Genomic DNA, 143,492 nt, shown 5'->3' on the forward strand with positions numbered 1-143,492 from the left:
CCATTGCGGTCAAGTTTGGGTCTCTTCCCTCTTCCGAACTTGGCTCTGGGCTGTAAACTGGGAATCAGGACTTCCTGGGTTGCTGTGAAGATCTATGAACCGAGGAACAACAGTGGCACAGTGCCCGCCACGCAGTGGCGCCCGATATTTAGGGTTTGTTATTTGTAATTAGTGGTCACAATGCATATAAAATACCGAATTAATTTTGTCTAAAGAAAACCAAGGGAATGAGCCCCAGCTGAGAGCGAGCAGACACGGTTCCCATGCATCACTCGCTTTTTCCCTCGGGAGTTTGCGCTTCCACTGTCCCTGGCCGCGCCCTGATCGGGATCCCGGGTCGGTCAGAATGCGGAGTCCCCGGCCCCTATGCCCAGGGGCGGCGACAACCCGGGGGCGGCCTGCGGACTCCCCCGTCCAGGCCCCGCCTCCGGGCCGCCCCTGTCCCAGGCTCCTGCATTCTCCGGTGGTGGGTGGGCTCGGGACCCCGGACCTCCGGCCGGCCACGGGTCTCCGTCCTCCGAGATCGTTGGGACTGGACCTGGCGCTGGGAGGGAGAGGTCAACGGGCCATAGGGTCGCGACCGAGTGCGGCATCTTCGGGCCGCCGTGTGTGTGTGTGTGTGTGTGTGTGTGTGTGTGTGTGTGTGTGTGTGTGTGTGTGTGTGTGTGTGTGTGTGTGTGTGTGTGTGTGTGTGTGTGTGTGGTCTCCTCGTGGTGTGACTCTGGGGCCGCAGATGTGGGGTGGGGAGGGGGAGGAGCAGGCGCAGCCGCGAAGCGGACCGTCTCACCGCCACCAAGCTACCGGCGGGGTGGTCGAGGGCGGGCGCGGCCCCTTTAAGACGCCGCCGGTCCCGCCCCGCGCCGCCCCCTCGCCGGGAGCCGTGCCACGTGATCCGGGTCTTGTGACTGGCGGGGGGAGGCGCGGGGGGGAAGCCCGCGGCGCCCGCCTCCAGGGGGCCCAGCCCCGCCGCCGCCGCCGCCACCGCCGCCCGCGAGGAGCGGGTCCCGCCGCCGGGCGTCCGGGCGTCCCCGCGAGTCCGAGCCGGAGCCGGAGTCCCAGCGGGAGCGGGAGCGCGAGCGGGAGCCGGGCCGGGCGCGGTGGGCGCCGCCCGCCATGGACCACAAGCCCCTGCTGCAGGAGCGGCCGCCCGCCTACAACCTGGAGGCCGGCCAGGGCGACTTCGCGTGCGGCCCGCACGGCTACGGCGCCATCCCCGCCGCCGCCCCGCCGCCGCCGTACCCCTACCTCGTCACAGGTGGGCCGGGGGCCGGGGGGAGGGGGCGGCGTGGGGGTCCCCGGGAGCAAACTTTGGGCGGAGTTCTGTGGCGACCTTTAACCCCGAAACCAACTTTTCTACGGACGGGGAGGCGGGGGCGCGGCTTGGGGAGACCCGGGGGCTCCGCCCGTGGGGAAGGGTTGGGGGAAATCTTAGACCTGGGAACCTGCGGTCGTGCCCCCGAGTCTGGCCGCTGCCCGATGGCCCTCAGCCCACCTGCGGGGTCGCGCGCGCCCGGCCCGTCCTTCCCAGGAAGCATCACAACCTCGCTGAGAATTAACTTTATTAACGAGGTGCTGTCTGCAAGTCAGCATCTCATTAAGTCCATAGTAGGCACTTAGTGGAGACAGCTGTTGACTTGATTTAGGAAAGGATGAGAGTTTTTAGTGGGGAGAGGGGAAGGACAGGAGAAGTAGACCTCAGACTACCCTGGTTTTCCTCCCTGCCCCCCCTCTGATGTGCCTTCCTGCCCACAGGGATACCCACCCACCATCCCAGGGTCTACAACATCCACAGTCGAAATGTCACCCGGTACCCTGCCAATTCCATCGTTGTCGTTGGAGGCTGCCCTGTCTGCAGGTATGTCACAGGCCTGGGGGCCCCAGGAGCCTCTAAGGACACACTCAGAACCTCATAAAGGCAGGGTTGTTGGGGGAGGCGGTCAGATTTCAGACAAGCCACTGACCTGGGGTGTGGGAGAGAGTGGGTTCACCTGTCTTTGGATGGGAACATGTTTCATGGGGTGGAGGGGGCTGGGTCCCCTTTCCTGGGGAGTTGAGTGCTTCTGGGGCCATTGAGTCCCAAGTGGGTGGGATGCGGAAATGTTAGTAGTGGACTGACATCTCTGGTTCTGGTACTTGCAGGTTTGCTCTGCAGTTGATTCTCAAACGTGGTGAAAGGTTCTCTTTTCCTGGGAAGGGTGGGAAGTGCGTGGGCAGGGGAGCCTTGACTCAGATGGCCAGTGTGGTCCGGGAGCTGGATGGCGGTCCAGGGAGCCTGGGAGCTGCGCTGTAAGGGCTACCTTGGCCCCATCAGGGCCGTTAGCTGGACCAGGACAGAAATGCCGAGGTTCTCTGGGGTGGGAGCAATACTTCGTTTTCTCAATCTAGAGCCTCCAGAATCCTCTCAGGACTGCTTTTATAGCGCGTGAGATGCAACGACGAGATACTTGTTCTGTGTGGGTCTTGAGGATTCATATAATACCTGGTTCCTGCCCTTGGTGGATTCCAGTGCGCGGACAGCTTAGAAAGTCAGGGAAGGCTTGGCAAGGACTGGGTGTTCAGCCTGTGCGGGAGGAGGAAGTTGAAGTTTCTGAGATGGTATTGAGAAACCCAGGTTTACACTGAGACTTAATTTCAAAAGTGTATTTGGAAGGCCCAGAGTGGAGTCAAGGGGAAGTTAACGATTTCAGTCATAGCAGGGCAGCTGTGGGAGACGAGGGCCTGGAAAGAGGAGGACATCCAGAAATGGGGTGGGAGGCTGGACTCCGGAGCCCACCGTGTGCTTAATAAGGGAGCTGTGGGCAGGGGAGAGCCTCTGGGCTGCATGCAAACCCAAAACAGTGTCTCTGACACCACTGGTGAAACTCTGGCCTTTGGAGAATGTGGGGAGGAGGATAGCTGGTGGCCTCTACAAAGTTGCTTTGCCCTCAGCACCTGGGGGGCGTCAGAGCTGTTGGGGTTGAAGGCAGGTGGGTGGGCTTGGAGACAGGTGTGTGTATGTACGTACTGGGAGGCTGGTCATGTGCTGCTGGGCAGGGCAAGAGTCAACTCTTGGTCCGCTGTGGAGAGAGCCGCTGGCAATGCTGGGAAGATGCACAGAGAGGTGGCCGCTATGCTTGGCTTTGAGGCTGGTCCTGGGCGCTCAGAGCGCTGCTGTGTCCAGGGTCCTTCTGTCCCCACGCAGCTCATGTTGGGGATTCCGAGGGCCTATTTTGAGGGAAAGAAGACTGGTGTTGAGTGATTTCCAAGTGTCAGGAGGGGCGTCAGGCTGGCAGTCAAGGTGGATCAGGGTCACCTGGAGCAGAGCCATCAGGCTGGGGTTCCAGTGTCTCCTGCAGTGCCCGGCCTGCCAGAGAAGGGGGCTCAGATCCTGGCCTTTCCCGCTACTAGCTGGGCCCACTTCCCCATCTGAGAAATGGGGTGTCTGATGGGACAGTCTGAGGCTCTTGCTGGCCAGAGCCCCTGAGTGCGGAGGAGCGGAGACCAGCAGATACCCCTGGGGAGCAGGGGGAGCTTCCAGGCTGCTGCTGGGCGGGGAGCATTTCCCTGATCTCTCCCTTCCCCTCGGGTGGGACCTGTGTCATGTCATCGGAGGCCCGTGGCTTCTGCTTCTCGGCCCCTGGTTGCACAAAATGTGGATCAGGCTCTCTACTCTTCTGGGGAGAGTCTTGGGGTTACAGCGGCCCAAAGGCAAGGGGTGGGGTACCTACATCTGGGAACTGGCGTCTTCCTTTTTGTGTTGCAATTGCTGTCCTCCCTGCTTCTGGGTGGTGGATGCAGCGAGGAGACCTGGGTCCTCTGAGGACAAGTGTGGGGTCCAAGTTGGGACCAGACACTGTGACTCCCTCCGAGGCATGTCCTCCATGCCCTCCCCCCCGTCTGGGTTGAGAAGGACAGGCCCCAGCAGTGAGGGCCCCCCTGGTGCTTGGCTCTTCACGCATGGGTGTCCCGGCCCTCTGTCTGCTGAAGGGCTGGGGGCAGGGGAGGTGGGCAGCAGGAGAGGCTGGATGCTTCCCATGAGGCTCTGCGGTGGTTTGGGGAGTTGGGGTGAAGTCCTGGGGACAGCTGGTGTGGCCTCTGTCTGTCTGGTGTTGTGGGGCTGGGAGACAGGCTTTTCACATGACCGCACTTCCTCCTTTTCTGTCCAGCCCGCCTGGCTCTGTCCCCGTCCCTCCCTGGGAGCTTGGCAGGAATGTGTCCGAGTCACACGTCTGTGATTCCCTCTGAGGCCTGGCGTAAGAGGCCTGTGCCACTTGTCACTTTGCCACCGTCTGAGCCTTCCGTTAAGCAGCCTGACCCTATCTTCCCCTTTTAGCCATTATGAGAGCTTTTCTCTTGACCCTGGCAGATGGGTGAATGTGCGCCTCGTCTGTTTGGACCAAGCATTGCCTCGGCCGGCGGGGCTTCAGCAGGCCTTGGGCTTCTCTGGAGCTGTCCTGCCCTGAGGGTGTGGGCTGTCCCTGGATGTGGGGCGAGGGGGCAGCACTGTGGGTCTGGGGGTCTTGGGCTGTGGAGAGGGCGCCCTGGGCAGTGTGGGTCAGAGGCTGGAGGGTGCGTCGAGCGGCAGGTGTGGGGCCCGGCTGTCCACAGCTCCCTGCTGGCCCTGGCTGGGTATCACTGGGTGTCTGGTCTCGGGGGTGACCAGAGAGGTAGGGAATCCGGGAATGGGTAGGGTCTTGGAAGCCGAGAAGGGGGCTCAAGGAGCAGCTGTCGAGGTCAGGTGCTGCCCAGGGGCCAGGGCAGTACGGGAGCCAGGGCTTGGCCTTGCCCCGAGGAGTGGGCTCTCCCTGGCCTGAGTGGGGAGCCGCAGACGGCCGGGCAGGGCTCGTGCCCCGGGCTGTCCTGGGCAGGGTGTGCAGGCCATGGGGGCCCAGCGCTGGCCGTCATCGCTGCTTCTCCAGGGACCGAGCGCCCGTGGCCTGTGCAGCGCAGCTGCCCCGGACTGAGCCTGGGGTCTGCTGGGTCTCGGGCAGGCCTTGCTGCCTCGTAGGCCTCCTGCTGCAGGCAGAGCTGTGCCCGGCATCTGCCGGGACTTCCTGGCTGTCAGGCTGGCTCGGAACCGGCCATCAAGTGGCCGGCGGCTCTGTGAGGAGGTCCCGAGAACCACCCCTGACGAGGCAGCTCCTGTCCCCATGGGAGGCCTGTCTGTAGTGGGGACCCTGGGACAGCTGGAGGTGGGGCACATGTGTCTCTTGAGAGGGCGAGATCTGACCTGGTCTCGGGAGGGGGCTGGCCAGGTGCTTTCGGGCATCTCGCCCCCACCCTGCCCCAGGCCCTGGAGGAAGTCCTCTGCTCCCCTCTTCCTAGGAGGCTTGTCAGGGTCATTCCCTGGGCTGGGTCCTGCCTTGAGGCCGCTCTGTGCTGGGAGAAGAGAGTACTTGGGGATGAGCCAGGGGGGCTGCTGGCACTAGCTTTGGGGGTGCTCAGAGGGTGGGGAGGCCCTGGCGCTCGCTGCCTGAACAAGGCTCTGGGCTCCAGCTTCCTGTAAGCAGGACAGGATGGGATGGGGAGGAAGGGAGGACGCTCTGAGGAAACCGGAGGTGGTGAGGATGGGACTCCTCCTGGGACCTGCCCTGGGACGCGCTCTCTGGAGACCTGAGACACGTGGGCTGTGGGGCCTCCGTCATCCTTGCCCTGGGGCCCCTCCCAGGCTGGCGCCCTGAACGGATGGATGTCCGTGGAACTGAGTCGGCATTTTATCCGTAAGGCCAGAGTCAAGTAAGTGTTTTCAGAATTAGTCAGTTCCCTAATTTCTCCAGCTTCCATGTCCTCCCCACCCCCATTGCTCAGGGATGGGGGCAGGGCTTCTAACCACATCAGGGCCCCTTGTTCAGTTTGGATTCTGAGCCAGTTGAAGAGTTGAAACTCGCCTTGAACTGATCGGGGGTTTTGGGGGGTTTGGAGAGGATGAGAGGCCGGGTCGAGTGGGAGAGGCTGGCAGGAGGGGCAGGGGGTCCCCTCCCTCCCCCGCGGCCCCACAGGGATATGGGTGTGCTCTACAGCCTGGGGATGCTGCTTCAGGATTGGTCTGAGACCAGATTATGTTTCTCGGTTGAAGATTTTGGATTTTTAAAAACTGTAAATCACGCTAACACTGCTCTTCAGGACTGGGTGGTACCCAGAGTCAAACATTAACACTTCTGCAGCAAGACACAAATACTGCCATTAAGTGGGTAAATTAACACATCACTTCAGGTCACATGTGGCTGCCAGGTGACTGTTACAGGCTTAGAAAGGTTTGCTTTCAGAGCTGTTGACATTTGGAATCGTGGATGAGAGGTGTGGACTCTCGTCGTGGCAGGTGTGGTGCCTGCGGACTGACCCTGCCCTCGGAGGCCCCTGCTGGCCAGACAGATCTGGTCTCGGTTCCTTGTCCCTCGGGCTGGGAAGCTGTGGGGGTGGGGGTGGTGGTGTCGGGACATGGTTCTCAGTGAAGGAGTCTGGGTCTGGAGCAGACCTGCTGGCACCTCCCTCGCTGCTGAAGGGAAATGCCTTCACTCTTCCCAGAGACGTGAGGAGGCCCGACAGCCTTCTCAGAGCCGGGTGGGGGTGAATGGGGAGAGGGCTGGGGTCTTGTCGGCGTCAAACCCGGACTCCTGACAGGGTGTCGGAAGCCGCAGCTGCCAGCTCTGCTCTGGCTCGGGTGAGTGGACCTGGACAGAAAAGCTTTAGGGCTGGTCTGCAGTGGGCTCTGTTCCTCTCACCTGGGGTGCAGAGGTGGGCGGGGAGGGCCCAGATGAGAGGGACCAGCCCTCCTGGGCTTCCCCAGCTTCACACAGTGTAGACCACAGGTTGGGGTCTGGGTTGAGAATTAGGGAAGAGGCAGGTGGGGGTTGCTGCCGTTTGATGCTTGACCCCAGGGGACAGGAGCAAGTCGCAGACAGGACAGTTCATGTGGACGCAGGCAGCACAGGGCAAGCCCCCTCCCCTCCACTGTGGGGAGACGGTGGCCGCTTGGAGGGCTGCTCCAGCCCCAGGGCGCTGGGTGCCCATCTGCGCCCACTCCAGAGCACTGAGGACAGCAGGGCAGGCCCCAGCCTCCTCCTGCCTTTGAGCAGACACACTGGGTCTAGGCTCTGCCTCTTAACAGCTTTGATCCTTACGTGAGATTCTGCGGAGTGATTGGCCTGGGTGGGCACCCAGTCAGGTAGGCAGTCACTGTCTTTGGGCCTCAGAGGGCAGGATTCTCTTCTGGAAGGTTTTTGGCTGGTGCAGGTGACCCAGCTGTGAGGCCTGGCTCACCTGTTTCCTCTGCTCTCCCCCTGCACATTCTAAACGAACGTGCAAACCGGGGTGACTTTGGGATTTCAGCCGTAGGTGGGACGTCGGTGTAGACGCCAGGAGCGAGCAGGCGGGGAGCTCGGCGGGCCCCGGAAGCGGGGGCAGCCGTGGTCTGGACTGGCTCGGGCAGGGGCGGCCACGCGGAGGGCTGAGGAGCGGCGTGCCGACCCGACAGCCTTTCTTGTACTTAAAAAGGGGGCTCCTGTCGCCAGACTTTGGTAGCAGTCTGTACGGGACATGGTGGCTCTGCTGAGGGATTCAGGCCGGCTGACAGGCTTCCCCTCAGAGCGGAGCCTAGCCTGTGCATCGGCGGAGTCAGCCCAGCAGGCGTCTCTGCTGCAGGACTTCTCAGAGCCTTTCCTCAGCGACCACGTGTTGTGAGCGGCGGGTTCCCGCCCGCGAGCCCTGTCCTCTGCACTCGGGCTCACGGGAGGTGCTGCTGGAGGGAACTGCCGGCCGGGCAGGCTGAGCTGGACCTGCCTCGGCGGGTCACAGCTCGTGGTCCCCCCGTGAACAGGAGCAGCTCCCGCTCGCGGAGGCCGAGCGTGAGTGACCGAGTCAGGGCCGCTTCGGCCTCCTGAGTCCCGAAGTCCCGTTACGGCACTTTCCTCCACACTTGTTTGCTGAGCTGACCTTCCTCCTCTACCCCTGGGCTACCACGATGGGTGTGAGCATCCAGTGTTCTTGGCCGGGTTTGAAGATGGGGGTGCTGCGGTGTGGACAAGGACCAGGAAGTGGAGGACCGTGGGGCGGGGTCCTCGGGGGCCAGTGTCCCTGCCAGGCCTGGCTCCTGTCCCCTCTAGCCCCCTCCTGTGTCCTTCCTCACTTCCTCCGCAGCCTGGGGCGGCCAGTCTGCCAGGAGCGAAGCTTCTCTCCTTGGGGCCCAGCAGCTGGCATGGTTCTCACTTAAGATACGGCCCCTGCTCCCCACCTTTGGGGTCTTTGAAAATGATCTTAGAATTGGAGTGGTGACCTCAGGTCTCTTGACTCTCTGGCACGAGGTCTAGGTGACGTCCCCAGGGGTCTTGGGATTAAATGTGCACAGTGAAGGTAAATGTGACCTTTTCTAAAGAGGAAGTGTTGAGATGAAATTTCTCAAGATAAGTGACATTGTATGAACATGGCTGATTCTAGTCTTCCACTGTTGGTTTATAAATATCACCAAAATTCCAAACTATCACTATTTTTGTAATTTCCCTCTAGGGAATGGAAAAAAAAATCTAAAACTTACCAGCATTGGGAAAAAATATCGTTAAGTGATCTGGTTTTCTTGGTTTTGTTTTTTCAGAGATGTAAGAGTTTTTATAGAAATGAGCACTTGCTGCTTGTTCCTTCTTTTCTAGAAGAAAACCCCTGGCAGGTTATACGGCAGCCAGGCGTTCTTGCCTTTATCAGTAGGTGGCGATGTCTCGAGAGAATCTTCTCCCCTCTTCCTGCTCTCAGTGCAGACATCGGTCGAGGCCGGCCTCCCACTCCTCGCTCGGCACCCACAGCTCTGGCATCTCCAGGCCCGGGGGTGGGTTCTGAGGGAAGGGCCGCGTGATCGCCCGGAGGGGTCACGGCCTGGTGGGGCGACAGGCCTCGGTCAGCCTAGGGCCCTAACCCATGTGCGCCTCTCTGTCTTGCAGAGTCGGGGTTCTGGAGGACTCCTTCACCTTCCTGGGCATCTTCTTGGCTATCGTCTTGTTCCCCTTTGGGTTCATCTGCTGTTTTGCCTTGAGGAAGCGAAGATGCCCCAACTGTGGAGCAAACTTTACTTAAAGGGAACAACACACCTGGCTTTCCTACACTCAGCTATCTTTTTCTAATGTAAATGTCGTGTACAATAGCTTTATTTGATTAAGCTTCAGGACTGTTTTGTAAAGTGCGGTGGGTGGATTGCGCACTGCGGGCCGGCCGAGGTTTCAAGGCACAGGGGTCGCGGGGTGTGGCTCCCAGGGTTAACGACAGCTCAATAAAGCACTGCTTTTATTTTTCGCAGTCTTCAATTTGAGAAAGGTGAGAAAAACTGTTTTAAATAAATGAGATCCATACCATTGTTTACCTGTTTTGCTTATTCAGTGTTTGTTTCTGTAAGTGGCAGTGTGCAAAGTTATGGAAAGCGTCACACACACACTAAAGAGACTAGAGTGACACATCCGTCGCCCGGCTTCCACACCATCCACTTTATGCCCGATCTTTGGTTACTCGAGAGGCATTTACAGCTCAAAAAAACTACGTGTTTTCAGGTTTTTATTGTTGTAATGAAACATAATACCTTGACATTTATAGAGCATGCACCTCAGTGCCCAGGAGCTAAGGCAAGCCCTGCCATCCTGTGTGAGGCAGGTGAGCGCCCATGGTAGTCCTTCTGTGGAGGTGTAGACCGGTGGGTGAGCCAGGCGGGCCTGCACACAGCCCAGCGACCCCAGGACCTGCCACAACCCTGTAACACAGCCAGAAGACCCCAAGCCATGGTGCTCTGGAGGCCGAGGCCACAGTGGGACACCCTTCCCCATCCCTCCCTTATTAGCACTTTCAAAGCTGACACCTCACCGCCCCCACATACTGTAGACAACAAAGGGCTTCTGTGAATCTGACTCTAAAATGGTGAGAGGAGCAGTGGGCCATGTGACTAAATTTGATTCGATTGTTTTCTTTGTGGCTGAAGCATCTTCTCCAGGCAGGTGTGGTGCTGACACGTGCCCTGAGCCTGGGTCCCAGGAGCCCTCGTAGTCCTGCGTCATCTCTGTTGGTGGCAGGGTCACCTGTATGGCCGACCCAGCCAGGAGGTGGATGGGATCCAAAACCTCGAGTGTGTCACGCTTACATGGGTTCACTGTATTTGGCCTTGACCAATTTCAAGCTTACAGAAAAATGGTAACATTCATGGCAAAACCAAAGGAGCTGTGATCAGCGACAAGCCCCCTTCCCCGCCACACATAGGGAATGGCCCGGGTGTGGGTTTTCATCAGGGTCCTCCACTCCTCCAGGTTGGGCCTAGTCCCTGACATCCGGAGACGATCCCTGCCGCAGGCTCCGAGTCCCTCCCGCAGGAGCCCAGGCTCCGAGTGCGCTGTGGTGGGTCTCAGCTGAAATGCAGCCACCCCTGCTGCCCCCACAGGTCCTCCCGGCTCAGTAAAGGCTGAGTGCAGTTTCAGTACCTGATTCAAAAGTGGAGAGCCCTGCAACCCGAGAGGTTTCAGAGTAGGTTAGTGACAGAGGCAGCTTTGGTCAACTAGCTTAGCAAGTTTCCACATGGGGAGCCCCAGATGCACGGTTACCCCGCGGGCCAGGCTCGCGTGTGGTGCCTGGCATGTTTCCATCGGTCAGTCCAGATGGTAACTCAGAACTACCAGATTCAGTACCTCTTAGAAATTGTTCAAGTACTAATGTGGCTGTGATAGGGACAGACGAATGTCTCAGTGCTGTATCTTCAGTTATGTCTAAATTGCGGAAAACTGGGGATTCCTACATATGATTAAACAAAAAATTTTAAGTTAAAAAATTAAATTTTATACAGTCTCATAATTTATATTGCTTAAAATTATTTGCATGCTGTGATGCAAATTTATACAGTATTTTCTTCAAACATCATAATGCTGTTTAAGAGCACATGCTTTATAAAATAAAACTGTGGTCTCATTTGCATTCAGGTGCAGAAAGCCAGTCATGAAAGCACATACTATCCCTTATTCTGGCTATTAAAAAAATAATCATAGACTATTTAAAAAAATGATACAGTAAGGATTAGAACCAAATCTGGTTTTGAACAGAATAGGAAGAAAATATTTTGAATGATCGACTAAACTATTCCTGATTCATCTTAAAGACAGAAATGTGTAAACCCAACTATGTTATATTAGAAAATGAGTTGATTTGCTAAGTGATACATTTAAAATCAGGCACCCTCTGGCGAAGCTTTCCAACGGCACAGCACTTATCAAACACATACACCAATCACCCTGCAAGTGAGAACTGAGTGTGGAACCGGGAGACTTCCCTGGCCACCTTTTCATCGAATGATTGGTGCTGATCGATCGTTTGTCACCGTCGGTCGGAGTTTCACAGTCGCAAAGGGGTTTTCTCCGCTGTGGGGAGAGAAATATTGGCAGAAATACGAGATGGGAATTTGATGTGGAAAGAGCTAATAACCAGGGCTCCTGCTCGGTCAAATTACGGAATATGTGAGTCTTGGTCTGTGACAGTCCTCTCCATGCCACGTGTCATGGAACTATCCAGAGTGTAAAAATATTTTTGACAGAGAGCCCCCCTCTCTAGTCCTATATGGGGCGGGGGTGGTGGGCTCTGGGAGAGCCACATAGGACGGGCTGGGTTAGTAAGCTGCCAAACGCAGCGTGTGACCAGGGCCCTCCCTTCTGGATCAGCCAGATGCTGGGCGGGCCCCCCAGGCTCCCCAGAGGACCCCACAGGCCCGAAGCCTTTTTCAGGATCAGGCCCCCTGGGCTGTGCAAGGGGGAAGACCCTTCCAGGGGCCACCACAGGCCCCTCACCCACAGGGGTGGGCCACCTGGAGCGCGAAGGGCTCTGTGGAGGAGCTCACGTACCTGAGGAAAGGAGGCTTTGCAATCCCGTTTGCATCACTCTGTGAGAGAGAAAAATGAAATTTGTGAAAGGCTCATGAAACTGGAACATTTAACAGGAGCCGAAGGTAAAGATGTCAGAAGCCTAAGGGACTGTTTAAAGCTATGCAAGTCGAGGACAAGGGCAAGAGCAGAGAATGGTCTAAAGGCCACTGAGGGACCCTCGCATATGCTGGACCATCCTGGAGGGAAAACGCAGGGTCACTGGCCACTCAGGGGCAAAACTGTAGTGACTGTGGCTTTTTGGGAGCCCGATCCTGAATGATGCCATGAGAAACAGTAAGGAGAAAACCTTGCTGGGATTTGGTGCCCACACTGCTAGCCAGAGACCGGGTAGGAAGTCCTGTCAAAGTGCAGGAAAGAAGGCGGACCAGGGCAAGCACTGTCTTTTCCTGCAGGGCCTCACGGAGCCCCAGCCCCAGTCCCAGAGACGTGGGTTGCCCAGTGTGGCCAGGGGCCCAGTGTGTCTGCCTTCTTCCCTCTGTTCTACAAAGAACCTGCTTGAAATCTGCTCTGCCGCTGTTTTTTTTTGGGGGGTGGGGTGGGTAGGATTAGGTTTGTTTATGTTGAGAGGAGGACTGAACAGCCCAGGACCTCATGGGCGCTAGGCAGGCGCTCTACCACTTGAGCTATACCCTCCCCTGCTCTGCTGTTGTAAGAAATCACTGGCCTGAGCTGGCGGGCTTACTCAGATGGCCGCCCAGGAGAGGGCAGTGTGACGCCGTCTGCCTGACGGGCCACCAGTCCTGGCAGGCCAGCCCTGACTGTCACGAGAGCTCCCAGACCTCCCCAGGGTGTTAGGGTGCACAGACCCCCGAGTTCCTCTCACTTCCCATTGCTAACCCGGGGTTGAAGGCCATGCTTGGACAGGGAAGCCAGGCCAGGCTCCTTCGGGATGGCCTACCTTGGTGTTGGAAGTACACTCTCAAGGTGGAAGGGGGATTGGGGGCACCGGGGCTGCTTCAGACTTGCACCTGCTGTCTCCAGGCCTCTCACACATTGACCTTGAACCTGGGGCCAGCAAGGTGGTCCTGGGGGGAGCCCCAGCACTAGGAGGCAGGCAGCCCGGGGCCCTGATTCAGTGTCTGCTTCCCATCACTGAAGCACAGAGCAGCGGCCCTGCTTATTAGCACATTCTAGTAGGGCTTTAAATGGCTGCAAAATGAGTTTTCCCCACAGGACACCCTGGGCTTCCTCAGCAGGACTCGCTGTAAGGCGTTTCTGGTATGACACTCATGGTACAGGGTAGTTAAGGGCTAACTGATGACGTATTTTAAAAAATACACCAGGATGCCTCTCATGCAGTCCCACACGCCCTCACCCAGCAGAAGGCCCGGAGCAGGCGCCCCCAGGCTGTGAAAGGCCTCCTGTGGCCGCGCGTCAGAGGGAGGGCGGTGGCACCCCCCGCCCCCCGCCCGGAAAGCGTCTTCTGTCAAGTCAGACTCCCCAGGCTGGAGTCCACAGGGTGTGTGCACCCACACTCACCGGAAACCACCTTTCTGCCTTTCCTTGGGGCAGAACACTTTCCCTCCCCTGTGCACCCTCAATTTGAGGAAGGCTCTCTGCTCCCGGAACTGGGAACCAGAGACAACCCACCCGCAGACCCCCATCTGCCCTCAGGGCAGAAACCTCGGAGCCCCGACTGAACTTTAAAACAAGCTTAGCCATGTTTTCTCAAGCTGTGTCCTCTGGGTGACATGACATTTGAGAGAAACAAAAGCAAGTCCAGCCCTGGCGGTAAAGTGGCAAGAAGTAACAGCCTGTGCTGTGAGGAAGGAGGGCAGAACAACTCAAGACGGCAGCCTGAAGCCATCTCATGTCGGGACACCTGGATCCTGGTGTGCCCCGCACCCGGGCACTGGGACATCCACCAGGATGCTTGGAGCAGCCCCGCCCTCACAGCCCAAACATCCACCAACAGAGAGGTGACGGCTCCTATGTCTCAAGAGTGCCCAGGGCTGCCCCCTTCCCTGTGCTTTCACAGGTGCGGACCTGGGCGCTCCCCGACAAGCCCTGCGCACGGATCTCAGAGGCAGTTTCCCAGAAAACCCAGCCTGTGACCGCCATGCAGGTCACCTCCCCCCTCTGTCCCTTGCCTTGTTAGTTAACTCTCTACAGATCTTCTATCATGGATATTTTTGTTTATGCCTCATTTTCTGCTTCTTATCAGTAAAACGCAAGTTCCAGCCGAGCCACGGCCCGGCACTCGGAAGACAGTTGTCAAAGGGACTGATGCGGTGACTCACGGCCTCTCTTTCTTACAGGGCTGTTGAGGATCACAGAGAATGTCCACACAGTGTTTACACAACACGCTTTCTGAAGATGTAATGATTAAATGACCACTCTCAGCCTCAACCCTTCCTTCAGAAAACAATATGAAAACTGAAGAAAATGCAGAAAAATGTGATTAAACGACTAAAGGACTGCAGACGTGACTGAGAGCGAGGAGAGATTAAAACCTGATATAGTCTGGCAAACGATGGACCTACTGTGTGTAAACTGTCATTTACAGACAAAATAAAAACAAAGGACTGAGGTTAAGGAGGTTGAAAGGCTCTGGGACGCTCGGAGAAAGTGTCACTAGCCCGAAGGTCACCACCTTCCTGCTCCGAGGAAAGGCACCCACACCCGCATCCAGGGCCCGCGCTCAGATCTGGGTACTGGGCCTCATGCTGCGGCTGTACTCACGGGAGATGACACGGTTTCTGGTTTGGACACCGGTGCTTTAAAGGCACAAGTGTTCTGGGAAGCATCCACTTTCTTATCTGCAGCTGCTCCCGCAGACAAACATTCCAAGTAGTCAGGTGGGGGGATGACCACACTGCTCTTCTCAGCCAAGTTCACGGTGCTCACGCTCCGCACCGGTGCCGAGCTAGCGAGCAAAATCAGAGGATACGAGTTAGATGAGATCCTGCCCCCTGCACCCCAAACATCCTGAATCTCCTACGGCCGGAACTGTGATGGATTAATAACCCACAATAGCGAGAGAGGAGATTACAACACACACACAGTATACACAACACTGCAGTGTTTCTGCTGGTTGATAAATGCACACTCGAAAGACATTCTTTAAAAGACATGACAAAAAGAAAAGGAGAGGAAAACTAGCTCAGTGAGGGGCAGACTCTTGATTAATTGAAGGACTTCCGTAAGAAAATGGAGCAAAAGTCTTAGCAAAAGCATTAAGCAGTTTAGATGAAAAAACTCAGAATTGTAACATCCTAAAAATATTTAGTTTCACTTCTTGGCCCGGTGGCAGTCCAGCTCTGAGCAAGTATAATGGAAGGACTTCGGGGGCGTCAAGTGTGGTGCTGGAGGTCCGCGGGGATAGCGGGATGGGTGAGGAGGTTCTGCTGTGACCCGGGAAATACTGCGGCCTGGCCGTTTGTGGTAAGATTGTGACATGTTCAGTTTGGACATGTTTCTGAGGACCCATGGGACAGCCAGCTAGTACACATGTAAATACTCATGTGTAGGCCCGGGGAAGATCTCTTGGGCTCGAGTCTTGGCTCCACCACTTCCAGCTCCTTAAGCAAGTTACTAAACCTTTTTATGCCTCAGTTTCCTCAATTTTAAAGTAGGGACCAACTTCATAAGGTTGCTATGAGCATTAATGACCTAATCCCTGTAAGGCACTGTGGACAGTTTCTAAGTCGGGACGATAATCACCACCATCTGGCTCAGAATACAGGTTTGGGGGTTGTCTGCACAGAGGCGCCACGTCAAGTCCATGGATGTAATTCATGCCGTGGGAGCGCACACAATGGCCCGGGAGGTACAGAACAGGAAAGAGGACCGAGGGCAGGTCCCGAGGACACCTATGTTTAAGCAGTGGGCAGAGGAGAGGCCTGAAAGGAGACAGAGTGGATGGCCAGTGAGGTGGGAGGAAAATAAAGAGTGCAAGGTCAAGAGACCCAGGCAAGAGAACATTCCAGAAAGAGTTCACCAGTGTTGAAAGCTGCTGAGTAAGACAGAGACGGAAAAGGGGCATTTAGCAGCAGTGGGTGGTGGGAGTCGGGAGAGCGGTTCCCAGGCTGAAGGGCAGGGTCTGGGGTGTGTCTTCGCCACAGACAGGAAAGCGCTGGGACAACAGAAGTCACGAGGGAGCAGCCACGGAGCAGCAGCCACGGAGCAGCAGCCACGCCCTCCGCGCTCACGGGGGCTCTGCTGTGAGCCCAGGCGGAAGGGTCGCGCCTGGGAACTGGAGGGCAAGGCCGGCGAGCACTGCAGTCCTACCTCGGCGCGGGCGCGCTCGCGGCCTCTGGCGCGGGCTCCTCCAGCGCCTTCGTGTACGAGGATGGGAACCAGCCCCTCCTGCGGGAGAAGAGGAAAAGGACCCGCTGTGGCGCCAGCGGCGACAAGCCCACAACAAACACACCAATGAATGGCGCAGGCAGGCCGGGCCACTCCTACCACATTCCACCCCTCGTCTTATCTACCCGTGAATTTTATTCGGATTTCTTTTTTGCCTTTTCCTCCGTATTGGTTTTACTTAATACCTGAAATAATTCAACCTACCTACGGTAAGGCTTGTGCACAAAGAGTTGAAATAATGATGCTGGTATTTAAACTATTTATGTGCTAAATCTTAAAGTGTGTCTTGAGAAATCTGAAGTCACACTAAAAAAAAAAAAAGCATTTAATTTAAACCTACTTTCAGAGGTGACCTGATCGAACGACCCTTTCAAGCATCAAATTTACATATGTGCATGCATACAGAAAACAGCCTGGGAATAACCAGGAGCAGGGGAACCGCAGTTAACTGAGCTGGAGCTGCAACTACACCACGCACTTCGCTGCGCCTCAGATTCTAAGCTGCCGCTGACGGAAGAGACGGCAGCTCTTCCAGCGCCGGCCGTGGGCCCTGCGTGGACAGCCCCGTCCTGAGACTCACGCTTTGGTGGTGTCATGCTCTCCGTAAAGCCAGCCGTCTTTCTCCTCGGAGATGAGCAGCGTGATGACGTCTCCTTGCTGGAAGCTAAGTAAGGTCTGGTTAGCGCCGGCAGTGTGCGGAAAAATGGTTTTCACTTTTTGCTTTTTCACCATGTTCAGTCCAGTTGCAACAGAAACTGATCGCTGTAAACTGGCGTCATCTGAAGAATCTGTTAAAAAGGAACAGAGCAGCCACAGCTTTTTCAGAGAAGGATAATCAGGCAAGCTCAAATGAGCAAACCCCAGGAAACCACCCGTTTCCATCTCGCCGGCCCACTCCTACTGCAACACCAACCGGGGTGATAGTTCCACGCCTTTGCCTGGACAAACAGGGATGGCAAGGGACAGTAGCAGAGCCAAGGCCGAGGCTCTCAGAGGAGATCCTTGTGGCCAGAGGCTCTTTTCCAGCCCGAGAGGATAAAGCAGTGTATCCTCATCAAGCTTCACCTGCACCGACTGTCAGGATGGTTCTTAAAGAGGCAAACGGCCCCCCGACCCAGCAGCCTGCTGCTCTCCTCCTCCTGGTCCCCAGTACACACCACAGAGGCCGCATCAGGCATCCACTCGGACCAAACTGTCCAAGGCCTGTGCCACAAGGGGAAGGAGAAAACAGGAAATGCAGACGCTCTTGCTGCCGGGGCTGCTCACCTGCTCACACCCAGGTGAGAGTGTGGTGGGGACGAGTCACGGGTGTTGAGCCTTCCCTCAGCACCAGCCCACACTCTCAGTGCTTCTCAGCACTGACGATGGTGCCATTGTCACCCACAGTGACCCTCCTGGGACCGTGGCTAGCGCGTGGCAGAGCCAGGATCCAGACGCGAGTGGCCTGATGCCACGGCCCAGAACTGCACCGTGAGAAACTCTGTGCTGCACATTTCATGTCTCAAGTCAAATGCAGGCTGCTGTTTTCCACTTCAATGCACTGGAGATTTTTTCCCCAGATTTTTTCCAAATTTTGCTAGCCTACTATTTACTTTACAATAGGGCAATATCTCTTTCTGCATCATTCTTGCAAATTCTTAGTAGTTACGGTACAAACCTTGCTATCTCTTCAACACGCCGCATACTCTTAACTACCTTGGTTGTACTGAATCCAGCAGTTGTCTCTTAGCTTTCACTGGTAAGTGACAAAGAGTCATTTGAATGATTGGGCCACATAGCACTGCGTATTTAACTGTATATTACGTATAACTTACAGTTCTTCAAAGGCAGGTGACCACAGATGATCGATCACCTTGGCAGCTGACATTCTGAAAGTCTCGTCCCTTCCCCAACAGCCCTGCTCGCCGCACACAGCGTGACTGTCATGACCTTCCCACCAAGGGGGCCTGTGAGACCCCCAGACAGAGACAGGGGTCAGGCACCACGACAGTCTCGAGGTCCTGGGTGCCAAAGACTCTGTGTAGGCAGAGTGGAGCCTAACCAAAGTCCCCTGAAATGTCTGTAAACAATAACTGGTTCCGATTTATTGAAATGGAGTCAACAGAGTTGAGATTCAAGCAGTCAGAACTTAAGTCTCCAGAAAGCACGAAGTGCTGTTAGAGATGATGAAAAACACTGATTGTAATTCAGACTAAACCTACTGGTAAGATTAATAGCCATAATTTTGTCATGTGAACTTCTATAGTTTGTTTCACAGAAAAAAAGGAACTTTATTACAATTGCAATCAAATACGGAACAGCGTGAGACTCTAAGTTATATTTCATTTATTTAAAAATATATCACCTTTCAGTAATATGTTCACTCTATATAAACATCAATCAGTGTGTAGAATTAGTTAAGTGTCAAAGCAGTGAGTCATGTATCACATGGTTTTATAATAAAGCCAGATCTGTCTGGAGGTGTGAGTTCCCCCAAGGCCGTGTCTAGAGTGCGCTACCACACATGCGTATTTCTGTCTATCTCAAGGCACTCTTATCCTAAATATTTAAATAATTTTAAAGGTATTTTTAAAATAAATCAAACTAAGTATCTTACCTGTTGAATTATTTCTTCTTTCTGAATTCTGTGCAACTGTTGCTGGGTTATTAAACATATCAATCAAAGGGCTGGTAGTGGCTCTGGATGAAGGGGCCAAGGGAATCTTTGGTGAATATTTAGAAAGGGTGTCATAATCTCGCCCAACCTGTGAAAAAGTCCGTATTAGTTTATCATTAGTATAACAGCAATGGCATTAGACAGGTTCCCAGGGCTGTCTGGCACTGTTTGCTTTAAACATTTTGAATGCATTGCTCCATCACTTTCTAACATTTTGTTTTCCTAAAAAGAAACGTGTCAATGGGATTCTCTCTTCTTTGCAAGTAATCCATTTTTTTCGCTCCCTGAATTCTCCTTTGCTAACCTTCTGCAACCTATCGAGGCTCACCCAGGATTGTCCTGGCTGCTGTGTTAAAGGCCAGGCAGAGGCTTCTGCAGGAGTCTCTGCAGGGACCACCGTTAGAGCAGTGCAGGGGGAGAAGTGGTGGGAAACACCAGGCTATGCCCACAGACTGGTTGTGGCCTAAGACAGGGAGAGGGGCTGATGTTTGGTGTCTGAGCTCCCGGAAGGAGGAAGTCACTGCTTCCTGGACGGGGAAGATGTGGAGAAGCAGGTTTGGAGTGAGAGCATTGGTTACGTGGTTCTGGACAAGCCGAAATGGAGATGCGCATCAGACATCGTCTCGACCCTCCTCAAACTAGGTTCATCTTCTTTGATTTTTTGTTTTAAATCCTCTATTTTTAAACTGTATTTTGGGAGAGTTCTTCGGCTCAGTCTCCCAAGCAGTTCCATTCTGCTGAGCCCATCTGTTGCTGATGGGTGTTCTTTGAGCGGAGGAAGGGGAAATGAAAAACAAAACTTTATGGGAAAAATTCAAACAGGTACAAAAGTAGAGAAAATAGCACAGTAAGTCTCCGTGTACCCAACACCTAGCTCCAACAATGATCAATTCATGGCCAATCTTGTGGCATGTATGCCCCGTCCGTCTTCCCCCATGATCAGATTATTTTGAAGCAAATCTCTGATACATCATTTTAACTACAAATAAATAATCCAATTTTAGTTGTCCAAGGTGGCTGACTCTTCTCTGTGGATGTAATACCCTTCCATCTCCTTCTGAAGACTTCCCTTCTGCCCTGTTGCCTCCATCACTGGTCGTTCAGTGTTTATTTTGGCGCATCTTTCTATGGTACTGGTTTTCCCCACTTGTTCAGTGACTGCCGGTGTCTGTCCATCTGTGAACAGTATGGCGGTCTCTGTTCTTTTCACTGCACACGGCAGTCTGTATTCCCTGTTCTCACAGCACGGACTGCCCCGGACCACCCACTTCCAGAAGCACACCCACCTCTTCCGCCCCAACATGCCCTCTGGTTAACAGACAAAAGTGCCTACTGTTCAGCACAAGTGGGACAAGGGGGAGGGACCGCCCAGCCTAGAGGGTCTGGACCAGCTCCCCACCCAGCTGCAGAGAGGAACGCCCTGGCTTCTTCCCGCTTCCTGTATCCACTGGCTTCCTGCTCCACCCTTTGCAGAAATCTCGCCCTGCACATCCCTGGGGCTGAGATTTCCTTCTATTTTTATTCTCTATATCCTTGTCTTGCCTTTCTTGCTCTGGAGACCCGTCCAGAGTTTCTGGTCCACTGAGAGCACCTGCTCTTACTTTCCCACCTGGTTATGCATTTATTGGGCGGGTTGTTGGCTGATCTTTAATAGCTTTGCTGTCACTTCACAGGGCACTGGACGGAGAGGTAGGGTGGACTGACTCATGTGTTCAAACCACCTGCTGGAGTCAAATCTCCACGTGTGTTTATGAAAAGTAATAAAGCCCAAGTTCAAAGACCAGCGGAATGACGATGCTTGAATTCATGACCTTGAACACTTGGGTGACTTTTTCTCTCAGGTGCCTCATATTGTGTCGTATGGCATCAGAGTTTTGCTAATCTGTTCTTGCCTGTGTTTCCTTCACTGGGAATAAACTTATAAAGGTAGACTAATTACAGTTAACAGTAACAATAAAATCTCCAAAACAGATTACAGTGCTAACCGTGGTGTAAACCATGTGCACAGCTTATTCCAAATCTGAAGGTAAGGGGGTAAAAGTGAGAAAAGGGAGGCCCAGGAGCGATACAGGAGCACCCGTGATCTCCACTAGCAAAGAAGGCCTCAGTCTGTCAAGCAAATTTATCCAAAATCATATCAGCAAACACACAATGGAAATGCCACGGAGACAACCGGTTCTCACCAAGCTGCTTCTCTCGATCATGGGTGAAGGCAGAGGTGTTCCAGACATTGGGGTGGAGACTGGGGTCTTAATTTCTTCGATCATATTCATGATTTTCTCTGGTACTTTGGTGGCATCACCACACGTTTCCTGCCACTTAGGCAGTTTGGAATTGATCAATTCTGCAGACTACAAATTCAAAAGAAACAAAACCAAAGACAAACTGTATACGGTTGGAAGGGCTGACGAAAATCACATCAGATAATACCACTAGCGTATACTGGCTTACCGCCAGAAGCGTGGGAGCCCTGAGTGAGATTCAGCGGGGAGCTTAAGCATCTATGGGTGTCTGCTGTCTCTTACTTGCTGAGAAGGACGTAGGTTCCTGTTCCAAAGGAATTTACCATCCCCCTCAGTGTGAATACGGAGTTAAGACTAATATAAGGATTGTGTATGATTAAGAACAAGTTCAAAAACTAAAAGGGAAGGGTCACACAGTCTGTATTAATCCCCACTGTTCTCCCAGTGGCCCCCCAAATGCCAATCACTGCCGCCTTCCTCTTACTCCTACAGGAAGCACCTCCGGCAGAGTGAAAGGACCAGGAGTGTACCTGACCCCGGGGAAATGGGATGTATGTGTTGGAGAAGTGAGCCGGATCTGTCCCGGGGAGTTCCTCTGGGGGACCGAGGGGCCAGAGGCAGAGTGTGGTGGGCTCCTTGGAGTCAGGGGCTATGCTGAGGGGATGCCCTGGCCAAGGCCAACTGGGGCTCTGGGGCGGGTAGACCATGGGCTTGGCAGAAAAGCGGGGCCGTGGGGCCAGGAGATGCAGAATGACAGCGATGAGGCCCTGGAGCCCCAGAGGCAGGGGAGTCTGTCCCTGGCTCCCTCGAGCCAGGCTCTTCTTCTTACAACTGGACTCCAGAGCTCCCAGGAGCCTTTCAGAGAACCCCCTTCCCAGGGCAGCAATCCATTTGGAAAAAAGAAGCAGGGGACCTTCCTTGAAACAATTTTCCCAGCACTCACTCTGTTCTCACCCAGACTCTGTGTTCATCAGGCGTGGGCTGGGGGGCTGATGTAAGTCCTACGAGAGGGCAGACCCCTCCCCTTGCACCACCTGTCCCCTGCCTGTGACCCTGACAAACCGGGGACCAACTGCTTTGGCCTGTGTCATCCAAGGACCACTGCAAGGACTGGGAAGAGGGAAGGCACAAAAGCGGTTTTCAGAGGGTTGAAGAGACTTCGGGTACAGCGAGAAGTAGATGTGGCTTGTGTCACTCTGAAAACATAACTGGGACTCAAGGATAAGTGTGAGGAAGACGGCCAGCAACTATGGCTCTCTGGAAGCAGGCCACGTTGCTCAGGACACGGTGAGTACCCCATCACGGGCAGGGTGTCGCCACCAGAAGAGCACTTCGAGGTCACTTCTGTCCTTCTCGAGCCTATGACCTGCCCCAGGAGGACGCCCTCGCCTCGGACACTGACAACTGCTGACGCTAGTACAGATGCAGTGCTGACAAAAGTCACCATGACTGCAGCATTCCTTGCCTTCCCTGTAACAATTTGAGACCCTAGGTGTTTGGATTTGGTAGCTGAATATTCCTTAAAGTTGCAAAAACTTCATGGGATATGTAACTTACGATACATGCAGACATACAAGACCAAGCACCACCCCCCCTGCCAAAAAGAGGAAGTTGTCCTATATTCAAGCTCTTACGAAGCTTCTCACATCATGGAGTGCTCTCTAAATTATTTTATTATGAATAACAATGAATATTTGACCTCAATCAATGCTAGTTTTGGATGCTCACATAAACCCAACAGAATTCATAATTAAAAAAAAAAAGAGGAAAGGAAATTTAACACTTAAATTTTTTTTTTTTAAAAAGAAGAGCGATTTTTTTTTAATTTTAACTTTTTTGGGGGGTAAGGAGGTAACTAGGTTTATTTATGTATTTTTTAATGGAGGTGCTGGGGATTGAACCCAGGACCTTGTGCATGCTAAGCATGCATCCTACCACTGAGCTATACCCTCCCCCCAACACACGTTTTGTGATGATTCCCGGGGGTATAACCTCACAACTGCACGTGCTGAAGGGGGGCAATAAAGCCAATCGTGCAGCTGATGAGATCCTGAACAAGCACACACCTTGAAGAGGAGTGAAAAAGTAACCATGACCAACGGTCCTGATGCTGTGGATGGGGTCTGTGGCCTGAGACAGAATTTCCAGTGACATCATCTATACAGACCCCCAAGGTGAGCATCTCAGACCACCCAGGCGGGGTGGATGGGGCCTGCTGGGACGCACCCGTGGTTCTGAAGACATGGATGCTGAAGATGCATCAGAAAGAGTCTAAGGAGATCTGACTCGTAGGTGAGAAAAGGAAAAAGTACCATTTCTCAGTTACTGATTAAATACAGATGTTACTAAATTTTACATCATAAGCAGACATCTGACCATTTCATCTGCATTTCTAAAAGCTTCCACATTCAAGTTGGCCAAAAATTATTTCCTTGGAATCTTTTCATGGGCAAAATAGGGCCATTGCTTTATTTGGGGGCAGGTGTGGAAGGTGAAGCATTTCGACATGAATAAAGTGAGCCCACGCAACACAACCCGCCGCCACACCCACCTGTAAGTGGTAATGGTGCATGTGACTTGCGAAGCTACAGTGTTTGTCGACCAGAAAGCAGAAGCGCCTTTTCTCTTCAAGGAGAGCCTCTTTGCAGCCATCTGCAATAAATTTCTGGATTTCATTCTGGCGAGAAGTAATGGTTTCTACGTACTAGGAAAATAAATAATAATTACACAAGTGTGACATGAGGAATCAAAGACCGACGTTTATCTCTGCCATCTGTACACTGGGTTTATTTTGATAATGGAGCAAATGCTACACGCAGATAAACATTAGACAAAGTAACAAAGCTGGAGCCTGACCTGAGCAGGTACCACCATTCTCATTCAGACCTCTGACTCATGTGTGGGGAGAAGCTGCCACAGGCCTTACATTCCACTAGGCAACTTGCACAAAAAACATTACTTTGTACTCTGGGATATGATAGCGTTCCTTCGGAAAATCATGGGCTGGGGAACCAGAGCGTTCCAGTTCAAATCCCAATTCCAAGTGCCAACCACATGACTTAACCCAAGCCTCCCCCTCCCCATCTGTGAGGTGAGGACAGTCATGCTTACCCATGCTGGCCCCGACCCTCCCTGAGTCAGGAGAGAAAATGCCAGTGCTTTTAGGAGGCCGCTGACTACTAATTCTCAACCCCGGGGAACTCTGCGGCCCTCGGCTCGTCCCAAGCCCCGCTTGCGTGCGGCTCCAACAGCAGCAGGACAGGAGAGGGGAGCACAGGGCGGCGGAGGCAGCGCGCCTCCCGTGAGCCATGCGGACCGTCAGCCCAGGCAGAATGCGGCAGTGCCGGGAAGCTCACCTCGATTTCTTTGTGTTCATATTTGAGTGCATTTCGTCCTCCTTGACTTTTCCTTCTGATCTTCTTCAATTCAGCCTGAGATTTCTCCAAAGAATCTAATTTATTCTTGTGTTCTGCTTGGTATCTTTTGAGAGTTGCCTGTAAGTTAAACGTCCCGCTTGTCTTACTGCAGCGCCACGCACACTGTCAGGCACTGACTTTTGCTAAGTGTCCGCTGCGCGCGGCGGCCCCAGGGAGCCTCCGACAAGCACCCCGCTCACCCGCACCCTCACTGCGCGCCTCTGCCCCGCCTCCCTTCAACTCCGGTGTTCGTGGCGTCCTCTCTGCTGGCGCTCCCTGTCTACGTGGGCCCTGACCAGAAGGGCAGCTCCTCTCAGAGGACGACAGCGTCGTTTCTTTTATTCCCTTTTTTCCTCCAAGGTTTTTGGACACTGGGTGGTCAGTAAGTGCTTTGGTGAATAAATAAACAATCTTAAATCATATGTTCCTGTTTTATGACTAAATGATTTCAAGAAACAGAATGAATAGTGGCCATCTCTTGTGGTGATTTGGGGTGTGGCGAAGCAGGGGCTTTTGGAGTCTAACAGACCTGGGTTAGGATTCTGGCTTCATCCCTCCTTTCCTCTGTGACCTTAGCAATTATTTAATTTTCTAAAATATTGATGTTCACCCTCTAACCCATACAGCGAGGACAGTAAGAGTGCCCATGTTACAGAGATCAAATTTCTACGTGGGTGGAAGTCAGGTGAGGTCTGGAGGCGCCTGGCGTCGCAGCCCTGGGCGGGTTGGGCACCCCCCGGCGCAGGGAGCACACGCACGTGGGGGCGGCAGGGGTGCAGGGTGACCCGTGCTGCTCACGGCCACGCCGGGGTCTCAGGGAGAAGAAAGGAGGCTCAGGGGTGGGGGGGGGGCACAGAAAGCAGCTGCTCTACAGCAGACAGGGAGACGGAAGGAGCTGTGGCCGACGGGCCAGTTGGAAGGAGAACTGCGGGGCGGACAGCGTGGGGGCGGCCTCTGACAGGGACCCAGGACCCCCAGATGGTGGGTGTCCTCGTGCATGGCTCCACCCTGAGGTGCTGGCCTGTGAAAGCACAGCCGCACCGACACAGACTTCATCCACGTATCTATGTTCTTTGAAGACAGTGCTTTCCAGAAGTGTATGATTCCTTGTGCTATTTTTTTTCAATGCTTCTTAGTAAAGATCCCACGTGTGAGCAAAACCCAGCTCACTCAGCCCAAAGGGGCCTTGCTGGTGTTAAGCTCTGTCCACCTTCGCTGCTGTTCCTCCAGGCTCAGCCATTGGGCAAGAGCAGCCCCACCCCTGAAAGCTGGGCCCCCCGCCCTGGGCCGCCTCTGCCCGCCAAGCTCCCAGGGACGGAGCAGACTGGGTACTCACGTTCATGTATTTGACATCAAGTTCTGTCTTCTTCTCCAGCTCACGGATAATCTCTTTATGGAAGTTTTTGAACTGTTAACGCAAGGACATAAAAAATTCATACCAGACTTGAGACTTGAAACAAAATAAAGTTCAAAAATAAAATAAGTATATTTGGTAAACATAAAAACAGCTCACGTACATTTTCATCCAGACTCTCGTTGAGTTTCTTGTGGGTACTCGAAATCTCTATGAGAACACGGCCTGTGAACAAAACCAGATGTGTTGGGGGAAAGGCGTTGTGTGGTTTTTGTGAGGGTATTAATAATGGGAAGGGAGGTAGAGGGGCGAAGCACAGCCCATCGCAGCCCGCAGAGCAGGTGAGCACCAGGCCCCGCGGCACCGGGAACACTGACTGCATCCCCCTGGGTGGGGTGGGAGGGCTGGGCTGGGGTCCCAGACGGACACAGTGATAGCAAACTTACTCTCCTACATCGTTTGTCGAAAGAATGCCACCTCTGTCTTCAAACTCACACTGTTCTGTGTATATTTACTCATTTTCTAAGCTGAATCCAAGTTATCAGGTTTAATTTTTAAATTCTCTTACAAAAGATTATCTTGGTCAATATAGTAACTAACTATAGGAACAAGTGACTTTTTTAATCTAATTCCCTGGGTAATCTGATTCAGTGTCAGACATAAAAGATAAAGGTTATTTTCTTTTTCTCATATGAGTTCTTGTCTCATTTTGGAAAACATTCACGCCATGGGAACCTGCAGCAGGGACAGTGTCCTGCCTCGTGTCTTCTGGGACTAACCGTTCTCTGAGACAACTACACAGGAGAGAATGTTCCAGGACAAAGCAGCAGGACAGCCACTTGATTTGCAAAACACGTGTCTTGGAGTTTGTGGCAGAGGCCTGCACCTCTGTTTCTGAACTCTAACAAAAACGAACAAGAGCCTCTCTCTGCCAGCTTACCTATGGGAACCAAATGGGTCTAATACCTAAGAACTGGGAGAAAGAGAATCATTTGGAAACACCACCGAATCAGACCAAACAACAACAAAATGTGCTGGGCGGATCATCCTACAGGTCAGTAGAGAGATGAAAAGGAACTCTGGGTGAACTGAAATGCTGTAGATAAGGCAGAATTAAAACCACGACTGTGGTCCACGTTGGGAGAGAGAAAAAGGTCACCGATGACACTGCGGCTTCAGCTAGCACCTCTGTGCAAATGACTCAACTGCACCCAGTCCCCACATCTGACTCTAAGGAGGCCGGCCCAGCCTTTCCCTTCAATCTTCAGACTCAAAAATTAACCCCCCTCGCCCCTGAACACACCCACCCAGATGCCCCACTAGGCACCTCCTATGCAGCATGTCTACGAGCTGCTAATCCCAGCTCCTGGCTGCCAGCCAGCCAGTCATGAGAGGTCGACTCCTCACCTGCAGGTCATACCCAACAACTCATTTCCCTGCGCCCACGAGCATCACCTGGGCCACGTCCAGGGTGGAGCCATGCCCTTACTCATCCCGCTGCCTGGGGCAACAAATGTGCCAGCCCTTCCCTGCCCAGGAGAGAGGTGTGTGGGATGGACATGTGAAGTCTGTCTTCACTCAACAACCTGTTCTGTCAGAGGTGGGGAGGACTTCCCCAGTCCCCCTGCCCCACCATTTAAACCTGCTGGGTGGACCTCTGAGGAGCCCCTCCTCTTTCAAGCTCTTATTTCTCATGACTCCCAGCTTGTACTCTTCTGGTCCTCTCCCTCACAGGGACCCGGGATCAGGATCTTCCCAAAGGCAAATGCAAAATGTCACGCCCCTCCATGGCATCCCAGATAAACCAGCTCCTCAGCCTGAAGCCCACCATGAACACTGTTGCTTAAACTAACCATGGTGGGTGGGGGGACAGAATGTCTTGTAAGGCTACAACCACACAAGGTTACAGGTACATGTAAGTCCCCGAGCACCATGTGATTCTAGGCACCTCTAACAAAACACCTTGCTGGATAAACGCCAGTGAGGGCAGACGCGTCCCCAGCACTCACGGTTCCACCAGCCAGGGTACAAAGGTACCCACTCCACAGCCTTAGTGACTCTGACTTCACCTACCCCATAATTAAGTTCCCCTAAAGCTCAACAGGAAACAAACAAACCAGAGTTCTCCACAAGGGAAGCCTTTATGTGACCAAGAATATGATTACAGTAATATGTCATTTCAGATATTGAAATAATCTAAGTTACCTTCACATCTATTTTAAACCCATAAATAACTTCAGGCTGGAGATGAAAAACAAACAGCAACAATGAAAACCACTTCAATTATCTGAAAAATCAAGCACCTTATTCCTGGCAAGTCAGATCTACTTTGGAAAAGTCTAAAAATAAACAGACTCTCAGACACAGAAAATAAACTTATGGTTACCAAAGGGGAAAGGGGTGGGGAGGGATAAATTAGGAGTTCGGGATTAACAGATAAATACTACTTTATATAAAATAGATAATCAGCAAGGACCTACTGTATAGCACAGGTAACTATATTCAATATCTTATAATAACCTATAATGGAAAAGAATCTGAAAAGAATATATATATTATTATATGTATGGATGTGTGTGTGTGTGTGTGTATTTGAATCACTATGCCGCACATCTGAAACTAATACAACATTGTAAATCAACTACACTTCAATTTAAAAAAATCTAAAAATATTTTTGCTTGAATCATCCAGGCTAGAAGCAAAGTGTTCACACTTTTTTTTTTCATATGGCCATGAATTTTATTTCTCCAACCTTATATAACGAGGGCCTCTGAGAAACATGTTGCCAAAACAAAAGTATGTGCTTGTGCGGTGCACCGGTGAGCGCCAGCCAGCACTGCTGATGGCCTGGGGCCCCGGCCACGCAGCAGCCCTCCCAGCTCTCCCCTCCTGCTCAGGGTTTCTCCCCACGGGCACGGGCGGCTGGATGGAGAGGCCCAGTGAAACAGCCCATTCACTCTGCGGGCAGGAGCGGAACCCCTGCCCGTATCCCTGTTACTCCTGTCCCTCACAGTTTGTGGAATCCAAATGCCAACATCATAGCAGCAGCCACTGAGTCCTCAGCCATGAAAAGGATTAAAAAAACATCTTTACTGTGATTTTGCAAGCTGCCAAAAGTGTATCTTGAAACAGAAAATGAAAACAGCCTTTATGTTCAATCAACAGAAGTTTACTCTTAAATACAGCAAGTGTTACTTTATGTCTGAAATGTGGTATCACGCACGTTTGAGTCTCAGCTCTGTAACCTTCTTTTTCATAAATTACATTTGGGAAGAAAAATTTTTGAGAACAGAGGGTGGAGTGGAGAAAGCACAGCCCAGATTCTAATGGAGCAGAACTAAACAAGCGCCCAGACAGGACTCAGCGTGTTGCTCCCAGAAATCACAGCACCGCATGTACTGGATCAACCATTTCCTTTTTTTTTTTTTTTCCCCTTTTAGGTTTTGAGTCAATATTTTGGGAAGAAACTCATAGTGAGTACAATAGCGTGACTCAGTCTGAATAAATTATATTCTCAAATGGCAATATTAAATGAATTTAAGTATATACATTATTTTTCAAAATCATGAACTTGACGCAACTAAAAGTAAAAGTCTACCATCATTTCCCCCCTAAAATTCATACAAATAAAAGCTACTGGTGTTATCACTCTAATTTAAGGAATTAGGAACAAATATGTCCAACTTTTTGAACAACACTGCATAAAAATATGCATTTAGCCAATAGGCAGTATGGACTTTAAAAGCTAAACAACAAAAATTAGAGTATGACTGGTATGAACACATAGAAAGTTTTCATCTGAAATATAGATTAGTCATTGGACTATTAATACATTTTCAACTAGATAATTCTTCATCAATTCACAGTATAAATTTAGAGGTACCAGATGGAGACTACTAATGGACTCAAGCAGCACAGAACATGTAGGCATAAACATTCTTTTTCATTTATACTTGATCAGGGATAATCAGAACATTCATTATTTTCAGAGAGCACAGAGCAATGACTGAGTCACCCACTATTTCCTCCATGTGACTTCATGTGGAATCAGATGATAAAATGACATGGTGGAAGCCAATCTACTAACTGGCCTCAAGTTATACTATATGGTTTAAATTAAAACTGATAGGAAAAAAAGTCACTGGAAAAAGGATATACTCTTCAGAGAGTTTCCCAAATATCTAGTGTGACACAGAGAAAATACCAAATGGAAGTAAAAGCAGACTACACGCAGCTGGGACACGTGAAATGCACAAGCACGTACTCTGCTGGAGTCACCGACACCAAGTAAGTACAGAGGCACATTAACAACCACCTACACGCGACCCAACTTGAAAGTCTTTGCTGGCATCTAAGAATAGCTCTCCATCGCTGTCCACCTGAGTCCCTGGGAGCGGCTAGAGGTGTTCTTCTCTGATCAGTATCAAACCTGTACATGTAAACAATGTGCATGGAGGCATAACGCCAAATAAGTGAGAGGGTGCGCATTGCAACCAACACTCCTCCAGAAGTCTAGTTTCTGACTTAACCAGCCATAGTTCTATAATGATTCTACCACTCATTATGATTTATCTCATCTAATGAAAATAAGTGAGACCAACAGAGGTTATATAACAGAATTATTCCCAAGTTTTTTCATTGTCAGAGACGAAAGTGAAGCCAAGTAACAACTGACTTTGATAAGATGCATGCTGAAATCTCTTGGGTAGACACTAAAAGAATAAAGTGCATATAACTATCAAGCTAACAGAGAGGGGGAAGAATAATAGTCAAAATGAGAACCAGAGAAGAAATGAACAAAGATAGAAAGCAAAAAGTCATTACACTGAATGTAAAGGGACTATACAGTCCAATTAAAAGACGAAGATTGTTAGGATTAAAAACAACAACACTACCCAAGTATATTCTGCTCACAAGAGGGACACCTTAAACATAGGGATACAGAAAAGTAAAAGTATGTAATAAGATATACGGCAGACGCAACCCAAAAGAAAGCTGATGTATGTTAAAATGAAACAAAGATGACGAAGTAGGCAAAGAGGACAAGAAGCATCAATAGAGATAAAGCAGTCATTTCATAATGGCAAAAGGTTCAATTCATCTGGAAGACAGAAGAAATTTGTATTTGTATGCATCTATACATATTTAAAACAAAACTACATTATAAAAAGGAAATACATAAATCAGTAGCCATCATAGGAGGCTTTAATATGCCCCTTTTAGTAAAGTAATAGAACAAGCAGACAAAAATATCAGTGCAGATAGATGACCTGAATATGACAAATGAACTTGATCTAGTGAACATATACAATAAAATACATATAAAGAATACATTATCTATCTCTCTACATAAACTGTATACATAAAGGGTATCCAATAACTTCATTTTTAAAGCAAACACAGAATATTAAAAGGGGCCAAAAAAGCCTCACTATATTTCAAAAAACTGGACTCATACTGAGCATGTTCTTTAAACACACTACAATTAAGCTAGAAATCAGTAACAAAAAGGTAAATGGGAAATGTCCACATATTGGAAATGAAACAAGATTTCTAAGTAACCTATAAGTCAAAGAAGAGATCACAATGGAAATTAAAGTTATTCTGAAATAAAATGAAAATAAAATATAGCATATAAAACATGTATGATGCAATTAAAGCTGTGGTTAGAGGAAATTTATAGCCTTAAAATGCATATATTAGAAAAGAATGAATGAAAATTAATGCTCTAAGCACCCATTTCAAGAATTTAATGTAGCACTACCCAATAATAAAAAGAAACAAACAGCTGATAGACAAACAATGAGGATCAATCTCAGACACATCATGCTCAATGAAAGCTACATACTGTACGACTCCATTTATAAGACAGCCTGGAAAAGGCACAGCTGACAGTATCTAATAAACAAATGCGCCTGCCCTATGACTCCTAGATATACTCTCAGGAGAAATGAGTGTATTTGTTCACCAAGAGACATGCACAAGAATGTTCACAGCAGTTTTATTCATAGTCTCTCCAAGCTAGAAATGACCCAATTAGAATGGATACACTGGAGCAGGGAGACCCAAAATCTGTATAAATTCCCCTCAAATCCTTGGCTAACACCTAAACTGCACACATACAGGGTAAGACTGAGAAATGCAGCAAAAGCAACAGATGGAGCGTTGGGGAGCTTAGCAGATATTCTCAGTGGATACAGTGTTGGGGATACAAAGTTTGGAATTCAAGTCCCAGGAAGTTGAAAAGGCTCGGTAAACAGCCCAGGCTTCCCACCTAAATTGAGAAGGGCTGTATTTTAGGAATTAGGGCTAAGTCACAGGACTAAGGGCTATGCCCTACAACTAAGGGCAAAACCAAAATAGACCCACCAGGAAAGTCTAAAACCAAGCTGCCACAAAATCAGGGTTATTCATCAGTAATTTAACTGCCTTCTAGAACAAAACTCCACACTCTTAAGAAGGTAACAGAATCCAGAGTCTCTAGATATTTTATCACAATACCTGGAATAGAAAAAAATATCAGTAGACAGGGTGATAAACTACAAACGCTGAACTCTGAAATGATGAGGGATAAGATACTTATGTAGTTTGAAAGTAGCCAGGGGAAAAAAAATTAACTGTGCACTGAAGAAATCAGACAACTTCCCTGGACAATCAAAATTAATGTCACAAATGAGAGGCAGTTAATAGTGTGTGCCTAAATTTGATACTGGGAGCACAAAACGACTTAGACAGCATCCCAGCTAAGAACGTACAGCCTGAATCTCATCACGAAGACCTGACGTTTGACAGTTACAATCTTGCGTTTCTGACTATCCACCCCATTTTAGGGTTTCTGATACAGGGTTCCCTCATCCCGATTCTTTACTGCAGTATTAAATTTATGTATTTATTGTTGGAGAAGAATAAAATGACTTCATCCTTCTCCAGCAGTTAGTCCAGTGCTAACTGACAGAAGTAAGGGAGAGATGAAGAGGTATGCTGACAGAAGAAATAGTGTCAATTATTTAACAGCTATTTACTTATTTAACAGTAAGATCTCTGAAAACCTCAATTTTAGAAAATAGTAGAAATGGGCACAGATCTAAAAATGAAAAGTCTTTGAGCCAAACAAAAGCTGTAACCACAAACCTCAACAACCACCTTGTTCCCAGCCCCACAGAGGAGTGGGGCCTTTGTGAACACAGAACAAACAAAACTTAGTTTTATGTAAGTTTAGAATAGGTTGCCCAAAAGACACTGGTTTTTCATAGTAAAAGGCCAGCAACACTATAGTTAAACAGTATATATCGGGATGGCTCCCTCGTGAGAACAGAAACATCTGACCACTGTTGGTTAGAAAGCTCGTTGCAAAGGCACTTCTGGTTTCTGCTCCAACAGTGAAGAGCTTGAAAGCTGTCACTCCCTTGCTCACAATAAAAAAACAAGCTAAACAAACTGAAAAACAACTCTTCCTAGATTCATCAGAGAATTACATTTACAGGCTGATGTGGAAAATCAGAGTTTCCTGGGAGCAGCAAGTGATGCAGGAGCCATGACCACTGGACGCAAACTCCAACATGAATTGCTGTGGATCAGTTTTCAAAAACAACCGACCTCTAGGTCTGTCCATATTTCTAGGGATATTTCCATTGAGAAATTATTCCTATTGTAAACATGAAGCTGTTCTGCTAACCTATGTAAACTAGAATATACCTCACTCAGCAAACATATAAAATTGTATTAAATATTAAAAAACAAAAACAGAAACAGACACCCGAGGGCTCAGCCTTAGAGGGAGCCTCATGTTTTCATGAGTTTCACCTCCGGGAGGCACGCTCGCCACCAGGTTTTATTGTTGAGGAAAGAAGAAAGTTCCTCCGGGCTTCTGCCAAGGGGGAGGGGGACAGTAACTGTTCTGCAGTCGGCCCAGAGTGGTTCTGCCCTCGTTCTGTGCTGTGTAAGGAAGATTAGGGAAACACTGTTTGGTCAGCCTTATCTGATCTGGGTAAGGACAATTAGCTTCCTCCAGCCCTTCTAGCCTTCCTGTCTCAAGTAAGAGGAGTGGGGGAAAAGGCTAAGAAACTCTTCCAAAAGTCATATCCCAGATACTGCAGCTCACCAAACCCCCCAAATAACCTACAAAATGAAAAATGGAGATTTAAACATGAGATTATAGAATACTCCCCCTCTCCAACTCTTTACCACCACATCACCCATCAGCCAGGCTCCAGGATAGTAACAGGGGTTCATAAGTGACACTCCATTTAAAAGGATTTTTGAAAGAAACCCAAAGACAACAGGAGAGACAAAAACAATGAAGGAAGGATAATTCTTTCAGCACAGGATGCTCAACAACTAGACATCCACTTGAAGAGAAATGAATCTAGATACTGACCATATCCTTTTCACAATAAGCATATAACTAAATGTAAAATGCAAAACCATGAGAGTGAGTTTGAGAAGGTAACAGCAGAGAAAACCCACATGAGTTTTTAGATATAATACCAAAAATATGATCCATGAAGGGGAAAACTGGTAAGTTGGACTTCATTAAAATTACAAACTTGTGGTCTGCAAAAAAAAAAACAAACTGTTAACAGAATTCAAAGACAAGCCACAGATTGGGAGAGAGTATTTGCAACATACACATCTGATAAGGGACTTGTATTCAAAATACATAAAAACCTTAAAACTCAAGAAGAAAACAAACAATTAAAATAGAAAATATACAGATGGAAAATAAGCATATGAAAAGAAACTCTGTTATCATATGTCATTAGGGAAGTGAAAATTAACACGACCCCACGACACACCTATCAGAATGGCTAAAATCCGGGAAACTGACACCACCAAATGCTGATGTGGGGCAAGAGGAACTCTCGCTGACTATGGGCGGGGACACAAAATGGTACAGCCACGTCTCAAGACAGTCTGGCAGTTTCTCACAAAGGTAAACAGTCTTATATGATCTAGCAATTGTGCTCCTATCTAGGTGTTTACCCAGATGACTAGAAATATTATGTCCATGGAAAAACCTGTATACGAATGCCTACAGCAACTTTATTCATACTGCCCAAACCTGGAAACGACCCAAATGAGGGGATAAACTGGTACATCTGTACAGCTGAGTATTACTCAGGGAATAGAAAGAAACCAGCTATTAACCCATAAGAGGACATGAGGGAAGTTTAAATGTATATTGCTGAGTGAAAGAAGCCAGTCTGAAAAGGCTGCATAGTATAAAATGCCAACTAAATGATGTTCTGGAAAAGGCAAAACTATAGAAACAGTAAAAAGATCAGCGATTGCCAAGGGTTGGTGGGCGTGCTGTTTACACATTTGTCAAACTCAAAGAACAGAGAGCAAACCCCAATGTAAACTGTGATCTTTAGTTAATAATAATGTACCAATATTGGGTCATCATTTGTAGCAAATGCAGGATGCTAAAAACAGGGGAGACGGTGAACGAAGGAGAGAAGAGTGTGAGAGAACTGTGTGAGATCTATTCAATTCCTTATAAATCTAAAACTGCTCTAAAAAATACAGTCTATTAATAATAAAAAAAAAAATTCACAGCAGTCATCTGGAACTAGCAGTGACTAGGAACCAGCGCCCTGCTTGGGGGAACACCCATGCGGTGTCTGAATTCTTCCAGAAGTTCCACATGGAAGAGAACCTGATCTTCTGAGTTCCTGCCTGGAACACACAGGCCTTACAAAAGTCTGGTCGGTAAGTGAATATGCTGAACAAACGAATGAAAGGGTGACTGAGTGAAGAAGCTTGCGAAGTTCAGTGAGAGCAGGAAGAGAAAACCAGGAAAAGCTGGACCACTCGAAGGTGGCAGCTGCAGTATCTGATTTTATTTCTATAAGCATATTTATCAGAGAACTGCCTATAGAAAAAAATGACTTCTGGGGAACCCAAATGCCTGGTCCCTGACATGTGCGCTGGGTGTCCACCAGCAGCCCCCGCAGAGCCAGCCCTGTTGGAGCCTCCAGGAGCAAATTCCTGGCGTTTTTTTGGTTCTTATCAACAGGGTTTAGTAACACTGAGGTCCAGGCTCAGAGGCTCCTGAGCCACAAACAAGATAATTTTTTAAAAAACAAGAGACATTTTAGTTTACAAAATTTTCATTCTGCCAAGCAAGAAGCTACAATTCCAGACTACGTGGGTTCAGTGCTGGACACCTGGCAACCCAAGTTGTGAGGATTAAGCATCCTAACAAGGGAAATGTGCCAAAAGCAAGACACACACTGGGCACTCAGTGTTTGATTCCTTCCAGCTTCCTGATTTCTGGTAAAAAGTGGGAAAGGAAGGGAGAGATGATGCAGGAGGAAGGAAGTTGGTATAAACTATTCATTTTGGAAGTTTGGCCACAAAAGAAAAGTGAATTAAGAAGGGAGACAGAAAAAGCAACATTAAAACATTTTTTTATTAAGAAACACTTTTCTTTTTTTTAAAAATAAAGTTTGAAGAATAAATGGAAACCAATAAACCCCATATGACTGACACACTGAATTAATTTTAAACTTATATATAAGAAATGCTTTTAAAAATAAAATATTACTATTAGCAGTACAACAGGACTTATATCTCAATGGGAATTATCACTAGAAAACCTTCCGGACATTTTAAAATCAAGTCTTTTCAGTTAGGCAAAGAGCAAATGCAACGCTACAAAATCATGGATCTAGTCTCTCAATACCTAAGGTAAAACGCAGTAAAGATGTCCTCCTGAAAAACATAACCAAGTATTCTGTCAAGGAGGGTGGAGATTCAGGGCTCGGGTGATAACCGTCATTAGACTGACTCAGGAAGCAAACTGAATGTGTATTGCCCACTTCAGTTTTGGTTACCAATTAAATTAATTAGCCTACCTGCTATACATACGTACTGTCAAGTTAAACAAAGTACAGAATTTCTGATGAAAAAAAAATCTCCAAGTTAGATTTTGGCGTACTACTACTACTACTATTTTAGCTAAAAGAATAATGCTGCTTTATTTGAGTATATCAACTAAATATATCACACAAATAATCTGTCAATTTTGCATCCAAATACAGATTACAAGCAACTGTCTTCTTTACATCTGAATGTAAAATACAGCAATAAAAGATTAAAAGTTTCCTACAGGTTATTATATCAAGTGAGGTAAGCTGACGTTAAGTATTCATCTTCCTTTCTCATCAATTAGTAGATTAAGGCTAAAATACAACCATTTGGATGCTAACAAAAATGAAAGCAGGTGCATTATCGATGATGAATAAAGTTGACAAGTTATTCTTAGGAATCACTGATGAACTCTGGGCCTTTTCATTTAAAGCTTAAAAAATGCTACATCTGAAAAAATTTTAAGTTCTTTAAAAATATTAAAATAGGCCCTCAAAACAAAGATGAGGAGTGCGGTCCTCACTGGTAGAGAAGGCACAAAGAGACAGTTTCAGTTCAGTACTACTAAGTAAAACCATCCTAAAATTTTTAACTGAAGAATTTTTTCAAAAGACTAAGGTTTTATTGTTTTGTTTTAAAGCAACCAGTTCTAATAAACATATCTATTCAGCAGCGACTCTTACCTATTGATTTACCCGTGAGAACAGTGTCCACCAGACAGCTGTGCATTTGGGTTGAGAGTGTTGTTGCTTAAATGAGGAAAGACAAACTGCTGTAACCCCTTGATGATTGAGTATTTGGCTTTATGTGCTTTTCGGACTACCATAGGACTTTTCGTTTTTAAATTTTTCTTTAAGGGACAATGTTTTACACAAGCAAAGAAGAAACAAACCCTGTACTCATCCCAGTATTACAGTGCTCACCGTCCTCCCCAGCACAGGGACTCCACCTCGGTTCCAACGGAGGAACGTGTGAAGAGGTGAAGTGCAGGCAGCCGGCTCGATGATGAGTAAATGGATCACTTACGAATTCAAATAAATACGTGAGGAATGTTAAATTAAAAAAGCAGTACCCGAGATACCTTATATAGGGTTTTAATTATGTTAAAACAGGCATTCTAAAATGATACAGAAACTGTTTACTAGGTTCATATTTCAGTAAAAGTATTACTTTTTTAAAACTTGAAGTGTATTTTAATACTCATATAAAATGGCCTATAAATTTCCTAAAGGACTCATAAGTTGTTTTAAATTATTAATATGAAATGGTAAGTTGGGCAGGATTGAGTAGAGAATAAAAGTGAGATAAGATTAAAACATTTAATCACGTATATATGAAGAGAAAAAAGAGACCTTAGGATGTCACAAATTTCTCTTGTTCTAAAAATAGAAGCTGCTGACTATCAGCCATAGCTTTGAGTCATAAATACTTGAATCACACACACACACACACACACACACACATATATATGTATCTGCTTCACTGCACTCAAGAGTTACAGAAATAGACTTACTCTGGACTGTAAGAGTCCAGTGTTTAGTTGTAAAGAGCATGCCATTTAATTTGCCTCTTCAATCACCTCATAATTTTTATCTTTGAACTCATGCTCCTTAAATATTGGTCAGCTTTTAATAATGCAAAATCTTTTAGACCTAATAATACTAACTCTAATGATACTAACCAAGTTTATTAAGGCTGTAAATGACAGTCACAGTTTCAAGAAAGCCTAGAGAAATCTGATTCATAAAGTTAGAATGGAAGAGCCTAATAACTTCATCTGACACACTCATTCAGTCCATCAACAAACATTTCTAAGCGCATCCTAGAGTGTATCTACTTGTCACATCCTTGCCTCACTGAAAGTTTCACTGAGCGAGTCAGGGGTGGCACATCTGTTGTCACTGCTGCCATCTCCGCTCTGGAACCTCCCTGGAGCAGACACTGCTGAAGGATCGTCAGGACACCTCCACCAGCCCAGAGTCCTTCACAAGACATTGCTACAGCACAGCTTTTACAGAAGGGCTTGTCCCAAGGCCATTTTCTATACGGAACCAAATGCTGGCTTCTTGTTACATCTTTCCATTGGACTTCAGGAACAATCCACAAATGACCCACATCCCTCTGTCGCATGCCCAGTCTTCCAGATTTTACAGACTACTTTCATAATTTGTTCCCTGAGTAGAAATCCAACTTTTGTGGGATCCTCTCTAAAGAATACAAATATTACAAGTTCAAAATTAAGTACAGGGTTTTAAAAAGAGGTAGTGAAACTGAGAGGCCCTAAAGCTTAAATCCTGTGAGTCTGCAGGAAACCCTCCGCTCCCCATGGGATCAATCAACTAGAATTCAAACCCCAGCTTCACTCCGAACTAGTCGTGTGGAGTTAGACAAGCTACTTAATCTAAGTTCCCATAAAATGGGAATAATACCTTCCACCACAGATGACTGCTGTGAGAATTAAATGAGACTCCTGAATTTCGTATTTCCATCAATGCCAGCAACGTTCATTGAAATTTTTTATAATGAGGTATAACTGACACATAATATTCTATTAGTTTCAAGCGTACAACATAGTGATTCAATGTTTGTATACACTGCATACAATCACCACAATAACTTTAGATACCATCTGTCACCATACAATGCTACCAAAAACCATTTCTCTGTGTGTGATGAGAACTCAAGTTTTACTCTCTTGGCAACTTTCAAATACGCACTAGAGTGTCATTGACGACAGTCGCCATGCTGTACGTTGCATTCCAATGACACGTTTGTATTATAACTGGAAGTTTGCACCTTGAAATTAATTTACTGTGTTAGTCATACTGAATCCAGAGGGGCCAACTAAAACCCTTCCCAGGGTTATGGTGAAGTCACGAGGTAGCGCATGTGGGACATGCTCTAAGGCACAGAGCAAACTAAAACATTTCTGACCAACCAGGATCCCAAGTCAAATGTTCACACTTCTGAGGTCATGATTAGATGTCAGTAACACTGCTGCAGGGTTGCCTTAATTTTCTAGAAGCTGGGAGATGTGTACAACTAGCCTCTTGAATTATTACAATGCCTATTATACTGGTTTTAGTATGAATTAATTAGGGTGCCCCAAATATTGGGTACTTCTCAGAAGCAGCATACTTTTTTTTTTTTTTCGGTAGAATACACATAACATAAATTTACTCATAGTGACATTCAGTACCTTTACAATGTTGTATAACCATCAACACCATCCAGTTCAAAAACATTTCACCCCTCATAAAAACCTGATATCCAGTAAGTAGTCATTCCCCATTCTCCCCGCTCCCAGCCCCTGGCAACCACCAATCTGCTGTCTCTTATGGATTTGCTGACTCATATAAATGGAATCTTACAGTAGGAGCCTTTTAACCTGGCTTCTGTCACTTAGCATGTTTTCAAGTTCCATCCATGTTGCAGCACGTATCACTACTTCATTCTTTTTTATGACCGAATAACATTCCACAGTATGGATATATCATGTTTTTTTGTTTATCTGTTCAACAGATGCTGGACATTTGGGTTGTCTGCACCTTGTGCCTCCTGGGAATAAGGCAGCTAAGATGTCCTGTGGGCATTACGTTTCACTTCTCCTGAGCAGATATCTAAGGAATGGAACTGCTCGGTCACATGCTAACTCTGTTCGCATTCTGGGGAACTGACGGACTCTTTTCAATACAGCTGTCCATTTTACGTTCCCATCAGCAATGCACATGGGTTTCAATTTCTCCACATCTCTGCCAACACATGCTATTGTCTCTCCAATTCCAGCCGCTGTTGGGTGTGAAGTGGTAGCTCACGTGGTTATAATGCGCATTTCCCTAACGGCTAATGATGTGGAGCATCTTTTCATGTGCTTGTTGGCATCCTTACTTTTTTTTTTAAACTGAAGTACAGCTGATTTATACTGACATCCTTACTTTTAATAGTTTTGTTAAGTCACCCAGACCAGGAAAGAGTGCCCGAGAAAGCACACTGACTTCCAAATGGTTGAAGACCAAAAACTTTCAGAACCCACTTGCGGTAACAAGGAATCTGCCTAGTCCCCCACCAAGGGCGTCACGGGGTGCCCGGGAACGTGTCCGGCAGGGTCAAGGCAGGCCTCACCCATGTCGTGATTCTAACTAGCCCGTCTCTGGCACGTCCCGCTCCCTCTCACTTAACTGTCCTCCTCCCTCAACCTGTCACTGGGGCCACACCCTTTTGCTGCTTCTGGTGCATGTGACCAGAGCCACCCTTTCTTGGCGCACTCTGAAGTCCCTCCTCCTTCTCTATTTGCATGTTAGAACTTTGTGTTTTTGCTTCTGATACACGATTTCAGGACTACCATGATGCGATGAATAGAGGAAGACACTCGCGAGCAGCTGTGAGAGGATGTGAGTAGCTCTCGTGATCGGTGCTGAGGCAGAGCCCCGGGGCCAGGAGCCACCGCCGTTGTGGAGACTGGCCCAGCTCCGTGGCCCCTGAGCGGCTGTTCCCTGGCTAAGGCTGAGAGCGTGAGAATGAGGAGTTCTACCCTCTCCCCACCCTGAGTTGATGGGACACCCGATATCCTAATGAGGAGAAGAAGACCAATTTAAGTAATTGCGAAAACTGGGTTTCAACAACATAATTTTCCCTTCATACACTTCAAAATTCAAAGGTCTAAGAGAACGGGCAGATGTAATAAAGTGCATTGAAAAACAGGCACCAACGTTTCAGATTTATGTTCAGGATGTGCCCATCCTGCAGCCAGGAAGCATTAAATGTTAAATGGACTAATCTTGATTTGACAACTTAGCTTTTACATCTGTAGTTTTTACTAATCATAATAATACATCATCTGCACATGTGGTTTCTTCAAAGCTGGGACTTGTCTTATACCAACTTTTGTAAAGAGGTACAATTTACAATACAGAACGTCCTCTTAAAGTTTTAGGAATTTACATATATACTTATATCAATACAGCTATATGATAAATGGGCTTATATAGATGTTATAAATTAAACACTTATCAATGATAAGTCCATCTTTCTCTACAATTAAATCTTTCTTGCTCCAAAAGGGATAAACAAGTGCTAAGTGAGCACCTGCCATCTGAAAGTTGAAATGAAAAGTCACTTGCAAACTCTAAACACATTTATCACATGTACAATTCCAAGAAAAACAATCCTTTCTAAATCCCAAACTGAAATTAAATAATAAAACAACTGGAATAAATGGTCATGTAATAAATGCTCCTAATACAAAATACAAAATTCTTGATTATATCTGATGAAAACACAAATACAGACTCATACTCACAAGCTGAATCAGTTTCAGACTATGATGCTTCACTCTATAAGCAACTTTTTATCTGCTGAACCACAATGGACAGGATAATCTGACTGCCATAGAGCATGTCAGAAAAAGCCCGCCTTTCTGACATATAGAATATCAAATTGACAGACACAGCTGGCCGACTGCCTGGGATCGAATTAACTAGCAAGTAACCAACCAGCTGGGTGACTTCAGCAAGTTACTTAACTCTCTTTGAACTCCAGTTTCCTCATCTGTAAAATGAGAATAATAATAATAGTATCTACTTCAGAGGTTACCACGATGAGTACAGGAATTAATATGCATCTAGCAGGCACAATGTTAAGCAAATAAAATAACTTCCCTATTGATTGTTCCTTATTTTGGTGGAAAGGACTTTAATCTCCTTAAAGTGAGCCTCACCTGCATCCGAAAGGTAAATGGTTTTGGTCAGTAACAACTGCTTTAGCTCAGCTGAGCTCTCTCATTAACTCTGGTGTGAATTCTATTTTATCTAGACATTAGGAATACATTTATGAACTTCTCCTAAATGAATAATAACTCTTTAAAAATCTTTCAGATATTTTTTCTGCTCTTATTTTTAAGACCCAAGACTGTCAGGTTGGATTTTGAGTATCAACAAGACAAAACTATAATAAATATATATATTTAAACTACATGACTGGTAAACATTCTATCAATAACAAAAGAAAACGTATGACTTTTTGGTGGTGAGGAGATAAAATCTTCTGTTTTGTGCCCAATTTAAGAAATGGGCTCAAACAATTAAACAGATGATTCAATATAATGTTAACAGCTGACTGAACTGGAACAGAACAACAGTCTAAATTTATGTGATGGTGACATATAAGGACCTCGAAGGAAATCTGTAAACTTTCTGAAGACAGTCTCCTGTTATTCCTTGAGACATACGAGAACAAGCTTTACTATTCTATGGCTTGAAGATGAAAAACCTGGTTCAAATGTTCTTTTGGTTATTTTGCCAAAATATTTTCCCCTGACCATTTCTGTTTTCCCTTTCTACCTTTTCAATATTTTCTAAGTTTAAAAAAATAAATGTCGTTTGATTTAGGGACAAAACTGGAAGTTTTTGACAACTTTCAGTGTCCTCTTTTAAATGGGTCCTGTTCCTTGTGGAACTGTGTACCTATGATAAAGATTTATGTGTGCGACTGCAGGCCCACGCCCTGGCGCCCTGAGTCACACGGACTATTATTCATATGACTAATAATTTAACAAACACAGTGGGTTAAAACATTTTACCTGCCAAATCCTGACTACTGAGCTCAGGTCTTTGGCTCTGCGCGTGTTTGCTTGTTCCTCCTGACGAGGCAAGGCAGTTATGCCCCTGCACTTCTCACACACTATGGTGGTTAGGATCGTGCTGTCATGTGTGTTAAACCCAAGCAGGTGGTAGGAACTTTTCCTTTGGACAAACGGGTATCAAATCCCTCACAGGATCACTCAGTCCTTCGAGTGATTTAAGCAACTGAGTGACTCTTTTAGAGGTCTTCCAAGTCAGGGTAAGGGCCTGCAAGGGGCCAGATCTAAAACAGTTCAGATCTCATGGGCCAAACTTCCCTTGTAACCACTCAGCTCTGCTGCTGTAGCCTGAAAGCAGCCAGACACTGTAAGAACAAATGGGCACGGCTGTATCTCAATAAAGTTTTATTTACAAGTAGGTGCTGGCCAGCCCTTTGGCACTAGTTTGCTCAGTTATGGCAAAACTGATATAAGACGATGCTTTAGCAAAATTAATTTTAAAACGACTTTAAAATATATGCTAATTCTTACTGTCATCTTGAAGTGGTTGAGAGCATTTAGCATAAAATGACTAGAATTTGGAAACTAACATTTTAATCAACTACACTTCAATGAAAAAATTAAATTTAAAAAGAAAAAAATGACTACAATTTGGCATTTCTCTTGAATCATTAACATTTTTCTATCACTTTTAATTAGAGCTGAGAAGAAGCAAGACACATTTTCTGAATAATCCCTACAACAAGAGAAAAGACTATTCATAAGGGACCTTTTATTGTCAAGAGAAAACTATCAGGAATGACTTTTCTGGGAGGAAGTGTATTTAGTCTATTCATAGAAAATTAAAACATGCCATTTTCTTTAAAGTTTTAGGCAATTAGAATAACTTACAAATGTTGGATATTTAAAGTATTTTCCTCAAAGTCTGAGTCACCTTCTGCCTGCAAAATTGGCAGAATACCTCTGCTGATATGATATGATGGAAAATGAAGGAGCATTTCCACTGCTTTGCAAATTCTAAATGTTTTACAAGAATCTTATCAAATGGTAAGTCATATTTCATCAACTATTTTTACTTTCTAAGAAGTAAACAGTATTGTTTAAACCAGAGAAGCTCCACCATTGCTTGGCATTTTTTCTCTTCATTTCTTGGTGACTTTTAATGCCAAAAGTCCTACACCTCCACAGATGACCCCAACATGGAAGAGAACACTGAGATCACAATAAAACCCTTATGGAAAGTCCTTCCTGAATGAGATTCAAGAGGTACAATACAGCACCAGCAGAATTAGACCATCAAGAACTTCAAACTACATAGATAATAAAAAGAAACAAAATAAAAACAACGAATATCATATGATATCACTTATATGTGGAATTTAAAAAAAAAGATACAAATGAACTTATTTACAAAACAGAAATAGACTCACAGACATAGAAAACAAACTTACAGTTACCAAAAGGGAAACTGGGAGAGGGATAAATTAGGAGTTTGGGATTAGGAGATACACACTACTATATAAAACAGATAAACACAGAGACCTGCTGTATAGCACAGGGAACTATATTCAATATCTTGTAATAATCTATAATAGAAAAGAATCTGAAAAAGAATATGTATATAACTGAATCACTATGCTGTATACCTGAAACTAACACAACATTGTAAATCAATTTATACTTCAATAAAAAAATTTATACTTCAATAAAAAAAAACTTATTAAAAGTTGATTGGCAAACTCAATAAAAAAAAAACCCAATTAAAAATGGGCAAAGGCTCTGAGTAGACATTTCTTCAAAGAAGATATGCAATGGCCAGTAAGAAGCTGAAAAGGTGCTCAACATCATTAGAACTTGGGAAATATAAATCACAACCCACGTAGATAGGACTTCATACTCACTAGGATGGCCATAATCCAAAGTCAGACAATAACAAGTGTTGCCAAGATGCAGAGAAACTGGAACCCTCATACACTGCTAGTGGAATGTAAAATGGTACACTCAATTTGAAAAACAGCCTGGCAGTTCCTCAAAGGGTTAAATTTAGAGTTACTACATGAACCAGCAATTCCACTCCTAAGTATTTACCCAAGAGAAAGAAAAATGTATATATACACAAAATTTGTTTGCTGATGTTCACAGCAGCATTATTTTTAATAGCTAAAAGGTAGAAGCAACTCAAATGTCCATCAACTGATAAAACGGATAAACAAAATGCAGTATATCTATAAAATGGAATATTATCCATCCATAGAAAGAAAGGAAGAACTGGTGCATGTTAGGATGTGAATGAACCTTGGAATCATCATGCTAAGTGAAAGAAACCGGTGAGAAAAGATCACATATTATACAACTCCATTTATATGAAATGTCCAGCAAAACCAAACCTATAGAGACAGAATAATGGTTAAATATGGCTGGAGTTGGGGGTGAATGGGAAGCAACTGCTAATGGGTATGAGAATTCTTTTTTGGAATGGGTTAATATTCTAAAGTTGACTGTGGTGATAATTTAAAACTTTGTGAACAAACTAAAACCCACTGAACTATACATTTTAAGTGGGTGAATTGAACTGTATGTTACTTAGATCTTAATGAAGCTATATTATAAAATCCTATCTTTATAATTATAAAAATATGATAAATTTGTAGATTTCAAAAGAACTAAACAGAACTTATAGTAATGAAAAATAGTCAGTTAAATTGAAAACTCAATGGAATCAAACTAGAAAATAAAAAATTTAAAGTACCACTTATAATAGGACAGAAACACCATAAATATCTAAAAATACATGTATAAAAATCTGCAAGACTTGTTCAATGAAAAAATACAAAATAGTGCTTAATAGAAGTTAAAGAAGTCCCACGTAACTAAAAGGATATACCATCTCAATGGATTAGAAGATTGAGCCAATCCTCCCTAAATTCATCTATAGATTCAATCTACATTCAAAATCCTAGGTTTTGTTTTTTTAGTGCAAGTTGACAAGCTGATGCTAAAAGACATGCAAATACAAAAGTTCTATAACAGCTAAGACAATCTTGAAGAAGAAGATCTACTTATTTTACTTGATATTTACTACCAGATATCAAGATTTATCGTGAAGTCACAGTGATTAAGAGGGTGTGGTGTTGAGGCAAGGACTGCAAACAGAGCACACAGAGAGCAAAGTGTGTAGGTGTGTTGCCTCCTTCCCAGTGGCAAACCCATGGGACGTGTTACAAACATGGGTAACTGAAAGCGCAGCAAAGAAATTAAGCGGTAACCAGGAGCGTCAGTGGAGTTACAGAAGAACATGGCTGCCTGTGGCGGTGCTGAGGGACCCTGGGTGTACAGCCCCCGGAATGCAGGGAAGCGCAGACTCACCAACATAACGGATGAAAATGGCTGTGATGAGAAGGATGATGGTTCAGAGAAAGTGATGCCAGCAAACACTTCACTTTAAAGGAACTCTCAAGGCTCTCTCACCACATTGAAATCACCCAGGATAAAATGTGGGAAGCTGCTTCAGTCTCAGAGAGGAGCATGACAACTTGAGAAAGCAGACTGTATCTTAAGTTATACAGGAAGTCACCGAGTCCTGCTGAAACGACTCGAGGTTTATTATTTTTTTTTAATAAATAAAAATGCTTTAGTTACCGGTGTTTTGAATGCTTCAAACTACTGTGTACTAAATACATAGCAGTTTTACTTTTTTTCCATTTCCTTATACATTTACAATGGACAGTAAGAGAGTTTTTAATGTTTCTGACATTTTTAAAGGTCATGGAACAACTGTATTTAAAATTAATGAGGTAAATGTACCATTTCAGAAATTAGAAAGAGTAACAGAGCAATCCCGAAGACAGTACAGAAGAAAATAAAGGTAACAGCAGAGACTAATGAAATAGAAAACAAAGATACAATGGAGAGAACTGAAAAAATTTTCACGAATAATCAAGAATAATAAAGGAAAAATATGTATTCTTACAAATTCATATTACCTATTTTATGGAAGAGAGTAATGTCACTGAAAAAAACTGGTACTGTTTTTTGAGTTCTCAAATACTGGTGAATATATGAAGTGACAAAGAGAGGCATCTGTCCTTGGAAGCTTTAGAAAACACAGGGCGCGTTTCTCATTTCATCTTCAGACAACCCCGAACGTGCTGCCTTCCTTCCCCTCAGCCCTGCCAACCACTCAAGAGGTGAAGTGTTGCCCAAGGTTGCACAAGTGGACAGGGGCAACGTAACAACGTAAGCTTTGCTGAACACCTCTTAGGTGTGGTGCAGAGTCTCAGGGGAAAATAAACTCTGGCCTGGCCTCCCCGCCCGGGGTCCCAGGATCTTGCCCAGGCAGCACCGAGGCTGCCTACCATCCTCTCGTAGGGGGCATGACTCCACAGCCTTCGCTCAGCCTTGCCTGGCTGCCGAGCACAGGGCTAAGGACAGTGGACCCAGCGCGGCTGCCCGCGGAGGGTATCTCACCACCACGCAGAAGGCTGTGACCTCCAAGCTTGCCCTTACTGAGGTCCATCAGCCTCCCCAAGTCAGCACGGGGTTAGTGCTTGTCCTGTAGGCCACGGCGGCGAAGTCTCTTTGGGGCTCCTGAGGACGGGATGAGGCACCGCACGAAGCACCTGGCACACAGCGGGCACTTAATGAGACTGGAGGTTCTACGTGAAGCACCGCAGGAAGTCAAGAAATACTTACAAGAAGTCAGACACCTCTACGTATGTATGTAAAACCTCTCCATTATTTCCATCTTCCTGAAGCCCCTGGCACCTGGTGTTTGTGGTCAGGACCATAGTGAAACCCCCACTTCCAAGGGGACCAGTGACCTCTAATCACACGCTTGCCAGCCCCTCCCTAGTCTTCAGCTGCTCTGACACTGATGATGCCCTCTCATCTCCTTCTTGAAAAAGTCCCCATCATGGGGTTCCCATTTCTTCCTCGTCAGCGACCCCTTCTTGGATGCTCCTTCCTTCCTTCCACCCCAGTAAAGTGCAGTAAAGCACAGAGGCAAGGAGCTCAGATTCTCAAGTCTGACCACCTGCCACCTGTGTGATCTTGGCACACAGCTCACCTCTGAGTTCTACCAGGAGAACGGAGACAGTGAGAGCACCTGCGCCCAGCTCTGCAGGACTGCTGAGGGAGCTACGCGGGGTGCTGAACTCAGGGCCCCGACAGGCGCTGGGTCCTGTGCTCGGCCGAGAGCGAGCGCTCAAGTTGGCTGTTCGGCACATGCTCCCACGAAGAGAAGACTGAAAAGAAATATAGCGATGATGGACAAGGCTGTGAGACCGTGGCCTGTTGGCAGAGAGGACGATGAGAGGAGGAAAGAAAGGAGAAGCAGAGGCAGGGAAAAATGCAGCCAGAGTTCATGACTATAAGATACCCGAAGGCTTGAAAAGAAAAACAAAAAGGCAGAAAACCAAAAACTACCCCAAATCCCAAATTTGCTCTCTGTGCTGAGAGTCCCACTTCTCAAAAGGGAATAGACTGGGAAGGATGGGTGTGGTCTTCTGGAGAAACAACAATCACAACAATCACGATGTAAACACATGGTAGTAAAACCACACAACCCATGGGGGAGAAAAACACTCATCAGAGACATGAGCAAAACCCAAGTGCCCAAGGCACAGCTAACACAAGGATATTTGTGTAAGTTCTTCCTGTCACCGAAACAAGACCTTTGAACCAGAGCTGCCTGACTGGTGGCATCACTGGGTGCCCTCCTATCAGCCATACCCTCTCCTCTTCAAAGTATTCCTTGGCTAACCATCTCAAGGAAACCTCTCCCACTGCTGGGTCAGGGCGTGTGATCCAAATCAGGCCAAGGGGCACAAAAGGATGTGTGCTGGGACTCCTGGGAAAAGGTCTCCTCCTCTGTAAAGGGCACATCTTCCTGCTTTTAGACAGAATGGGAGGAGGGAGGATGTAACACCTGACACTGGCAATGGCAGCCGTCTTGGTGCCGTGAGGAGCTAGGCTTGAGGATGAGAAGGAAGAGAGAAGGAACCAGACCCCTTAGTAATGATTAACCAACCAAAAACCTGCTACTTTGCATGTGGGATCATAAACATCTTTATTGCTTAAACCACTATTAGTTGAGTATTTTGTTACTTTGGGGCAAAAGCATCTTAATTGGTTCACACAACACAGGGTGAGCTGATGTCGAAAGAGGAATATCAAAATGAAAACACTCAAAGCTAGAAATCAGAAAATGGTACTCCTGTAGTGCTGTCTTACCAAGAGGCAGATTCAAAAGACAAAGAGTAACAGGCTATTCAACTTTCTCCTCCAGCTTTAGCCACCCCACTACCCCCAGCTAAAGTGAGAAGAGACTGAAATGCTTAGCTTTGACACTCTGATTAACATTCATAATGTACTTGGCCAAGTTTTCCAAGTTGAATCCTCACTACAAATTTCTATGAATTAAGTAAATATTTTACCCAGAGGGTATCTTCTTCACTCACCTCCCAAAGCACAAAAGTATCAGAATAAATGTAACAGAAATTTCATGTAAAAATATGTATGAAATGAAAAAGGTTATGTGCCCTATAGCAACATTAAAAAATATTTAATTCAACATTAAAATGAAAACTACTTTTATAATCAAAGCTTTAGAAGCAGCAAGAATTCTTTAGCATTCCTTTCTCTTCCATCCAGAGCAAAATTTTTAAAGTAAAAATTTTTAAACTACAGGATTATTTTTTTGGGTGGGAAACAAAGGTCTTTCAGAGATAATACTTTTTTGTTGTTTTGTTTTTTAAACTTTGTTTTTTATTGAAGCATAAGTCGATTCATAATGTTAGTTTCAGATGTACAGCAATGTGATTCAGTTATACATATACATACACACATATATATATTTCCAGATTCTTTTCCATTATATGTTACCACAAGAAATTGAATACAGTTCCCTGTGACATACAGTAGGTCCTTGTGTTTATCTATTTTATATATAGTAATGTGTATATATGAATCCCAAACTCCTAATTTATCCCTCCCCTGCTCTTTCCCCTTTGGTAACCATAGTTTGTCTTCTATGTCCATGAGTCTATATTTGGTTTGTAAATAAAATTTGTGTCTTTTTAAGATTTCACATATAAGTGATACGTAATATTTGTCTTTCTCTGACTTACGTCACTTAATATGATAATCTCTAGATCCATCCATGATGCTGCAAATGGCATTATTTCATTCTTTTTTATGGCTGAGTAGTATTCCAGTGTGTGTGTGTGTGTGTGTGTGTGTGTGTGTGTGTGTGTGTGTGTGTGTACACACCACATCTTCTTTATCTATCTCTCCATCAATGGACATTTAGGTTGTTTCCATGTCTTGGCTATTGTAAATAGTGCTGCCATGAACATTGTCTTTTTGAATTATAATTTTCTCTGCATATATGTCCACGAGTGGGATTGTTGGATCAGATGGCAAGTCTATTTTTAGGTTTTTTTTTTTAAAGCCATTCTTTTGTTTTGGTGGGGAGGAAGTAATTAGGTTTCTTTATTTTTTTAGAGGAGGTACTGGGGATTGAACCCAGGACCTCGTGCATGCTAAGCACATAAGCACTTGAACTATACCCTCCCCCTATTTTTAGTTTTTAAAGGAACCTCCAAACTGCCCTCCATAATGGCCATACCAATTCATATTCGACCAACAGTGTAGGAGGGTTCCTTTTTCTTCACACCCTCTCTAGCATTTATCATTTGTAGATTTTTTAATGATGGCCATTCTGACTGGTGTGAGGCGATACCTCACTGTAGTTCTGATTTGCATTTCTCTAATAACTAACAATACTGAGCATCTTCTCACATGTCTGTTGGCCAGCTGGATGTCTTCTTTGGAGAAATATCTATTTAGATTTTCTGCCCATTTTTTGATTAGGTTGTTTGTTTGATATTAATCTGTATGAGCTGTTTGTATAGTTTGGAAATTAGTTTCTTGTCGATCATATCATTCGCAAATATTTTCTCCCAGAGATAATACTCTTAATGAAGGCAAATTTTGAAACGATTCATTATCTTCATATTTGTCACACCCCTTCAGTTTTAAGAGATAGGATTTTATAACACAAGTTTCATAATAAAATTATGAATACCAATACCAAAAAGTCAGTAACCAGACAATAAGACCGTCTTGAAAAATGAGAAAAATATTATCTACCTTAGGTCTTTCTCTTTTTTTTATGAACTGCCCAATGCTCTCCTATACAGGAATTTAAACAGATGCAGGGTGGTATCTGAGTCTAAACTTTAACAATAAAATAAAAAACTAAGCAAATCAAAATAAGTAAATGTTAGGCCTACAGAACCAACTCCAACAAAGACCACACTTCATCACGGAAGGGCAGTGAGTAGAAAATTAACTCTATGACAGAGTGGATATAAGCAAAAGGACAACTTGGAACAAAAATAAAATACAGCAAGTGATTTCCATTCCCTCTGAACGAAATACAGGCACATGAAAGAAACTTCACCACTGCAGCATATTTTCCTTATTGAAACTGAAGTTTTAAGCCCGTGTTTATAACAACATGGTTGCTGTGGAAATAGTTGATTCAACATTATGAACTCACAGCTGAATAAAGTAAGGTGTGGAACAGAAGTCTTATTTAAACAGTGGCAAGAACCATAAAACATTAAAAAGGCAAACTGAATGACAGTGAGTCAAAGCACCATATGTTTTAATGTAAAGGTCATTCATTTTTTTCCCCCAATGCCTGACTCAAATAGGATGTTTCTTTTTAATTTAATCCTATTTTTGGAACCCTATAATCATCTCAATCATCTCTCAAATGTCCTAAATTTTACTATCTGCTTCTGTCTACATGACACAGTGTGTATTTTACTAAATGGATCCTACTTGGGACAGAGTTACTGTGGTTTAGATCTTGCCAGAATGAGCAGAAGTTATGGTGCCAACAAACACAAGTGAGGGTTTTGAAAATTCTCTACATGGACCTGATTGTATTAAACATAGCCGTGCTGACTTATTCATCATCCCGCTCACTTTAGGCTGAGGTTTTGTCTACAGGTTTCAAGATTCTACATGAACTTTTCAAGGACAACAGTTGTCAGAGAATGGTAATGAGCACCCAGACCCCCTGAATGCTCAGAAGCCCAGCCCCCAACCCCAGAGCTGTCATCACACCTTGAATTCGTTCTTTGGCTTTTATGGGTCAGTTAAAGAGTTTTCCAAGCAATTCTGAAAACCCTCAGGACACTTCATACAGAAATGGTGTGAGCTGTGTGAACTTTAAACATACGCTCCTGTGCCCCTCCTCTGCGTCTCTTTCCACTTTTTAACTGGAGATGGACACTTTTCTTTAAACACACATTGGACCCATCTTTTCCTCTGGTTTTCTAAACCTTTCAAATTATGACAAATATTATGAAGTGTGAAAGAAAAACACACATTCAACAAGTTTTTTAAATGATAGTTATGTGGGGGGGCTATTTAAAAAAAAAAGCCCACTTCCCCTGCCTTGGAGAAGGCGCAGTGACTGGCTCTGTAAATAGAAACCTCGGGCTGCAGAGGTGTGGCCGCCATTGCCCTCCGTGTGTGCACAGGAGATCAATTCATACCAGCAAAACCGGAAAAATCACAACGGAGAGCAACTGGGGAAGCAGCGAGAGCCAAGAGAGAACGTAAAGGAGCCTGACTCCTACTCTGCTCGGTGAGTCACAGGAAACACTCCTGCCAGAGTCGGGAGGCCCGGGCACATCTTCTTCAGTTAAAAATGTGGGTCTCAGCTCCCTGGGCTTCACGCGTCACAGATCAGAGGGGAGCCAGGGCCTGACCTCAGGGGCAGAAGCCCAGCTTCTAGCCCCGGCCGCAGCCTGCCCTAAGCCCCCACTTTCAACAGACCGCAGAGGAGCCAGCCGTCCCCAAAGCAAACGCACTGGGGTGTGGAACTGGCGCTCTTTTTCCTATTCTGGATTTGGCCCACTTCATGTGTTCTCAGCAGGGCTCACAGGATGAAGGCCCCAGAACCAAGGTTCAAGTTAGGTTTATGTATAAAGGATGGTCAGCTCACCCAGCTCGGTCGACACGGGGGACCCAGCAGCAATCTCACCGATCTTGGCCACTCCGTCGTAGTAGGCTTTCCCCGCCAGGATCATAGCTAGACGGGGAAGGTGACACACAAAATCATTACTTCGACAAGGAAAGGAGGAAGGGACACAGAGCTTTTCTCCCAAACGTCCCTTGGTCCCTCCGGCTGAGGCCAGTGTGGCTCTCAGATGGCAGGGCTGGGGCTCGGCAGCTGTGCCAGAGGCAGGTCCCTCCACTGCTCTTCTGGAGCCACCCCCAGCCCCTGGAGGCCCCCATGGGATCCTCGCCTCAGACCAGCCCTGGGGAACCTGCGGAGCAGAGGCTGCAAGTCCGGGGAAAGCCCAGCCCACTCCTGATGCCAGTTCCAGGGTGGATGTGTTCCCGACATGGGATTAGGGCTGGAACACATGCACTCCAGCGAAAAATCTTTTCCAAGCTGAATATTCTACAGTAATAAAGGTCTGCGACGTTCACAGAGGGGTGTGTGTGTGGTGGCCTAGGAACCTGGGCCTTCAATGGTAATTTTACTTTTTCTAAGATATTCTGAGACACAAGCAACATATTTGTTGCCAGGAGAAAAATCTCTGAAATCTGAAATACATTACCATCTCAAAACACAATGGAATTACCTGGAAAATAACTGAATGTTCTGCTTTTCTTTCTCCTCCTTTTTGGGAGAGATAAGAAGATTTCTATTGCTGTACAAGCTGGACTCTAATTATCTTAAAAATCACATTTCTCCTTTCAAACTGATTCTGAAAACTACATGATAAGGCATAGAAATCTGCTTTTAATTTATCTTTTTTCCTTTTCTTTTTCTTTCTTTTTTTGGGGGCGGGGAGGGGAGTCAGGAGCAAGACAAACCTAGGACTGAACTCTACTGATACTTCCAACAACATGACCTTCTTGGGCAAGTTAGTTATCCTTTCTGAAACAAGGCTTTTAATCTATAAAATGACCTACTAGGGTGAGTATTGGACAAACGAGTGGAAGCTGCTAATACTGATTCCTTCTCTCTCTTTACAACTAGTGAGGTTTGAGGAGACTGAAGGTAGACACAAGCAAGCTTTTCAATAATCCCCAGTCTATTTGGTGTCGCTTTGGAGAAAATTACTTTATCTCATTCAAAGGCTGGCTTCGTACACAGACATCAGTTTCTTTGGTAGCTTTGGAGACCACAGGATTTTGGAGATAAAAAGCCCTAAGGAATCTCTGAGATTCCTTTCCTTTCACGGAGAAGAAAACCTGAGGCCACACCAGCTGCTTTGCCCCCATTGATAATGGATTTTTTTTTTAAAGATGGATTTTAGAAAGTATTTCAAGTTTAAAAAAAGGTGAGAGAGGAGGGCCCAGAATGAATTAATGCACAAATCCAGTCGAAGATATTGCAGGCCATAAAAATTAGTATTTTCATGGCAAATTAATCTATTTTTACATGTCTTGTAGAGTTAAAAAATTATAAAATTTATATATATACAGGTTTAGGAAATGTAGTGCTCTACTGTACTGTTATTTAATGAAGACTGAGGATAACCGCAAAGCGTAATTATAAAAAAGAGCAATAACAAGTACCATTCATGGAGACTTTCCAAATCATTACTTAAGTTAATTAATCTGTCCAACTAAATTAAGATATAAGTAGGTGATGTTATCCCCGTTTCACGAAGGGGATCAGAAAGGAGATATTCTGGGACATGCCCAAGGTCAACGGTGAATCAGAGGCAGTGCATGCAACTCTGGCTAAGGTACTTCACTTCCTTGATTCTAAATCATTGGGCTTTTGGACTCTTTGGTCTCAGCTAGCATTGAGAAAGAGATGACTCCACCTAAAAACAAGGTTTGTAGCCAGTAAACTGTCAAGTTAATATACGTAATATTTTAGTAGGAAGATTTAAAACTGCAAGGTACTGATAAGCTGAAAAGCAAATTAGTAGGAGAATGGTAAAACAGGATTACGCAACACTTAAAATTTTTGGTTTGCATCCACGTTAAACTGAAATTTTTTCATTAACTTTTGACTTTGTTTAAAACTATTTAACCATCTCAGTCTAGTAAAATATTCAGCTTTTATGATAAAGTTGCATTAACTTAAAAATTATATAACTTATCCAGAAAAAAAACTAAACTATTATTTTCGTAATTTTACTCCTCTTTGTAAATACTTTAGAGATTTTCTACCCCTGTTGTTTTAAGGAATGACACCTATTTGTTCTATTTTAGTGTTTGACCAGCTACTTCATCAATCTAAACTAAATACTTTTACCTGAAAATTTTTCCTTAAAATATGATTTCACTAGGTTTTGAACTCTGCTCAAACACCTTCAGTGGCCTCCCACTCCCCATAGGGTAAGCCTGTCCCACTGCACAGAGTTCATTGTAAATTTTTATACTCATGGCCTTTAATGAATCACAATTCAATGAATCACAGAATTCCCAGCCTGTGTAGTCCTCCAGGACACTGGAGGATGACTTGGTCACGTGACTTGCTTTGGCCAGTGGGGTACCAGCAAGCATGACTCCCACAGGGGCTTGAATTCTTGGGCCGGCCAGCTCTGCCTGAGGGAGGAAGCGAGCTCAGCCCCAGCCCAGCCCTGGCCCCGGCTGACAGCAGCTGCAGAGCGAGCCCCAGGCATACGAACAACTGCACTGTCTTTAACTCCGCTGGAAACAGTGAACTACTGTTGTCTTAAGCCACTAAGCTCTGGGGCAGTGTGTTACGCAGCAACATCCAGATGCATTAATGATCTGACCCTACTCCACCTTATATTTTTCTGTTCCCCACAGCTCCTCACCCATGCCAGGGTGCACCCTGGTCTGGGCTTGGATGCCCTCTTTCCTGCCTGAAGCACTAGTAAGCAGCGTCTGCCTTCTAAAACCTAACATCTGTCAACTAGGTTAGCTCCTACAGGGCCTGCTCCACCCTCCCCAACGCTGCTTGTCCCATGCTCTTCATTAGCTGTACCTGCTGCCCTGAGTTACAGTCTAACTGCTGACCTCACATCTGGTGTCTTCAACTACACTACAGAGTCTTACCAAAGACTTTACAGACTTTATCTAAGCTTCTCAATGGCTTCAGCCAAAAACAGACAGCCTGCAGAAATTCTGGAAATACCTTATGAAGTGCAGAATAGTCCCCAGGAGGTGTCTAAAGTGACGGGGTCCTCTGGGGAGAAGCCTTACTAGCAGGAGGCTTAGCTGTGGGCTGCTCATTACATCACCTTTTTAAAAAAAACTCTGCCTCAGAGAGGCAGCTCATGCCAGAAAGAGAAAGAAACCCTGTAGGTCAGAGTGATTTCCTTCACAGGGACGTATAAAGCGATGACTTTGTGACCTTGTGACTAAGCAATCATCAGAGGAGAGTCAGCTGTGCAGGACTTGCAAAACAAGGCTCCCGCTCTTTGAAGGAGGGAGGGGCACCCACAGAAGTCACTGACACTGCCGGAGGGAGGGGGGCTTTCCTCCCGGGCCTGCAGCATTTCCTGACACTGCAGACGTCTGGCCAGGAGCACAGAGATCCTGGGGAAAGTAAATACGCAGTTTACTTTTCCAGTGACTGCGACAACGGTGCACCCGTCACCCCAAGTCCCAAGTCCAGCCAGCACATGCCCTCTTCTGGGGCATGCTCATGCTGAGAGTGTGAGGACACAGGTTTATTTCCAGAACATCAACAGGGAACAGCCAAAGGTAGGGTACAGTGAAAGAGAGAAACGACGGGAAAAAGACACAAGCTTGATCTGAAGCCTTCTTCAAATCTCCAAAGGTTGGAGACTAATTTTCTACCTGTATTACTTGTTGGTCTTAGTGAGCCAGGGTAGACGGTGAAGCCAGGATCTGAGTATTTTGGGGGTGACACTTGCTACCTGGAGAGAACTGTTTCCACATATTAGAATTTGGTGATTGTCAGCACCTCGGGTTTTTGTTGGTGACATTCACCTTGTAGTAGGGGATGCATGTGCAGATGTATGCCAGCTTCCTCCAGGGCAATCCATCCAAACCAGCAAACCACTCCGGTTCACAAAGAGACAAAAGCCAATGCTTGAGTTCATTTTAAGTGAAGCACTCATTTTGAAATTAAAGTTCAACCTTTAATTGAGGTGTTTTTTTCCATTCAGGCTAAAATTTGTATTTCTCACATTTCTATCAAAGGTGATACACTCAGAGACAAGCCCTTCTGTATAAACAAAAAGGCGAATAATCCCTATGCTTCAGGGTACTGAGAAATATTTTAAGTACACTTTCTATATATGTTACTAGTTTACAAAGAATCTGGTATAAAAAGTAGAAAATGTATTTATGGCAATGATATAAAAGATTAAGGAGTGTCAAGAAGCAAAATCTGATATTTAAGAGATGGTCCTTTGATAGCCTACTATTCAATTTACTCATTTCAAATACACTAATATCCTAACACTGCAAAGTTCTGTAGATAAACTGTAAACAATTTCTACCAATTAAAAGATATTTTAAGAATTCAATATCAAGCTATTAAAATAATTAAGAAAAATATTTAATGAATGCCTTAAATGCATTCTATAAATTTAGACAACAGAAAAGACTTACCATTAACAGCTTTTTCGTAATTTTTTCCTAAGTTGATTAAATTTCGTAGCCCGGGATTGAATTGTTCCATAACATTCTGACAAGCACAAAAACAAACAAATTAATAAAATGAGCAAACAAGAAACCAGGTAATCTTCACATTTTGTCACTGCAGAGCCTAGGATCCCTGTGCGTGCCTGACACAGTCCAGTCTGTCTACAAAGCCACAAATGTTGATTTGAAAGTAATGAAGAGCATTTATTTCCTGACCGATGGAACGGGTGCGCACACTGCCAAGGCACAGGTGACCCTGGTGGTTCCCTGCCTGCCCAGCGGCTGTCTAGAACTTCCTGCAAGTGGATCAAGCAGCAGACATCCTGTCTCTACAGAGTATACCCTGCAGGGGCTGAGGGCCCAGAGCTGATGCTCCCTTTTGGGTTCAAGCAGGTTAATGGCTGTCACGCTAGCACTAAGGGCGTGATCAGAACTTAATTATATGGGCAATGTCCTGGCTATCAACAGAACAGAAATTTCCAAGAGATTCTGTCTCTGATAGGCCTAATTACCGGCGGAGGGAACGGGGGTCGTGTTGCTGGTGACCCTGGGACACAGGCCAGTCTGCAGCCTTCTTTCTAGGTGTCATGGCATTTTTTCCCTAGCAATCAGTTCATTCATTAGGTCCTCATGGAGTGTGCACCAGGTCCTGTGCACACAGCAGTGGATGGGAAGGCATGGTATCCCACCATGGATTTCATGATGCTCTATCTCTGCAGATGTCATGGTTTTAACTTTTGTAAGTGTCATTTCTCTATCACTAGAAAGTCATAAACACAGAGACAAGTGTTACGACAAGTATAAGACAGGCAATTGTCTAGAACATTGGTCTAAATTTAAAATGCTACCCTAAATCTGCAGTATAGACAAGAAATCATTCCTGTGGGGCTCTGGTTTCTTGACTCAGAATACACGATGACCGAATGTATTTGTTCCACCTACAAACAGTAAGTTTCACAGTATTAATCATTCCAGATAGACCAGTCACATCTCTTCACCCCCTCTCCCAAAGTGAGTACCTTGTCTGTAGAGGACCAGGCAATAAAAAAAAAAAATACAACATTCAAAGGGACAGATACTTGACACACACATTCTTCAGGATAAAAAGTTTCTCCATTGTGAGTTAGTAAAAGGAGAATATAGTAACTGTTATTTTCTCAAATAGTGGTAAAGGCTCATCATGAAAAAGAACTCCTGCCTCAACCCTCCCCATCCCTGGCCTTACTCCCATACTACGGTTTGGCTGAAAGCGCTCTTTTGTATGTACTGTCACAGTTTTGATTAATAGTCCTGACTTCTCAATTTTGGACAATCACTGCTGGCTTTCTGCTACAGTGGATGACCCCGCTTTCCCTTCCCCAATCTTTCCTATATAATTAAATAACAGTTTCCCGATAAATCAACAGTAAGGGTTTAATATGACTTTGTAAATACTGGTCACTATAAAGCAAGGAATGTACCAAAGATTATGCTTCCTTTCTTGATACATCCTTTTTACTTCTCCTGGGACTGACAGGTACCTCATTCCCCAGACCCACCCCCTTAGTTTTTCCCGTGTATCTGCCTTAAATGTCTCCACGTGCTCCATCGAATTGCACAGAAGCCTATCAGTATTTTCCAAATGTACAAAGCTGTCAGCTAATCTTCCATTCCATTTTCCCCCAGAACTTCCTCCAAGGACTCTCCGTCCTCTTGCTCAGTCTGGCCTGACTGAACATGCCATGTTGCTGCCCTTGGACGTCCCTTTCTGGTCCCCTGCGTTACAGTCTCATTAGCTGGATTCCACATCTTCCTCTTTCTTCAGTTATTCCTATTTCCTGGAGATCATTCTCCAAGAATGACTAAGAAATGATGCATGAGGTAAATCTGAATCGCCACGTGTCTGAAATTATCTTTACCTTGACATTTGATTGATATTTTGCTGGGCAGAGTATTATAGACTGAAGGTGATTTTCCCTCAGGATTTTAAAGATATTGCTGCACTGTCTTTAATATCCAGTTTGGCCATTGAGAAGTCGGTTGTCATTTCATCTTCCTTTGTATATGACGTTTGTTGTTTATTTCTGGAAGACTTCTCTTTATCCCTGTGCTCTGAAACTACACAATGGTCTGTCTCAGCGTGGGTACCTTTTTCATTTATTTTACTGGGCATTCAATAGACCCTATCCATACAGAAAACTATGCCCTTTAGATCTGAAAAATATTCCTGTTTTGATTCTTGCCTCTTTCTCTGGAACTGAGGAAGATTTTATATATCCTGGATTTATTCTCTAATCATCTTATGCTTTTTCTCTAGTTTTTCACTTTTTTTTCCTATGTCTCTGATAGATACCGTTAACTTTACATTCTACTTCTACTATGTTTTAAGAACTTTGGTATCATATTTTAAATTTGGGCTTTTTAAAGTTTGTTGATTACTCCTTTTTATTTTTTATTTGGGGGGGGTACTTGGGTTTATTTATTTTCAGAGGAGGTTCTGGGGATTGAACCCAGGACCTCATGCATGTTAAGCATGCGCTCTACCACTTGAGCTATACCCTCCCCCCAGTTACTCCTTTTTAAAAGCATCCTGTTCTTGTTTTATGGATGTAGGATCATCTTTTATCCGAATACACTAGTTTTTGGGGTTTTTTGGTTTTTTTTTTTGTATTTTCTTCCAGTTCCCCAAATTATCTGGTTATTTCTTCTCATTGTTTGGTACCTATCTATCTTCTGTGCTAGAGGCTTTCCTCAAATGTCTGGTGATCCTTGATTGTCAGTTTGTATTTAGGAGAAAAGCCCTACAATGTTGGCTAGAAGTGTCTGGGTGTGCCCATGGGGTGGTTATTGTCCAGTAGGTTTCATTCAAAGTGACTGGGATAGCAAGTCAGCTGTAAAGAAACTGGCCAAATGACAGTAACCAGGGGCCACTGGGTCTTTCCAGAAGCTTCTAGTTTACTATCATTGGGCAAGGGGAGGGGCAATCACCAGGTGGTCGGCTTCCCCAGGTCCGAAAAGGGATAGGGAACTCCAATTTACTGTGCTAAGTTTTCCTGAATTCCAGTCCCCAGAGTGGTGTTTCCAATTGAGAGCTCCTCTGACTCAACTCATCCTGAGGCTGAACCTCCAGAATGCCAGGCAGAGGGAGCAGCTGCAGTAGTGGTGGCTGGGGCAGCAAAGAGAGCCTGGCAATTTAACCACCTTGTGTAACTCCTACTCTAGTCTCCCCGTCCCTGCTTTCTGAGGGGCCTACTCCTCCCACTTTGGGGTTCTCTGGGGTGAATGGCTCAGCTCTCATCGGTGCTCCTCTCTGCAGGTCCTTTTGGTTCTCTTAAGGCAGCTACCACCCCTCCATCCATTTTCTATCACCTCAAATTTCTTCAGGCCTTTTGTCAAGTGACATTTCCTTTTTCAGGTCTCTACACTATGGATTTATAGAGTTTTTAAGTTCCTTTGCCACCATTTTAATGTGTTCTCAGAAGAAAGAAGAAAAACACACGAGGTCCATCCGCCATGCTTCACTGGAAGCCCACTCATCTTGTATTACGGGAGCCAGTCAGCTATTCGAGCCTCATTCACAACCAATAGCCATGAAGCCCCAAAGCCAATGCCAAGTCCCCCACCAGTCTCTCTGCAAGACGGTAAGCTTCAGTACACGATCATACAGTTTACAGTTCACAGGAAGTTATAAAAAACTGTACACAGAGTTCCCGTATATGTTTCCCCCAATGGTAATTTATATAGCCACAGTACACTATCAAAACCAGGAAGCTGACATTGGTACAACACTATTAACTAAAAATACAGACCTTATTTGGATTTATCAGTTTTTATGTCACGAATCTGGGGTGTTTATTGTTTCTATGACATTTTATCACATGTATAGATTTGTATAACCATCACCACAATTATGATACAGAGCTGTTCCAGTAACACAAAGGTCTCCCTTCATGCCACCCCTTTATAGCCACACCTTCCCCGCCAGCCCTAACCCCTGGCAACCACTGATCTCAATCTCTATAATTTTGTCATTGGGAGGATGTTCTACAAGTGGAATCATACAGTGTGCGACCTTTTGAGACTGACTTTTTTCACTTAGCACAAAGCCCTTAAGAACCATCCAAGTTGTTGGGCGTATCAACAGCTTGTTCTTTTTGCTAGTAGCAGTCCATATTATGGATGTAGCACAGTTTATCCATTTAACTGTTGAACCTTTGGATTGTTTCCAGTTTTTGTAAACAATTACAAATAAACCTGATAGGGACAATCACGTATAGGTTTTTGTGTGAACCTAAGTGTTCATATCTCTAGAATAAACACCTGGTAGTTCAATTACTGCGTCATATGGCAGGTGTATGTTTAACTTCATAAGAAGCTACCAAACTATTTTCCAGAGTTGGCCATACCATTTTACATTCTCATTGGCAATATATGAGATTGCAATAATTTTTAAAATCTACTAACTTCATTAGAAAGTGGTTGCTTTCTAATAAAAAGATATAGCTATTATTCAAATATCTCATTTAAGTGGGGGTGGGTATAGCTTAGTGGTAGAGTGCCTGCCTAGCATACACGAGGTCCTGGGTTCAACCCCCAATATCTCCGTTAAAACAAATAAACCTACCTACCTAATTACCTCCCCCCCAAAAGATAAATAAAATTAAAAAACCCAAATATCTCATTTGAAATCCTTATAATAATCTTATGAGACCAAGTCTGGATGGTAAGAATGTAAGTTCTAATAAGAAGATAAAAGTATTTTTAAACCATCATTTAAAATTCTTATCATCACACACACACACAAATTCTTATCATGCTCTTACGTGGCTGAGTCTAGCTGGTAAGAATATGTACAAAGAAACTGACGCAGAGCAAACCCTGTCCTCCAGCAGACAAGCAGTCAAAAAACGAAGCCCAGGCTCATGTTTTTTAAGATCATTCTTAGTTCAGCTTGTTCAGTAAAAAGGGAAATTGATTTAATTTCTTGATATAATTCTTGAAATGTTTACATTTAACTCTCATCTTAAAATATCAAAAACAATGAATGAGAACTTCCAAAGTTAACACTAAGCATAAGAAAACACCAAGCATAAAACACTATCCAAGTGACTACTAGAAAAAATGTTCAGCTAAGACTTGAGACTACAATCAGCTTCTGAGAAAACAATACAAGAGTTTTTAAGCTTGAAAGAATCAATATACACTTTATTTTAGGTTTAGCAACAGAAATTATTCCCCTGGAAATTCTGGCCTCTTTGAAGAGTGGAAAATCCACTTCTACACTGGCTCTTGGCCATTAATCTAGTTATTTTAGCTGAAGTACATGTATTTTTAAACTCAGGAACAAAAAAGCAGTGTGGCCTTTGGATTCCAGTCTGTAAAAGTGTTTATAGTAGCAGTGGACGTCCTTGTGAATTGGATGGGTCCTACATTTTGGGGGGAGGGCAGCAGTAGGGTCAAAGGTCATGCTGTGTCAAGGCTTGTTAAGACCTGAATTGTTTATAGAGCCTAAAATTTAGAGAGAATCACCAGTGGTAATGAACAAATCCATTTTAAGTTTGGCACTGAGAATAAAAGGTTTAAGAATCCAAGTATAAAAACAAAATAAATTATAAAAGGCATTAGCGGGCCAAGAAGCACTATTTTGTTACAATCAATAACAAAAGCTTAGTGTGTGTTCCAATGTTACTGCCTGGCAAGGAGGATAATTTGTCAAACCAGTCTGAACCAGAATGAGTTGCATTTTCATTCAGGGAAGAATATGGATAGTCTGGGCTAAAGCAGGATGACTAGTTCTGCCTGTGCCGCACCTGTAACGAGGCACAGGTGGATGGCAGGTGCCCCCACAGAAGCGCAGCAGCACTGGAGCATCCGGGGGCAGCTATTCCAAAGAGTGCCGAGGCACTTTCCCCCAGATTTCTAGTTGGTCCATTTATCTCATCCATTTCCTCTGCCTCCTGCAGAGTTCCAGATCATTTTAGAATGAATTCTACAGTCTTGTGATGGTTTTAAGTTCTACACCATTTATATTTTTCTTTCATTTTTGAAAAATTACCTTTACCATTACTGAACTAAAGACTTCATTATGAAGCGTAAATAAATACAATTAGGACTAGCCAGATAGTTAAACCGAACTGACTTTACATTCTTAAGAATTGATTACTCTTTCCATTTCTTTTCCCTGTTCTCTACAAGACCAAGGAAAAATTATCTGATATTTCAGTGCATTATTTTTCTCAGTTGAAAAATGTGGGTAATATTTACACTGGAATAAGCTTTAAAAGTGATTTAAGAATCTTTAATAGGGAGTTTTTTTATAACTTGATTCAGATACTGGATGTATCTTTGAAATTTTCGATATTTTATTCTAAATAATCCCATACCAATTAATCTAGCAATGTCACGAATGCTTAAATTAATCAAGGCACATTTTAATTTCATGTGGCAAGAATAACTGTTAATAAGGGTTAACTGAGAACACTTCTAGATAGAAGTCATTTACAGAAAACCTCGCTTCCTTCTTCCTTGTGTTGTGGGAAGCTGCTGTTCCTAGGCTAACATCAATACATGATTTCATCCCCTGCCTTTAGGTAAAGTACTGGTGGGTAAGTGGCAAAAAGGCAGATGCTTGCGGGCTAACAGATGGTCAGAAGAGTCATGTGTTTTATACCCATCTTAAATACTGAGCAGAAGCCAAGTAAAGGAAAATCAGACATCTAGACAACTGAGACGTCTTTTGAGCAGAAATATTCACATTTGAATATATAAACACACAAACCCGCTTCCTGCAGGCTAACGTGAACAACGCCCTGGCCCCCTCGGTCTGCACTCTGTCTGACTTCAGCTTGCATCATGCACCGGGCCGTATGGTCTCTAGTTCCCAACACGCCATTCCAGGAGCTGTGACCCTGGGGCAGGGGGAACATGGCACAAAAAACGCTTTGGCCTTAAACTCTTCGGCAAAACACATCCTTCCTTGCTGAGCCTCAGTCTTCTCTATAAAATGGGAAAAATTACAATTTCCATCTCATGAGGGGTATGAGGAGTCAATGAAACAATAACTAGTATTTATGGGGCACTCATCAAGCGTTCTTCAAGACGACTGACCCTTGGTGTGCCCTGAATCAACTGCAGTAATTAAAACGGAAAGACAAAAGCTCGGAAATACTAGCTATTCAAAAGGAGGAGCATTCCTCCCTACACAGAAGCCTCCGGGTACCACCACTCCCTCTCTGTAACATGAAAATAGGATACTGGCTTTCCTGCCTCAGAGGATGAGAGAGACACGTGAATACAAAAACCTCCAGGAGTGGGCGGTGCAAAGGAAGTCGGAGGTCCAGTTATTACCTGCTTCACTCTGTTGAAAACTCTATATTCCTTTTTTTCCGTCTGAGATGCGTTTGACACCATGGAGTCCGTGTTTCAGGCTCCACGCCAGGCATTTTACATGGGTTCTCTCGTTAGATCCTAATGATACAATTATTATTACCCCCATTTTATGGATGAGACACGAAGCTTGGAGATGTTAAATTTAAAAACCCTGCTGAAGGTCAGGCAGCAAGAGGAAGAGTCAGGCCGGGGCACTAACCTTTGTACTCGCCAGTCAGGCCTCAATACAAGTTCTGTGAAGTGAATTGTGCAATAAAGTGAGAAGAAAATGCTTTGATCACAGACAGCACTATTTTAGGGTGAGAAATTATGGGAGTCTCTACAATATTTCATCTTTTTGGATGCATTCTTGTAATCTTACTCCTGATTTCTGATGAATATAATTAATCTTCTAATAGCACCACAATATGGACCCATCCTACCTGGGCAAATATTTCTGACCTTCTCCCTTTCTTTCCCTTAAAAAAGGGGAGTCGCTGGGGACGGAAAAGAAGACGCCACAACTACCCGCAGCCCTCTAAGAACAGCAACGGTTGTGAGGGCTGCCAGACTGACTCCTTTGCTGGAAAGGAATTAAAGCATTACAGAACTACGTTACAAAACCACAAAGTGTTTTAACCACCCCATCCAGGTCTCATATCCCTTTTTTTCTCCCCAGAGGGAATGGCTAATTAAGACTGCTGTTAACTTTCTAACTCCTATTTTACACACACGTGTATTTAGTCAGGATTGATAAATAACTTTGCTTTGTGCATTTAATAAAATAAATGGTATCATAAAACATTTGACGTTCACTTTTTTTATTCAGCGTTATGCTTCTGAGACCTGTCCACCTTGATATATATTAACTGACTTAATTCTTCTTTAACTTCTATATGGTGTCCCATCGTGACAGCTAATTTTTGTTCTGTGGTTAGGTTACAGTACCTAGTTAGTCAACTAAATACTAACTTAGTTGTTGCTGTGAAGGAACTTTGTAGATGTGGTAACTACCAGTAGACTTAAGACTTTCCTCAATAATCTGGGTGGGCTTTGGTCAGTCAGTTGAAAGACGAAGAGTAAAACTGCGGTTCCCCCGAGGAAGAAGACGTTCTGCACACAGACGTCCAGCCTGCTGGCCTGCCCGACCATGTCGGACTTCCCATTCCCCCACAACCACAGATGCCACTTTCTCGATGGCCTCTACTAAGTGCCGTTTAGACGGCGGACAAGTTTTTGCTAACACCAGCGGTGTGGCAAGGAACTATACAAGTCTCTGTGTGCCCGCGGGGAAGAATTTATCTCCAAATAGAATCGCTGGGCCCCAGTGTGCATGACAGACCTTTCAGTCCTGTTAGATGCCACCCAACACTGCGGAGACCGTGGCTGCGTGTGTGCGCCCCCACAAACACTGTCGGAGGGTTCTCTTACCACACTCCCCAACTTGGTGTTATCATACTTTCTGCCAATCTGATGGGTGCAAAATAGTATTTTTTAAGTGTCATAAACTGTTTCCCTTGTCAGCATTAAAAAAGTACCCACTGGAAGTATCTACGCAGGGGAAGAGAAACAATGAAAGGTGGTTTACTGGTAAATTCTAAGGGTTGATCCTCAGCTCTGTTGTCTATCAGAAAGTCATCAGTGACTTTTGAACTTTTGACCACAGGGTAGGAGGAGGCACCAAAAGCTCAGATGATTCCTGCAATCCAGCCGGTCTGGGCTGTGGCCCCGCTCCGTCCCCCATCTCCGCGCTCCAGACTCGGTGGTCTCTGGGCTGTTCTCTGAGCTCCGCTCCCGGGGCCTCTACTTGCTCTGTCTGCCTGGAGGCCTTTCTCCTGGCCCACCGGGTCTCAGCACCAAACCTCTCCCAGACAACTTCCTCAACCCTCCCAGAGCTGCGCTGGCTCCTCTTTCTTGCTTCTCTTTCTTTAAAAGGCTTGTCACTCCCTTACAGGAAATTACCTGTTTACCGTCTTAGTAGACACTACACGTAAACTGGGCCAAGGACCACCGTACCTCCAGCACCGAGAACAGTCCCTGGACTGTCTAATGCCCAAAAGGTACTCAGCAGCAGCAGTTTTTGAATTTTTTAAGAAGTATATATAACAGGTGCATGTGCTCGAGGACGAATCAGCTGCATGACTGCCCTCAGCTCAGGACACACTGCCACAGACACAAGGACCCCGAGGGCTAAATAGCCACAGCCAGGACTTCACAAGTGAGTGATGCACTGCTTGCAGCTTCATTAGCTCAAAGTAACACTTCAAGAGAGGCTCATAAAGGCTGCAAGACTCTGCCCTCTACCTACTAAGTCGTAACAGGCTTCCAAAATCTTGAAGTGCAGGGCTTTCCTTGTGAATTTTGCTCCCCAACCCTATGCTTTTCTATAGGGTTGACATTTAAATTACTTCTTAAGTATCAGGCAGTCATGTGGCCTTTAAAAAAATAAAGAGTGTCACTCTAAGTGAAGTAAGCCAGAAAAAGAAAGAAAAATACCATATGATATCACTTATATGTGGAATCTGGAAAAAAAAAAAAAGACAAATGAACTCATTTACAAAACAGAAACAGACTCACAGACATAGAAAACAAACTCACAGTTACAGGGGTGTGGAGGGGGAAGGGGGTGGGAAGAGATAAAGCGGGAGTTCAAGATTTGCAGATACTACTAACTACTATATACAAAATAGGTAAACAACAAGCTTATACTGTACAGCCCAGGGAACCATATTCAATATCTTGTAGTAACTTACGGTTAAAAAGAATATGAAAACAAATGCATGTATGTTCTTATGGCTGAAGTATTGTGCTGTACACCAGAAACTGTCACACTGTAAACTGACTATACTTCAATAAAAAAAATATATAAAATATGTCTTGTTGGAAACAACCCAAACATCCATTAACTGGTGAGTAGATGAAGAAATGTGGAACATCCATAAATGGAATATTAATCAGCCATAAAAAGGAATAAAGTACCAATAAACCTTACAACGTGGACACATTCCATTATACAAAAGTGAAAGAAGCCAATCACAAAAGACCACATATTGTATGATTTCTATGAAATATCCAGAAATTCCATTTCTGTGAAGTCTAAAAAATCTAGAGAGACTGAAAATACATTAGTGACTGCCTGAGGCTGGGAGTGAGAATGAGAAATGACAGCAAGTAGGCACAAAGGACCTTTTTGGGATGATGAAAATGTTATAAAATTGAATTGTGGCAATAGTTGCACAATTCAGTAAATTTACTTAAAAAAATCACTGAATTGTACACTAAAAATGAGTGAATTTCATAGTTTATAAGTTACACCTCAATATAGCTATTTTTTTAAAAAGGGAAAAAACAAAACAAAACCAAACCCGGCAACAACAAAACGCCTTGACTCTTCTTGATGTTCCAGGCCGCTGAGGATTCAGGCTCTAAACCCTTAGGGCCACAGAACGCCACAAAGCTGGCTGCCTCTGCTCACTCCTCGGTGGTTTCTAATGAGCCTGCCCACGGAAGGGCCAGATGTTGAGATGCCCACCATCCGCCATCCTTGCGAACCCTGGTCCAGCAGCCGGCGGAACAATGCTCTGGTCTGCAGAGCATTTCTGCCCGTGAAGCTGTTACAGCCACTTCCCCTCTTAGGGTGAAAATCAATTAGACCCATTAGTAGAAAAAGATAACCCAGCTATTTTGAGACAAATCTGCTGGATTAGCGGTTGTCTTTCCTGCTATGATTGGGTAAGGACTTTGGTAAATATTTCTCCAGGCGGAAAATCCTTACTATGCCTCTCTATAAGGATGGTTTCATAGGAAATCTTCAGCCCCAGAAAGCACCCACTCCGTGACACTCTTAAGACTTAAACATTGTTTTGCCTTCATTCTTCCTTTCCTCTCTTCATTCATAATGGAGGCTTTGGTTTACAGGCAGTTTTTTTCTGCAAAAGTGGTTGTTCAGAGGGCAAAGGGCATGCTAGAAAAGAAGCCATGAGGGGCACAGGGTTACATGGCTCCGCCCCTCACATGACCTCTGCACAAGAAGCCACTGGGCCAGTGGTCAGTAAGGCGTATGGCCATCTCTCTGGGCTTAGCCTCTCCTAGAAGAATATTCTCAGAGCTCTGAGAATACCAGGCAGATCTCGAGCTTCTTAAGAACCAACCCAGCGAGGAGAACCACTGTGGCCAGAACCAGAAGGTAGGTATTGCTGCCTCTGAAGATATGTTACTAGAAGCAATCACATCTCTGTGACCTTTTATTTCACTGTTTAAAGAAACAGATTTCTGTAACAGACGCCACTGTCCCCACTCCCTGCCCACTCAGGCAGCAAGAAATGCTCTGAAGCACAAGCACAGTTAAACAAAACACAAAGGGCGCAACACACTGGTGTGAGAAAGAAACATGTTCTATAACTGTTCGAGTCTTTCGGACAAAATTATCAAGCCTGTCAAGAAAATGAAGTCCCGGAGCTCCCCCACCCAGTGATTAGTGTAAGAATCTAGGTTTTCAATCGTAACTTTTAAAAAGAAATTGTGGTGGGAGAACCATGTTATAGGTACTCTGACTTCATGACCATTTGATAAAGTAACTTAAGGAAAAATAATAATGGTCTGAACCCCATTCAACACTAGAACGTTTCATTTTAAATACTAGACAAAAGTTTCACAAAGGTAAATGATAAATGATAAATCTCTGCCGGTGGAATCATTTGAAACCGCTTTTCCTTGCAGTTTTCAGTGCAGATGATCACACTCGGCGCAAGGCCCGGCAGTGGTGTAGCTCCATAAGGTTACACATGCTCCCTGGCAGGGCCAAGAGAGCTTGTGCCAAGGCACTGAGGCACTGTAACAACATCTGGCCCGTGCTGGCCTCAGCAGACAGAGGATCTGGGGACTCTGCCCCAGAATTCAGGCAACTTATGGACCTTGGGCACACACTGAACTTCATAGGAAGCAGTACCTGTGGGACTGAAGTAAAAACCAATTCTTGAAATTCTAGCTATAACAATATTAGTATGGTTCCTAGAGGTCCATGTTCTTATTGGAAAGAATGGAAATAATCTTTTCTGTGGCCACAATACCAGGACAGCTATTACACAACTTTCCATCAGAATCCAGAAATATGCCTCTTTTCTGGTATTTTCCTGTGGGGGTGCGGAGAGGAGGCTAGAGACAGACCATGGCGAGTACGCTCATGTGTACTTGGGTGCTACTCCACTGACTGTAAAGCCCTCACGTTTGGGCCTTTGAAACAACTACACATTTGTTCAGTCTTTATCATATACATACGACGAGCCCAGCCCTACGCTGGATGTACAGAACCCAAAGATGAGTGAGGAAAGAGTTCCGGCCCTTGAAAATGCATGGCCTAACAGAGAGACAGATACGAAAAGACACCAAGGCAATCTAGACTGATGTGGTAAAAATAAGAAATCAAACATCTTTAATATAACTTGAATATCATTTAGAAATATATAACTTTATTACAGATGGATGGCTTGTAATAAGGAAACTAATTGATTAGTTACTGGGCTTAAAATAGCTGTCAACAGAGATACACTTTGAAGGCTACAGAGCACACTAGACCATTTGATTAAGTGTTCTTGTCTGCCTAGTTACTAATTTTAAAAGGTGTGTCACGGAATAAAAAGCAAACAGCAGATTTACAGGAAATAATGTGCTGGGTTACATTTGTGTATAAAGTCCCCAGGTCCTTAACACGTAACAGGAACTTAATCAGCTCAAAGTCCAGTTGACTCTTGAACAACCCAGGGGTTAGGGTGCCCACCCTCTGCACAGCTGAAAATCTGAGTATAGCCGGCCGGCCGTATACTCAGCACCTCTGTACCCACACACTCAGTCAGTGTGCTTGGTGCGGAACTATGGCATTTACGGTAGGAAAAAACATCCAAGTGTAAGCGGACCTGTGCAACTCAAACCCCTGTTCAAGGGTCAGCTGTAAATTGCTGTTTTCATATAACAAGCCACATTCTTTTCAGTTCACTAGTTCTTTCCAGAGGCCACTTTTTACACAGTATCTGGAATAAATCTAGTGAACTTCCCTCAGTCAGACCCTCTGAGATGGGTCATTCTGCTTTGCATTAAAATTGCAGCCCTTGCAATCTGAGAAATATTGTTCAAAAAACCCCAAATAATGTAAAAAACAGTCCGAGTTTGTCAAATACAATTCTGATACCAGTAAGCGGAATCAAAGCTTCTAAATTTTTGTTTTGTTTCTTATCTACTTCTCTGATACAGCAGACTTTCCAAAGACTTCTTACAAACTGCCTAAAAAGCTCCTCTTACACTTAACCTGCACACACACTACTCTTTCCCTCCCTTCTTCCAACACTGGGACAAACACAACTAAGTCTGAAGAACTGCACTGGTAAAGGCAGGACCCTCTGGTCCTGGGGTGGGGTAGGAGCAAGGGAACACAACTGATGAGACAGGGTGGGCCAAGGTGCAGGGGAAAGGCTGGAGATGCTAAGACCTTGGCATTGTTGTCCTGTCATAAATTAGAAACTCTAGAAAGCACAGGCCCTGTTTCTTCTTCGGTATGGTTCCCAGTGGTGGACACAGGGCTTGACATAGCAGGGGGTGCTCAAGAAAATAGTTGCAGAAAGGATGAAGGTAGGTGGTAAGCTTAGCACGTCTACAAGTGATGCTCTAAACATGGTGGCTGTTATTGTTAGTGCCAGCTCGGTCCCACTGGCCATGGAGCAGGTGAGGATTTAGTTACAACTGTGTGGTAAGCACAGATCTGCATTTATTCAACAAGTATTTTTGAGTTTTTACTGTGCATTGGCATGATAAGGAATTTTAAAAAATCCTCAAAGAGTGTATAACTCACTGACCGAGAGAAAAATGTATGCCAGTAATATTAACACTATCCCTTTATCTGCCTATGTGTCAGATGCTCAGCTCAGTACTGTGGATAAGCAGTAAACAAAACAGATGAAAATCAATGCACGTATGGTGGGTATAGTGCAGCCAACACACTGTTCCCAGAGCTCTCCTGTACTGTTATGTTTCATCTTTACAACTGTGTGAGGTGGGAGCTATCATCACCCTCATTTACAGCCGTGCAACTCAGAGCACAAGGGCAAACGCAGTGGTGTGACATCATCAAATACATACAAAAATCTGGGGTAACACAAAGGATGGGTTGATTAGCTGAAGAAGTTGACTCTCAGGGGCACAACAACTGGGCTGAGTGTCATACAAGAACAATGGTTTACGTGTTTTAAGTGTTTACACACCTAGAAATACACTGTACCGTCAGACAGTTATGTCCTGTATCTCAAGCTGCTCCAAGCGTAAGAGGAAGCCCATGATAAAATACATCATTTGGTCAATTGAAACCACTAAAGTTTTATTAAAAAACAAAAAACAAAAAAAACAACTGCTGCATTTCACTATAAGGAACTATCATTGTGACTTTCCTGATTTTCTTTTGTTCCTTGAGTTTCTGTGGCCAGAAATGGATTGGTCTGTTAGCTTAGGTCTCAGGCGTCTGAATCTGACAGGTGACCAGGGTGGTCTCTGGTCATCCTCCCCTGTCCCCCACAGACTGGGGTTTCCCTCCTCCTCACTCAGGAGGGGGCCGCTCTGTCCTGAAGGCCAAAGGGAAGCACTTAGGGTGGCTGGGGGTCAGACTCAATGTCCAAGATCTGTCCTGACCCCCAGCCCCAATCTTTTTCATGTTTCTTCTAGGCAGTATGTTCTAATCGCCTGAACTTTTATCCCTACTTACTTTGGCAGGGTGTTAATACCACTTTTGTACCTTTTCTCGTCCTCGTTTATACTGTCCAGGGATACAGCTGCTCCTTGAATGGGATCAGCCACTTGCAACAACAGGAGTAAGACTTTGAGAAGACAGTTGTAAGAACTGGAATTTGGTTCTCAGTTTTGCTGAATTTTTGTTATGTCGCATTCATGGTCTCAGGTTAGTAAAAGTTAAAAATGTACTCCCGTAAGTAAAAATTATGAGAAAACAGGAAAAGTTTAAGTTAGGTTTATCCTTGGAAGATTAATTTGCAAACTGTAGGTAGAAACTGGCACATTTTGGCTTAGTCTTTAAAAAAACTTCTTACCCATTAAAATGGAACATATTTATCAATTTCTGGGAGGTTTTAGCTTAAATACTATAAAAGTAATCCACTCACATAATGAAAACGTAAGCACACCAGAAGGCAGAGCAGAAGTGAGAAGTGTGAGTCCCCACGCCCCACCCCAGAGAACCGCCCTCACCCTTTAATGTTTTTCATGAAGGAATTGCTACTCTTTGGGACTTGTAACCTCCAAAGTACCATATAAATAAAAACAGTTTAAGCAAAAAACCCAAGGGCATCTTCGCCCACCTGCCGTTCTCTCTAAGCACACTTGGCTCCACAGGGCCGGGAGCAGTTGTCATGTCTCTGAGGGGTGCTTATTTACATTGCTCCCTGGATTGGGGGACACATGCTGGTAATATTTTTCATTTGTTTTTGAATGAGAGAGAAACCAGCAACGTTTAACTCATTTCCACAAGCAGTCTCACCTTTATCTTCAAAGATTTGAGGCAGTTGTTACAACCAGAACAGTCCTTAAAATAGTAAGCCAGAAAGACAGACTCAAGGTCTAGAAAACATAAACAGGAGTGTAAAATCAAGGCTGAGGGAAATAAGGACAGGTGTTCAGGCCTGAAGGGCCACAGAGCTGGCGCTACTCCATGCACACCTGCAAGTACACAGTCTGTCGGGGACACTATACCCAGCAGAGGTGGACATGAAATCGGGTGTTCTCCCAGCCGATGTCCATAAGCTACTCAGTATTATAAGTATATATGTTTTGCTTTTTTTTAAAAACCCACTATGGGTTTAAAAAAAAAAAAAGCAAGCAGTTTTAAAAGACCTACTTCACTGGTTAGGGTTCAGGAAAGGTGCATTCTCACACAATCAGATTACAGCCTGATATGGCCCATGTTTTCTGGAGGGCATTTTGCAATGTGTAGCAAATATGCTTTAAAATGTGACCACCCTTTGACCCACAACTCCTTCTGGGGATTTAGCTTGAGGAAAAGATCCCCAATTTGTGCAAAGCTTTACCTGCAGTGATGTTCACTGCAGTATTTCAACAGCAAAGTACTGGCAATGATCTTACGTCCGAGAAGAGGGGAGTGCATCAATAAATGATGATGAAGAATGGAGGACTGTGGAGTCATCAAAATGATGAAGCAAGAATACTGACATGGAAGAATGTACTGAAAAATACTGGAAGGAGTGACAATAAGTTAATAGTGTGGGATTCTGGGTGACTTTCACTTTCAGTGTAAATGTTCACAGAAATTTTGGAAAGTCTCTGGTTATCAGAGAAAAATAGTTTTTAAAAGGCTCTAAAATTAAAACCAACACACACACACAAATGGACAAAATATGAATGACTGCAGGAAATGCTGAGAAGTGGAAACTGGGGGACTTGTTCTCAAGCATGAACAATCTAAGTGGGGAGAAGACCCAAATTAAAAACATTTCCTTTAGAAAGTCCTAGTCTTGAAGCCTCTTGATTCAACTGTAACTCCCTGAAATTCTTTTTAAAAACTTTATTGTGCTTGTAACAGTAAAGCAGGCACATTTTCAAGAAAAGTCACACAAAAAGAAAGAGAAAGTTACTTGCATTAATACTCAATTAACAAGAAAATTCAATTAACCATAACTGCACCCCTCCCCAGTATTCCAGTTTGTTTAATTATGGCTCATCTATGCCCCCAAATCTTACACAATAAAACCTTCTGATGTGTTCAGCTGTGATAGTTTAGAGTCTAGTAAACTTAAATTGATGTTTTACTCTGCCAGGCACCACCACTGATGGCCTCTCTCAGCCCACATTCCCTAAGTCCCTGCCCTGCCTTCTGACATTAAGAATTCCCCAGGGAGGTGAGGCTCTGGCAGAGGCTGCAGACATCCAGCCGACAAACCTGGGCAAATTGTTTTGTCTTGAATTTTTAAATTTTATTTTTGTATACAGCCATCAGAGTGGCCAAATCAGAGTGGAAGGAGAATATCAACTGTTGGCGAGGGTGCAGAGCAACCGGAACTCTCCTGTACCTCTGCTGGGAAAGTAAACTGATGCAGCCAGTCTGGAAAATTGTATGAGTATCTACCAAAGCTAAATACTCAAATATTGTATAATCCAGGAACTCCACTCCTATGTATATGCCCAAGAGAAATGAGGGCCTATGCCCACCCAACACATACTATTCACAATATTCTGGAGTAGTCTGAAAACAATCCAAATGCCCCTCAAAGAATAAACTGATAACTCCACACAGTGGAATACTACACAGCAAAAATAACTAACTACAATGACATGGATGAATCTGACAAACACACTGGGTGAAAGAAGGCAGACAAAATAAGCCAAACTAATTAGTGCTGTTAGAAGTTAGGAGGGTGGTTAACTTGGAGGGGGCATAGTGACTGGGAGGGGGCGTGAGAGGGACTTTGGGGGCTGGTCATGGTCTACTTCTTGATCTGGGTGCTGGTTACACACGTGTGTTCAGTTTGTGACAACTCAGTGAGATATATACGCCTAAGCAAACCTTTTGGTTTGTATGTTGCAGTTCAATGAAAGGTTTTAGAAATAAATAAATATATTTACAAATGTCAACAGATAAGTTAAATCAACATTTGCACTGCTTTTATAATAATTTTTACTTTTGAACTGTAGAATAAATAGCTATGTGGAATGTCGAGGAAAACAAAAGCCTAATTGGTTGCAATTTCACACACATTAGGTCTCCTGGCAGGTCTGCCTGCAGCTCATTATGACACAAGTACAAGGCAAAACTTAATGCCCAATACTAGAATAACGCCACAAATATAAATGCAAAAGCAACCTGAAACTTGTCAATGGTGTCACAAGTCCAAGTGTTCCCAGCCTTCATAATAAAGGATGCTACTGTCTGCACAGCCATTATGTTATTCTAGTTCTAAAACCTCTTTCCAATCAAGAAAAAAATGTTATGACAGTAAAAGACATCCATTGTTTGGCTTTGTATTTTCATTTTACCAGACAAAAAGCTCCAACACTGGGCTGCTCAGTTTAATATTTGATACCTGGCAACCTGATTCTTTCTATCCCCTTTTTCGGTCGTCGTGCAGACAAGAGCAAGTTGTCTGGGCTCCTGCACGTGCCATTTTATCTCCAGCATGCCTGTAGAAAGTCGTGTTACAAACAGGTGAAGATATCACACAGCATACGTAGCAACGGCAATAAACATAAACAGCAATTTAAAGCTTCAAAAGCTAGACCTATATGCTGTTGTCCAGACTGGAAGCCAACCAGGCAGGGACTTTCACTTACACATCCCCTAAACCCAGTCAAGAATAAAACACCATTAAACCCAGCAAACAAAACCCAGCACACAGGCCTAGACTGCTTGCTTTACCCAGTGAGGAACAAAAGTATCTCATTTTTTTATTTAAAAAAGGTGTGTTCCAAACATGCCAATGATGATGAATTAATAGAATGACAAAAACTTTTTGGTGGCATCTTAGATCTCTAAAGTATGAAAATGTATTTGGCTTGTGTATTTGTTGGCCAGTAGAAAGTAAATTCCCGTTCGCAGAGGTGGGGTGGAGGCCGGCAGGGGACTGGCTTGTGGGCACTGGTGCCTCCCAGACTGTGGGCCGCCCTTTCTCAATGGTAAACGAACAAGATCCCTGTCCACCTGGAGGGCTGATGCATCCTTAGAATGAAACAAATGCTCTATGAAAAGTGTCAAGGGAGGAAGAGGGGAGCCTGGTTTAGGACAGGTGCTTACTAAATTAATTAAATATTCATTTATTCAACAAATACATACACCTATGAGCTGCCAGGAGCCAGGAAGCATTCTAAGTGCTAGGAACACAAAACAAAGCTTTCTTCCTTTGGGAGCTCGCCTTCTAGTTGGAGTAGGAGTAGAGATAAACACATGTAATAAATATATATTCTATCCTAAGGTGGCAAGCACTATGGGGGAAAGGGTAAAGGAGCATTAGGTGGGGCTGGGGGATGGGGGGTGTTATCTGCAATTTTAAAGCTGTTTGGGCGGGACTCTGAAAAGGTGACACTCACACAAAGACTTCTGTGTCCCCTTCCCGCTCCCTGCTGCTTTAGGAAGAATAATGTAGGTACAGCATCCCTGGATGACACACCTATCCCTCCTCAACTTCCTAAGACCAACAGTTCTAACTTCTAGGAAGGTTGTGGTTACTTTTAATTAAGGGTTTTTTTGAACTTGACTTCTTCCTTGTACCACTAAAGCATGTACTCATTAGAAAACTGCAAAATCACAAGCAGGCTGCTGAGGGGAACTTTTGGGTGTACTATAGGTGTGGGGAGGGAGAGGGATCTCTGGCTTAATTCTAATTAGCAACAGTGACATTACTCGACATTTTGGGGCTTATTATCATGTCACATGTTTGTGAAGCCACAAAACACACATCCTCCTGGGATTTAGCATGGCTCTCCAGTAATCATTTGTCTAAGTATACATTTTAGAAAACTCAGCAAAAGTGTAAACAAATATTTAAAGATATTTGATACTGCATACAGAGAATCGTATTACTTTATAATCTCCCATTTTCTCTAAAGAATTTATTCCTTTATTTCAAAGTTGGAGGAATTTGAGCATTTTAAAAAAACTAAAACCCATACGAGCAAGTTATAAAATCTCATTTGCAGGTGGCTTTTGTAAATGCACCTGGTTAGGTTGTGTTTCTATTAGTAAAACATTGTAGATTGCTAGGTAACGAAGGAAATCTCCTTTAAAAAGAACCAGATTCATCAACACTGCTGGGAGATTTTTACCATATTAAGTTTAGACTGTTTTCAGCTTTGGTTGTGGAGGTGTGGGGTGGGGGAGGAAGAGGAGGTAGTGAAAAGATTTCGGGCTTTCAATCAGATCTGCTAATGTAAAATTTCACTGTGGATTTCCATCACAGTCAAAGCATGAGCTAGCAGCATTCACTTCACAGATCATATATAACCTTATCGTCTGGAACTGTAAATTCTTATCCCACCATCCCAACATAAACACGACCCCACAGCGTTAATGAGGAAGTGGTGACTAAAGTCACTCAGTAAACTTGTGAGCTTTTACACCTGAGAATGGAAAGCAGTAAGGTACTGGTCTCTGATCTTCAATGTATTATAACCTTTCAAAATATGAAAATGATTTATAATGCTTTATGTCTATAAATGCACATAACCAAAACTATGAAATCCACACTTTTTCCTCCTGCTCTAGTTCTTTGCGTAATGCGACAATGCCCTTTGTGGCACTACAATAAATTGAGCACAGCCCCTCCACTGAGTCATCACTAAATCTGAAAGTCAGGGAGAGCTGGGAGAAAAAGCAGAGAAAACTTACTTCAGGATTGCATGCCTGAGCTGATATCTCAGCTGATATCTCAGATTGGAAAGATCTATGTGCCTGTTTCTTGGAGGCAGAGGGAGAGCAACTCCACTCCTCCCCAAATTTGCAATAATCTGCATTCCTCAATAACGTACAGTTTTACTGTCCTGAACTGACAGTCATCAGGGTAGCCACTACTCCCAAGTCCAAGAGTAAAAATGTTATATTTACACACTTTGTCGACAGCACCCCCCTGCCCCACCCCTGCTTCCTGATTCACCATCTTCAGGATCATTTTAAATGTTAATAATCTCAATACAAAGGTAAAACTTTGGCATTCAAATTTCTCGGATTTCTAAAAACTGCCCTCTATAAGGAAAACACAGGAATAAGAAACAGATTGTGGTCACAGTTACTTACTGAGCCCAGAAATGCTGTGATAACTGTTTCCACGGTATCTATCTGGGCAGTATAATCCACATGTTAGAGTACTTGTGTATTCAGATGAGGGGAACCAGTCTTGAACTTCCAAGGACGGATTATGCTTTTATTCTTATCCAACAAAAGTCAAACTCCTGATTTCAGGAATTCATTCAGACCTTGCAAATCTAGAAACTAAATTTTAGGGTTAAAGCAGAAATCTATAAAAATGACCTAACTGTGGGTCTTAAAAATAGCTACAAATGGATTTCGAGAACTTGGGTTCCATGAACCTAAAGCCGAATTAAAACAAAAGTTGTTTTGTATTCTATTAATAGCAGATGATTAAACACATATCTTATTTTAACTGGAATTCATTTATAAGTACTTAAACTCACTAAACGGGCCACTAATCCTAAGTCGATGTCTGCTTCTGGAAACACTCTCTCGTAGTAAGTGCAAATTCAGAGAATGACCGTCAACGCATTCCTTAAGGTTAGGTCAATTTCATTCAAACCTCGGGTGTTGACTCCCACAGCCTCACAAAATAATCCACGCCGAAAGCGAAGTTAAACTTAAAGCTGCGGGCGAGAAGGTCTCAGGAGGAGCGAGTTTCAAGCCTTCCAGAGAGCAGAGTCGCCGCCGCCCGAGTGAAGTCCGGGAGCCGGGGGCGCCCCTACCCCGGCGGCTCCCGCGCCGAGCCCCGCTCACCTGGCGCTTGCTAATTACCTGGGAGTTTCCCCCCTACACTCTCCGGCGCCGTCTTTTCTCAGAGGAAACTCGAGCTTAGCTCTTTGCTCTCCAGGAGCTTAAGCGCAGCAGCCACGCCGGCGCGGTCACCAGCCCCAAGGGGAACCGGGAAGGAGGACGTGCCCCAGGGACTGCACCGACCCCCACCCCGCCCCCAACTCCCTCCACGGACGTTTGGTGGTGAAATGTGTCATTTGTTGGGCTTCTCCAGCGCCGGGATGGAACCGGGAGGGGTACGGGGAGAAGAGGAGGGGGTGGGGGAGAAGAAAGAGGGGGAGGGGAGGACCTTCCCGCGTTAAGTCCCCTCCTCACTGCGAAGGTGAAAAATCCCGACCTTCCCCCGGCGGGGGGTGCGAGCCGCCGGCGGGGCCTCCCCGCTTCCCCGCCCTCGAACCGCGGCGTCTCCCGGGTCCCGAACCTCTCCCCGCACCCCCAGCCTCAAACCCCGACGACCCCACAAGTCTCGGCCTCTTCGCCCCGAACCCCGGCGCCCTCACAGTCCCTGGGTCTCCGGCGCTCAAACCCCGAGCCCCGGCGCCCCCAGGGTCCCCCTCCGCCCCGGGCCCGCTTACCCGGTAGGTGCTCTCCGTGAGCCGGTTCACCTCCTCCGGCCCCCGCGACATGGCTGCAGCCGCCGGGCGGGCGAGCGCGGGAGGATTCGGCCGGGCCTCGTGGCCGCCCGACCTGGGCAGCGGGAGCGCCGGGGCGCGACTGAGGGGCCCTCGAGGGTCGGCCGCCTCCACAGCCGTCGGCCGGGGAGTGCTGGCGCGCGCCTCCGCTGCCCAAACGTCAAAACTTGAGCGCTGCCGCCGCCACCTCCGCGGCCGCTCGCCAGGAGCTGAGGAGACGCGGCCCGACGCTGCCCGAGCGAGCAGGGCAGGCCCTGCGGCCCCACCTGAGGCGGGCGGGGCGGCGGGGTGGGCGGGGCCTGGGTGGGCGGGGCGGCCGCGAGGCGGGGCGGCCCCACCTGAGGCGGCCGGGAAGGAGGCGGGCCGAGCCGTGGTGGGAGGGGCAGCGCGGCCCGTGTGGGTGGGGCGGGGGCGAGAGGGGGCCAAGTAGATTGGGCGGGGCCACCTGAGGCTCAGGGGCGGTGCGGCCACCGTGCCCTCTTGCTGCTAGTCGAGAGGTCCTGGGACGCCAGGACCCGGACACCGCGAGGCATCTGTGGCTCGCGCTGCCGTTTTGCTTAGACAGAGCCCGCACTGAAGGCGATCAGGTCTCACTGGGCCGAGAACCCCCTCGATCCCTGCGTGGTGCTGGCGGTGGAGGCCCGGCACCCACGCTCTCAGCAGGCGCTACCCCCAGCTGCCTTGTGGGGACTCTGGAAGAAGGTCCCACGTCCCCCAGTTGTATTGATTTCTCTGCTTGACTTCATCCTGTGCAACCCTCTTCCTGACCCCAAAGATCTAAGGGACCCCAGTGCTTGGGCTCTCATAGTGGAAGAGGGGGGCTTCCCCTTGCAGTTTTGGAAACTCCTGATACATGAAAAAATTAATAAATGCCAAGATCTGGTTACAGAAATGGCAGTATGTTTTTAAATTGCATTGAGATGGGCCTTTAATTCAATGCAATGTAACCGTGCTATTCACAAGATGGTTACTAGATGTAGAAGATTATGGTGAGCAGAGGTAACTCTCTCTTCCTCTGGGCACTCAGAGACTGAGCAGGTGGGAGGGTCCTGAAGCTCCCTGTGCTGTCTCCACCCCAGCCCAGCCCAGACCCTGAGGACCCAGAACAGGCTTCTCCCAGTGGGAAGAATCGCTAAGTATCTGAGACATTCACCCAACAAGGGCAGGAGGCCTTGTTCTGGATTTTTAAGACTTCTATCTGGGTGCCATTTCATCTTTTATGGGCTGTTAGACTATGAGGCTTCTGAACTGCTCCTGTAATGAAATTCACCAGGAAGTGTACACAAAGAAAGCCCTGTGTGGCCTAGAAGGGGACACCAAGAGCATGAGATACAGCTGGACTTAGAACAAAATCCACTACTTGGACTCTGGGACAATGTTATCAGGTTTTGCAAACTATAAGGCATATTATGCTTGGGGAGCCAAAGGGTTATGTGTCCTTGAGTGTTGGGGGAAATGACACATTGGCCCTAGGTTTCAGACAGTGGAAGCAGCTGTCACCTTCCTTAACAGATTTCTAGCATTTGGCTCATAAGCTTTGCCAGGTGGGTTTATTTGCCATATTGAGTGAACCTTATCATTATCACCATTATGTACTGGGCTCTTCAAGTATATCTGTCGGCTTTCATTTAAACTTGAAAATCGCTGCCTTAACTTTGCAGGTCGGTCACCTTTGGTCTTAGAACATCTCCCTGTGCCTTCTGATGAATGGGGTCACTTCACCCTCTGCTGCGAGGCAGTCATCCGAGGAGCTGGAAAGAGAGCAGAGGCTTAACCTTTAACACCCCGCAGCTCAGCAGTGTGTCAGGGCCAGAAGACATGGCAATGAAGAAACTGCCATAAAACCAACAAACTTCTCAGAGGCCCTATTTGTATGCCAAGGTTGGAATTTGATCGAAGGACCTGGCTCACAATCGTATGCAAATCTTCAGATATCAGGTCATATTTAACTCTCCTTTATGGAAATAATTTCCTGGTTAGGGCCACTCTCCTTTAGAAGCCTTGGAGAATGGTCAGCTTATGGTCTGTACCGACATTAGGAGTAGTGCCATTAGCCCCAAAGTGAGTATTGATTACCTGCTCTGTGCCAGATACTCTGCTGGGGGTCATAGGAGTGAACTGGCCTTGACCCTAGCCCTTAATAAGCATGCAGGAGGTAGAATTTAAGGAGATCTGCAATGAAGGCTATAGTAGGGATACAGGCAAACGTGCTATAGGTTTAAAAAGATGGAAGAAAAAAAGATGGGCACGCTCTCAAAAGGCCATTTGTATTAGGCTGTTCAGGTGTGTTTGTTGGTTTCAAGCAAACTTAAAACCCCCAGGTCTTAGTTGTTCTGAGACTTTGTGATAGTCAGAGAGAAGTAAAGGGAATCAATAGAAAGGAACGACTTGGGAGAAGGTGAGAAGCAGACACTACCTGCTGAGAAAGCATTACCACAGTTCCCCAACTGCCCAGAGCCCAGCTCGAATTGTTGTAAGACACAATGGCAGGTGACAATGTCAATAAGACTTTGAAAGCCACGCTCCAAACAGGTGCTCATTCTGGGATGTCCAAGAGAATTCCACTATGTTTTGTGACAAAAGAGGTCCCTGCTGATAACAATAGTTAGGAGGCAAAGTCCCATTTAAAGACAGAGGGAGCGGATGGGCCTTTAAGTGTTCTTATTCTGAAAAAGCAAATGTGAATTGAAAACTCACTTACCTTTCTGTAACTTCCTTCTGATCCAAGCATGTCAAATTCATTTCTGCTGTAGAGTTTCTCACTAGGTCTTCCCTCTGCCTAAAATGTTCTCCCCATGGCTCCTACAGTCTTTCCCTGTAATGTGGATTTCAGCCTAGAGGGACCTTCCCTAATCACTTGACCTGAAGGAGTATTTTCAGCCCCCTCTAACAGCAGTCTGTATTAATTCTAATAGAGCTTAGTATGGTAGTAGTACTAGCTATGGTAAAAGCTGAATAAATGTTCCCCAGGATGTTCAAGTGCTAATCCTTGGATCCTATGAGTGTTACCTTATGTGACAAAAGGGACTCTGCAGATGTGATCAAGGTAAGGATTTTGAGAGGAGGGGGTTATTTTGGAGTATCTGGATGAGCCAGATGTAATTACAAAGGTGCTTATAAGAGGGACACAGCGGAAGTCAGGGGAGGAGGCAACGTGATGGCAGGAGCAGAGACTGGAGTGATGTCCTTTGAAGATGTATGAAGAGGCCACAAGCCAAGGAAAGCAGGAGGCCACTAGGGGCTGGAAACAGTGAGAATGTGGATTCTCCCCTCAGAGCCTCCAGAAGGAACTAGCCCTGCTAACACACTGGTTTCGCCCTGAAAGACACATTTCAGACAACTGCCCCAGAACTACAAGAGAATAAATGTGTGTTGTTTTAAGCCACTAAATTTGTAGAAATTTGTTACAGTGGCATTGGGAATACACTTGTTAATACACTAAAAATGTTAGTGCTCGAAAAAGGTAAATATGTATCAAACTTACAAAACAACTGAACAACGGATCCAAAGTACAGTGGCTTACTCACCTCTGGTGTAAGCCCTTCTAGGAGTAAGAGGTAAATGCAGCGTGTATTCACATACCATGAATGCTGTGAGGCCATGAAGCTTTCAGCCGATTCCATAAGATACACATGGAAACTTACTTTGTCACTTCAATGGTATTTGAAACGCTTCTGCTTTTCAACTTTGTTCTGTTCAGGAAGTGCAAATCTTAATCCATCCACTCTGTTGCTCAACAAGTATTCTGAAAATGTTACTTTGTTTATTTCTAGAACTGAACTTTTATCCAGTAACACTGCGATAGTTATGTTTTTATGTCAGTGAACACTCACGTTTGTCATGATGAAATCAGAGCTGGAGGTGTTGAAAGGGCTCTCACTACCAACTGATCATTTAGCCGGGTATGGAAATCATACCTGTCTTCTGTGTTTTTCACATCTTTCTCTTTCTGTGCTGCATTCTGGATAATTTCTTCAGAATCATCCTCTAAATCCCTCATTCTTTATTTGGCTATGTTGAACTCCTAATTATCCTGTCCTTTGAGTTTTAAATTTCAAGATGATTTTTCATTTCTATGCATTTTGTTTTATTCCTTTTCAACTATCAGTTTCTTTTTTTATAAATAGCTTTACTGACATATAATTCACACACTATATAGTGTACCCATTAAAGTGTACAATTTAATGGTTTGTAGTTTATTCATAAAGTTGTGCAACCAAAACGACAATCAATTTTAGAACATTTTCATCAACCCTGAAAAGACATCCTGTACCCATTAGCAGTTACTCCCCATTTCTCCCCAACTCTCTCCCCACATTCTGCACAATCACTACATCTACTTTCTGTCTTTGTAGATTTGCCTATTCTGACCATTCCATACAAATGGAATCATACAATATGAGGTCCTTGCAATTGGTTTCTTTCACTTAGTACAGTGATTTCAAGGTTCATCCATGTTGTAGTATCTGTCAGTACATCATTCTTTTTATTGCTGAATGATATTCCATTGTATGGCTATGCCACTTCTGTTTATTCACTCATCCACGTGTGGACATGCAGGTTGTTCCCACATTCTGGCTATTGTGAATAATACTGCTGTGAACATTTGTGTACAAGTTTTTGTGGGGGTGTATATTTTCCTTTCTCTTAGGTACATACGTAGGAGTGAATTTGCTGGGTCATATGGTCAATGTGTGCTTAATGTTTTTAAGGACCACCAAACTGTTTTTCAAAGTGGCTGTGTCATTTTACTTTGGCTTTTTTGGTTTTGTTTTTTCTCTTTTTCAAGGTTGTTTTGGCTACTCTGGGTGCCTTGCACTTCTGTATCAATTTTAGGATTTGCTTGTTAGTTTATGCGGGAAATGCAGTGGGAATTCGATAAGAATTTTACTGAATCTGTAGATCAGTTTAGGGAGCTATTACTATCTTAACAATATTACATCTTCTGATCCACGAACATAGAATATTCCATTTATTTAGGTCTTTCTTTATTTCTTTAAACAATGTTTTGTAGTTTTCAGAGTATAAGTTTACTTCTTTTGCTCAACTTATTCCTAAGTATTTTATTTTTTGAATGCTATTGTGAATGGAGTTGCTTTCTTATTTTCATTTTCAGACTGTTCACTGCAAGTGTATAGAAATATAATTGATTCTTGTTAATAACCTGCAATAGTAGTTCTAGTAGTTATCAAATTGAGGAAATTCCTTTCTATTCCTAGTTTGTTGAGAGTTATTATCATGAAAGGGTGTCGGATTTTGTCAAATACCTTTTCTATGTCTATTGAGATGATTGTGTTTTTGACTTTTACCCTCTGCAGATTTGGTGTATTACAATGGTTGATTTTTATGTGTCAAACCCACCTTGCATCCTGGGATAAATTCCACTTCGTCATGGCATATGATCCTTTTTATTGTTGCTGGATTCAGCTTGCTAGCATTCGGTTGATGACTCTTGCGTCTGCATTCACAAGGGACGTCAGTGTATTGTTTTCTTGGGATGTCTTGGACTGGTTTTGATATTAGGGTAATACTGGCTCTATGGAAGGAGTTGGGAAGGGTTCCTCCACCTCCCACTTTTTGGAAGAGTTTATGAAGAACTGGTATTTGTTTTTCTTTAAACGTTTAGTAGAATTTGCCAGTGAAACCATGTAGGTCTGAACTTTGCTCTGTTGGAGATTTCAGAATCACTAATCCAATCTCTTATTAGATCTTCCAGTTTCTCTTTCAGAGTGTTATTTCCTTAGGTTTCTATTCCTCCATCACCCCAATCATTTATGATATTACTTTATGGTTTCTAGTGGATAGTTTTGTGTGGTTTTCGTTTGTGTGATTCCGCCTGGCTTGGTTGTTTATGGTCTCACTCAGCCAGGCTTGTGTCTGTTAACTTTCTATCACGGTGGAGCCATTTCTATCATGGTGGTTTCCTTACCTATTTTGGTAATTCCTTATTACGAGGTCATCTTCAGTAGCAATCCAGCTTGTTGTTGAGAACCCCATGTGGCCTGAGTGGTAAAGGACTCCTCCAGAAAAGTTTCATGTGTTTTCCTGCCAGGAACTCCAAGGACCTCCCCACGGGAGGGTGACTTTCAGACTCCGCGCGTGCCCCATGTCACAGGCTTGGGCTGTTCATTTCTCTTAGGATGTCACCCTTTTTTTTTTTTTTTTTTCCCCTCAAGACCCCAGTTAAGTCAACCTCCTCTGCCTTCCCCCGGGTCAATAAGTATTTCTGAGCACCTCTCTTACTGACAGACGGTCTTTTGTGGGTCCCACTGTGTCAGTGGGTCTAGTGTCTGCTCTCCAGTGCACAGTCCTTCTGCAGGTGAAGCACACAGCACTTGCCTGAGCGTTTGGGCCCATTTCCAGCTCCACTGCTCCCATCCACACCCTCAAGGGCTGCTGTATTATCTGTTCCAGAGCTTGGTTTTCTTCCCTTTGTGTTTCTGGTATCCAATCTGTTTTCCTTTTTTCTTGCAAACCCAGTTACGTGTTAACATATTTTTTGGTTACAGTTTATCTATAATTTTAAGTATTTGTACCTGGAGGAATTCTGGGTCTTGCCGTCGGCCAGAAGCCTGAAAGGGCCTTTGTAGTTTCCTTGTGAGACTGCTCACAGAGTGATAAGGGCTGAGTGAGCAGGAAGGATCATGTACCAGTCCGCTCTATTGGTATGTGGGACTGGCCAAGGCATTTTTCACTTCTTGGTCTCAGGTTTTTTCACATCTGAAATAGGGTGGTTGGTCTTCAAGTTACTTTTAGTTCTAAAATTATCTGGGTTTGTATGTTTGTTTTGGGGTTTTTTGTTTGTTTTTGTTATTGTTTTTAACTTCTGTCCACAGCTCTGATGCTGAAGTCTTTCTCTTTATCTACCTGCAGATTGACCTCTGTAAAGAAAGGCTCTTTGCCAGAGGCCAAGATAACTTGAACATTCTTTCCTTTTCCAAGGGCAGAAGGGGAGAGATACTGGTCTGTTGTCCTGAAAACACCTCAGTGAGGTGGCGTCACGGGGAAATGGCCAGTCTGTGGAAGCAGACCTGCCTATCTTCTTCTGCCTTGTCTTGATTTTTCCGTGGGAAAGCATCAGCAGAGAAAGTTTGAGACTTTCTTGTCCTAAGCAGGTTTGTCTTCTGTATTTCACAAATTTCAGCATCAACCACACCTGCAGGTTTCCTCTTTGTAGGACTGAAATCCTTGTCCTGGATGCCCAATATTTTCCCTTGATAAACAAGCGCAGTAAGTTCTGGATCCATTTTACTGTCACTTGGGGGAATTTTCTGAGAGACAAGAGTTGGGGGAAAGATGCTCTGAAGTGCTTTTACAGAAATCGATTGAGCCGGATAAGTAATTCTCATTTCCTTCCCTGATGCTGCTGTCACAGCAGGGAAGCCAGGAGGAACACACCTGGATTGTCAAGCAGTTCCCCAGCGTGAACAGCAGGGGGCGCCAAGGAGGTGGCATATAATGGAATATTCTTTTTCACTAGGGTAATTTGTTTTCATTCTCTTTCAGGGAGAGCAAAAACCTGTCTCTGATTAACTTTTTTGTCTGCATCTCCACTTATCACACACCCGTGTGTGTATCCATGTGCCTCACCACACGGGGCCGTGTCAACACTGGGCCCTGGCATTTCCAGTCAATTTGTTTCCAAAACAGCTCAGACCTCCTGTAAACTTTCCCTCTGTCTGCACTGTGCCTTCACTCTGACTCTGAATTTCCATGGCTCTCTGAAAGTAATAAATGAAAAAAGAATGCAACCTTTTGCTAAAAGGGGCAGTATTAGCCCCGGGTATCCTGAAATTCAGCATAAAATGAAAATTTCCATTAGGCAAATGCATACAATTATAAATAATTAAGGAAAAACCTTGAGTAGTAATTTATGTGTTTCTCTAAAAATGTCCTCAACCTATTGACATTGACTGAGAAATGCAAGAAAGCTTGAGAATCAATGGAAACTCTGCTGAGTACAAAAGGCAGCCTTCGCTGTGTAAGCCGGTTTGTAATGTCCCATTAGTGTCCCATCACTATAAAACTTTCAGTGTGAGTTTGGCCGCGATGTCAGGTGGTACCCGGGGCCCAGAAGTAGGAATCACAGATTCATGGTGGAAAGAGCTTTGCTATTTTAATACCCTCAATAGGAGGCACTCACCAATTAAAAGCGTGCGTTGTAGGCATTTTCTGTCATAGTTAGAGATATTTAACGTCTATAGTTGCTATTACCTTGGTAAGATTTTCTACCACGTGGGCTGGAGTTGGGACTGGCAAAGCAGACACAGTTCTGGCCAAAGAGATGAAGTAAACAAAGATCTGCTGAGAGGGGAGAAGTGAAGCCGCTGGGGTTCAGGCAGCCGTTTGCCTACCCCCTCCCCGCCCCAGTAACTTCCTAGAGGGCAGACGGGACGTCAGTGCCGCCACCTTCCAAGGTGAGGTGACTCCACAAACAAGACGGAGACTGACGGAGTGGCGGGAGAGAGGAGGGTGCCTTGTCAGCATCAGTGAGCGCTGGGTTGTCTGTTTTCGTAGCCGAAAGCGGTCCTAAAGCCACCTGTACTGTCATTCAAATTTGGGAGTATTTGAGATTGTGTCGAAGTCGACAGAGACAAACGGTAAGGAATCTTCAACTGAAAAATCCAGATAGTGAGAAAGGGCTTCTTGAAACTTGAGATGCATTTCCATTTCTCCATTTGGGGTGTGTGACCATATTTTGGGAGATAAAACAAAAAGACCCATGGACTGTCAAACAAGAATATGATTACGGGGACGAAATCAGATAATGTCGTTAAGACTGGGTCTCTCTTGGCAAATCCCCTGTTGTCTGTGAGTTTATGTCCTTAGGCCACTTTCCAAGAGCACTTTTATTTTACTTAAATAGAAGAACACAATTGTACGCCCACTTTCCCGAGAAATACATGTCTGAATCATTTCTCAACGTTGGCAAATAAAAACCTTGTAAAGTCACCCCCTCTGCTTCCGAGTCAGTCAGTGTTCCCACAAAACTGCAACAACAGTGACAACAGCCCCAGGGGCCCCAAAGAGACAAGTATTCACGAGTCACTATTAACTCAAAGTGATTTCCTCTCCAGGCCTGTGACTGAGTTCACAGTCCTTGGAAGATTTCTCCCATAGCATCAACTTTCTTCCAAACACAAAAGGAGATGAGATTTTGGCACAAAATGTCATTCAGCGCTCCTGAGGTCCTGAAGCACTTGGGTGTTTGATATTAAGCAGATGAAATATTGGGGTGCCCATGCTTCCTCCTGTCCTGACCGGGCTGGATGTTGGGTTATGGCGTCAGGTCTTGGGTGTGGACTCAATGGATTCTTCCTACACGAAGAGCCAGCAGCTGGGGAAAGTGAGCCGACTTTGTGCCTTGTAGGGTTTCCTGGCCGCTGTCAGCCGGACGTGACATCGGAGTAGCCCCAGCCTGTCCCCATTGTGACTGGGCGGCCATTGAAAGGCAACAGAACAGTGTCCTGACATGGCGGGAAGGGCACTGGAGAGTAGGCCTGGGAAATTTAGTTTCCCTTTAGTGATAACGGCCCCCGTGTAACTTGGAGCAAGTCCCATCCTGTTGCTGGGCCTCTGTGTCCTGATCAGTCGGAATGAGGGTGGACAGTCCTGCAGCAGATGACCCCGAGGGCAGCGCGGGGGCCTCTTCTGTGGCATTTCTCCAGAGATGCAGCTCCCGGGCCACGCTCCCCCTCGGAGCACACTCTGTCGGCCTGGTTGTCCCGGACCCGGACTGCTGGCTCTGGAGGCTGAAGGAAGGTCATGGGTTCACGTTCCGAGGCTGCAGCCCACCCCCTCCTCCTCTTCCAGGCTGCCTTTGATCTCCCGATCACTTCATTCCACTGTCAACAGAGATTGCAGCTCATGCTGAGATCTGCCTGTTTTTTCTCCCTCACCTTCAGGCCCCGGGTCTGGTTGGCCAAGTCACATGGAATTTCCACACCCCTCACAGGTTGTGCAACTCCTGTATAAGTTGAACTAGTGTTACAGTTGTATTTTGCAGAGTGAACCCTTGTTGATTTATTATGTGTCTGGACGGCCCGGCTGTCCACATCACTGACCTTTAGGGATTGTGATGGCAGAGAAAGAGACGGGCCAGAGAAGGGCCGGGTGACCAGGCTGAAAGCCGCTGGTCCTTGGCCCCCATCCAGAGAAGACTGCTCTGGAGGGAGACGGAGACGTGCTCGAATTTGAGCCCACGTGTAAGAGATCTCAGCTGCCTGAAAGGTTAGTTCGCAGCTGGTTTGCCCCGCCTCTCTGCGAGCTCTCTCTCTCCCTCTCTGCCGTCTGAAATCATTTCTCCTGGCCTGATTCTTCCACCTCTGCTGCCAGAGAGAAAGCAAACCCTCCATCATCTGCTTGCTGTGTGTCTTTGGGCAAGACACTTCCCCACTCTGAGTCCTTTTTTCTCATTTGAGACACGGGAATGAGATGCTGTAAGCTCTACGCATAGCATGCTGACGCTGATGGAGGCTGCGGCCAGGTGCCAAGTGAGGGGTAGGGTTCTGAGACGCCCCCTCATCGACATTCCAGCTGTGTCTCCTCTGGAGGGTTTCATGCCGCATGTGTCACTCCAGGGAGCCAGAATCTTGCCTGTTTGGGTGGGTCATGGCATGACTCACCTTGGTCAGCAGCTCACCTTTGAGTCACATCCATCAGGAAGCCCAGGACGGCTGTGACGTCATCAGTAAACTCGGTCGGTCCCTGACACGGAGGCAGCTCTGTTTACCCTGGAGATAAAATGCCACCACCCCGGCCCAGCCTCAGCGGGGAGGGGGAAGGACGCCAAGCCCTGGGCGTTAACTTTGTGAGATGACGTGTCTGTGGAAGGACCCCAGCCTCTCAGGGTGGGAAACTCCTCAGGGGCCATCCCGTCACTTTGCTACAGTAATCAGGACCAGGGAGGCTGCGTCCTTGTCTGGGCAGAAAAAGGACACCCAGAGGCAGCCGTTCCTGTCCCTTCGCTACTCTGAAGCTGAGCTCTATCTCCCTGGGTCGGTGTTCTTCAAAGTCCAGCCAGAGAATCCCCTAATAGCCTGCTCCTGTCCATATATGTCTCAGCTCGAGGATGGTGGCCCCCTGAGAGCAGGTGGGCTCCTAGCTCCTTGCCTGCCTCCATCACCGCAGAGACAATGTGGACCAATCTTCTCCGCCGGGTGAACGCGGTCCCTGTTGGGACTGGGGTTTGCTGCTTTCTTCGGGGCCATATCATGCGTGGTGATGGTGTGCTGCGGACCCCAGGCTCTGCCCCAGCCCAGCCCCCGGCTGGTGTGGCAGGTGCCCCTGGTCCCTCCAGGGCTCTCCCAGGGCCAGGCTGGTGGATCATAAGATCGGTAAAGCGCCCTGTGAGCCCTCCTAGAGCCTGAAGCAGCTGGAAAGATCAGAAAAAATGATCCTGTCTTTCCTGGAGGAGTTGCTATTTTGTTTATCATGGGTTTTTTTTGGAGGCGGGGGGTTGGCAATAATTTTGATTTTCTAAACCGTTGCATTGAGATGTCTGGGTCACTGAGTCGTCTGGTGCTGCCTTCAGTTTTGGGGCTGAGTCAGGGGCCTCCCCTACCTGGCTTGTTGGGTCCTGATCTTCCTGAATGGCCTCCGCTGCTGTCTGTGAATCAGAGAGGTGTGGACGGACAGGAAGGGGTCGCCCCAGGCAGCGCAGCTCTGGCGCTCCAGCCGGCCCTGCAGGGAAGCTCAGAAGGCCTGACTTGCTCTATGGTATGTATAGACTCGGAGCCCCTTACACCTTGCCAGGGCCAGCTGCCTCCCGGGACCCAGGAGGGCCAGGCGTGCGCTGGCTGCCCTGACTGCCCGCTCTGGCCACTAGGTGGCGCAGCGGCTGCACAGGTGAGCGCGGTGCCCTCCACCCACCCCTCCTTCCGTGAATGGCTTGCCAGTTCGGAGAACCCCTGCTGAGCTGATCTCCACCGCAGGCCCGATGCACAGAGGAGACTGAGGCACGGGGAGGGGAGGTGACTCACCTGCCATCCTTTAGTCCCTAATTAACACTGGCTGTGGGGTCTGGCATTGTACCTGACATACCCAGACTCCCCTTCTTCCTGGACCCCTTGTTCCTGATCTGTTCTGGGGACCCCTTTGCCAACCCGGTGACAGCTATAGCACCCCTCCTCAGAGAAAGTCTGAAAATAGTTTCACGGGCTTCCTAAACAGCCCAGGGTCGGGGAAGAGCCACTTTCCTGCAAGTCTGTGGCATATGTGTTTGATTTGGGGTTTAGAGTTAACTCCTAACATTCTGTTCCAGATATGAACCTAATGATGTCATCTATCATTCTTTCAAGAAGTATTTATTAAGCACCTACTGTGTGCACGCCACTGTCCCAGGTGCTAGAGATACTTGCCCTGTGGAACTCATGTTCTGGGGTGGGCAGGGGAGGCAAATGATAAAAGTAGGCAAGACTGTTGTGGCTGCCAGAGCTCTAAGCAATCCCAGTCCTCCCCGCTTACGGCAGGATTTTACTCCCTGGTCTTCTTGTGATTGGGTGAAACCAACGTGGCCAGTTCTGGACAAGGAACTGTGAGAAATGGCATGTTACTTCTGGGTTAGAGCATTTAATTGCTGATGTGAGACCCTCCACAGCCTTCCCTCTGCCTCCCTGACATGGAAACTGGAAACATTTCAGGTGGAGGCCGTGCAGTCAGCCCGGGCCCCTGAGACATGTGGCACAAGCGAGAAATCAACATCTGTTTCTCAGAGTCACTGAGATTTTGAGGGTGTTCGTTACTGCAGCATAACCTGCTCTATTCTGACTGATACCATAATAAATATGTAAGTTATATAATATAATTATAAAGATTGCCAGAAGGAGATTAGAGCAACGGGGAAAAGAAACAGCTGGCCAGGATAAGTGGTACTGGAAGGGTGGGGGCGAGGGGGGTGGAAGGGAAGGTGAGTGGAACTGTCAATAGGGCAGTCACGATAGGCTTCATTGCGAGAGTGAGCTCTGAAAAGGAAGTGCAGTGTGCAGGTGTCTGCAGAAAAGCGTGTCCCAGGACGGAGTCTGGAGGTATGTCTGAAGGGTTCAAGGAGCAGCAAAGGGCGATGCAATGGGAGAGAGCTGCGGGGTGAAGTCCGAGAAGCAACATGGAACATGATGTGGGTAGCTTGCTGTCACCTCTGATGGTGTCAGGGGGCTTTCCTGTCCTCTTTGCTTTAGGAATGTCAAGCGCACGGCCCACTGCATCCTGCACTGCTTCCTCTGCCCTAATAAATTCCATCTTTTGCTAAGTCCTGGGAAAAGCTCTGCTTTCCCTGAGGAATTGCTTCTTTTTTTCCCCAAAATGAAAACCACCAAAAGATCGTGTGTTTCATTTCTCTTCAGCTGCCAGGGAGCTCAAAGCCAGATTTGAAACTCAGCTTTACCACCTGAACCTCTTGGGTCTGCAAGGGCCTGCGTATTTGTGCTGTTCCTTTCCCTCCCCTTGACCTCTTACTTTTAACTCCCAGTCTTAGTTTAAAATTTTTTTTTATGTTACCCATGTATTCTTGCTAGAGTTGTCTCAAATCCATATGGAATGAGGTGGAGTGTAAAAGAAAGAAAGAAATGTAATAGAATAAAGTTGCTTTTTAACAACAGTGCGACTCATTTATAAAGAAAAAGATATTGAGAATTTGTCTCTAAAGTACTTTTTCTACATGCAGTCATATTCCGGCTGACTTTCATTATAAAATTGAAAATGTGTTCCTCAAGGAAAAAGAAGTCTAGTCCTGAACTGTTATAAAAATCACACTTTAAATTTGCAGCAAGTATAAAAATTCACATATTTTAAAAAAAGTAAGTTATTGTAACTGAGAATAATATGCAAAGTAAGTCACAGAATACAAATGCAAACTACCTAGAGTTGTTTTGATGTTTTAGGACAAGGACTTACAGGTTGCAGGAAAAAGAATGAGTTTTACTACAGGACACACTGGCCTGTGAGCTGTCACAGCCCACATATTTTCCTGGAATCACTGAAGCAGGTTTTCTCAGATCTCAGTCAGCCTTCACTCTGCCACATACCTATATATGCCTGTTTCATTAGTCAGTCAATATTTGTTCTTCAAATCAATTCCTTTTTTGAGCTTCAACTTACTTAAAGGGGAAACGGTTTAAATAATATATAATCCGTGTAAATTCATGGGTTTGCTATTTCCTTCATGCACATCAAAATCAATGCATAAGTATTAACCTAAAAAATGGTGTGTTTCCCAAAAAGCTCTTTTACCCCATACAGCACGTGGGGGGTTCTGCTCCCAGGCTTTGGAAGTTACCCGTGAGTCTTGAAAACAACTAGATGAACTAGGCTGAAGGGAGGAGAGGCCCTGGCGTTGGTGGGGATACACATGTGAATGATTCAGCAGACAAGGGAAGGCTTCCCCCAGTTAAAGAGGAAACGAAGTGCAGTGAGGGTATTTTTGCAGAACACATGCAGCAGAGTCCCACGGTGTGACTACGGAATAGACACCTTGAGGCAGGTCTTAAGAAAGCCAGCTGGGGTGAGACAACCCCCTGCACTACGGTCACCATTAGCATCTAAGTCCCCCCCAGCTCTTACCTGCCACGATGCTCACCCATTTTGGCCAACTGTAGGAAGGATGTCGTTGGTTTCCAATAGCAAGTCTTACATCGGCTTTCAGAACTGTGGTTCTCGGCTGCGGTCGCTGGACCTCCATCCTCGGCATCACCTGGGAACTTGTGAGAGCTGCAGGTGGTTGGGCTGCACCCCAGTCTTGCAGGGATTCTGATGGACGCTAGCATTTGAGGACCACTGTCCTAGAAGCCCCACTGTGCAGAAAGCAAGCCGTCAGCAAGGAGCCCCGATTCTAGATTCTAGTCCAGATCTGTAGCCAACTAGCTGTGACCTTATGTCAGATCGCTCACAGCCTCAGTTTCCTCGTCTGTAATGTGAGAAAATGCCTGGTCCTGAGCAGAGGTTCCCAGCCCAGAGGTGCATTAGAATCACCTGGGCAGCCTCTCAAATTATGATGCTCGCACACCAGAGAGTATTTACAGTCAGTCCTCCACATCCATGGGCTCCACATCTATGGGTTCCACATCCTTGGATTCAACCAGCCTCGGATTTACATAATTTTACAACTATTTACATAGCATTTACATAGTATTTACAACTATTTACGTAACATTTACATTGTATTTGTTATTATAAGTAATCTAGAGATGGTTTAAAGCATAGGGGAAGGTGTGGGTAGTTTATACACAAATAGTACCGCATTTCATATAAGAGATCCTTGGATTTTGGAATCTTCTGGGGTCCTCTTTATTATTCTGTTCATATTAAGTTCTAGAACAGGCAAAAACTAATCTGTAATGGGAACCATCAGATCAGTGGTTGTCTGGGGGGGATGGGTGGGTGGATTGACTGGAAAGGGGCGGGAAGGAACTTTCTGGAATGACGGTGCTGTTCTGCCTTGATGAGAATTGGGGTAACATAGGTGTATGCACTTGTTAAAAATTTATTGAACGGTATGCTTCAGATTTGTGCATTTTGTTGTATGCATATCTTACCTCAAAAGAAAAACAAAGAATTGTAAACAAATATTGGACTCTAGTTACTAATTTATGTGCTGAAGTGTTTAGGGGTGAAATGCCTTGACGTCCCAATTCATTTTGAAATACATCGGAATAGAAGATGGCTTGTTGACTGGACAGAGAAGCGGACAGTTGGATAGACATGTAATAAAGTGTAATAAATGTTAATTGGAGAATTCAGGTGCAGGGTATATGGGTATTCACTGCCAAATTCTTTCAATTTTTCATTAAGTTTGAAATTTTTTATAATAAAATGTTGCAGGGAAGTTCTGATGCTGGCATTCTACACTCACATCTGTTAAATCAGGATCCCTCCTAATACCCTTGGAGGAAGGAAGGTGCATTTCTTTCTCCAGGGTAACACTAGATAATCCAGGGCGAGGTGACATATGGGGAGATGGTGGGTTTTTACTCCCGACAGTGAATTTATTGGGCTAGAATCTTCCCACAGGTAACGATCATGGGAAAGGCGTGAGTGGTGCACCTGGACTTCATCGCTGTTGGACTCGCCCCTCCCTTAGCTGCAGGCATTTGGTGCCCCTGCCGCCATCTGTGCTCCCGGTGCGGGACTGGGGCTCACCGCTACACCTACTTGCCTCCGCCACCAGGGGGAGCTGTCACCCCAGCAGTTGCCGGCAGCTCCCACGCTCTTAAAACCCACAGCCCGGAATGATCACCTGTGTCTCTGCGGGTGTTACAGGGCTATCCCCGTGGTGCCTCGCTTCCCCTGTTAACTGGTCACCGCGAAAGGACCGAGCCTCCGTGCCATGGACCCTCTGTCCAGATCTGCATGTTCTCTGACTCAACGCACCTCCTGGCTCCGCGTCCTTCCCAAACTTGACAGACAGCACCGTTGGATCCGTGGCCTGCCAACTCCCCTCAGTTCCCAGCCTCTGGGCAGGCTCTCCTGCCTCTCACCTGGCTCACCCCCTCACCTGGGGCCGCTCTTGTGGGATCTCTTTCTTCTCTTCCACCTTCCACTCTGCAGGGGGATGCTCAGGGGGTACCCTCCATGCCTCCAGACATCTCTCTTTCTCATTCAAACCCCAGCCATGCCATCTGCTGTCCACCTGCTGGTCGTCTCATTGCCTGAGGACTTTGGCTCCTGGCTTCCTGTTTCCTCCATCCTCCTGTCTTATCCTGCATGACCCACGCGGATGCACCCTCCTACTCCTTGGTCTCCCACTACCTTGACTCCCTCACCTCCAGTGATCTTCCCAGCTGCCTCTTCCTAAGGTCACACCTGGTCACACACATCACCCGGAAAAGGGATCCACGCATCCTCTGCCCACACTTGCTCTAGGACTCCTGCCGGCTCCACCCAGAGCACTCACCATCTCACAGAATTACTCCCTTCCTTACTCACGGCCCCTTATTTAATCAACTCCCTCGCCTCTCCTGCCATTGTCCCCCGCTGAGCGAACCCCAGCGTGGCTGACACACTCTGGCCAGTGGTTCTTCTACCCCGGGTGGCCCAGCATCCTCGTGCTGCCCGGCAACCCCACGGCTCTCCCTGTAGGTTCGCCCTCCTACTCTCTGCAGTGGCGACGACTTCATACCTCCTCCTCCCTCCTCGCCCGCCCGCCCGCCCTTCTGCTGAGCGGAAGCTCGTGTCTGCGACTTCTTGGAGAAACTAGAAGCCAGCAGAGCGGCTCTCTCACCTCCCTACCACCGTCTGCCCATTGCTCTCCATTCCCGCCGCCACAGCCGAAGAACCGAGCCTTCTTCTGCGTGAAGCCAGGGGCGGCCCCACCACCCCCGAGCTCTGTGCCCACCCCACCTTGCTTGTCACTCTCACCACGTCCCTGTTTTCCTATCAGTTGGCAGCTTTCACTAGAGGGCGGAGAACTGTCTCTGTAGTCGGGGACCAAATGTCACTGGGCTTTCTGTAAAGAGGAATTTTTCTAACTGCCACCTGGCTAGGGACGGGCATGGGGGTGTCTAGTCTTGGTACACAGTCTTTCAGGTGACCCTTGTCTTTGGTCCACACACATGGCTCCCTGGAATTGATGAGTTCTGATGCAAACAGCACCTCAAAGCTCTCCCAGCCATGCATGTCCTCATCCACACCCCCTCCCTGCCCAGCCCAGGCATTCCCATCACTGGCAGGTGAGGAAAAGGACACCCCTGTGTCCACGGAGGATGCACCTGAGATAACACACCCAGGGCTCCTGGCCCTGAGAAGATGCTCGCTGTCCTGGGACAGTGCCACACAGGTGCCTAAGAGGGCACGTCTGAGGACGCCCCTCCCACCACTGCTTGTGCACCTGGGAGGCAGAGGCATTGGTGTCCTGGGTGTCCTCACTCGGGGAGGTGGTGGCCAGGGCAGTCAGAAACACACCACAGAAAACTGCGCAGCAGCCAGGGGTGACGGGGTGGATGGACACACAGGAGCGTTTTTAAAGCCAAGTGCTGCCTGAAAACAGCAAGAAACACCATGAGGCCCACTGCCCTTGCATTTGTGTTCGTTAAAATACCTGCACATGAAACAACACAGGTGTTTCAGAACACACGTGAAAAAGAGACTGCCCATCAGAGTGCTCGTCTGCAGACGAGGGGGTGTGGGGATGACAGACGGCGAGGAGTGGGGTCCTGCACGGGGCCGTGCTGATGTGGGCCGGGGCTGGACTGCGAGTGGGGTGCACTGGGCGCCCTCGTCTAACCCAGCAAGGCGACCTCACCTGTGCCTCCTGTTTCAGCTTCCCGGCCAAGGCCCAGTCTGGGTGCAGCTCACAGCCCCTCGGAAACAAGCTTCTGCTGATAAAAGCCGAGAGGCCACTCCTTGTTGGGACCATACCTGAGGTCCCAACCAATGGGGAAAAAAAAGGTTCCAGTATGCTCCACCTGCTGGCGCATTTCCCTATTTCCAGCAACACTCAGGACCCAGGTCTGGCCCTCGAATTCCTGGGGTCTGGTTGGCCCAGTATCGGGGAGCCACACGGGCTTGTGTGGACAGTGGGGGTGGGAACACCTCAAAGGGAGTGGTATTGGCCCACCTGCCTGAGACACGGGGCCACAAAGGGCTAGTCTCTTAAGGTGTGGGGCCCCGAAGGCAGCGAGCTGCGACCATAAGGCCGGGGGCGTCCTGAGCCCTCCTATTTGCAGTCCTGTGGTTTCACACCAGTGAGCTTCCCAGAACAGTGTCTGATTTCAAGCTACCGAGGCGAGCAGGGAGTTGGGAAGTGATGCTCACAGTCAGGGGGCTCCTGGGGTCCTGGTGGGTCGCCCACCACCACCCACGACCTGCTGCAGGTGGAGGAGGGGGCAGGGCCCCGAGGAGAGCGAGGGGCGGCCAAGGAGCCAGTGCCCTGTGGTGGCAGAGGGACCCCCACTGAAGCTAGACCTGTCCTCTCCAGCCCTCATGAGGAGAGTGGAGGTTTTCTCTCCTTTTATGTAGAAATTCGCCCAGACCAGACATTCTCATGAGAATGTCATTTAAACAGAACCGACTTCAATTTGCAGGTGAGAACAAAATGTGTTCTTCCAAGAACTTCCTGGGACACACGTCCAACCTTTGCACGGAGGGGATCAGGAATTTGGAAAATAAACGTCATTTAAAAAATTGTTTTTTTGGGGGGAGGGGAGAGGTGATTAGAATAGGGGTCACAAGCTGAGGGGGAGGAGAAAAAAATCTCCTCTTAAAAAGGAGGAATTTTTAGGCACAAGGAGGAAACTGTATTAATCAAGATTCTGCAGAGAATCAGAACCAATAGGAGATATATATGTACACACATACCCTGGGAGCCATAAAATTAACCACCATGGAAACCACGCCTGCTAAGGAAGACAAGGTGCTCCTTAAAAATCAGCAGATGCAGACAATGAGTGCCTGCCGTGCGCTGAGACTGGGAAAGGAGGCTTGAACGGCTGCACAGGAGGCCTGCTGGGTGTGGACCGGGCGGGTCCTTCTAGAACCTTCTGGGAACTGTTCCTCTCAACTTATGTTCTAGCATGCCTTTGCCTTGGAAAGCACACTTTATCTGCTTGCCACAGAATCGGCAAGCAGAAATGGCTGGTTTTCTTTAAACTGAAATTTAAGATGTTTCCCATGATTCATTTACAAAGAAGTTCCTTTCATAATAATAACTTTAGCCATTAACGATACTATTGCTTTAAAAAAAAAACACCACCACCTTTCTAATGGGCTGACCATGAGTTGCCAGCCTTGTGCTGGCTCGTGGTGGAATCATCAGCCCAGGCCACGCTGTGCCTGGCCCACATTTCTGGGTCCTTCATCCCACAGGAGGCCAGGTCCTGCCCAGACTGATCCTAGGGAAGAAACTGCTCCTGAGGCCGGGGCAAAGCCCCCTTCTCCTCTCCTTCCCTCCCAGGGTCCCACTTCTCACAGGTGCCATGCAGGACCTGGCCATCCTCTCTGGGCCTGACCACTCACGCAGTATGCAGCTTTGCAGACAGAGCTGGTGTGGGACAGATGGCCAAGTGTCCACTGTAGTCCTGCTCTCCCTTCTAGATAGAGCTGGTGCAATGGACTGAATGTCTGTGTCCCCTGAAACCCCTAGGCCCCCAAGGTGATGGCATTAGGAGGTGGGGCCTTTGGGAGGTGATTAGGTCATGAGGGTGGAGCCCTCATGAGTGAGATTAGTGCCCTCATAAAAGAGGCCCCGGGGAGTGCCCCTGCCCCTCCTGCCACGTGAGGACATGGAGAGATGTCATCTATGAGCCGGGAGGCAGGTGCTCACCAGACGCTGAATCTGCTGGCTCCTTGATCTTGGACTTTCAGCCTCCAAAACTGTGAGAAGTAAATGTGTGTTTATGAGCCACCTGGTCTATGGTATTTCTGTTAAAGCAGCCTGAGCAAACGAAGACAGGTGGGAAGGGGATGCCCAGCCTGTCTCCAGGTCCCGGCAGCCCCCACCCCTCTATTGTGGTGGGCCCATGCGTGGCAGACTGCTTTCCCAAAAGTCACATCAACGCTATTTCTGGTCTCACATGTTTTGCTGCTTTCCCGTCAAGAGGTGGAATCTACGTCCCCTCCCTGAGAACCAGGGAGCGGGGGTCTCTGCGACGGCCCCCACCAACAGAGCAGGCAGATGTGGTGCTGTGGGGCTTCCGAGGCAGGACCCCGGAGGTGACACACCTTCTGCCTGGCTCTCTTTTGTGACATGCATCGTTGGAGCCTGAGCCACCTTCTGTGAGTTTGGTTGCCCCAGAGCCACCATGCTGGAGAGACGACAGGGAGATGAAGTACAGAGGACCCCCGGCTGCGTCTTCCAGGGGAAACCGTGTGAGAGACCCTGAGCGAGAACCAGCCAGCTGAGCCCAGACAAGGCCGCGTTTGTGAGCCAAAAACTGGTCGGTTGTTATTTTAAGCCACTGTTGTGGTATGGTTTGTTACACAAAGACATATCATCAGAATACCACGTGGCCAGTCCTCACCAACAGCATGTGAAGTGAGGTGGGCCATTTCCCGACCAAGGTGGTTATGAAGTAGGCAGGTCACGTGTCCCAGCCTGCCCAGACTTGCTAAGACCTATTGTCTTGGCATAATTCTTAGTAACACCCCTTTCACTCTCAAAAGCATCCGGTTTGGGAGATCTGTATGTTGTATAGTCACCCTGTTAAGAACTAGATGTGTCATCGCTCTCTTTCCTTCCCTTGGGTTGGTGCAGACAAGCAGGGTGACCTTGGAGGAGCCACAAGATGGAAGGGACCTGGGTTTCTGAATCACTACAGACCCCAGCTCAGGACTCTAAAGGGAAAGAACTAAGCTGCCAGAGTGAGTGAGTTTTTGAGCCCCGATGCAGCTGATTTGTGACAGCAGCTATCATTACCCTTAAACTGGTTGTGAGCAAAAACGAGAAACCTCCATCCTGGTTTACAATGCGGGAGTACAAAGTAGCAATGCCAGGAATCTGAGCCCATTCATTTCACAACTTCAAACCCCTACGTCGTGCGGGTTCACAGCCAAGGTCGTGCAATTTCTGTGACCAAATAAACACATCTGTTTTTAACCATTCTTCCCAAGCATGAACCGTGTTGCAGCCAGTGTTCTCCCCAGTTCTGTCTTTAGCAGATCGGATGGGCTCGTGACAGCGGCTTTTTTCAGATTTTAACTGAAGAAAAAATCATGTGTGTTCAAAATGGCTGTGGGCCTTGGGAGTCAGGTGAGTTTAGCACAAATCAGCATGAAGACGGTCGCCAGCTGCGCCTCCAGGGAAACATCACTCAGCCTGCGTCCTTGCCTGTAAACCAATGGCGATAATAACTCCTTTCCTTTTTCCTCCTCTTCTTTCCCCTCCTCTTTTTCTCTCCTGGATAAAATCTTGACACGTTCATCCACGCACATGTAAGAAACAACAGGTCCCAGAGTGCATACAGTGAACAATGGTAAGTCTGAGTGGGAGACTTTCAGTTTTCACCTTGAACTTGGAGAAAAGCGGTGCCATGGAAAGATGTCGGGGTCAGGACCCGCATCCTGGTGCAGGAGATGCTCTCGGCGCCTGCCCCACCCCTGTCCCCACGTCACCTGCAGCTTGATGGCCGGCAGGTGAGCCCAGCCTGAGCTGGTGCACAGGTGCCCAGGCCGTGGTCTGGACGGGAGGCTGTGACCAAAGCACAGTCTCCCTGGCTGCTCAGCATCCTGGGTGGATTGAGTGGGAGCTGGGGGCCCTCAGCGGTGACCAGCTCAGTCACCGTGGATAAGCTCTTCCTTCCCCTCGCTTTATTAGCTTCCTAGAGCTGCCATAACAAAGTGGCTTAAAACTCCCAAAGCGAGGTGCTGGCAGGGCCACGCCCCCCTGAAAGCTGGAGGGGAATCCTTCCTCTTCCAAGCTCCTGGCAGTGGCCGGAGATCTTTGGCGTCCCTGGGCTCAAGGCTGCATCCCTCCAAGCTCCGCCTTAGTCATCACGTGGTGGGGCTCTGTCTTCTTGTAAGGACACCGGGCATATTGGATTAGCAGCCCCTACTCCAGATGCCCTCATCTTAGCTAAGTGTATCTGCAACAACCCTGTACCCAAACCAGGCCACAGTCTGAGCCACTGGGGGTCAGGACTTCACATCGCTTTTGGAGGGATCTGTTTCATTGTTTTTGCCCCCTCACCCTTCTTTCCTGGGATCCCCTCCCATATGACTACCTAACCCCATTCTTGTCACAGGCTCTGCTTTTGGGGGAACCCAAACCGAGACACCTGGGGCCCACCTCCCAGCCTCACAGTTCCCCAGCCATGTGGCCTGATGTGAGGGAGGTTTGTCACTCAGGTCCTGGTGTACTGCAGACCTGGGGGCTCTCTGGGGCAGCAAGCTGCGTGCTGATTCCGGGATCTCTGCTCCTTCCATTTCTAGACACTTCCACCTTCACAGCAACTGAAACACTCCCTCCTTCCCTTGCTTTCTCTTCTCTTTTGCCTCCTTCCCTCCCTTTTTTTTCTTTTTCTCTTTTTCTTTGCCATTGAATTTTAACAGGATGTTTGTTACAGCAGCATAACATAACCTTTCCTGACTGATACATCAGCAATGCCCTCATCTGGCCTTGTCAGTCTCCTTCTCCCTGATGTGGTCCCTGAGTCAGAAAGTGTCTCTTGACCTGGGTCCCAAATCCCAGTGCTTAAATTTTGTGATCCAAGCTGGCTCCTCTTTCCTAACATCCAGGGACTTGGGACAAAAGAGCAGTAGTTCATATCCACCAGCACCAAAGGATGCAATCAGAGAAAGGCAGGGAGCAAGACAGACCATATTGGCCCCCAGCTGGCCTAGACTGAAGAGGGAGGGGAGAGGAGATGGCTGGCCCCCAAACTCTCTCTGTTATATCAGCATGGGAGGCAGAGGAGGGGGCCAAGGAGAGGATTGGCCAGGCCTGAGTCTCTTCACCCCAAAGTCACCAGGACCGTGAGTCAAAGGAGAGGTGACTCCTAGTGGTGTGTGAGCCCTTAGAGGACAGTGGCCTTCCCACAGGTGAACAGGCTCCAAACTGGCCCTGGAATCTGGGCCCCCATTGCCGTGACCCCTCCTCCCTCGCTCACAGAGGAGGGCAGGGGTCATGTCAGGAAAGCTTCCTGAGTGAGTTTTTGCCCTAGAAGACACATGAAAGCCTGGTGAAAACTTACTTGCAAAACTGCTTTATAAATAGCGAAGCGTAGCACACAGGGCGGACAGACTTTTACACTCGGTGGAGGAGAACTCCAGTCTGAATCAGACCTCTCCTTCCTGGGTTCTGATGGCTCGCGGAGGATGCTAATCAGGAGATGTGGGAAATACTTCTTTCCTGTCTAGGACAAGCTGGTGGATGTTCCTGTAGTGGGTTTTCCTACGGACCAGGTGAACGGAATCCTTTATCTAAAAGCGCCTTCCGTGAGTGTGGAATCAGCGGCGTCCAAAGCCTCTGGAGACGGAGGCCTGCTCATGGCCGAGAGCTCGCCTTCAATTCTGCTTCCCAGCCGGCAGGAAAACAAAGCTCATAAGACTTTCAAGGAAACCCCAGGGCAGCTACAAACTCTGTTTACAGCCTTCTAGAGTCCCAGCGAACCGCTGACGAAGTGGAGTTGCCGAAGGGACAAAGAGTTATTCTATTGTTTTTTCTACTTGAAAATCAAAACTCACCGCTGATCTCTGAATCATAAAGCTGAGCTGACCGCGAGGCCGCCGACGGGAAGGAGCGCGGAGGGCCTGGGGGCGGCGGCCGGGCCCTCGGGGGCTGTTTCTCATCTCGGCCGGGGCTCCAGCTTGCCTGGCGTGAAACTGTAATTTTCCTCCCGCCGGCTCCCTTCTCACTCACCGCCAACCCTGCTCATCTCTGATTTCTTCCCAGGCAGCGCTCACACCCTCGTCTCTGATGAAGCTTCACTCCTTCATTCCGTTTCCTTTTCCGGAATGTATTTCCCCACCCACCCACTTCATTTCTGCTCCCTGGGAGTGCTGACCAATGCCACCAAGTGCTAATATTCTCTAAAACACGCTGGCACTTGCAGCCCCCCGCACCGCGGCTGGAGGAAGATGGGCTACAGCCCAGGGCCAGGCCTGTGGGGGACCCGCGTGTGCCCGGGCGCCGGGGCGACTCCGGGACGTGGTGGGCTTGATCAGCTGGAAGCAGAGTCACAGAGCAGGGGTCGGAGGGCACTGAGGGGCCCGGAGCAGTAACCGCTGCTCACCACTGGGCCCCTTCCCTTAGGGGCTCAGGGCCCAGGTGGGAGACAGGTGGGCAGAAGGCACTTTGGAGAGATGTGGGCAAGGGAGGGCAGTGGGGACAGAGGGGGGCCTGACACTCTGGGAGGCGGTCCATCCCTGGGGGTCTCAGAGCTGGTCTGGAACCCTCTGTAGCACTGCCCTTTTCTCCTTCACTCATCTCCTGAGCCTTGGCGGGAGCAGTGGGTGAGGTGCAGACATGGGAGAAACTTCCTGGACCCCTCTGCCTCCCAGCGGCTAGGTTACCTGCACAGGGCTGGGCCCACTCTTCATGGGACATCCATTCACGCAGCAGATCCGGCTTCTCTGAGTGGAGCAGCGGGTTTAAGCTCACGGGATCTGGGTTTGAATCCTGCCTCCACCAAGTACAAGCTGTGTGACCTGGGGCAATTGACTTAAACTCTCTGTGCCTGCGTCTCCTCATCTAGAAAATATCTTATTCATAAAGGTTAAATGAGGTAATACTTGCAAAGCATTTGGCGGGGAGCCCCGCAAATAGTGGACGCGGCATGTGGGTTTGTTCAACACAAATAAGCTGGGAGTCCAGGGATGCTCCTGACCTCAGGGGCCTTGCATGTGGGGCGTGGAGACTGACAACAGACACGTGAACCAGTGAATGACAGGACCACAGTGTCCTGAGGAAGGTAAACCAGCAGAGGACAGAGGGTAAGTAGCAGGGGGAGTGGATTTTCACCAGGGAGGTTAAGGAAGGTCTTCAGGGCGGGGCTTATCTGCACAGAGACCTGAAATGATGGCCAGGACCAGCCATGGGGAGATCAGAGGGATGGCTTCCAGGCAGCTGGAAGCACGTGTGAAGGGCTGGTGCACTGAAGGAAGCTGGGCGGGCGTGACTGGAGCATGGGGCAGAGGGGAGCCGGATGAAGCTGCGTGTGGAAGAGGCTAGAGAGCAGCAGGCCAGGTCCTGCGGGGTCAGCAGCCCCGGGAAGGGACTAAGGGTCTTTTCTAGTTGCAGTAAGAGACTATATTCATTTCTGAGGGCTGCAGCCACAAAGTAGCACCAACTTGGTGACAAGACAGAAATGTGTTCTCTTATCGTTCTGGAGGCCAGAAGTCCCAGATCAGTGTATCGGCCAGGCCACAGTCCCTCCAAGAGCCTGGGGGGTTCCTTCCTTGGCTCTTCCAGCCTCTGGTGGCCCCAAGTATTCCTTAGCTGTGGCTGCATCTCTCCAATCTGTCTCCACCTTCACATGGTCGTGTGTGTGTGTGTGTGTGTGTGTGTGTGTGTGTGCCTCTGTGCCCTCTTCTTATGAAGACACCAGCTCATTAGATTTAGGATCTAAATCCAATATGATAGCATCTTAAGAGGCTCAACTTAATTACATCTGCAAGACCCTACTTCCTACCAAGCTGACATTCACAGATACTGGGAGACAGGACTGGGACATATCTTTTTGGGGGAACATAATTCAACTCACCCAGAGGCCATTGGAAGTTCAAGCAGAGGGGTGGAGTGATCTAATTTATGATTTTTCGGGACCACGCTGGCTGCTGTGGGGAGAAAGCATGAAGGTGGAGAGGCAAGTTTGGAGGGTTTCTTGCAAGGCAGCAGGGCCAGAGATGATGGGTGGGAAAGAGAAAAGGCATTTTCCTGTTGGACGTAAACAATTTCATGGATCACCCACCTCAGACAAGGCCACTCTGACTATGATGGATCAAGGCAGCAACGAGACCCCTCCGACGTCACGTCTGAACACAAACAAGACGTGAACATCGTCCAAACGACAGAATCAACCAAATGTCCCCCATGCTAGCTAATGTGACTACTTTTTTTTTTTTTAAATCAACCACAACTGTAGCCTTGCCCCTACCCTTCTCACCATCTAGATAAGAATTACTAAGATGCCCAATCACTGTGCTGTGCATCAGAAACTGACACATTGTAACTGACTGTAATTCAATAAGAAAAGTAAAAAGATGCCCAGTCATAGCATTGATTCCTGACAGCGTCCAATCCAGAGCAAGACCCTGCTTCCTTGAACCCTCCCCTAAATCACACAACAGAAGCCCAAGTCCTGGGCCAAGTCCTGACCGAGATGCCCTAGGTTCGCCGTGGTGCGTGTTCACATTTGCTGCATCAAACCTGCGGCTGTGCTCCCGGTGGTCTCTGGTTGAGGTGCCAGGGGGCTTTGTGGGTGTGGGACCTGTGCCCCGTGCTTGGTGTCATGCCCTGCTGCAGCCATATTGAAAACCATAATTTTTTTTGTCCAAATATTTTTATTTTATTTTTAAATTTTTGGGGTGGTAATTAGGTGTATGTATGTATGTATGCATTTTTAACAGAGGTACTGGGGATTGAACCCAGAACCTCGTGCATGCTAAGCACGTGCTCTACCACTGAGCTTTACCCTCCCTGAAAATACTAATAATTTTTAAACAAGGGGCTGTCTGCATTCATTTTCCTACAAATTCTGCAGCCAGTTCTGCTGAAGGGCATTGACAGTGTGAATGCCAGGGTCATTGTGGTTGAGAGAGTGACAAGTGGGTGGATTCAGGTATTTTTTGGCCAAAAAAAAAAAAAAAAAAGAAGAGTAGGAAAATGCATGGAAGAGGAAGAGGACTCCTGAAGGTGGGGCTGTGTACACCCTGCCCTTTATCAAACTGGGAACTATTGGGGGGTGAAGGCAAACAGGTTTGGAGTGGGAAGGAGGGACAAGAGCCTCTCCATTTGGTGAAAATATACTTCTTATCACACATTAAGAAACAGATCTGGGATGTGACATTTGACAAAAATTGGTGACTCAATACTGCACTACGGTTTGGCAAGATATTACCACGGGGGACGTGTGGGGAGAGGGGAGGAACTGAGTAAAGGGGATGTGGGATCTCTGCATTATTTCTTACAACTGCAGGGAAATCTACAATTATCTCAAAATTAAAAGTTTAATTAAAAAATTGGTGACCCAGAAAATCAGGCAGTGAATGAAACTCCAGGCAGCTCCGGGCTGGTATTACTCATCTGTATTCACCGGCCTTGAATCTGCCAGGAGCTTGGGGGCCGCTCACACAGGCGGATGCAGCCCGGCGGGGCGGGGGGAGGGCTGTGTGTAGCACCTGAGGGGACAGGGGCATCAGCTGTGGCACCTGAGTGTCCTTCCTAGTGGTCTTGAATTGGGGGCTGATGGGGTGGAAGTGTCTCCTCTCCCCAAGGCCCCGCCAAGGGCCGGGGGTGGACTTGACTGTGGCCAGTTCCCTGAGGGACGTGACCTGGGCTCTCAGCGCCGTCGGCCCTTTCGGGTCACCGCGGCAGCGGGACAGGCGCAGGGGTTGGGAGTGGAGGCCAGAAGGGCTTCCACTGGTCCTCAGTTTCACGCTTTCATCAGCTGGACTCGGGCTGCTGGGGGGGGGGGACTGTCTCATCTTGATATTTGCAGATTTATTCACGGAACTCCCCACACATCTGGATGAGAATATATGACTTGCCCCCTAGAGGAAATAGTTAAATGAATCACTAAAGCTCAAAGTGTTCCTGTAAGATTGCTTCCATATTTTATTAGACACAGATGAGCATGAATTATTGTGAAGCCAACAGGAGGGTTTGCAAATTTGGTTCTTGCCTTTCCATAAACAGCTCTGCCGCATCTAGAGCATCGTGGAAAGGTTTTAATGAATGTTGGCTTGTGATGGGACTGTTGAATAACTATTCATCCATCCACCCATCCATCCTTCCAACGTTTAATGGGCACCACTGTATGCCAGGTAACGCCAACTAATTTGCAGTTCAGATGTCATTCCCGTTTTTTTTTTCTTTTTAGTGCTATTTTTCCCCTTGGGGGTGGTAATTCGGTTTATTTATTTACTCATTTTAATGGAGATTCTGGGGATTGAACCCAGGACCTCCTGCATGCTAAGCATGACGCACTCTACCACCTTAGCTATATCCTCCCCCGACCCCGGGTGTCACTCTCAGTGACCTGCCTTCAGAAGACACCACCACATGGACAAGGTCCTTGTGAGGTGATCCAGTTTAGGGTTTTACTGTCTGGGAGGGACACCTATTTGGGGGAGCAAGCTTCCATTCATGGATCTCAGGAGGCCACTGGCCACGGAGAAGCAGCACATTTTCATACACTCCTCTGTGGTTGGAAATGCTACTTAATGTTAAATTCCTCTTTCTTAAAACCTGCTGATCTGTGTCAAGGTGTGAAATTTCTTGGGGGAAAATGGACTCAGTCGAATTAAACTAGCTCTCAAGTTGAATGGATCTTATTAGTTTCTCACACACTGTGTGGTTCTGCCAAATTGAGCCTGGCCGGGCCTCCCACGGGGTCTGGTTTCTACTAAGGATGCCCAGCATGGGGTAGGGGGGGCGGGGGAGCTGGGGATAAGAGAATAAATGTCATTTATTTCTCCTCCCCCATGTGGCAGTTAAGCGTCACAGGATGGCTTGTAAGATCACTGGAAACCTGAGGGACTGGGACCCTTTTACAAAGCTCCCTCTGCCACCACAGAGAGGAGGGGACAGGAGTAGAGGTTATCTCTGCTGCCTTGGCCTGAGCGGGGACAGGAGTGACGACCACCGACAACCTGGCGGGGCAGGTGCTGGCTCAGCAGAGGGTGGGGCTCACTCCACTGGGACCCGGGGCTTGTAGGGCTGACGTTCTGGGAGGGGTGGAATCTGCCTCGAGGGAGACTTCTTGAAAAAAAAGCAAGAAGTGGGAAGGCGCTCAGAGGTTCCCACAGCAGCCTATGTGGTCCCTGGCAAGGGAGTCTCTCCTGCTCCCAATTTGTAGGCAGAGAAACAGCTCAGCAAGGCCACTGACGAGTTCTGGAGATTGGATTTGAACTTGGCATCCTTCCTCTACACCATGGCTTCCCAGACTGGGGCTGTGCTGACCCTCCTCAAGGCAAGACAATGCTGCGAAAACTGTACTGGGGCATCTGTGAGGAGGACCCTGGGCGGGAGAGGGCGCCCGCCACTGCACCTGTCCTCAGGTGAGGCCTGTTGCCACGATCTGGCAATGTCTAGAAGCATCAACTCCCGACTGAAGACTGGTTCCTGATCAAGCCAGGCAGACAGCCTCTCCCCTTCACTCCAAGCAGTGGGCGCCAGAATTGCTTAGGAATTCAGGAGACAGAGTTGGCTAGTCACAGGAATTCAAATGAATTGCTCCTGGAATCCAGAGGAACCAAGTGCTCAACAGCCTTTTGGTTCAAATTTTCAAATTTACATTGAAAAAATTCTCTAGAATGTCCATATGGGTAAATGGAATAGAAGAGAGACGGTTGTACCTTTGTTTGAGTAACTGAGGATCCCACAGTGGTCCTGGATCAGCATGAAGTCTCAGCGTGGTGTTCTGGAAATGCCCCGGGGTATCAGCGTTAGAAGACGTGGGCTCTGTCACGTCCTGGCTGTGTGACTCAGGCCGGTCACAGCTGTGCTGAGCTACAGTTCTTTCCTCTGTAATGATGGAAGAGAGCAGAGTTTACTTCATGGACCGTCCGAGGGTGTTGTCAAGCTCACGAGATGCGAGACGCTCAGGTCACTGTGCAAACACAGATTGTCGTCTTCAACCGGGGGTAGGATGTTGGGGAAAGGGGACCAAATGTCTTTTTCAACCCAAGTTAGGCTTGTCTATTAGTCAGGGTTCTCCAGAGAAACAGAACCAATAGGAAATTTAAAAACCTATAAAGATTTATTATGAGGAATTGGCTCACGTGGTACAGAAGCCCTCAGCACGCTGGAGGCCCAGAAAAGCTGGTGATGTCGAAGAAGGTGACATGAGATGAGATATTCCAGCACAACAGTGAGGCAGGAGAAAAGGGGGAACCCCTCCTTCCTCAGCCTTCTGCTCTACTCAGGCCTCAGTGGATTGGATGAGCCCCTCCCACCACCACTCTGGGGAGGACGGTCTTCTCTCCTGAGTCCACTGATTCACATGCTCATCTCCTCCAGAGACACCCAGAGATCATGTGTAACCTGGGCCCCCCAGAGCCAGTCAGGTCGACACACTACATTAACCCTCACAGCTTGGGAAGTGTTTTCTTTTCATTCATGAAATTGGAGGCCTGGGGGAGGGGAGGAAACACTGAGCGCGACTGGGGCCCAGGTTAGGGCCGAATTCTTGGCGGAGTAGAGAGTAAGGAGCGTGGGGAGGAGTCTGTGCAGCCCAGGGAGATGAGGGATTCAAATGCCCAAGACTGGAAAAGGTATATTAAGAAGCATCCATGTGTAATATTCTTTGAGAGTCATAAGCATAGATCAGAATACCTTCTGATAGTTTTTGTCTAATGGCTATGCTTCTTGGAATGCGCTGCCCCGTGGGGCCGTGGGGTTCATTCAGATCTATGTAGAGAGAATGACCATCAGAATTTGAGACCTCAGGTGCTGGGTTCAGCTGCACCTCCTGTGAAAATAATCACTCAAGATCTGCGCTCTTGTGTAATCAAGAATTTGTCTGGTCCCTGGGAGGGAGCTTCTAAATCTTCAGAATTTCCTGAGCGACAGGAGTCTCTGTTATTTACGGTGGACTCCTGGGACCACACCTAAGGTTCTGTTAATGAGATGAGTCAGGATCGGGGTGGCCGTGCTACAAAGACCAACCATGGGACTAGCAGGCTGGGGCCTTGAGCCAGGTGATACCAGCTTGCTATGACCTGAATGCTTGTGTTTGCCCCAAATTCATGTGTTGAAATTCTAACCCCTAATCTGATGGTACTTGGAGGTGGGGCCTCTGGGAGGTGATTAGGTCACGAGGGTGGAACCCACATGAATGGGATTATGCCCTCATTGAAGAGACCCCAGGGAGCCTCCTGGCCCGTTTGGCCACGTGAGGACATAGTGAAAAGGTGGCCACACATAAACCAGGAAGCGGGCTCTCACCAGACACCGAATCTGCTGCTGACACGATCCCACACTTTCCAGCCTCCAGAACAATGAGAAATAAATGTTTGCTGTTTATAAGCCACCCTGTTTATAATATTTTGTTGTAGTAGCTTGAATGAATTAACATCCAGCCCAACCTTGGTGCTGAGGGGAGAGGAGGGTTGGAGATTGAGTTCAATCACGTGGCCAGTAATTCAACTAGTCACACCTACAATGAAACCCCAGTAAAAACTCAGGACCCCAAGGCTTGGTGGAGCTTCCCGATTGTGAGACACACAGGTGTGCCGGATGGTGACACACTCAGATTCCACGGGGAGAGGGCACAGATGCTCACCGTGCCCTGGGGCCTCTTCATTTGGCTGGTCCAGGTGTGAATCCTTAATTATAAAACTAACCAACGGACAGCACTAACCTGAGCCCTGCGAGTCATTCCAGCAAACTGCCGAACCTGATAGGGGTTGTGACAACGCCCCCAGATTCGCGGCCAGTTGGTCAGAATTGTGGGTGGCCTGGGGATAAAGCGTGGCTGGTATCGGAAGTGGGAGCAGCCTTGCTTGGGACCATGTCCTCGAACCTGTGAAGCCTGTGCCAACTCCCGGTGGCTGGTGTCAGCATTGCCCTGCACTAACTGCAGTCAAGAGAATGAACCGCATACCTTATTTCAACCAAGAAATACCCTTTGAGAGCTGATCCTGTGTCAGGCATGGTGGTGGGTGCCACACGTCCCACCTAACTGCTGAAAGTCATGTCATAAAGGAATTCACGAAGCTCAGAATACCGCTCGTGTCAAAGGGGCGACACTGTGAAAAACACACTGAGATCGGAAGTACTATTTTTAGGAGGATGCACAGATTTGGAGGACCAGATTTTCACATAAATTCATTAAACCAAGGAAGTTGAAAAGCTTCATGAAGTTAAGGGCTGCAAAGGAATTTTCAGCCTTGCCTTTAGAGGTATTATGTTTGCAAAGAACTTGGAGTCATCTCCGCCTGGAGAAGGGATGCTAATGGCAGACAGCCTTGCTCTGTCCCTGTGTCTCCTGGGATGTGCCAGTTGCAGTGAGTTTGCTGACTATAAGCACAGGGTAAACTGTTGGCAGGAACTTGGGGAGTGTAAGGGGCAAGGTCTACCAAGAGCAAGAGGAAGGGCTTGGAGATGTCCTGGTCCTCACAGGGATGGGTGGGCCCATGCAGAGAAGAACTAGTAGGTGAGGGTCGGCAGCATCCCACATTGAGGTGTTCCCAGCCTAGAAGCCAGGGCCTCTGTTTCTAAGGTGTACAGTCTTTCTTGTAAGATTAGGGCCCACCATGATTCAGTATGAACTCAACTCTAACCTTAATACTTACATCTGCAAAGACCTGTTTCCAAATAACGTCACCTTCTGAGGTTCTGGGTGGACCTGAATTTGGAGGGGACACAATTTGACCCACTGCACCTTCTAAATGTCAGTCAATTGGTAGACAGACCAAGAGGACCAGAGGAAGCCCACCATTGTCAGAGTTATCATAGGAGAGCTGGAGTGGGAGCGAGATTGTCTCGATGGAAATACTTATATAGAATAAATATATATTTATAGAATATTTATGAACTCCAGACACTGCCCCTAAGCACAGGAGGCCCAAAGCCTCTTCCTCCTTTACTGTGAAGAATCTTTGTACTTCTGCACATCTACCTTCCCTGTCATTCTCAGCTCTTTGGGAAGAAGCTTAATTCTTTATTTAAGGTCAAAAGAGACTGTCTGAGCCAGGACTAATGGGTTAAGCCCAGGGACAAGGTGACAAATTGTTCTTTTCTGCCCTCTCTGCCCTGAGGAAGGTGCTAAGAAGAGACCAGGAAGCTCGGGCTGGAGCAGAGGGCTGGATGTGGCCCATCTGATGCTCATCCCTTTGTCCATCCCACCCTAACACCAAATGGGGGGCATGGGACTGGCACCACCACTGTCGCCCCAAGCAGAGAACAATGCTGCTGCTGCTGCGAAGCAAGGTTAGGGCATTGCGTTTCAAAGGGCAGATGGTTTTTGTCTCCAAGCAACTTGTAACTCTTTTGTTCAAAGAATAAAAGCACAGTTGGAGACCAGAGAGGGAAATTAGGCCCCTAAGAGTTCAGCAGTCAGAAGGGGGTTCCCTAGCCTCCACCTTACTTTCTCCACTTACCCCTGCCGGCTGGACTCCAGCTGGGCCTTGCGGGGAGCCTGGTCTGCACCACTACACGTGCTGGGCTCGGGCAGAAGGCCAGTCCTCCTGCCCAAGTCCACGGGCTGGCAGAGGAAGGAGGGTGCCTCCCCAAGTGACAGGCAGGAAGGACTGTCCCTTCTTCCCCATCCCCCAGGGTCCTGCCCAGGGGGGCAGGCAGAGGTGGTTTCTGATTCATGGTGGCACCAGCCCAGCCCTTGACAACTGACCACAGTGGTCACTTCCCCACCATAAACAGCGATGGAGGAGGGAGACCCAGGGGGACACTCCTCCTGCAGTGTCTTCCTGGGAGGAGGAGTGGAAGCAGTTTCTATTTATGGGCCAAGGAGGGAGCAAGGAACAAAGCTCCGCCTCTTCCCCAGGGATGGCCGGGGGTGGGCTTCTCTCGGAGACCAGCGAGGTTCGGACACCTGCCAAGTTTGGGTCCATCAATTCCGGACGAGCCCTGTGGTCTTTGGTGCCCAGAGGACTTGGCCCCACCAGGAGGTGGTGCTCAGGATGGCTGTGTCCTGGGTGTGCCCCCGCAAAACACTGCAGGGTCAAGGACCTGGGGGCCAAGGACCACCCCGTGCGGAGCTGCAGGATGGCTGACGGACAGGGCGGCGCTGTGATGCTGGGGCCATGGTGCCGGGCTGGGGAAGAGACACTGAGGATGGCCAGCCTCTTCCTGGGAAGCCCTGGCGCAGAGCGCCAGTGGTCATCTTCCCGGATTTCTGAGTCGCAAGTGGCAGGGGTGCAGAACGAATGGGGAGTGGGACTGGGTGCAGGGGGGTGGTGGAATCCCAGGTTGGGAGGACACCGGCCCTTGGCTTTTGCAGCCCAGCCTCTGAAGCCCCGCCCTGTTCATTCCTAAAGCCCTGCCTATGTATCCTGGTGGGAGGTGGGGCCCGCTCCCACGTTGGGAACCAGACTCCAGACCCTCCCTTTCCCAGCAGGCCTTGCAGCCCAAGCACGTGACTCAAAGCTCAGCCAATCAGAGACGTCTGCTCTGACCTAGAGAGGCGGGAAGCTGGGGAGCTCCTTCTGGTGGGGGGTGGGTGGTTGCGGGGCTGCAGCTTAGTGGGGCAGGTAGAGGGGCAGAGGGAAGCTGGGGATGGTGGAGGGTGATGGGTGGAGGGGCTGTGGGACGTATTAAGGGACAGAGGGCACTGGCCACATCCCACCCGCCCATGGTCGTAGCTGCTGCCCCAGTTGTCCTGTTTCTGCCTGTTCTGGGAGTCTGGTACTTCAGACTGCCTGCTAGTCTGTGAGCTTCCCGGTACCCATTCCATACATTTCCTTTTCTGATCAAATTCACTAAAGAAGTCCATTTCTGTTGCGTGCAACTCAGAAGCTGCCTGACAGAAGAGGGGATGGGGTATGGCCTGAGTCAGACTGGCTAGGATGTGGAAAGGGGACTGATGACCCAGGAGAGGGTAGCCAGGGTTGGGGTGAGGCCTACATGGTGGGTGCCCCAGGCGAGGGGAGACCCTGTTGGACTGGCTACACTGGGATGGCTGCTCTCCCCGGGTCTACCAGACAGGGCCCAGTGAAAGCAAACCTGACATCAGCCCCACCTCCTCATCCCCCGGGGGGCCGGGGGCTCCTGGCCCACCTGGCCTTGACCTTGGATATCACCTTCCCTCTTTGTGCTCCTTTCTCTCGTACACAGAGGGCTTGGTGTTGGGGTTCTTACCTTGGCTCTCTGCCTCTCCGAGTTGGTCTAGCACGCAGGTGACTCTAGGCGGTCTGCCTGTGTCCGGGAGGGAGGCTGGCAGCTGTCAATAGGGAGCATCCGGACTCAGCCAGGCCTCGGCCCAGCGGGGACATGGAGCAGCTTTTTCCTCTCTCTCTGGGCTTTGCAAAAAGGCTGTTCCCTGGGGGACAGTTTGGGTGGCCCTGGAGACAGGAGGGAGGGAGATGAGCTCAGGACTGCAGATCTTGAACCAGGGGCCAATCTGAGAAGTAGGAGGATTTGAGGGGTCATGGGACAACTTCTCAGGGAGTCCCCAAGGCCAGCCCAGGGCACAACAGAGCCAGGCAGGGGCCCAGCCCAGGCTTGAGGAATGTTTGCTGCAAGCAGGTGTAAATAATGAAACACTGCGGCTCCTTCCAGAACCACCATCCGGATGGTGCTTGTGGATTCTCTTTGATTTCTCCTTTGCACCCGTGGAGTGTCTGCCTCGTGTGTTCCCACCTGCTGGGGAAGCTAGGACTCCAGGCTGGGTGTTTGGGGTTTGGTTCGTGGCTGAGCAGAGTGCCCCAGAGGCAGCAAACATCCAGACTCCTTGGGCCCCCAGTGGACCCCAGCCAGTCAGGTTACTGGCCACAGGAGAGCTGTTCATCAGGGTGTGTAGCAAACAATCCCAGTTAGGAAAGGAGAAGCCACCTGGGTATTTACAAAAATGGACAGTGAATTCAATGGTTACTCGGGTAATTAGAGAGTGGAGAAGCCAAAGAGTAAAATGAGGCAACTCAGAGAGGTTAGTACCTCGGGAAGCTGCAGCCTCCCCTGGGATTGGCAAGGTCACAAGAGGAAGTGATTTTACTGGAGTCTGGAATCCGGAGCCATTTGATGGAAGATAGAGTCGTGGCAAGGGCCATGGACCCTCAGGAGCTGGGACTGTGGTTGGAGTGGGTGCCAGAGCCATGGAGAAGCAGCCGTGCAGGGGACTCCACTCAGAGAGAGGTGGGGGGACAGACCTTGATGTCTTTCATCTTTCATCCTACCTTCCAGTTTTGAAAAATTTGATAAAATATACATCACATAAAATATGCCATCTTAACCATTTTTTTTAATACAGGTGCTAGGAATTCAACCCAGAACCTCATACATGCTAAGCATGCGCTCTACCACTGAGCTATACCCTCCCCCTGCTTTTTTTCAACAGTAGCCATCCTTGTAGGTGTGAGGTGTATCTCGCTGTGATTTTGCTAATGATTAGTGACTTTGAGTATCTTTTCATGTGCCACCCTCCTATCTTGCACGAGTGCCTCCCATTATCCAGATCTACCCAGAAGCCTGAAGGCAAGTGAGCCTGGGAAATGCAGTCTTCTGCATAAAGAGAGGAGCAGGGAAGGCATGGACTGGGTGGTGGGTGTGGTGGTGTCGGGGGTGGGTGGGTAGAGTGGGTGGCACTGAAAAGCTAGCAAATATCCCAGGTATTGGAAGCTTACAGGGAACATTAGTGACATAAGGGACTTCAGAGTCTCCAGTGCACCTCAGGGTCCTGAGGAGGAAACTAAAGCCCAGAGAGGCCAAGGGACCTGCCAGGATCTCACAGAGGAGGGGTGGCAGAGCCGGGGTTTGGACCTGAGTTGGCCTGACTCCCAAACCAGTGCTCTTCCTACTCTGTGACTCCCGCCTTCCTCAGGAGGATAAGGTGCCCTGGCTAGGAATGTGCATTTTCACAGCTCAGTGGCCTTGCTGTTCTTGCCGCTTGGAATGCCTTTCCCTCCTCGCCAACTTGGCCACCCCCTCTAACCTGACCTCTGGGAGAACAAACCCGAAACCAGGAACCACTGGCTCAATCTGTCTAAACAGCATGGAACAGTGACGGGGTCCCTGTCTTCACTCCGTGTTGGATGCCTGGTGATTTTCCCTTCCAACCATGCTGTCCCCAGACTTCTGATGACTTCGAGTTCCCTCCAGGGGCCTCTGCCCCCCGCCATGTCTTTGGGTTGGGCAGTGCTGACATCCCTCGTCTCCAAGCTCATTAAGCAGTCCACCTTCCTGGTCCCAGTGACTGGCCCTGAGACTTCAGCTGAGCCCTTGGACCATCTTCCACTGGCTGGCAAAGCCTTGAGGGAACCACATCCATGAGGCCTGCCTGAGACAAAGCCAACAGAGGGGAAAGCAAAGCCATGGGCCACAGCAGAGAATCTTGACAACTTTGCTTCTATGCCTGGGTACAGTTATGCCTGAAGCCACCTTTCACCTGTCGGGGCTAGTAAGTTCCCACTTTTTGCAAGACCAAGTGGTGTTGGGATTTCAGTCACTTACCACTGAAAGCAGTGATTAATGCCTATGCCTTGAGCCTGAGTCCTGACCTCACAAGCCTTCTTGATTCAAAGTTCCTTGGCTGGTAGTTCCGGTCCTCAGGACAAGCCTTTGAATATCCTGTAGTACGTGATTTGCACAGAGAAAAGCAGATCAGAAATCTGTGGTATTTTTCTTTCTCTTTCTGGCTTACTTCATTGTAAACTGACTATACTTCAATTTAAAAAAATATATATATATATAAAGAAATCGGTAGGATACCACCTGGGGGATTTCGAGTCAGGAGGGCACACTTTTCCTGATTCCAGGCGTAGTGATTGCCCAAGGCCTGTGGTGGTGGCTGGTGGAGCTGGCACTAGCCAGGTTGTCGGGCCCCTTGGTTGCCTTGCCCGAATCTGGGTCTCCGGTGAAGGCTGTGGCTGGTGGGGGAGGGGGTGGGGTGCCCGCCTTGTTAGGCCAGAATGACAGGTCCGTTCCTGTTTCTGAAACAGCCATGGGGCCCAAAGAGCATTGCTTGGTGAGAGAGTGGCGCGCTGAGCCTCAGGTGGCCCTGCCCTTGTGGACTCAGGCCTGTTTCCTCCCCAGGCGCCCAGGAGGGTCACTACAGGGCACGCGGTGCTCTGTGCTTCAAGCGCAGAGCCAGAAAGGAGCCCCAGCAGCCCCGCGCCTCGTCAGCTCTGCGCCACTCCCCGCCCTCCTGGGGCCCTTCACACATTCAGAACCTATTTTAGAAGTAGCAGCTCGTCTGATTCTCTTTAATGCACTTCCAGGCAGCACAGATGTGCATCAGGGAAAGAATGTTCCCTGAACCAAAGTGCTTCCGTGGGCCTCAGGATTCTCCCTCGGCGCCCACTCCCAGGCCAAGAGCCTCCTACGAATCATGCATTAGTTCTCGTGATCGCCGCGCACGCGGAGGGGAAGATCTTGCATGGCACCCTGTGGGAGGCAAAGGGCCGGGGATTCCAGCTGCGGGGAGGAGCAGACCCTGAGAGGGAGGAAGGATGTCGGCTGGCGGAGGTGAAGCTTGCTGTGTCCAGAGCCTTGCCACCAGGTCACGTGGGGGGATGGGGCCCTGGCTACTGCCCCTCCTGCGCTGCCGTCAGTATGTGACAGACTTTATCCTGAACGGAGGATTTGGCACCTGAACAGTCCCATATGGCCTGGTTTGCAGGGAGGTGGGGTGGGGAGGGAACCCACAGATAGAAAACAAAGCGCAGGGTGGGGGAAAGGACGAACCACCAGACTAATGAGAGCTGCAGGACCACGCGGCAACTCCCAGATCAAAAACCATCGCACCGAGCTCGTTAAACCCACAAAGCCATAAATTGAGCACTGCCATTGTCTGTCCCAAAAAACGTGTCAGTCAGACAGACAGACGAGGGAGGGAAGACGTCTGATATTTCTGTCGTTCACAAAAATACATGTTTTTGATTTGGTGGGGGAGGCACCCAAAAAATCTGTGATTTAACTTTGAAAGCAATTTTCAAAGGTTTTTTTTTTTCCTCCAAAGCTGAAAAATGTCCCTGGAAAGGAGCACGAAGATGCATGTTATTGAGAGATGTCAGTTTCTCCCTTCAATGAAGTGAAGGAAGCAGGTGGCTACACCAGCCAAGTGGGTATTCCGGACCGAGGTGGTCTCCTGGGGGAGGGCCAAGGGCACCTGGTGTTCTTCACCGTGGGGCAGAGCTCAGATCCAATGGCCATTACACACTGAAGGCTCCTATGCTGAAACACCCAGGTTCTTTCTCTGCCTCTGCATGTCAACCTGCTTTCTGGGCAGTGTCCCCACAAGTCTGGAAGGTATGAAGCTGCCTGTCTCAGGGGGGTGCCCCCCACCCCTGCACCCTGTGGATGAGGACTCAAGAAACCAGCAGGAGTGAACCCAGGGTTTGTGAGGCCTGGAGCTCAGACCGTTTGAGGGATTCTCTTTGAGAAAAAGAACACATGAATACAATACATGCTTAGGTATGAAAGCAAAGGCTTATTTAGAATGAGAAAGGCAATCATCACAAAAGTACCAGAGCCCTGGGGACCCAGGTCTCTTTCTTCTGCGATATCTTTAGACAATTCACTACAAGCTTGCCAATTCTGTGCTGGCCTCTCTCCCCACCTAGAACACTCTATGCCTCCCAGCATTCTCCAGCTGTCACAGGGGCTCAAGCAAACGAGGGGTCCTGACGTGGAGGCTTCATTAGCTTACCTGAAAATCTGTCCCTGGAAACTAGGCTGCCTCGAAAAGTCACGTCACTGCCCTGGCTGGGATTTGCCTGTCATGGGATCCAAGGTCTGTGAGGTAAACGAGAGGCGAGAGGATTTGGAAAGGCCCGGAACTCCTGAGCTCTGGGATTTGGGGGCAGTTGCCCAGGGGTGGCAATTTCAGTGGATGGAAATCTGGCTAATTGAGTCACACCCTGTTCAGAGAAAGATCATGTAGTGAGAAGGGGCTGGCGAGCCGGGGCCTGGAGACGGGGGTGGGCAGAGCCGTCCAGCTGGGGCCAGGCAGGAGGCATCTTGGCTCGGGCATCTGGGTTTCTTGCCAAGGCCGAGCCTCTCACCTTGGCTGAGAGGGCGCCTCAGGCTGCTTGGGCCCAGAGCCTCCACGCGTTTTCCTCTTTCTCCTTGTTCTGATTCCGGGCTAATTGGGTGAATTTGTGGGCATCACGGTCACTGTCTTGGAGGCCTGCCTGACAGACAAGAGAGTGCAGACAGTGTGGAGGAAGGTCTGTCCAATGAAATAATGCCATTTGCAGCAACATGGATGGACCTAGAGATGATCATACCAAGTGAAGTAGGTCAGACAGAAAGACAAATACCATATGATATCTCTTATACGCGGGATCTAAACATGATACAAAGGAACTTATTTACAGAACAGAAACAGACCCACAGACATCGAAAACAAACTCAATGGTTACCAAAGGGGAAAGGTAGGGTCGGTTTAATTAGGAGTTTGGGATTAGCAGATACAAACTGCTATCTACAGAACAGATAAACAACAAGGTCCTGCTGTACAGCACAGGGAACTACATTCAATATCTTGTAATAAATTATAATGAAAAAGAATATAGATATGTTATATATAACTGAATCACTATGCTCTACACCAGAAACTGGCACAACATTGTGAATCAATATACTTCAATTAAAAAAAAAAAAAAGGTCTGTCTACCCAAAGTGTCTGGCCAGTGGTCGTCTGGCTCTCCTTGGAGCCTGCCTGAGGGAGAGAGGGGACTGGCCTGCTCACCTGCAATCCGATAGCTGTGCTTCTCAGAGCAAATCACAAGAGTGGGATTGTGGTTTTTATTCATCACCCTCTTTGAACTTGGTTCATGCCAGTTCCGCCCAAGAGAGAGGGAGGGAGCCACTTCCCTGTGCCCCCAGAACCACGTCTGGTGCGGAGCCAGCTCCATAAATATCACTCCAATGGATGGAAAGTAGATTTCAAGCCTGCTTAGAAGGCCAAACTCAGGCAGTAATGAATTCCCAAGGAAAATTGTCACCTTGTGAGGGCAGGCTGGGCGAGCAGCTGGCCTGGTGGGTTCTCTCTGGTGCGCCACCGTGAGCCGTGGGTTTGGAGAGAAACCTGTAAAGGGGACAGGGTGTCCCTTTGTTATGGGCTGAACTGTGTGCCCTCATCCCCATGCATATATTGGCGTCCTAGCCCCCAGCACCTCAGAACGTAACTGTGTTGGAGAGAGCGTCTTTAAAGAGGTGATCACTTTAAAATGAGGCTGACAGCCAGCGGGGAATGCTGCTGTCAGGGGTCAGGGTCATGGAGCTGAGGGTTCTGTAAAAGGCCAGTGGAAGACTCGTCCAGCACGCTCAACCACCCTCCCCGTCTGCCTTCCAGAACCGTGTGCGCTTTCTGCTGGCACCACGCTCGCTCGGGAAGGCCCTGGTCTTCTCTGCCCTGTTGGTCCTGGCTGTGACCTTCCTCATACCACCCTTGGAGGTGGCCACTGAGGCGTGTTTGGGGAACACAGACAGGCTCTCAAATCCTCTCCCATGTGAAGTCCGCCACCCCAGCTTGGTGGAAGAAGCCACCAGGGCCACAGCTGATTACAATTCCATTTACACCTTGCGAGCTGAGATCATGCAGATGTCAGTGCTATTTATTCCAAAGAGCCCATGATGGGAGCGCCAGCCCAGCCGCGGCCCACCCCGACCCCAGGAGGCCGCGAGCCCATCTCGGGGCAGGCCTCCCAGGAAGCCCATTCTCCCTGGCTGTGACTTTTCACTCTGCCACGCACCACTTCTGAGAAGACACTGAGCTCCTACACAGAAGGCTGAATGTCTGTGGAAAACTAGTGGGACAGGACGCTTGCAGGGAGGAGGAAGAGCAGGGAGTTGTTCACCGATGAGGAGACGGCCATTTCTTAACCATGTCCCATTTACTGTGGGCTCAACAAATGTGCACTTGGAATTGAAAAAAAAAAATTAAGATGAGGTCATGTGGGTGGGTCCTAATCCAGCAGGACTGGTGTTCTTCTTAGATGAGGAGACTAGGACCCAGACAGAGAGGGGTGGCCGTGTGAAGGCACAGGGAGAAGACGATTGTCTACAAGCCAAGGAGGGAGGCCTCAGAAGAAACCGACCCTGCCGGCACCTTGACCTCAGACTGCCAGCCCCAGGACTGGGAGAAAAGAATGCCTATTATTCAAGCTGCCCTGTCTGTGGGCTTTGCTGCATTGGCTTGAGCAAAGGGCTCCATCCCTGGACCCCGCTGCGGGCCCCTGACGTCCTGCAGAAGAGACCACCCAAGTTCTCCTGGAGCGGCTGTCTCCTGTTCGCCCCCTGCCCTTGAACTCCCTCTCTTGTCTGCTTGGCCATGGTGGCCTCCTCCACTCTGCAATCAGGATGGGTTTTCTAAAGCCCAAACCAGCCTCCTTCCCGCCCAGCTAGAAGGCCTCCATGCCTCCCCACTGACTACAGATAAACGCCAAACTCCTGAACTGGTTCCCTGAGCCCCACTCCTCCCGAGCTTTATCTGCCCCCATTCCTGCTTCCTGCTTTGCTACAGATTGTCTGCAGTCCCTCCACCCAGGCACTTTCAAGCCTCTGTGATAGCGTGTGTGCTCATTTGCTTGAGCTGCTGTAACAAAATACCACAGGTGGGGCGGCTTAGATGTCATACATTCGTTGTCTCGCGATTCTGGAGGCCAGAAGTCCAAGATCAAGGTTTTGGGGGAGGGTGATAGCCCAGTGGGAGAGTGCATGCTTAGCAGGCACAAGGTCCTGGGTCCAGTCTTCAGTACCTCCATTAAAATAATAATAATAATAATAATAATAATAATAATAATAATAATAATAATAATAATAATAATAATAATAATAATAATAATTAATAATAATAATAATAATAATAATAATAATAATAATAATAATAATAATAATAATATCTGTTAAGAAAGAAAAGATGAGGGTGTGGGCAGGGTTGGTTCCTCCTGAGGGCTGTGAGAGCTGTTCTAGGCCTCTCTCCTTAGCTTGTAGATGGCCTTCTTCTCCCTGAGTCCCTTCACGTGGCATCTCCTGGTGTGACGAACCCCCAGTCCACATTTTCCCCATACGAGGACACAGGTCATACTGGATTAGGGCCCACACTAATGACCTCATCTTAAAGAGTTACATCTGCAAGGACTCGATTTCCACTTACAGTCACATACTGAGGTGCTGGCGGTTATGAAATTTGGGGGGACACAGTTCAACCCACAACCCTTGGAGGAATGTGCTGTTCCCTCCACCTGGCATGTTCTTCCCCTTGTTTCTTCTTCTGGACAACGCAGTGATCCCGGAAGTTGCAGTCACAGCTGGACCCTTCCAAGCCGGGGTGCCACCCCATCCTCCCCTTGCTCCTGACCTGTGTACACAGGCCCCGCCTTAGCCACGCCCCCAGCCGCCCCTTTGGCACTCTCCTCCTGACTGTCCCAGGCTGCGCTGGAGTGTGGGGTCGCTGTGCCTCATTCCCACACCCTCAACTCTCCCCACCCCCAAGTACCTGGGGTCCCCCTCTGCCTTGTCCCTTCATTCCAGTGGTCATCTTCTTTCTCCCTCTGCCCTTGTTTGTTTCTACAATTAATGAGACTGACAGTACTTTTCAGAATTTTCGGGGGATTCCACGCATCCCTCAGGAAGCAGGAGATGCCTGGGGGAGCCTGGCGTTCCCTGAGTTGGTAAACAATTTCCTCAGCCTTCTGGGGCTGAGCCGGTTCCTTGGAAGAGCGCTTCTGCGGGATACAGTCAGCAAACACGATGTGATGTGCACACCAGGCCTGGGGCGCGAGGGGAGAGCAGGGGGCTCCCGCGAAGGGGGACTGCTAATGACAGCGGCGGCTCACCCCTGGGTAATTTACACACCATGTTCACGCCATGGTCTGATTTGATCCTTATAAAAAATTGAAAGGCAAAAAATTCACGCTGGCATTGTTTCTACCCCCATTTTAAAGACAGAGAAACTGAAGGCTGCCTCTTTGGAATAAGGAAAGCGGGGAGGCCACTTTGAGCTTGGACAGGGGGTTGGGGTCCTGGACTGAAGCCACAGGAAGTAGGGGACACAGGGGAACCCATGCTTAGCATCTAGCCTGGGCTCAGCACCTTGGCTGAGGAACAGCTGGCGGCCTGCGTGGGGCCCACCAGACCCCCACGTGGTGCCAGGAGCTTCCTTCCACTCCAGACCCTGGGCTGAACTGACTGAAAAAGGGCCTTCCACATTCTCCATGTTTCCTTGATTTGAAAAGCCGTGTTCAATAACCCCATCAAAGCTGCCCGCTGACCAGCCCCAGAGAGCGGCCGTCTCAAGGAAACAATAAACCAGATGAAAGATGACTTCCTCGTATTTGGTTGACATGCTTTATGGGTGATGACTCTTATGACAACAGAAGGTAGATAAAACGGCTCAGTTACTGTTTCTTGGAAATAATAAAATAACGTGGAGGGACTGGGTGCCAAGGAGCCTACAGATGAATGTCTGGCTATAAAAGAGGACTTACCTCATATTTCATCAAGTTGCAGCTCAGCTGCCTGGCAGGTAGGGAACGAAAAGTGGGATTATTTTTAGACCGTTTTATGATGCATCCGGAAGTGTCCAGTTCATTGTCTGAACAACATTCAGACTTGAATGAAAGGAGCAAGCGTTACAGTTTTCTCTCATTAAATATCCTTTAGGGAGATGGCAGTTTTAGGACTGAGTATAAAATCTAATAATTACCAGCTACACCTGCATAGGGAGGAAATCCATGTTCAGACTGCAGCATGTGGTGCCACCTGGAAGTGAGGGATCATTATCTTCGTGTTTCACACGGGGAAACTGAGGCTCCGACAGGCCCAGAATGAACAAGAAACAGAACTGGGAATCAGCCTAAGAACTGGCTAAATTCCAAGCCTGTGCCTTGTGGTAATGTTATAATATAATTGTTTAAAACTGCCTTGTTTTTTTTTTTTTGTACTTTAAAAATATGTAATAGGAAGGCTCCTTTAAGAAGACCTGGAAATGAAAGCTTCTGTTACAAAAATAAAATCAATTTTTTTAAAAAGCCACTCATTAGAACATGATGGGATATAGCAAAAATAAGCAAATGGGACCTAATTAAACTTATAAGCTTTTGCACAGCAAAGGAAACCTAAGCAAAATAAAACAACAGCCTACAGAATGGGAAAAAATATTTGCAAATGATGCGACCGACAAAGGTTTAATTTCCAGAATGTACAAACAGCTCATGTAACTTACTGACAAAAAAACCAAACCACCCAATCCAAAAATGGGCAGAAAACCTGAACAAATAATTCTCCAGTGAAGACATACAAATGGCCAATAGGCACAAGAAAAAATGCTCAATATCTCTAATTATCTGAGAAATGCAAATCAAAACTACAATGAGGTATCACCTAACACCAGTCAGAATGGCCATCATTCAAAAGTCCACAAACGATCAATGCTAGAGAGGGTGTGGAGAAAAGGGAACCCTTCTACACTGCAGGTGGGAATTTTGTTTGGTGCAGCCACTGTGGAAAACAGTATGGAGATACCTCAAAAAACTAAGAACAAATTTATCATATGATACTACAATCCAGCTCCTGGGCATATATCTGGAGGGACCTCTAATTCTAAAAGATACATGCACCCCAACGTTCATAGCAGCACTATTTACAATAGCCAAGACGTGGAAGCAACCTAAATGTCCATTGACAGATGACTGGATAAAGAAGTTATGATATATTTATACAACAGAATACTACTCAGCAATAAAAAAGAAAAACATAATACCATTTGCAGCAACATGGATGGACCTGGAGCTCATCATTCTAAGTGAAGTAAGCCAGAGAGAGATAGAAAGATACCATATGATATCACTCATATGTGGAATCTAAATAAAAAGAAAAGAGGACGCTAATGAACTCATCTACAACACAGAAACAGACTCGCAGACATAGTAAACAATCTTATGGTTACCGTGGGAAGGGGGATGGGAAGGGATAAATTTGGGAGTTTGAGATTTGCAAATGTTAACCACTATAGATAACAATGGATAAAAACCAAATTTCTTCTGTGTAGCACAGGGAACTATATTCAATATGTAATAGTCTTTAATGAAAAATAATATGAAAATGAATATATATGTATATATATGCATGACTGGGACACGATGCTGTATACCAGAAATTGACACATTGTAACTGACTGTACTTCAATAAAAAAAATTTTTTTTAAGAAGAACATAATGAGATATAGTCATTAAGATTATTGGCTCAACATTCATTTTCTCTGTACTTCATAATTTTAAATATTTTTAAATATGTGACAAGACAGATCTGAAATTAGTCATTTAATTAATTATGGTAACATCTCAGTGTTTAATGTATTTTTGACACCTTTGTAAAACAATGTCTCACTTTGGTGTCTTTTTCTCCCCCTCCTTTTTTTTTTCTATCTAAAATTATAAGCTGGGTTAAAAGACATGGAAGTGCAGGGCCAGTGTGGAGGTGGGGCTCTCCTTCTAGGAATGTTTCATTCCAGCTCCTTGAGTTGATTTTTTTTCAACTTCCTGCAGGTATAGTTGAAGTATGGGAAACTGTACATAGTCAAAGTGTACAATTTGATCTGTTTTGATATCTATCTATCTATCTATCTATCTATCTATCTATCTATCTATATCTCCATCACTACACTGAAGATAAACATTTCCACCATGCCCCCACCCCCAGAGTTTCCTCATGCTCCTTTGTCATTCATCCTTCCCCTTCCTATCTACTTTGCATTTTTTTAGAATTTTATATAAATGAAGTCATACAGTATGAATTCTTTTTTTTCCCCCACTCAGTTTAGTGATTTGAGACTCATTCACATGGTTATGTATCAACAGTTTGTTTCTTTTTATTGCTGAGTAGTATTCTGTTGTATGGACAGACCACAATTCCTTTATCCATCCACCCATGGATGGATAATTTGATTGCTTCCAGCTTTTGGGTATTTTGAATCAAGCTGCTATGAATATGTGTTTGAGTCTTTGTGTAGACACAAGATTTCATTTCTCTTGCGTGAACATCTAAGAGTGAAAAGACTGGAGTATATGGCAGGTGTACACTTAACTTCCTAAAGAAACTGTCAGACAGTTCTCCAAGGTGGGTGTACATTGTGCATTCCTCTGGGCCATTGATCCACACTCCTGTCAACTCTGGCATTGATTTTAATGCAGGATTTTGGCCTGCGCCAGGCAATAAACTGTTGGCTTGCTTAATGATGGTCTGTCTATCTGTAAGTCCCAACAATGTTCCCTTCTAAATATCCCTCCTTGCTCACTGCTACTGCCTTATCTCCTAATTGGCCTTCCCAAATTGCTTTCTCCCCTTCAACCCAGGCTCCACGTGCCAGCCAGAGGGGTCTCTTCAAGACACAGAACTGATGGTGCCTTTGCCTTGTTTAAGACTGTGTCACAGTTTCCCAGTAGCGAGAATATGTTTCTCTCAGACTACAACCATAATCCTGTGAGGTCTTCCCCTGTTAGCTTCATCCACACCCCACTTCCCAGGATCCAGTTTTCCTTCTGGTCTTTTAGTGGTTGGATTCAGACAGAAAACATGCTTTGTTTGGTTCCTACCCGATGTATCCACATGGCTTTATTATTATTATTTTTTAAATTGGAATAGTTTGTCAACATTGAAAACATAAAACCATTAGTGGGCAGACATTTCCCCTGGGACAGAAGTGAGCTAGAGCTGGCAGCTGTCCCTTTAAGACAGGGCGGTACGTGCCCACAGCTCACCATGCGCCCCGCCCCCCACCTTTCTTGCACCTGCTCCTCTCCATGCACCTTTGCTAAATTCACACTTGTCCCTTGTTCAGATTTGATCTGTAAAGGGGAAGCCTCTGACTCCCGTCCTGTCACCTCCAGCACAGGGACCCCACCCAGGCAGGGCTGTTCTCCATACCTCCATACTGTGTGCGTGCCATGGGGCCACGCCCCTCTCCTTCCTGCCCTTGACTTTGTGAAATTGGTCCGATGACTGCTCCAGACTCCTGGGATGCAAACACAAAGCCATTACAGTCTCTTGGGAGGCAGGGTAGGGGATTGAGGCAGTTACAGCAGCCCTGCAAACAGGAGGAAAGTCAATACTAGCTTTTGATGCACGAAATAGGATTTTCAAGTGTGTAGCAAGATATACATTGGGTCAAGAGAGGTAAGAATTCTGGAAATTACTTCAGCTCCTCCTTTAGTAGATCAGGAAGCAGGCTTGGTAGACTGAATCAAGGAAGTCTGGCCCTTCATGCCCGGGGGCTTGTGCAGGAAGGGGGCCCTGGGCACAGGGGAGCTGAGCTGCGTTGTACGTGCCTCTCCCTGGGCTGGAGGCACACGTGGGTGGGCATTACATAGGAGCTTCTTCACTCAACATGAGATCCTAACAAGAGGCAGGTCTGCATGCAAATTCCAGGGGTTAAGGCCAGCTTTGTGGACATGCGGCCTGGGCAGTCCACCAGGCCTGGGCTCAGAAGGGCACATGCTTAATTTAATGCTCTGCTGTCACCGTCTTGAAATTCTTAGTAATTTTTGAACCACATTTTCCTTTGGCTCTGAGCCCTGAGAATTATGCAGCCAGTTCTCAGAAGACACCAGCCACATCCATCCAAGGATGAGATTGAGGCCAGAGCCCCCTCCCCCTGGTGCCATGAGTTCGTAAACCACCCACCATCCACATAAGCCAGACACCATCTTGAAGGGTTAGTGGGACTTCAGGGAGCCCAGGGCAGAGAAACCCTAAAGAAACTGTTTAGATCGTGAAAGGATGCTGTGTTTACCAAACTGGACAAACTTTTGTTTTCTCCTCTCCCTCTCCTTCCTCCAGCTACAAACAGGGAGGGGGCTGGGAGGAGATCAGACCACTGTACGGACAATACTTACTGAGGAACAAAAAGGCTACACTCTGCCCATCTGCACGCCGTGGGAATCTGTGTGACCCTGTTACAAATGATGGCTCTCTGTTTTTCGTCTAGTTAGCAAGGTCGAGGAGAAACCGATGATAGCTTGATCCTAGAGGAGTAAAAGCAGCAGAGGTTAAACAACAGAAGGGAAAAGGAATCGAGAGGAAAAAGACAGGTGCCTCTCAACTTCTGTGCTGGCAACCTGGCAGCTCCCTGGGCCCGGGAGACAGTTAACAGAACATCTGGTTGCCTAGGGACACCTTCCACCCCCCAGTAAGCTGGAAGACAGGATGAGGTGGTGGAAATCTTATTCTGTTTGGGGGATGGAGCATCTGATCGGGAAAGGAAGCCCCACGGAACCTCCTCCGGGAAGGGGTGTCCAGGACCCAGGAACAGAGGAAGTTCCAGCCAGTGCAGGAAGGAGACACCATTAGTCCAAACAGCTCCGCTTGCTGGAAAGGCTTCTCACTGTAAGCCTCAGAGAGGCTGGGCCCAGCCCGGGGAAGACAAAGGTAGTAATGGGAGGAAAGGACAGACGTTTCCTGAGAAGAGGACGGAAACCAAGGTTTAGCAAAGAAGAGATGACCCCTCGGAGAACCAGTCTCCGAGAGAAGGATCCCTGTCAGTCCCGGATTTGTTTCTTTAATTCTTGCTAAATGTTACATTGCCTTTCCTTAAGTGATGTGCACAGTGATTTAAATGAAGGATAACAATTTTCACAGAAAGAGCTGCAGGCTCCAAGGGACCGTGGGGGGCGTCTGTCCTTGCCTCTGGACAGACCCACATCCTAACGATCCCAGACAGAAGTCTGTGCTGCTTTCAAGGTTTTTCAGAGATGGAGCTTCTGTTATCTCCCTTGGAGGTCATTCCAGGGCTCTGGAAAGTAGCCTTCATGTCTAACCTAAGTCCCTTCTGCTGTAACATATCCTCTCATTTGAGGCTCAGAGGAGAGAGTGAAGCAGGACCTTCAGCTGAGGCTGCCCGCCCTGTCCTGGAGGGAGCGTCAGGCTTCAGTTACCCAGAGGGAGGCAGCAATGTGCCTACCCACCTGGACGTGTGGAGTGAGGGCACTGGACAGCCAGGCGCCACCTTCCTCAGCAGGCCCAGCGAGATAAGTCAGCCTGGGAGCCCATCCTCTCACACAGACCGCTGTTTGGTGGAGAAAGCCTGTCCACTTTCCCTTAGACTTTCTCCTGGACTGCCAACCTCCGAATCCCTTCTTAGCCACTTGGCTTATCATCCACAAGCTTCGGTCTTATCATCTGTACAATGGGATATGATGGTACTTACCTCACCTGGTTGTCATGACAATGAAATGAGACAATGAACAGAGCCCACCCAGCATGACGCCCAGCACGTGGCAGGAACTTGCTGAGTGTTGATATGACTGTTCTCCAGGAAGAGACGTGCTGGATGAACAGAAAAGCCTCCCTTAGACCTGCCTCTGCAACTGGTCAGCACTGGCCACGTGTGACTATTTAATGTTAGCTTAGGTGCTACCTTAAAATTAAATAGGATTAAAAATGCAGTTCTTGACTGCACGAGCCACGTGGCAGGCGCTCAAGAGCCACGTGTGGCCGGTGGCTCCCACGTCGGACAGCGCAGAGAGATAGGACAGCGCTGCCTGAGATCACGGAGCAGAGGCAGGGCCCTGAGAGGAACAGAAATAGGGCAGGCATGTTTTCATGTGATGAAGGTTGCAGTCCAGAGCATGGGTCCCTCTGGGCATCCAGTTGGAGGCATCATGTGGGTGGGAGCTGGATGTGGGAGTGATTGGAGAGGGTCTGAGAACACAAAGCCTTCCCAGCCTGCCTGTGCGGGTCCCAGATGTCGGCTTCACCCTCCCCTCTCCCCGGGCAGTCCACAGATGCGGCAGTGAGTGGGGTCACTTATGAGCCAGGGGACATGTTTGATGCCTTCCCCCGCCCAGGGGAGACTGCGGAGGTGGTGCCTTGAATTTCCTTGGCAGTGTAAGGAGAACAGGCAGGGACATTTAGCCCTCATTTATCCTCCCTAAGTGCTAAGTGATCGGTGATACATTGAGGCCCTAATTGTTTCTGAAAGGCTCTTTTACGAGATCTCCAATAAAGTTCTAAAATGATCGTGCCTGTTTGAGGAAAGATAACGCCAGAGCAGGGCCAGGAGTTTGTCAGAAGAAATTCCAGCCGGGTGAGCATTTAAGGAAGGAGATGAAGTCAGCCCTGGGAGACAATGAATTAGATGGCTGGATGTGTCACTGTAATAATGCTGAATAATAAATGACCGGGAAGCTGCTGTAACTCACAGAGCAGAAGAGGAGACTAGAGAGGAAAATTTACGGCCTTGTAGTGCCGGGAGAAAGAGAACGCTCCAAACGTGTCTGGTCTTTTGAAGAGAAACCTTCTCGAAGAGATAATCTGGAAAAAAAAAAAAAAAAGAAAGAAAGCCTCTTGTCAAAAGTGTCTGAATTTCCTGGAGACAAAGGATCTCTGGCTGTTACAGACCATCTCTCCATCCAGCTTCATCCTTCTTCGGTCCCTCTTCCTGACCCCACAAGATCCTGGCAGCCAGAATTAGGGCAGCTGTGGGGACAGGCCGCCACCCTGCCCACTTGTAAGTATCCTTCCCGTCACCCGTCTTCTCTGCAAATGGGGAGCAGGCGCCGTGACTGTCGTCAGGCCATGGCCAGGCTGAGAAGAGCCACCAGCTGGAAAAGGACATGGGAAAGGGGTTTCAGGAGCTTCTCAAGTGCAGGGAGACGGCTATTTTTATTAGGGTCCAGGGGTTGTTTTCTCAGTATCCACTCAGATCAACCACCGGAAAAGACATGAGTCAGAAATAGAATGGGCCTCAGGTCTGTGGATCAATGTTGGTCTTTAATCATTTATTCATGGTCTTCAGAGGAGCCTCAGCACAGCGTGTGTGGGAAGGCGCCGCAGAGGGCACCTGCAGCCTCGCCCCCGCCCCCAGACCCGCCCTGCCAGCCTGCAAACAAACATACTGAAGCGCCTCCCAGTTTCCATAACCCTGCATTGACCTCCCCTCTCCTCTGAGCTCAGCCCTGTTTCTGGGCTCCCGGTGAGAGCAGATTCTCAATCAGCTCCCTGAACTCGGTGAATCCAGCCCTCTCCCTGCACACTGAAATCGCTCATGACAAAGTCACCTCTGAGCGTGGGGTGTCGGATGAGTGGGTGCTCCTGGTCAACGTGCTGTGCTCCTGGCAGCGCCCAGCACGCTTGCCCATTACCTTCTCTCTGAGCAGCTTTTTCTTCTCTTTCTTGGCTTCTGTGACCTCGCCTTCCCCTGGGTCTGGGACCTGTGACTGGGTCATAAATCATAAAGGTGACTGAGTGACAACAGGGAGAGGATAATGCCATTCAAAGAAAATTCACTGTTACTCACAGTTCCCCTGGAAACAGAGACGGATCTCCTCGCAGGGCCGGGTGGAGAAGCATCAGAGTCAGAAGGCAGAAGCAGGAGGGAGGGGGAGGCATGGCTCATGTGCTTTATTGTGATCCCCGGGGGGTGGGGGCGGCAGGCCAGGGAACAGCCTAGGGCTGGCTGGTTTGAGTAATGGTGGTGGGCTCTGAGCTACAGGGCGGTCTCCTGCTGCCTGGTGATTTAGGGCAGAGGAAACACTGGCTCGATAGGTGACAGACAGAGGAGATGGTTTTGGTTATCGCCTTGGGATTGTTAGAGGGTTTGTAATATCCAAGTCCTCAATGGCCACAGTTTTGAGCAACACAGATACAGAACATTTCTGTCACCATAGGAAGTTCTCTCGGCCAGTGCCGCCCTGGTCGGCCCTGTGGGTGAGCACCTGTGGTCTCAGTGCTCATGGAATGGAAGTGTCCCCTGGATGCTTGTGAAAATTGTATCTTCCTTGAGAGAGCAGCCCCTAGCCTGACCCCGAGTGCCCGTGGCCTCCTTCTGTCCATCCTCTCCCATCTTCTGCTCTGTTCCCGGCCCAGTGGCTGGTCCTTCCTAGGCTCTCAGGGTGAGGCTGGCCCAAGGATGGATCTACCTGCCCCTCTGAACCCCTACCAGGGTGGGAGCCAGGGGGTGGAGTGGGTGGTCCATGGGGCCAGGCCCCTGCACAGCCTGCGCGGTTCTGGAAGTGCTGCTGGCCTGGGACTGTGCCGGGGCAGGGACGGCCAGGGGTCTGGGGAGATCAGTATGTCTGACCGTTATGGGCTAAATGGTGCCCCCCACTCCCAGTTCATCTACTGAAGTCCTAACCCCTAGCACCTCAGAATGTGACTATTTAGAGACAGGGTCTAAAAAAGCACACAGCTACCTGGAGCCACCCTACCCCCAGCTCCTAATTTCACAGGTCTGCAGCCGACCCAAGCATATGTATTTTTAGAAGTTCCCAATATGGTTTTTTTTTCACTTTTCATTTTGAGTTCATTTGACACTTACAGGAAAGCTGCAAAAATAGTACAGAGAGTTCCCATCTACTCCTCACCCTGGGCCCCCTCCAGTTCAATCCCAACTAACCATCATACCGGGATGGGACTCAGGTGCTGGTGGATGGAGGCGTGATCAGGTTGATGCAGGAGAGCTGGTGCTTCAGGGGATCAGGCCTCCATGATGCGTGTGCATGCATGCGTGTGTACAGACACGTGCGTGTGTCTGCGTGTATGTACACGCGTCTGCGTGGGCCTGGGTGTGCGTGTGTGTGTGCAGGTGGGTGTCTGCATGTGTGCGTGTCTGTAGGCATCTCTGTGTTTATGCGTGTGTTTCCAAGTGTCTAGACACGTGAGTGTGTGTGTGTGCATACAGTCGGGGGGTGAAGGGTAACAAGACCAGTGGCTCTTGAGGCCTGCAGGGCAGCTGCCAATGCAAGGGAAGCCCCTCGAGAAAATCCAAGTCTCTTCACTAGCAAATAAATATTTAATGCAATAACAAAAGACTAATGCTAAAGATTTTTAAAAACAAGGTGAAACTAAAATACTTTCCATCATGAAAAGTCAGGGAGGCACATGAGGAGGTGTAAGGTGTGTTAAACATCCTACAACCTGATAATTCAGGGCAAACTTTCATGATCCTGGAGATGCTAATTAACTTCAGCTTTATGAGGTTAAGTATCCACGTTAAAATGGAAGAGCAACTGCTAAAATACTAGAAAAAGAATGTATAACTTCCAAAACAGCAGAGGGGAGAAAAGAGCATGAGGAATACTGGCTAACACTTACCGGGAGCTCGCCGTGCGCTGGCGCTGCTCTGCCGGAGTGCTCCCCACAGTCTGCGCCGGCAGGTTTATTTTTTCATGTCCGTTCCACAGACGGGAAAGCGGAGGCAGCAAGAGGTCAGGGAGCCTGCCGTGGGTCACCAGTGCCAAGAGGCAGAGCCAGGATTGGAGTCTGGGCAGTTTGGCTCAGTGATCTTGAGCTCACCATCACTCTAGGAAAGAAGAAGAAAGAAGCAAAGGACAAGTATGGAAAACAGAAGCACGTACAAGGCAGATGGTCTTCTAGACCTGATCTAAGTGTGGAAGGAAGCTGGGCTCCGAGACTGCACGGCCAAGGTCATGTCAGGGGAAAGGGTGGACAGGGTGGGGACCCAGTGTAGCCTCCCAGCCCATCACCCACGTGGCCCTTCACCCTGCATAAGCAAGTGCCCCTGACAGCAGCAAAGAAGTGAAAATACAGGACTGCTGGTGTCCTTAATAATAGAAGAGGTGGCAAAAAAAAAATGTGACAATGAAGATATGTATATTCATGTATAACTGAAAAATTGTGCTCTACAATGGAATTTGACACAACATTGTAAAATGACTATAACTCAATAAAAAATGTTAAAAAAATAATAGAAGAGGTGAATCACTGTAATAAAACTGGAGACCACCCAGGACTCACATCAGCTGACAAATTATAGAAAGAACAGTAGCTTTCAGACACGGGGCGCTGCTCCCAGGAACTGAGACCAGAGCTGCGCCTGGAAGGGTGTGGTGTGCCTCATCTCGGGGAGCAGGATTTTTAAGGCCCCTGCTTCATTGCAGGTCACCCAGACAGCCATTCTCGGCATGCAGTTTCTGAGATTCATTTAAGCAATATTTGCTTCTCCGCCATGTAAACAAATCTGAACCTTTTTTTTGAGGGTAAGTCATAGAGGGACATGAGTGCAGAAATGATATTTATTTGCCTCACAAACAAGCATGCTTCCTGTTTCACAATGAGACCATTTAGGTATCTGTGGGCATGTATTTCATCATTTTCTGACGGCAGAAATAATACATGTTCATTCTGTAAACTTGGAAAATGCAGAAAAGGATGCAAAGGAAATTAAAGTCACCCATAATTTGGAGACCCCAACTGTCAGCACTTCCGCATGCATAAACATGTTTTTAAAACATGTGAATAGGCAAGTTTATAATATACGTCATTATACATACACTATATGTGTTATACGTATTTAGGGATACATACATATGTGGACAACACTAAAGAAAAGCAAAGATTAACTCATGCAAATTAAGGGCAGTGATGGGGAGGGTACCAGGGGACTCACAAGAACAGGTCATCTGTTTATTTTAAGCTGAGTGTTGGTGTTGGGTACTTGGGTGTGTATTGTTTTTTAAACTGTATATAACGATTATACACACTTTTTGGTGTATGAGACAGTTTACAATGAAATCATTTTATTTTTATGTTTTTTCCCCCACTTGTTTATTTGATAAACATCTGCTGAGCACCTCCTATATTCTAGCATTGGGATCCACAGGCATCAACACAAAAAGATCCTCTCACTGGGAGCATATGCTTGAGTGGGAGAGAGAGACAACAGAGATCAGGAGGGCCAAGGGGACAGTTGGTAATTTTCCTAGAATGGTCAGGGGATGCTCACTGAGAAGGCGACACTGGAGTAGAGACTTGGAGGAGGTGAGGGGGCGCCACTTAGGTCTCTAGGGAAAGAGGTCTGGTAAGCGAGAACAGCCAGTGCAAAGGCCCTGAGGGGGGAGTGTGCTGGAGGGATTCGAGACCCAGAAGGAGCCCACGTGTTGCAGCAGGGTGGGAGTGGGGGGTGGAAGAGGGTGAGAAGGGAAAAAGTGAGAAAAGTAATCAGAGCCCAGATGGTCAGCGTGACAAGAGAAATGGGTACCACTGTGGGATTTTGAGCTGAGAGCTGGTATGAGCTGCCATAGCTCCACAGGGTCCCTCTGGCTGCTGTTGAGAATGGACTTCCCATTGGATTAGACCTGTGAGAAGAAGAGGAACTCCACTGCCATGATTTTGACCCGAACCATGAGGAGGCTGGAGTGGCGAGCCTCCCCACAGATGAGGAGGCCTGGGTGAGGGGCGGAGGGAGGCAGGAGAGTGGGGGGTCCTGGAGGCCAAGGGAAAAAGAGTCTTTGCAGATGGAGTTAAGGTAGAGATCTTGAGATGAGAACATCGATCCGCCCTAAATCCAATGATGCTATCTTACATGAGGCAGAAAACGAGAAGACACAGGGAAGACAGCCATGTGACCACGGAGGCAGGGATTGGAGAGATGCAGGTACTAGCCGGGGAGCACCGAGGCTTGTTGGAAGCCACCGGCAGAGAGAAGAGAGGCCTGGGCAGACCCTCCCTCGGAGTTTCGGGAAGGAACCAATCCTGCTGACACACTGACTTGGATTTCTGGTCTCCTGAACTGTGAGAGACTAAAGTTCCCTTGTTTTAAGCGACGCAGTTGGTGGTGCTTTGTTAAGGCAGCCTCTGGAAGTTAACACAGTGGAGGAACGGGGGTGTGAGCCCGGCTGGTTTAGAAGACAGGAGGAGAGGAATGGGGGTGCTGGCTGGGGAGGAAGTGGGGCCCAGATGAGGTTGTGGGGGCAGGTGGTGCTGGTGCGCGTGTGGCTGAGGTGGGGGTTTAGGGAGGCTCCCTCCTGCTGGCTTCAATTTTCCCGAGACAGTGATCATTTTCCATACCTTCATATCACTTTGGAATTTTTAATATAAACTGATGGATTATTGAAGACCATTCCATTATTCATCTGGTGAGACCTGCGTACCTCTTAACAGCAAGCGTAATTTCCCACTATTTCTTGAAAGTGCCTGGGGCTTCCTGGCACCACCCACACACCCTTCTCTCCAGGAGCTAGGGAGGAACTCTCGGCCTATGGGCTCCACATGCAGTGTGGACAAGTGCCCAGTGCCCGGGGCCTGGAATCCAATCAGTTCCTGGGGCGAAGGAAGCTTACAGCTGTGGGGGTTTCAAACAGCCAGCTCTGCCTTGCAGTGGCCTCACATTCTCGTTTAAAATGTCAGAATTTAATCATCATGCTCAGCATAAAAATAAGAGGGCTGGGTATCGGACAGGAAAATACTGATGTGAACGCACAGGACCACAGGCCCCAGCTTGAGGTGGGGAGTGTGTTTATTCCCCTTGGCTGAGCAGAGTGGATTCTGGCATTGAAGCTGGTTGCTTTATGCAGCCAGGCACCCAAACGCCAGCCAGCCCACCGCTTCACCCGCACAGGTGCAGCCAGGGACGTGGGCTTGTCCCATCCAGGGTGCAAAGCCAGCCCTTCTGAGAGATGATGCAGACCTCCCAACAGAGCCTATGAAGCTGGCCGTAAATCCCTAATAGGGTGACATCTGTCCTGGTTCTCTCTGGCCCATGCACAGGTTTCTCCAAGGCAGTTTTGACTACATACACACACATTTTGCTTGGAGCGCCAACCCATCCCCTCCCTGGGGAAAGCCGGGGCATCCTTGTGTCGTGTCATTGACTCAGCGCGTCATTCATTAGGGTATTACTGAACACCTGTCGTGCATGGGGCACCCTGCTTAGTGCCACATAAAGCAATCAATCCCCCAATACTGTTTCCACCCAAGGCCAGGTTATCCAGGTAATTGACTGGAGGGTTTAGAGTCTCTGTGGATTAGAGGTCCTTGTGCACAGTAACACATGTGGATGCGTTCAGCGCCGGCTGAAATAAGCTTGAAACGTGGCTTCCTGCGACTAACACGGCAAACCATTCATCAATTCTGCATGCCCCCAGAGCCACTGCTGGGGGTGCTGCCGGCTCTTCAAAATGTTTCCTCTCCTGAGGGAAAAAAAGATGGGTTGCTCCGGGACCCTCGTTTTGATCAGTGATGCAAGCGTCTTATTCCTCAAAGCCAGGCGGTGTCCGAGGCTTTAACCTTACATCGCTTTGTGTTTCTGTATTGCTGTCCTGCCAACAGATAAATCCATCAGGTCCCATGTCCTAACCTTCACTGCTCTCGTCTCCCACTCCTTTCCTGGCTTGTACCAGGAGGCATTCCTAATAAGAGGTCTGTCTGCCTGGCAGGCAAGAAAGCCAGCCGGCTCTGAATTACCGGTGCGGGGTTTTCGTTTTTATTTATAGGGCATGTTGTCTGGGACAAGTCAAGAGTTGGATCTTCCGGGGTATCACGGAGGAAATGTCTCCACACATTTCGAAAATCTCATATTTGAACAAGAGCTTGCCAAGGGGAAATTTACCCAACCAGCTGCTTTTTTGCCTTTAAAAAAAAACCAAAAAACAATGATGAGAGAACAAGTGTCCTGGTGATAGCTGAATGAGCGGCTGTCATGCAGCCACAAGAACAGAGTCTGCAAAGAGGCATCAATGTGCTCCCAGGGCTGGCCCCGTGGAGAAGCTCTGCCCTTTCCCACCGCCCCACCAATTTTTCCTATGATTTGCCTTGGTGCAAATGTTATGTGTTCCATGGCTATTTCTATATCTCATTCAAACTTATAGTTGGTTCCAGCGGAGGGGCTGATAATCCAGAAATGGCAGAATGTGTACTCTTCCAATACTTCTTTGTCTGTTACACTTGGGCTAATGTGGACAGATTTCTACTCCCCCCCAGCTTATCCTCATTTCGGGCTGTGAGATAAAGGCAAGAGGGTTGAGGACTATGACAACCTGCCTCAGTTTCTGTCCGGAGGCGGGGGAGATGTCGGCCACAGAGAACACTGCAGTGGGAGGCACCGTCCTTCATGAATGTATAAAAGCCATGTGGCTGCCGTCCACTTCCAGCCAAACATCTGTTTTATTAATATTAAACGAAAATGTTTCTGGCTGTTAGGAAAACAGCGCTGTAAAACGTGTGAGTGTAGTGATCACGTCCTCAATACAGTGGACAAGGGCTCCTAGATGGGAAACCGGCCCTTGGTTCTGACACTTGCTCTTCGTCATTTGCGAACGTGATAGGTAAAGAGAACATCAATCTACGTGGGTTAATAAAAATCAAATTTACCGCATCTGCCTGACATTAACATTGTCTTGGATTGCATGGTGCCTCCTTTCTCTGTGATTATCTGGGCTTTTGAAAACCTTTGCCATATTCATCTGAGATACCAGTTTAACAGGGCCTAGTTGCCAGGGCCTGATGGAGTAAATCTGTATCAGTCTGTCGACTGGCAAGGGCAGAATGGTCTGGTAGGAGATTGCTGATTTTCAAGCGTCAGTCCGCATCCTGGAGCAAAGGCTGAAGATCTTGCTTGAATGGAGTGCACAGGCTTTTTGATAGAGCTGCAAACGTCTGCCCTACATGGAGAGTGCAAGCTCTGGAGGGAGGGAGGGCAAGTAAAGAGGGTGATGTACATCCTCATTAGGAACTGGAAAGCGGGCTCCATCTGTGTGTATAACTTCTCAAGGCTGGCGAAGAGGATAGATCATAAGAGATGGTCGATACAGCATTTTCTCCACTAGGAATGTCTATTAACCAGCAGATCTGCACATTTACGGGACAAATAGTAACTGATACTCATAATTCTGACCCTCAGGCAACAGAGATTCCTGGCAAGACTTTGTGTTTATTGGAGCCAGATTGAATTATGGTCACTGAGGTTTTAGTGCCAAATGCGTTTGAGTGTTTTATAAGTCCCTGAGGAAGGGAGGTGTGTGTAAGGTACAGATGTGATGCTCCATTAACCAGGATACCTGATTGAGACAGAAAGGCTCATCCGCCAGCCTTGCTGGAGAGCGGAGTAGACTGAAACGTGCTCATAAAATGTAGAAATGGTAGTTCCCCGAGTGCCGCTTCCCTTACGGCGGTGATGGAGGGAGACGGGGAGGCCAAGCTGGGGCTGCCATGAGCTGGTCATGGCGAGAGGGGCAGAAACCCAACCCAAGGGGAAGAGCTTCTGGGCAGAGGTCCCTGCAGATCATGACATGCAGAAATGTACCTGGGCATCAAAGGACCTGGTATGTCCCACCATCGTCAACCAACCAAAAGGTCTGCCCAGCGTGGGGCTCTGGGGAGTTCTGATGCCCAGTGACAGGGACATGTGGGCAGAGTCCAAACTCTCTGTTGGGCCACGTGATGCTTGGAGGGGAAGCGGCCTGTCCAATGGCAACGTGGCAGGACATGATCTTAGAACACAGCCTTCTGCCTTCTGGAGTTGGGCTTGTCCCAGCAGCAATGGTCCTTCTCTTCTCTTTAAACTTGGCAAGCTCATTCCTTCCTCAGGACCTTTGCACACATGGCTCTTGACACCTGGAGTGTTTGTCTCCTTGATGTTTGCCCAATTGGCTCCTTGGTCATTCCTCTTGCATCATTAGCACCATCTTAATGTTGGCCTCCCCTGACAACCTTATCTAAAGTAGGGTGACTTCCCATGATGTTATCTTGTTTTAATACCCTGCACACGTCTCACACTTCATATCTTCTCAGTTTCTTGCTTGGAGTTTATCATCTGTCTCTCCATGAGGGTAGCAGACTGCAGGGCTCTTCTCAGCTATGTCTCCAAGGGAGCAAGCCCACTGTGGGTGCTCATTGCAATTTGGTGAAAGGAATGAAGTTATGAACTGTTTTGTGTGATTGTCGGTTGACCATCCATCCAAACTCATCCATCCAAATCCATCCATGCATCTGTTTAAATCCATACATTCATGCACCCACATATATCCAAATCTAGGAATGGGAGGCCCAGAGCCAGGCCCCTGGCTGACACCTGGCCCCCCAGCCCTCCACTGCCATATGGATGGAGAATACCTTTGGGGGACAGGGAAACGCCCACAGTGAGGGTGCTGCTTCAGGCCCGAGGGGGGCTGGGCACGCTGAGAGGAATGCCCTCCCTGCTGAAGATCACTGGCAATGAGGCAAGATTTATGTAGCCCCCTCCCCGGACTGCTAAACAAGGGTTTATCATAGATTTGAGTCACAAGTGACAAAAGGAAAAACAAATCAAAGACGAACCAAAAGATCTACCAAGATCTCCCTGGGAAATATCAGATCATGGGAACCAAGAATTAAGGAGCTGCGGCAAGACATCCCCAGAGAGGGTCCCAGATTTTCCAGCACATGTGCACGTGTGTGATGGAGTAGAAGGCAGGGAAGCCCAAGATAAGAACTTGGATGGACAGAACCCAGACAGAGCTGGCCGGAGCCCAGGTCTGTACTGCGCAGAAAGTCCTCTCTGTGGCTGGCCTGCAGGGTGACTGACAGCTGCCTCTGCAGCCACTTCTGGGGATGCGGTGAAGACCTCATGCTCCAGTGGGCCCGGAGAGGGGCTTCGGATGTGGACACAAGCCCCAACTCACAAGCTGGTATAATCAAGCCTCAGTTCTGCATAGCAACATGGGTCTAAATTATGACAAAAGTTTGCCATTCCAGGTTGGTCCTTAATATCAGAGGCTTCTGTATCTTAGCCCAGCAAGCAATCATGGTCCTGCTTGAGTAAGAAATAATAGTAATAACCATGAGCTTGAAGAATAGGAAGAAAGGTAATATCTATGATGGCGATGCTGACAGTTTGCATCTACGCAGAACACTCCATGGGCTGGATACTGTGCAAAGCACGTTGTGTGTTCTGCTGGTCCAGTCAACGCCAGCCCCTCAGAGGACACACTGTCACTGCCCATCTCACCAATGATGCAACAGAGACTCAAAGAAGTTAAATTTCTTGCCCACCCAAGCTCACCCCACTGGTAGGTGGCAGAGCATGGATCTGAACACTGGAGTCTGACACCCAAGCCTCCCTCTGAGCCACCAAGACTCTTGGTCTTCTCTAGGGATAAAGGAGACACAGGAGGGCTAGTCACATGGGGGAAGCAATGGGGGCATTTTGCTCACTGTCTGAAACTGAAGATGGTGACATGGTTCATGGAGACACTCACCCGTGGCTGACTAATGGTTGAAAAGTTGCCAGCAGGATCGCCATCTAGTGCCAATGATTCTGAAAAAAGGGGAGCTCAAAAGAGATGAAATGCAAAGCCCCCGAATTCAAGAAGGAGAACATTAAAAAAACAAAAAAACAAATCTCAGATCTCTATGGAAGTAATGTCGTGGCAAGAGGCTTTCCCTCATGCTGACTGGACATGTTCCATTAACTGTTTCTGGGTTCTCCCTGGCTGAAGGGGAAGGTCATTGCCAGGAGCTTTTTATCTCAAGGTGGAACCAGTAGCCTTATGTGCAGTAAGCAATATAGGGTGGACCCAGCAAAACAGCCACACTAGCTCTCAGAGGCCCCAGGTGCACCGAGATTGGAGCAATGCAGCCACAAACCAGGGGTTGCTGGCAACCGCCAGAAGCTAGTGGAGAGAATTGGAACAGATTCTCCCTCAGAGCCCCCAGGAAGGAACCAGCCTTACGGACGCCTTGATGTTGGACTCCTGGCCTCTAGAACAGTGTGAAAATACATTTCTGTTGTTTTAAGTGACCCAGTTTGTGGTACTTTGTTACGGCAGCTGCAGGATACTAATGCAGTGATTTTCAGAGGGTGTGGAGAGAAAATCTGCAGAGATGGGCTCTCGGGCCCCTTGGGCAGAAGAAGAATGAGGTAATGGGCTCCGGCAAACAGGACCTATGTTTGATGCTACAACAGATAAAGCAGTTGGTGCTGAGGAAACACACAGGTTAATGGAACAAACAAGCTGAGAAATAGCCCTGCATATGTATGGAAATGTGTATGGTGTTGCAGGTCAGCAGGAGAAAGAGAGCCCAATGAATGGTATTCAGATAACTTAGAACAGTCTGGAAAAAATGAAGCTGGAA

General features: G+C 47.5%; 2 protein-coding genes and 1 long non-coding RNA gene across 5 annotated transcripts; 2 read left to right on the plus strand and 1 right to left on the minus strand.

Moving 5' to 3' along the window:
- Positions 1-907: 907 nt before the first annotated feature.
- BRI3 (brain protein I3) lies at positions 908-9,319 on the plus strand. The gene is made up of 3 exons (XM_074345692.1): positions 908-1,255; positions 1,753-1,855; positions 8,907-9,319. The coding sequence occupies exons 1-3, from the start codon at positions 1,114-1,116 to the stop codon at positions 9,037-9,039; spliced, it is 378 nt and encodes a 125-aa protein (XP_074201793.1). The 5' UTR covers positions 908-1,113; the 3' UTR covers positions 9,040-9,319.
- Positions 9,320-9,493: 174 nt separating this feature from the next.
- Positions 9,494-80,729, minus strand: BAIAP2L1 (BAR/IMD domain containing adaptor protein 2 like 1). 3 transcript variants are annotated; one of them, XM_074345690.1, is made up of 14 exons: positions 80,387-80,729; positions 57,896-57,971; positions 53,319-53,405; positions 26,008-26,069; positions 25,827-25,898; positions 24,431-24,568; positions 23,626-23,778; positions 21,015-21,182; positions 18,772-18,919; positions 16,756-16,963; positions 16,098-16,175; positions 14,550-14,733; positions 11,826-11,863; positions 9,494-11,348 (listed from the first exon to the last, which is right to left on the minus strand). In XM_074345690.1, exons 1-14 carry the CDS (start codon positions 80,435-80,437, stop codon positions 11,273-11,275), a joined length of 1,539 nt encoding a protein of 512 aa, XP_074201791.1. In that variant the 5' UTR covers positions 80,438-80,729; the 3' UTR covers positions 9,494-11,272. The 3 variants fall into 3 exon arrangements, with proteins under 3 accessions (XP_074201791.1, XP_045381077.2, XP_074201792.1); XM_045525121.2 differs by lacking the exons at positions 57,896-57,971; positions 80,387-80,729 and adding an exon at positions 57,269-57,302; XM_074345691.1 differs by lacking the exons at positions 57,896-57,971; positions 80,387-80,729 and adding an exon at positions 56,448-56,509.
- LOC141573872 (uncharacterized) lies at positions 52,825-65,982 on the plus strand. The gene is made up of 4 exons (XR_012500241.1): positions 52,825-52,958; positions 59,594-59,788; positions 61,323-61,548; positions 65,765-65,982. It is a non-coding gene; the product is annotated as an uncharacterized LOC141573872 (long non-coding RNA).
- Positions 80,730-143,492: the final 62,763 nt, after the last annotated feature.

This window comes from Camelus bactrianus, chromosome 18, assembly GCF_048773025.1.
Source record: "Camelus bactrianus isolate YW-2024 breed Bactrian camel chromosome 18, ASM4877302v1, whole genome shotgun sequence".
In the NCBI taxonomy this organism is placed as follows: domain Eukaryota; kingdom Metazoa; phylum Chordata; class Mammalia; order Artiodactyla; family Camelidae; genus Camelus; species Camelus bactrianus.

What these genes read in the sequence shown, in the direction of transcription:
- BRI3 (XM_074345692.1), top strand. Translation starts at nt 1,114, where the DNA reads ATGGACCACAAGCCCCTGCTGCAGGAGCGGCCGCCCGCCTACAACCTG. An exon ending in GTACCCCTACCTCGTCACAG is followed by an intron (nt 1,256 to 1,752) that starts GTGGGCCGGGGG and finishes TCCTGCCCACAG; the next exon opens with GGATACCCACCCACCATCCC. An exon ending in GGAGGCTGCCCTGTCTGCAG is followed by an intron (nt 1,856 to 8,906) that starts GTATGTCACAGG and finishes TCTGTCTTGCAG; the next exon opens with AGTCGGGGTTCTGGAGGACT.
- BAIAP2L1 (XM_074345690.1), bottom strand. Translation starts at nt 80,437, where the DNA reads ATGTCGCGGGGGCCGGAGGAGGTGAACCGGCTCACGGAGAGCACCTAC. An exon ending in GCGAGCGCGCCCGCGCCGAG is followed by an intron (nt 14,734 to 16,097) that starts GTAGGACTGCAG and finishes TTTGCTCGCTAG; the next exon opens with CTCGGCACCGGTGCGGAGCG. An exon ending in CAGAAACCGTGTCATCTCCC is followed by an intron (nt 11,864 to 14,549) that starts GTGAGTACAGCC and finishes TCTCTCTCACAG; the next exon opens with AGTGATGCAAACGGGATTGC.